Here is a 112,096-nt window from a genome sequence, read left to right as displayed (position 1 = left end):
TACTTGTAACACAACACAACATAATTGTTACACAACACAACATACTTGTAACACAACATAACATACTTGTAACACAACATATTTGTAACACAACACAACACAACATACTTGTAACAAAACACAGCAAAACATATTTGTAACACAATACAACATACTTGTAACACAACACAACATACTTGTAACAAATCATAACACAACATACTTGTAATACAACAACACAACATACTTGTAACAAATCATAACACAACATACTTGTAACACAACAACACAACATACTTGTAACAAATCATAACACAACATACTTGTAACACAACACAACAAACTTGTAACACAACACAACACAACATACTTGTAACACAACACAACATACTTGTAACACAACACAACACAACATACTTGTAACACAACACAACACAACACAACATGCTTGTAACACAACAACACAACATACTTGTAACACAACATATTTGTAACAACACAACACATAACAACACAACACATAACAACACAACATACTTGTAACAAAACACAACAAAACATATTTGTAACACAATACAACATACTTGTAACACAACATACTTGTTATACAACCTACTTGTATCACAACATACTTGTAACACTACACAACATTCTTGTAACACAACACAACATATTTGTAACAACACAACACAACATACTTGTAACAAAACACAACAAAACATATTTGTAACACAATACAACATACTTGTAACACAACATACTTGTAACACAACATACTTGTGACAAAACATACTTGTAACACTACACAGCATGCTTGTAACACAACACAACATACTTGTAACACAACATACTTGTAACACAACATACTTGTAACACAACATACTTGTAACACAACACAACATACTTGTAACACAACACAACATCCTTGTAACACAACACAACATACTTGTAACACAATACAGCAAAACGTATTTGTAACACAACACAGCACAACATATTTGTAACAAATCATAAGACAACATACCTGTAACACAAACAACACAACATACTTGTAATACAAGACAACATACTTGTAACACAACACAACATACTTGTAACACACAACACAACATACTTGTAACACAACACAACACAACATACTTGTAACACAACACAACATACTTGTAACACAACACAACAAACTTGTAACACAACACACAACATACTTGTAACACAACACAACATACTTGTAACACAACACAAGACAACACAACATACTTGTAACACAACACAACATACTTGTAACACAACAACACAACATACTTGTAACACAACACAACACAACATACTTGTAACACAACACAACATACTTGTAACACAACACAACATACTTGTAACACAACATACTTGTAACACAACACAACACAACATACTTGTAACACAACACAACACAACATACTTGTAACACAACAACACAACATACTTGTATCACAACACAACACAACATACTTGTAACACAACACAACATACTTGTAACACAACACAACATACTTGTTACACAACACAACCCAACATACTTGTAAGACAACAACAAATCACAACATACCTGTAACACAACAACACAACATATTTGTAATACAACACAACATACTTGTAACAAAACACAATACAACATACTTGTAACACAACACAACATACTTGTTACACAACACAACACAACATACCTGTAACACAACACACAACACAACATATTTGTTACAAATCATAAGACAACATAACTTTAACACAACAACACAACATACTTGTAACACAACACAACACAACACAGCATACTTGTAACACAACACAACATACTTGTAACACAACACAACACAACATACTTGTAACACAACACAACACAACATACTTGTAACACAACACAACATACCTGTAACACAACACAACACAACATACTTGTAACAAATCATAAGGCAACATACCTGTAACACAACAACACAACATACTTGTAATACAACACAACATACTTGTAACACAACACAACACAACATACTTGTGACACAACACAACATACCTGTAACACAACACAACACAACACAACATACTTGTAACACAACACAACACAACATACTTGTGACACAACACAACATACCTGTAACACAACACAACAAAACATACTTGTAACACAACACAACACAACATATTTGTAACACAACACAACACAACATACTTGTAACACAACACAACAAAACATATTTGTAACACAACAAAACATATTTGTAACAACACAACACAACATGCCTTGTTACATACAAAAATAACACAGACCTCCGAACTTCCTTGACCATTTGGATACAGTTAACATATTGACTGGCCATACCACGGGGTTAGAACTATGGCCCTGCAGGTAGGGCGTTAGAATTGTACCTGCTGCCCCTATTGCATGATCGTAAAAGGCGACTAAATTTAGGATCTTATCTTTTCTATTCTTCCTAACTGACTTTATCCTTCCTAATGCCTCCCTTGGCACCGCCTCACTTTTGGCCTTGAGTTGAGCGTTCGCCCCTGTGAGGAAGGCTCTGGGTTCTGTCCCCTGGCCGAGACACACCAAAGTCTGTAAAAGTGGTAGTTTCTGCTCCTGCTTAGCGCTCAGCAAACGGGGAGTGGGACGACTGGTTCGCCCGTTGCCAGTTTAATGTGACCGGGTGGGGTGTGTTGCTTGGTGTCTTCGGCGGCATGCTTCAGTGATATAGCACTATGAAAAGGGCAATAGTTCCACTATACAAGAAGACACAACATGAATATACCGCAGTCTCCCAAAACACGCACCTCGTACAACATACACGCAACACACCGCATACATGGGAGGCCGTCCTTACATGACCATAGCTGTTAATAGGACGTTAATTAATCAAACAAACAAACAAACCCAGGGTGTCATGTAACCTCTGACAAGGAACAGACCCCGGGGTTAACCTCTGACAAGGAACAGACCCCCCAAGCAGAAGCCACCCAATGCTGAAGCATTCGTCAGTCTCCACTCGCCTCTTGGTGTATATCATCATACCTTGGCAGAGATTCGCGTTTTTTGAAGGTTACTAATAGTATAAACGTCATTTTCAAACTCTATCTCGTATCTCTATCTTTCCTTGGAAAGACAGAAATGCATACTTCAGTTTTTCCTGTTTGTATTCTTGCCAATTGTCATCTTGTCCATTACCAAAACAACTTTTTTTTGTCGTGCTATCAGTCCAAGTGACTTTTTGTCAGTTAGCAAAAACGTTGTATAATTTGTTATCAACCACGACAGCTATCCATCATATTGTTTGTTTAAGGGATTTTCCTGAAATATTACTCATGTTTTATTTCACTAGTCACTTCTTATTGATTTCATTTCCTCTTGTACAAGAAGTGTTTGACACCAGACAATTATTTTTGATGATAATATCTAATATTTTAAAGAAAGAAGACTTAGATTATCACGTCCTCACGGACAAAGTTGATTGATTGATTGTTTCAACGTCCTATTAACAGCAAAGGTCATTTTAAGGATGACCTTTCCTGTATGAATTGTTTCGTGAGACTGGTATATTCATGTTGTGTTTCCTTGTAACAGTGGAACTAGTGTCCTTTTTATAGTGCTATCTCACTGAAGTAGGCCACCAAAGATACCAAACGACAAAAACAGCCGTTCAATACGATTTATGCTGAGCGCTAAGCGGGAGTAGAAACTACCACTTTTATAGACTTTGGCGTGTCTCAGCCAGGAGACAGAACCTGGAGTACTCGTCGTAGGAACCAAACGTTTAACTCAAGACCAAAGTGAAAACGAAATGCTTAGGACAATCAGTAAAGAAGAAGAGAAAAGATTGAGATACCTAATTTAGTCGCCTTTCACAATCATACAATGACCACCGTCTAATAAAGCTTTTGCTGTCATCGTGGATTTCTTCGAACAAACAGGTAGATTTGTAGAAAAGATTTCCTTCCCTTAAAATATTTTAAGAGCGAACTCCAAAGTTCCACCCGATCTGCATGGCAAAATGGCATTGTTTAAAGATGCTCCACCGCCGACAGAGCATAAATGATATTCCTCATTTGAACAATAACTGGTGTTTAATCGTGTATATATGTGCCTAATTAATACAAAAAAATAACATGAAATAATTCATTTCGCCTTTGGTGCATGCGCAATCATTACTTCATTCTATATAAGATACAGTGCCACGGAATTTTTTCGGGATGTAATTAATTATTTTTCATATTTTTAACTTGAAGTAAAATTAGAAGTTCAAACTTTTCAATGGTGGTAATGGTGTAAAGTAAGTAACTTTTGTAACTGAAGAAAAATGCAAAATCGTCTGCTCCTGTTTTTGATAGTGAAAAAATACCATTTGTCAGCAGTGGAGCATCTTTAAAGTGAACACAAATGATTTCAGTCATCCGAAGCCAAGAACACTGCTATCGCTATTGGCGACATGTCTATGTAAACTAACTCCATCTGTAAACATCTTAATGTGTATTTAATTCAACTGAGACAAGAGAACCTTAATTTGGGGAAATGCCATTCATATCTACGTGTCTACACTACATTGGTAACCTTCTGTTCTACAGGTAATTACAGCTACCTTTATTGTTACATAATAAGGCTGTAAACTCATTATCGGTTTGTACTGTTTAACAAAGTTCCTGATGATTTTATTGCAAATTAACAGAAATATTCAACGACTATAAACAAAATCAAAGTCGTCGGATTTAGAATAGGCTTCCATGGTATATCTACCTACCATCTGTTATTTAGACTGTCCGCCTTTTGACCTCCTTGATTAATTCAAAATCATTATCAGTAAAGTATACATAAGCATGTGTTTTACAATTAAAAATGGTAACGTGAATATACGTATAGTGCATTCCCTATTTAGAAACTTAGATAATAATAGTAAACTGAAATATACGTACAGTCGTACATGTATACGACATATTTGGAAAGTTGGATAATACAGTGTAATAGTAAACTGAAATAATAATAGCTCCTACTTACTCTGTAATTAACATAAGAGTACATTACTTACTTATATACTGTGTGATTTGATTTAGAATGTGTTACCTTCCATATAGATAATTAACATCGTTACTGTCCATAAGATATAACAAATTCAACCGAAGGCAACAGTCACGTACAACACTTGCTTAATTAGCCAGTTTCCGCTGACTACATTAAAGTATTTAATTAGACATAGTTTGAGAAAATGATATGGAAGTTACATGTACTGGCAAACGTGTTTAATCATGGGTTGTCAGTGCCAGTGGCTGATTAGATAGATGTGTACTCTAAGCTGTAGGAAGTAGGTACCGTTATTTCTGCAAGGCCGTTTGAAGTGAATTATATTCTGTATGTATATTGGCCTTCGGGGAAAGAGGGGTGGGGGAGCTAGAGGGAAGGGGGGCAGAGGGAGGGTGAGGAAGGAAAATAAATCGAAGTGGAACTGGCAGAGCGTCATTTCCAAGTTAGGGGGGTTCCGGGTACCGAAATTGTCGAGCATTTTTTTCTCCTTCAACTATCCGGGTAACGGAAGCCACGAAAATTAATCACGCATACATAATTTGATTAAAAAAGATATTAAAGTGGGCCGATAAGATCATAGCTAGTAAAATGGGAATAGGACAAAAGGCAGAGCTAATGTACGTCCTCTCCGTAACCGATTTACCGTAAGTGATCGGAATCCATGGAGTATCGAGGATGCAGGTATCCGAGACCTAAGATCATTTTAGGCGTTATAGAGGTCTAGATAAAAACAGTAAAATCCTATTGTATAGTACTACGTAGATCATTGATTTTTACCGATTTTTTTATCTAGTCCCCTAAAACGTATAAAAATGGTTTTAGGACAATCTGGTGGGTCCATAATTATATAAACTGTAACTGATCCCTGTATCTATGACCTCTTACTCGTGACCTGGGAAGAGTGATATGTCACTGGTAGAACAACTACAATCACTGGAAGAACAAATATAGCCACTGGTAGAACAAATATAGCCACTGGTAGAACAAATACAGTCACTGATAAAACAACTATAGCCACTGGTACAACAAAAACAGCCACTGGTAGAACAACTATAGCCACTGGTACAACAACTATAGCCACTGGTACAACAACTATAGCCACTGGTAGAACAACTATAGCCACTGGTACAACAACTATAGCCACTGGTGCAACAAAAACAGCCACTGGTAGAACAACTATAGCCACTGGTACAACAAAAACAGCCACTGGTAGAACAACTATAGCCACTGGTAGAACAACTATAGCCACTGGTACAACAAAAACAGCCACTGGTAGAACAACTATAGCCACTGGTACAACAACTATAGCCACTGGTACAACAACTATAGCCACTGGTACAACAACTATAGCCACTGGTACAACAACTATAGCCACTGGTACAACAACTATAGCCACTGGTACAACAAAAATAGCCACTGGTACAACAAAAACAGCCACTGGTAGAACAACTATAGCCACTGGTACAACAACTATAGCCACTGGTACAACAACTATAGCCACTGGTACAACAACTATAGCCACTGGTACAACAACTATAGCCACTGGTACAACAACTATAGCCACTGGTACAACAAAAACAGCCACTGGTAGAACAACTATAGCCACTGGTACAACAACTATAGCCACTGGTACAACAACTATAGCCACTGGTACAACAAAAACAGCCACTGGTAGAACAACTATAGCCACTGGTACAACAACTATAGCCACTGGTACAACAAAAACAGCCACTGGTAGAACAACTATAGCCACTGGTACAACAACTATAGCCACTGGTACAACAACTATAGCCACTGGTACAACAAAAACAGCCACTGGTAGAACAACTATAGCCACTGGTACAACAACTATAGCCACTGGTACAACAAAAACAGCCACTGGTACAACAACTATAGCCACTGGTACAACAACTATAGCCACTGGTACAACAACTATAGCCACTGGTACAACAAATATAGCCACTGGTACAACAACTATAGCCACTGGTACAACAACTATAGCCACTGGTACAACAAAAACAGCCACTGGTAGAACAACTATAGCCACTGGTACAACAACTATAGCCACTGGTACAACAACTATAGCCACTGGTACAACAAAAACAGCCACTGGTAGAACAACTATAGCCACTGGTAGAACAACTAAAGCCACTGGTACAACAAAAACAGCCACTGGTACAACAACTATAGCCACTGGTATAACAACTATAGCCACTGGTACAACAATTATAGCCACTGGTACAACAACTATAGCCACTGGTACAACAACTATAGCCACTGGTACAACAACTATAGCCACTGGTACAACAACTATAGCCACTGGTACAACAACTATAGCCACTGGTACAACAACTATAGCCACTGGTACAACAACTATAGCCACTGGTACAACAAATATAGCCACTGGTAGAACAAATATAGCCACTGGTACAACAACTATAGCCACTGGTACAACAACTATAGCCACTGGTACAACAAAAACAGCCACTGGTAGAAACAAGAGGCCCATGGGCCTTAACGGTCATCTGAGTACCTTGGCAATAATCATAAATTATATTTATTTATTATTAATTAGATATAGTGTCTAGTTGCCATCTTCGATTAGGGATCAACCAGAGATGTAACAACACTTTGTTGGGACCATGTCAGGCTCCTTTCATGCAAGTTTCAGCCAAATCGAACCGGTAGAACTTGAGAAGAAGTTCAAAATGTGTTTTCAAGATGGCAGCTGTGGCGGCCATCTTGGATTTCGGATCAACCCGAAAAATAAGAACACTTTGTCGGGACCATGTCAGGATCATTTCATGCAAGTTTCAGCCAAATCGCACTGGTAGCACTTGAGAAGTTCAAAATGTGTTTTCAAGATGGCGGCTGTGGCAGCCATCTTGGATTTTGGATCGACCCGAAAAATAAGAACACTTTGTCAGGACCATGTCAGGATCATTTCATGCAAGTTTCAGCCAAATCGCACCAGTAGAACTTGAGAAGAAGTTCAAAATGTGTTTTCAAGATGGCGGCTGTGGCGGCCATCTTGGATTTCGGATCGACCCGAAAAATAAGAACACTTTGTCGGGACCATGTCAGGATCATTTCATGCAAGTTTCAGCCAAATCGCACTGGTAGAACTTAAGAAGTTCAAAATGTGTTTTCAAGATGGCAGGTGTGGCGGCCATCTTGGATTTCGGATCAACCTGCAAAATAACAACACTTTGTCGGGACTATGTCAGGATCATTTCATGCAAATTTCAGCCAAATCGCAATCGTAGAACTTGAGAAGAAGTTCAAAATGTGTTTTCAAGATGGCAGCTGTGGCAGCCATCTTTGGATTTCAGATCGACCCGAAAAATGAGAAACACTTTGCCGGGACCATGTCAGGTTCATTTCATGCAAGTTTCAGCCAAATCGCACTGGTAGAACTTGAGAAGAAGTTCAAAATGTGTTTTCAAGATGGCGGCTGTGGCTGCCATCTTTGATTTTGGATCGACCCGAAAAATAAGAACACTTTGTCGGGACCATGTCAGGATCATTTCATGCAAGTTTCAGCCAAATCGCACTGGTAGCACTTAAGAAGTTCAAAATGTGTTTTCAAGATGGCGGCTGTGGCAGCCATCTTGGATTTTGGATCGACCCGAAAAATAAGAACACTTTGTCAGGACCATGTCAGGATCATTTCATGCAAGTTTCAGCCAAATCGCAGTGGTAGCACTTGAGAAGTTCAAAATGTGTTTTTCAAGATGGTGGCTGTGGCGGCCATCTTGGATTTCGGATCGACCCGAAAAATAACAACACTTTGTCGGAACCATGTCAGGATCATTTCATGCAAGTTTCAGCCAAATCGCACCAGTAGAACTTGAGAAGAAGTTCAAAATGTGTTTTCAAAATGACGGCTGTGGCCGCCATCTTGGATTTCGGATCGACCCGAAAAATAAGAACACTTTGTCGGGACCATGTCAGGATCATTTCATGCAAGTTTCAGCCAAATCGCACCGGTAGAACTTGAGAAGAAGTTCAAAATGTGTTTTCAAGATGGCGGCTGTGGCGGCCATCTTGGATTTCGGATCGACCCGAAAAATAACAACACTTTGTCGGGACCATGTCAGGATCATTTCATGCAAGTTTCAGCCAAATCGCACTGGTAGAACTTGAGAAGAAGTTCAAAATGTGTTTTCAAGGTGGCAGCTGTGGCGGCCATCTTGGATTTCTGATCGACCTGCAAAATAACAACACTTTGTCGGGACTATGTCAGGATCATTTCATGCAAATTTCAGCCAAATCGCAATCGTAGAACTTGAGAAGAAGTTCAAAATGTGTTTTCAAGATGGCAGCTGTGGCAGCCATCTTTGATTTCGGATCGACCGGAAAAATAACAACACTTTGTCGGAACCATGTCAGGATCATTTCATGCAAGTTTCAGCCAAATCGCACCAGTAGAACTTGAGTAGAAGTTCAAAATGTGTTTTCAAAATGACGGCTGTGGCGGCCATCTTGGATTTCGGATTGACCCGAAAAATAAGAACACTTTGTCGGGACTATGTCAGGATCATTTCATGCAAGTTTCAGCATAATCGCACCGGTAGAACTTGAGAAGAAGTTCAAAATGTGTTTTCAAGATGGCGGCTGTGGCCGCCATCTTGGATTTCGGATCGACCCGAAAAATAACAACACTTTGTCGGGACCATGTCAGGATCATTTCATGCAAGTTTCAGCCAAATCGCACTTGTAGAACTTGAGAAGAAGTTCAAAATGTGTTTTCAAGATGGCGGCTGTGGCGGCCATCTTGGATTTCGGATCGACCCGAAAAATAACAACACTTTGTCGGGACCATGTCAGGATCATTTCATGCAAGTCTCGGCCAAATCGCACTGGTAGAACTTGAGAAGAAGTTCAAAATGTGTTTTCAAGATGGCGGCTGTGGCTGCCATCTTGGATTTCGGATCGACCCGAAAAATAAGAACACTTTGTCGGGACCATGTCAGGATCATTTCATGTAAGTTTCAGCTCAATCCCACTGGTCAAACTTGAGAAGGAGATTGAAATGTGAAAAGTTCATGGACGGCGGACGGCGCACGACGACGGACGAAGCATGATGACTATAGGACATCCTGACCCTTCGGGTCAGATGACCTAAAAATATAGTAACTGGTAGAACAACTATAGCCACTGGTAGAACAAATATAGCCACTGGTAGAACAACTATAGTCACTGGTACAACAACTATAGCCACTGGTACAACAACTATAGTCACTGGTAGAACAACTATAGTCACTGGTAGAACAACTATAGTCACTGATAGAACAACTATCACCCTGGTAGATCAACTATAGTCACTGGTAGAACAACTATAGTCACTGGTAGAACAAATATCACCCTGGTAGAACAATTATAGTCATTGGTGGAACAATTATAGTCACTAGTAGAACAACTATCGCCCTGGTAGAACAACTAGTCACTGGTAGAACAACTATAGTCACTGGTAGAACAACTATCACCCTGGTAGAACAACTAGTCACTGGTAGAACAACTAAAGTCACTGGTAGAACAACTATAGCCACAGGTGAACAATTATAGCCATGGATAGAACAACTATAGTATAGTTACTGGTAGAACAACAAGGACAAAGTCATTCAGATCCCCGCCAATGGAGATATCAAAGCTGAAGTAAGTTTGATTTTGGAGACTTATGTGTATGAAAAAAAAAAACGGGAAAAAGGAAGTTGAGCTAAAGAAAGATGGAGTATAATTCAAGTAGAGCGGGGCTGCAATTGTTGAATCAGGTATACAGCCTTGACATTTATATTGACTATATACACAAAGATGGGTGGAGTTTTGCAAAGTAACATTTACCATTTACCATGATATTTTCAGCAATGTTTCCATGGTAACGGAAAAAGTGCAAAAAATGAAAACCTAAAAATAGCAAAAGGTACTACTAGACCATCTAAAGAATGTGTCTATGAAGTTTCGTAGAAATATCTCTGCTGGTTTTAGAGTTATGCTCCGGAAATGAACCTGCTACAAAAATATGATATTTTCAGCAATGTTTCTATGGTTACAGAAAAAAGCACAAAAAGTGAAAACCTAAAAATAGCAAAAGGCACTACTAGACCATAAGAACAATGTGTCTATGAAGTTTCATGGAAATATCTCTGCTGGTTTTAGAGGTGTGCTCCGGAAACGATTCTTACACAAAAATCTGCCATTTTCAGCAATGTTTCCATGGTTACAGAAAAAAGTACAAAAAGTGAAAACCTTAAAATAGCAAAAGGCACTACTAGACCATAAGACTAATGTGCCTATGGAGTTCCGTGCATATATCTCAACCGGTTTTCCAGTTATGCTGCGGAAACCAACCTGGTACAAAAATATGATATTTTCAGCAATGTTTCCATGGTTACGGCAAAAGTGCAAAACATGAAAACCTAAAAATAGCAAAAGGCACTACTAGACCATAAGACCAATGTGTCTATGAAGTTTCGTGGAAATTTCTCTTCTGGTTTTAGAGTTATGCTCCGGAAACGAACCTGGTACAAAAATATGATATTTTCAGCAATGTTTCCATGGTTACGAAAAAAATGCAAAAAATGAAAACCTAAAAATAGCAAAAGGCACTACTAGACCATAAGACCAATGTGTGTATGAAGTTTCGTGGAAATATCTCTATTGGTTTTAGAGGTATGCTCCGGAAACCATTCGTACGGACGGACGGACAGACGGACTGACGGACGGACGGAACCCATTTGTATATCCCCCGCCAACTTTGTTGGGCGGGGGATAACTACAGTCACTGGTAGAACAATTATAGTCACTGGTGGTAGAACAACTATAGTCACTGGTAGAACAAATATAGTCACTGGTAGAACAACCAACTATCACCCTGGTAGAACAACTAGTCACTGGTAGAACAAATATTGTCACTGGTAGAACAACTAGTCACTGGTAGAACAACTAGTCACTGGTAGAACAACTATAGTCACTTATAGAACAACTATAGTCAATGGAAGAATAACTATAGTCTCTGGTATAAAAACTACAGTCATTGGTAGAACAATTATAACCACTGGTAGAACATCTATAGTCACTGGTAGAACAATTTTAGCCACTGGTAGAACATCTATAGTCACTGGTAGAACAACTATCACCCTCGTAGAACAACTACAGTCACATGTAGAACAACTACAGTCACTGGTAAAACAACTATAGTCACCGGTAGAATAATTATAGCTTTCTACATTTAGAAGTATTTTTAAAAAAACAACTCGGTCTTCCATGTCAATTTTCATTAGTCGTTAGACAACAGGTTATTCAGCAGGGGCAGTATCTCGTATAATTTCAATCCTTAATATCAATATACATTGGCATCAGCATTGCCAGACCATTTTGGTAAAAGAATTCATGTCCGATTACTTTGACCTCGAACGAAGTTAGGGATAATTAGTTTCTGCCTGTAGCTGCCCAATATTGATGACAACACTCTAGCTCTGAGAATATATGTTCAACCTCTGTGACCTTGAATCGGGTCAAGGTCATTTTTAAGGCCGCTTACTACTATCCAAGGATGACTGTTCCATCAAACACACCCATACTTTTCATCATTAGTTATCATGTTCATTGGAAGTTTGAGGTTTTATCTATCAGATTTTACAATCATACATACTGTATTGCTGGTATTTTTGACGGGGCAAGATTTTCGCGATTTCGTGGGACAGAGCTATCCAGACGACAGATTTGTCTGTGAAATATGGCAAGTAATTGGCAAATGATCTATAACACTGTCATTAAAGCCTTTATTGCTTAATTTCAATTGGTTTTAGTCAAAATTGTGAAGAAATTTTTGACCCACCACTTTTTTTGGCTGAAAATAAAGGTTAAAGTTGGGAATGGGAAATTATATTGATATAGAATTTCTTTTTAACCCAAAAATTGTCAATTTTCAGTAATGTTTCCATGAAACGGGTACATGATTACAAACATTACACAAGACTTAATTCTATAAAACTTTTTTTAATATCAAATATTACACACTCTTTTTTCTCTTTAAATTCATTCTTTCAAATAATCATACATTCTCCCTTTCAGCAAACATACCTGTCTCACAGTTCTATAATGATATATAATAACTTTAAATATTTCTGCACCAATGTTACATTAAATCCATTTCATCTAATGAATACAGTTTCCAGAGAGCTGCTGCTTGTACATCAACAGTTCCAGAGAGCTGCTGCTTGTACATCAACAGTTCCAGAGAGCTGCTGCTTGTACATCAACAGTTCCAGAGAGCTGCTGCTTGTACATCAACAGTTCCAGAGAGCTGCTGCTTGTACATCAACAGTTCCAGAGAGCTGCTGCTTGTACATCAACAGTTCCAGAGAGCTGCTGCTTGTACATCAACAGTTCCAGAGAGCTGCTGCTTGTACATCAACAGTTCCAGAGAGCTGCTGCTTGCTACATTAACATCAGAGAGCTGCTGCTTGTACATCAACAGTTCCAGAGAACTGCTGCTTGTACATCAACAGTTCCAGAGAGCTGCTGCTTGTACATCAACAGTTCCAGAGAGCTGCTGCTAGTACATCAACAGTTCCAGAGAGCTGCTGCTTGTACATCAACAGTTCCAGAGAGCTGCTGCTTGTACATCAACAGTTGCAGAGAGCACATCAACAGTTCCAGAGAGCTGCTGCTTGTAAATCAACAGTTCCAGAGAGCTGCTGCTTGTACATCAACAGTTCCAGAGAGCTGCTGCTTGTACATCAACATCAGAAGAGTATTCTAAATCATAAAGTTAACCCATGTCACATTAATGGTGATAACTTTACAAAACATATCAACATTCATAGAAAAATTTGAAACATACTATACCCAAAGACTTCTGTTACATTTCCATTTTTTATCGATATAATTTGAGCACAGAATAATATTATTTTAATTTATTGATATACATTGTATACATTTTTCATCAACTGTTGATGATTCTATGATATATCTTTAATGCTTTAGACCTAGAACAAGGTTTAAAATATAAATATATTAATAAATTTCCTATAAATTTGTTTGAACTATAATAGAAAATTCAGACAATCTCATTTCTCCTTGATGTAGCATAGATGCACACGAGTCATTGGTTTTCCTATGGCACCACGTGACAGTTCCTCCATTACTATGTGACCACAGGGTCTTGTGGTTCCTCCATTACTATGTGACCACAGGGTCTTGTGGTGTATACGGCCTCTTACACACATAGATACGATGGTTAGATACAGTTACTACATACATGAAGCTATCCCAGATCACTGAAATGACAAGTACATACAAGGTTAGAATGATCAAAGAGAGATAACTCTTACAACAAAATAGGAGACCAAAATAATTTTGAATAGATTTTATGATTATTATACATGTGTTCGAACTTATAAACGCCCAGGGTGCTTAATAGAAACAAATTCAGCAAGACTTTCATAAATACATTCTACAAAGTAAGGCTTGCAAAAGAAATCAGTAGGAAAACCTTACACTGCTTTCATACTTTCAGTCTGCATTTAATTTCAAGTAAGTGAAATTGGAGCCTAAAAGGGGGAAGGGATGCTTATTTGGTTGAATATGAAAAGAGATATTTGTAAAAATATATACCTGAGATTCGTTTGAAGACTTCCCGTTTATCTGAAGTGACTTGTATTTTTGAAGCTGTGTACACAAGCTTTGTCATTTTCTCTGCAATGGACTCAGCATTTTGTAATTCCCCTCCAGACTGTACAAAGAAAAGCATTTTTGTTTTAAAAATAAATTTCTGTTAATGAAATAGAAAACCATTATTTATGCATGGTGAGAAAACTACTATAGAAAATGTTTGTTTATAAACTATTTTTCACAAACTTTATTATTTTTATATCATGTTTTAACCTTACAAAGAATAAGAAAGTGTCTGGAATTGGCTTCGAAATTAGGACCTCTCTTACAGCACTAGCCATAGATATGCTCCATGGATTAAGCTACCTATATACTGTATGATCATCAGCCCAGTCTAAAAACATGTACTATTACCTATTCCGTCTTTGCATATTAAAGATTTACCTCCCTTGCAGGTAGGTATGGTATTCATTTTGATGTCATCATTTTGTGATCGAAACTCATGATCAAGTTATTTTCTCTGAAAAAACATGAATTCACAATCACTACCTTCCCACAAGGGCAGATAACTCTGTAATATGAAAATGCAGAATAGCTACTGTAGTTATAGTCATTGTTTTATAAATATTATAACCCAAACCTGAGCAAAATCAAATTGTAGCAGAATTGGATAAGGTCGATCATCTGTGACCACAAAGCTATTGATATAGCATAAGGCTAGTATTCAGAGGTCCAGGGTTCAAAACCCTAAAGGCTGCTACATCTCCTCCTGTCCCTTTACAGTTTGTAAACACTTACACTGAGGACCGCTCCATCTTCAGTGAGTACAAGGTAACCTAGGGAGTCGGCAATCTTGTCTATACCCAGCACATTCGTCATGATGGTGTGAAGCGAAGCTGCTGCTGTAATATTGTGTCAGCTATTACCTTAAAAATAAAATATACCTTAAATTCGGAATCACTCAGTTAAAGTAAAATCAAATCAGGGCCCATGCAGTTTCATCAACATGCCTTAACTTAAAATTTCTTCATAGCAAATATTTACAAAACTTAAGGAACAGAGCATAATTAGTTAAGGAGAATTCTTAAACTTCTGCAATGCTTTCCTATGGATAATTTTAAGAAAAGGAATTCCTTAAATTTAATGAAAGTTGATGAAACAGGGTCGAATTTCCCATCACTAAGTCATGATAAGTTATATCAGAAACATACGTGTAGAGATTGGCAACTTCGCCATTTTTACGATCGGCAGATGTACCGTTGTATGTGCTTATGGGTTTTTAGATAAACTCTTAAATAGTTGAATATAGAAGAATAACTTTGATATGTTGTAAAAATTTAGTAATTTTCAGATGGTTTGATTACCATTTTGGATAGAAAAAATAATATTTTAACTTATTTATTAATAAAACAAAACACACTTCCGGTTTTGAATGCCTGATTTTCGAAAAACCAGGTAAAATTGCTTATTTTCATGCTTTCAAAAATCATATTAAATATCATCAATCGGGAAAACTGATCACATCAAACCATGAAATAATGTTTAAACTTTGTGTTGATGCAAAAATAACATGTTTAAAATAATACACTTAAAAGGAGTTAGCCAAGGCAAAATGCATATAAACCGGAGGTCCCTTTGCCTGTCAACAAAGACAAAGAAGGAGTTTCCAATCTCTATGTATATATGTTTCTGGTTATATAGTGTTAGTGGTGACTTAGGAGTAATAAACCCCGTTGATTTCAACCAAAGGCTACTCAACTTTATTTCTCGATAAATTGAGTATGTCACGCGCAATTTGGAGCCGCGCGGATGAATTTATGATGGTCCAAATCAGAAACTTTTGGTGTTTTCAGTAACCGAACGTACGTTCGATGAACATGTACATGTATCAAAATAGGTTTGAACACATATATACATGTACGTGTGTAAATACAAATGTAGAAAAGTTACATTGTTTATGTTACTACCGTACCTCTTTGAGCAATGCTTCCGTGCGTATGATAAATAAACAATGTTGTACAATGTACAGTTTTGCACATTCCGATGACGTCGCAATGTTTACATGTTGAGTGTCGGTGAGTCTGTGTTGTTCTCTACAACATGTAGCCTAGATCTACATTATATTCGTATTTTTAACATCTTTGGTTGTACGCAAATGGATAAGATATGTCAGAACACGTCAGTATTTGAGTTGGATAAGTGTAACCAAAACGACCTAGCACGACAATGCATTTTTGTTCACCTCGGCGGACAGACAAGTCCTGTACGTTATCTAGAATCTACTGTGAATCGGCGAGAGTAGGACTTACATACACAATGTACGTTTGGGTGTTTCGAAATATCAATGAAACGGAATCCTTCAATTGTTTAAAACAACAATATAAATATAGCTAACATTTTGAGAGCGGTACAGTAAACGTTTACAGTAGTGGGCCTACCTGTGTTTGTATATGTTCCTCGAAACGACGTCCGATACATTTGAAAATCTCTAAAATCCGGAAAGAATGACATGGAACTATGTAAACATCCGTGTATTCAAGAAATTTCAAACGTGAACTGATTAAGTAGAACTCAAGTGATCACAAAATTGAAGAAACTCTCTGTTTGTCACACCTCCTTGACACAGGCGGTTTGAATCGGACGCTGCGTCACAACTACGTTAAATATCCTGCCACGTTATGAATTGTGTAAGCGTGTGAAATCATACGAAGCAAAATATTAAAACCAAACTGCTTTGCACCATGGTGTTTTTAGCAACAGATAAATAAAAATGATTTATAGTTCCATACCGGGAAAACCTCAGATATATGCTTCATCAGACGGAACTCATTTTATTGGTATGTTCATTGATAAATTGGAGGGAATTTCCGCCACTTCAAGTGGCTGTTCGAAATGCCTGTCGGAACCAAACGATATAATTCAATTTTAGTCTTATAAATGCCATAAACACTATTAAGGGTAAATTTTGAGCTATGAAAAAAATAGTTAAGACTGTAAATATAAGGATTAAAGTCTCTTTCTGGTGGTTCTATCGAAGGATAAAGTTGAGTAGGGTATCGATATTTGTTTCATGGACCGCTTCGCGGTCCATTCCAAATATCGATACCCTACTCAACTTTATCCTTCGATAGAACCACCAGAAAGAGACTTTAATCCTTAAATGTTTCTGGTTATATAGTGTTAGACTTAGGAGTAATTAACATTATTTTACAACTTTGTTGCATTTTAATTGTTTCCCCTTGTTGTCTAAAATAGTTCATTATTTTGAAAAGCTTATATAGACGCACACAACCCAGGGATCAATCTAACTCTGATTTATTACCGTTTATGGGTAAATTTCCCCTCAAGGAATGAATTCCCTTCTGGCCTAAAATTCCCCATTTGAAGCTGAAAAATGACAGTTTTTGTAAGCTAAAAAATGACCGTTTTTTTGTAACATAATTTCCCCTCCGACCTATTTTTCATAAATTTTTTGTACTTTTTTTTGGCAAATTTCTTCATATTTACCATACAGCTACTGCATATTATATGATAAACTCAAATTTTTCAATATTGAGCTGAAATCTTGCTTTATAATAATAAAATAAGTTGTGTTACACTACCTTTTTTGTCAAAATGAATATAATTTTGGCCCAAAATAAGAAGATTTAAATTCCCCTATATTTCGCCAAACTTTTCCCCAATTTTGAAAAAGGGTAGTTTCCCCCAAAACCTCCTTCCACCAACCAATCAATCCGACAGATGAGGTGTTGAGATTAGCCTCAGGTTCTGATTACTTTTGCAACTTGCCAAGTGATCTGGATCCTAAATTTTCTACACGACAGTAGCGTGTATTTTTTTTTTTAACATTACATCAACACCATTTTTCACTATACATGAACTTAACGCATCATTCAACAAAAACAATTTTACCAGGAAGGAACAATCGTAGAAAATGTTGCTATCAACATCAGCAACTCACCTGTCAGTCGCCATTCGAGTCACATGATCTTGTCCAAGGAATCTCGTCCAAGTCTCGTGGAAGTTGCATAAAACTTTAAGCTTTATTTGTTGATTTCCGCCATTATGTGGAATGTAAATTAAAAACAAGTTCGGATGTTGTTAGATGAATAGTAAAAACATGTTCGTATGTTTTAATGCACACAGTTAGAATTACGACCTCAGTTGTATACATTACATCATGTGACATCAAACGAGACTTTTAAAATGGCGAATGTTTAGGGGGTAGTACTTCCTGTTGGGCTTTGGAGCTCATAATATCGATTTTTATTGATTTAGGTATATTTTACAAACATGCAGCCATAGTATGTGTATCTACATTTAAACAATGTCGCAAATAAGCACAAAGAAAGCCAGGTGCTTATTTGAATTGCAGACATATCAGGTGAGATATCGGTTTCACTGTTGGTTTTTCTTTTTTCATCATTTTGTCATATGCGTGTTTGTGATAGTGTTGTAAACTTGTCTGCAATCGGACAATCACAAACTTTAGATATTTGATCAACAATTGTCAAACCAACCGCACATCCCTGTCGTTATATCCGTCGATTTGTGTTCAAAAATAATAATAACATCTATATTGAAGGAGTAGAAAATTTATCACTAAAAGCCCACTAACCCTGGATGTTGAGATTAAACCACTGTTGTGTACCCCAACCAGTAACAGGTCCGGTAGCACCACTATATCTAGTTAGATTTGACTACCGGTATATAGCCAAATCTGACAACACGTATAATGGACAAATGTAAACAAAAGTGACATACCTAGTCACACATCGAAAATTGAATGATGAATCTTGAGAATCGGCAATCGGCGAAAAGAAATATTTTTGTCAACCTGCTCAACCAGGATAATCGGTGATTTTTAAGAAAAAATCTGTTGTTTCATTTTTTGGTACTCGCATCCATTCATCCTCACGTTCTGATGAAAAAGATATAAAATCCGAATTTTGCATTTGAAATATGCCACATATCTTTTGTTTTTGAACCAACTGAGCACTTTTTGCACATGATCAGTTTTGCACGGGATCTGCATGCTCCAAGCGCACCTGTGGCCCGAATCTTCATCAGATGGATGCTTATCTGCAGACGACACAACAATGCCATGTTAGATATCCTCGCTATAGTTTTGTTACCAGGGAATAGTTAAAATGGATACTTAATAATTGCAACAATGGAATTTTAAAAAGCCGCCTGCACATATCACCGACTTACATGTTTCGTCATCCATGCTTTCATACTGAATAAGAAAAATGTGACCAGACCTCACCTGTTTGTTTACATTTGTCCGCTATATGTGTATAGTCAGATTTGGCTTTATAGTCAAATCTAGCTATATAGCCAGATTTAGCCGTGCTACTGGACCCGAGTAATATTGAACCCAAGTCTCTACCAACTGAGCCAAAGATTAAAAAGCATGCTTCATAATGCACACTGTATTAATTTAACACTATGTACAAAACACACCAACCTGCTCATCCATCTGACAGCTTTATAGATACCTGTAGATAGATATCATCATGTGTAACAACCTAAGATTTAGAGAACAATTATACCGGCAAGACGGGCTTGAACTAATGACCTCCAAACACTAGCCTGATGCTCAACTGAATGAGCTACCTGGTCACTGATGATTGACCCTATTCCAAAATCTGCTACAGATTAAACATACATATGTATATAAAATATGCCTGCCATTTGCAAGTGTAGTGTGCATTCATCATTAAAAGGTCCTAGTCTGTTGTCAGGGAGAGTAAATTCTGAAAACACAGCAAAATCATATTACATTTGATACGGATATGGAGGGAAAGAATGCCTGCGTCCACTATGTAACTAAGTTTGAGCTGGATATTAAAGTGAAGAAAAACATGAAATTTTTTCAAAAGAATTTCAAAAGAAATCAATGTATGTCAAACAGTCTTCTGCTATGACAACAAACATGTACATTGTATATCATGTGTATCACATGCATAACTACAGTTACTCTATCTGTTCTTTACTCTTTTAATCACTATTATACTGATGAGTTGATTATGTAAAACAGGAGAAGCAAGAATGTAGTGGCCAGACCAGGATTCGAACCCGGGATTCTCCGAACACTAGCCATGTGCTCAATTGACTGAGCTACCTGGTCACCGATGAGCGACCAAGTCCAATCCCGCTACATTACGTTATCATTATTCATATATTATTTAGTACCTGTTATTTCTTTTATATATACAGAGGCGACTGAGACATCTCCGAAGTCTTGCAATCAGAAACTTGGTGAGTCCTAGCTACAACGGTAAAGATGTCCACAAACTGCAGTCCTACTTTACTCTGCACCGGGACACATCAACCAAAGGTAATTAATTAAGTCAGGTGGTCGACATATTCTACAAATCAGATCAAATATCAAAAGGATATACCTTCTTTGTATACAGTTATCTGCAAAGGTGGGTCTAGGTATCAACAGCGATGTAATTTCTTTATGAGCAAAACTCATTCCTTTTTTTAAAAGAAAAAATATGATGTTATAAATATACATATGCTCACAAAGATATGATGTCATGACCGATATCTATATATATACACTTGTAGTTACGTATACATGGGCAATGAAGTACATGTATGTAATATGCAAATCTACATGTACAGTAATATTGATCTGATGCAAATTAATTTTCTCATATCATGTACATGGAAATTTGCACTTCAGTATTTAGTACATGTATTTTCACTTATTTTTTTACTCTAAAAGAAATTAAAAAAAAAAATAGAAACTTGCTAATTTCAATACCAATGACTAATAATTATCAAATCATGATCAGTATTTATTTTGTTTACTACAGTTTAGTACATAAAATTTGATCACACAAGTTTGATAATCAAGTGAATTTAGTGAATTATTTCACCAAATACAATTATTACATATTAAAAGTTTAAATTTTAACCGATTTCATTTTTCAGCATTCTACACGAGTGAAAGAATAACAGGATCCCTGGTAAGCACCTGTAATAAACAACGTATCTGCACAGTATTCAAAAAGAACATTCTTATTTAAAGATCTGCCTGTAAGCAATATTTACCCTGTTGAAAGTAAAATGTCATCTTCTGACTTTCGACAAAAAAAATTAAGAAAAAAACCCAATGTCACTTGATTATCTTTCTATCTTAATATTGATGATATTATTATTTTTTCAACAGAATCCTTCCTGGCAGAGTTTTGACATCAGTCGGTATGAAGGTGAAATCAACATCAAGTCTCAATGTATCCTTTTTAAATCTGGGCTTATAATCTAAGAGAATCTTCTAAGAAATGGATATTGTACATTTATTCTTAGTCACCTTAAATATTCTTAAAAAATATGAAAAAAGAAAAATATTTCTGTTAATTCTGTTATTCCTACCTGTAAGTTCATCCGTATATGCCTATAAAGATTATGATCATTTGATACATACATACCTGAGATATCACTTCATATTTGGTACCTTGACCACTGTCCAGCATTGGTTGTGCGAGTTTGGTTGGCTATGGATGATGACTGTCGTCTTCTTTTTGACTGGACTGTACATCTCACTGGCCTTGATTTCTTCGCTGACAAGGTCAGAGTTCAAATTTGAATTCCCATAAGATAAAAAATAAACAGTTACCGGTATGGGCTGTTTGAAATGACTGGTGATATAACATTCTAAATTACATGCCCTGAAATTCATGACTATTGTATGTTAAAAGGATTACAGATTTCTAAACAATGGAATTTTTGAATTGTGTAGCTTTTAACACCAACAGAATAGTCTCTGATACTTAAAAATCCTGTAAGTGAATTTCAGTAAATTTATCACTTTAAGAGATACTCTAAAACCGTAGTGCTTTTTTTTATAGAGATAGGGGAGATAACTGCCAGAGTTAATACCATATTTTGTAGTTCTTTTGTCAAAAGGAGCATGTTGTTGATTAACCCCATCATCATATTTTAAATATTTTAAAATTAATTATTACTAGTATTGACCAATTATATGTATTTGCCTGGTTTATCATATGTACTGTTATACTATTTCAGCTTCAGCAAGATATGGTGAAGTATGCGCCCAACACCATGATTTTTGGAATGTTTGACAAATACTTTGTTGCACCTGATGTCAGTAAAGAAAAGGTAAGTTGACAAATAGTACAACAATCATAATTATTTAGCCTCATCTGTACCTCTGTCCCTATAACCACCTCTCCCCCTCCCTTGTTGAGGGTGAAATTTTACTGAAAATATTAAAAATCGTATATATCCTGTACAATATATCTGCTGTAAAAGCTATATGACCAATTTTCAGGTAAAAAGTCACGGCTTATACACTGCAAAAAAAAAAAATGGTTAATTTTTTTCCTTTCTTTTGCAAAATTGATTTATGGCTTACTATAATATTATTTTTGTACAATACTTTTGTGAAAGGATATAACTGTAAATAAGGTCATATTAAGTGCCCATTGCTTATTTGGTCAAACACAGCAACTTTGTTATAATGACTTATTTTGGATCTGACTAATTACATTGGAATAAATAAAACAAGCTTGCTGTTTTATAGTCTAATTTAACACAATGTCTGATCTAATCTGTATACAGAGAGAACCACTGCTGTCACTACCCATAGAGCCTGGGATAGCCAAGAAATCCTACACATCAGCTTCTCTGGAGAGGTGAGGGCACCTGTTGGGTTAGGGTCTTATTGATGATGGTGTTGTTATGGAGAGGTGAGGGCACCTGTTGGGTTAGGGTATTATTGATGATGGTGTTTTTATGGAGAGGTGAGGGCACCTGTTGGGTTAGGGTATTATTGATGATGGTGTTTTTATGGAGAGGTGAGGGCACCTGTTGGGTTAGGGTATTATTGATGATGGTGTTGTTATGGAGAGGTGAGGGCACCTGTTGGGTTAGGGTATTATTGATGATGGTGTTTTTATGGAGAGGTGAGGGCACCTGTTGGGTTAGGGTATTATTGATGATGGTGTTTTTATGGAGAGGTGAGGGCACCTGTTGGGTTAGGGTTTATTGATGATGGTGTTTTTTATGGAGAGGTGAGGGCACCTGTTGGGTTAGGGTCTTATTGATGATGGTGTTTTTATGGAGAGGTGAGGGCACCTGTTGGGTTAGGGTATTATTGATGATGGTGTTGTTATGGAGAGGTGAGGGCACCTGTTGGGTTAGGGTATTATTGATGATGGTGTTTTTATGGAGAGGTGAGGGCACCTGTTGGGTTAGGGTCTTATTGATGATGGTGTTTTTATGGAGAGGTGAGGGCACCTGTTGGGTTAGGGTCTTATTGATGATGATGGTGTTGTTATGGAGAGGTGAGGGCACCTGTTGGGTTAGGGTCTTATTGATGGTAGTGTTTTTATGGAGAGGTGAGGGCACCTGTTGGGTTAGGGTATTATTGATGATGGTGTTGTTATGGAGAGGTGAGGGCACCTGTTGGGTTAGGGTCTTATTGATGGTAGTGTTTTTATGGAGAGGTGAGGGCACCTGTTGGGTTAGGGTATTATTGATGATGGTGTTGTTATTGAGAGGTGAGGGCACCTGTTGGGTTAGGGTTTTATTGATGATGGTGTTTTTATGGAGAGGTGAGGGCACCTGTTGGGTCAGGGTCTTATTGATGATGGTGTTGTTAAGGAGAGGTGAGGGCACCTGTTGGGTTAGGGTATTATTGATGATGGTGTTGTTATGGAGAGGTGAGGGCACCTGTTGGGTTAGGGTATTATTGATGATGGTGTTTTTATGGAGAGGTGAGGGCACCTGTTGGGTTAGGGTATTATTGATGATGGTGTTGTTATGGAGAGGTGAGGGCACCTGTTGGGTTAGGGTATTGTTGATGATGGTGTTTTTATGGAGAGGTGAGGGCACCTGTTGGGTTAGGGTCTTATTGATGGTAGTGTTTTTATGGAGAGGTGAGGGCACCTGTTGGGTTAGGGTATTATTGATGATGGTGTTGTTATGGAGAGGTGAGGGCACCTGTTGGGTTAGGGTATTATTGATGATGGTGTTGTTATGGAGAGGTGAGGGCACCTGTTGGGTTAGGGTCTTATTGATGATGGTGTTTTTATGGAGAGGTGAGGGCACCTGTTGGGTCAGGGTCTTATTGATGGTAGTGTTTTTTATGGAGAGGTGAGGGCACCTGTTGGGTTAGGGTCTTATTGATGATGGTGTTGTTATGGAGAGGTGAGGGCACCTGTTGGGTTAGGGTATTATTGATGATGGTGTTGTTATGGAGAGGTGAGGGCACCTGTTGGGTTAGGGTATTATTGATGATGGTGTTGTTATGGAGAGGTGAGGGCACCTGTTGGGTTAGGGTATTATTGATGATGGTGTTGTTATGGAGAGGTGAGGGCACCTGTTGGGTTAGGGTATTATTGATGGTAGTGTTTTTATGGAGAGGTGAGGGCACATGTTGGGTTAGGGTATTATTGATGATGGTGTTGTTATGGAGAGGTGAGGGCACCTGTTGGGTTAGGGTATTATTGATGATGGTGTTTTTATGGAGAGGTGAGGGCACCTGTTGGGTTAGGGTATTATTGATGATGGTGTTTTTATGGAGAGGTGAGGGCACCTGTTGGGTTAGGGTATTATTGATGATGGTGTTTTTATGGAGAGGTGAGGGCACCTGTTGGGTTAGGGTATTATTGATGATGGTGTTTTTATGGAGAGGTGAGGGCACCTGTTGGGTTAGGGTATTATTGATGATGGTGTTTTTATGGAGAGGTGAGGGCACCTGTTGGGTTAGGGTATTATTGATGATGGTGTTTTTATGGAGAGGTGAGGGCACCTGTTGGGTTAGGGTATTATTGATGATGGTGTTTTTATGGAGAGGTGAGGGCACCTGTTGGGTTAGGGTATTATTGATGATGGTGTTGTTATGGAGAGGTGAGGGCACCTGTTGGGTTAGGGTATTATTGATGAAGGTGTTTTTATGGAGAGGTGAGGGCACCTGTTGGGTCAGGGTCTTATTGATGATGGTGTTGTTATGGAGAGGTGAGGGCACCTGTTGGGTTAGGGTATTATTGATGGTAGTGTTTTTATGGAGAGGTGAGGGCACCTGTTGGGTTAGGGTATTATTGATGATGGTGTTTTTATGGAGAGGTGAGGGCACCTGTTGGGTTAGGGTCTTATTGATGATGGTGTTGTTATGGAGAGGTGAGGGCACCTGTTGGGTCAGGGTCTTATTGATGATGGTGTTGTTATGGAGAGGTGAGGGCACCTGTTGGGTTAGGGTCTTATTGATGATGGTGTTGTTATGGAGAGGTGAGGGCACCTGTTGGGTTAGGGTCTTATTGATGGTAGTTTTATGGTGGCATTATTGAAGATTCCTAATTTTGTAAGATAGGATTAAATATCTTAGACACTTTTATTGAAGAATATAAAATGTTGAAAACATACATATTTTAACGGGACATGTAATCATGTTATAGTTTTTTTTCATGTAGATAGACACATCGTGCTAAAGTATGATTGTGCCTATCATGTTTCCTGCATTATGTTGGTATAGTTGTTACATGTACATATCATTAATGCGTGAGTCATCACAGCACTAATTTGTTCAATTTAATTTTGAAACAAAAGTTGATTGCGCCAAAGTTTTCCATCAAAATATATCAATAAGTGGCAAATGAATGCTAGAATCATTGTAAGACAGAACATTAATCTTGGATAAACTAAGCTGAAATACAATGACCATCAATTGAATTATTACAAGAGAGTTGGTGAGTAGGGTATTTTTTATAAAAACGTCAGTTAGCCATATAGTATAAATAATTGTGTTATTAACGATTGTGTGATGATGTATCTAGTCAACTTTCTGTTTGTAGAATCTACAGTGTAAGTGCCATTTAATTTCGTGGTAGAATCTACACAGTGTAAAGTGCCATCTGGTAAACTTTCCTTTGTAGAATCTACACAGTGTAAAGTGCCATCTGGTAAACTTTCTGTTTGTAGAATCTACACAGTGTTCAATGCCATCTGGTAAACTTTCTGTTTGTAGAATCTACACAGTGTTAAATGCCATCTGGTAAACTTTCTGTTTGTAGAATCTACACAGTGTTAAGTGCCATCTGGTAAACTTTCCGTTTGTAGAATCTACACAGTGTTAAGTGCCATCTGGTAAACTTTCCGTTTGTAGAATCTACACAGTGTTAAGTGCCATCTGGTAAACTTTCCGTTTGTAGAATCTACACAGTGTTAAGTGCCATCTGGTAAACTTTCCGTTTGTAGAATCTACACAATGTTAAGTGCCATCTGGTAAACTTTCTGTTTGTAGAATCTACACAGTTGTAAGTGCCATCTGGTTTGAATCTTTCCTTTTTTACACAGTAAGTGCCATCTGGTAAACTTTCCGTTTGTAGAATTACACAGTTGTAAAGTGCCATCTGGTAAACTTTCCGTTTGTAGAATTTACACAGTGTTAAGTGCCATCTGGTAAACTTTCTGTTTGTAGAAGTGCCATCTGGTAAACTTTCTACACACAGTGTTAAGTGCCATCTGGTAAACTTTCCGTTTGCAGAATCTACACAGTGTTAAGTGCCATCTGGTAAACTTTCCGTTTGTAGAATCTACACAGTGTTAAGTGCCATCTGGTAAACTTTCCGTTTGTAGAATCTACACAATGTTAAGTGCCATCTGGTAAACTTTCCGTTTGTAGAATCTACACAGTGTTAAGTGCCATCTGGTAAACTTTCCGTTTGTAGAATCTACACAATGTTAAGTGCCATCTGGTAAACTTTCCGTTTGTAGAATTTACACAGTGTTACGTGCCATAAAGCAGACCCAGGTGTCGGTGAGTCGTGTCCACCGGTCAATAGAGGATCGTTTGTTATCATCACAAGAGAAGTCACAGAAGGTATACAACATTCTACAACATATCAATTTTTCAGACATTTTTATCTTGAGTTTAAAAGATATATTCTTGTTAGAAAACTAAATTTATTTCCTTGATTAATTTATGATTTTGATCTTTAATGCTTTTTGTCCTAAAATACAGTATTTACTGATAAAAATACGAAAAGATATATCTACTTTTGTAATAAAAAGCTTCAATTTTAGAGATTAAGGAAAAAATCTACATTCAGAAAAATAAAAATCAGTTCACGAGTATCTGATATGAACATAATTGTAATATTACTGGTTCATTATACTATTTTGTGAACAGCTGCGTGACAGAGAGGCTACCCTACTCAAGGTGAGACAACTCCGTAGTGAGCTAACCTGGCAGACAACAAGCCTTCAGGCTGAGAAGGAGGAATGTGACAAGGTCAAGCAGAGATACCAGACTGCTAGTATGTAATTCTTAAATGGCTTTCAAAAAGTAGAGATACCAGACTGCTAGTATGTAATTCTTAAATGGCTGTCAAAAAGCAGCGATACCAGACTGCTAGTATGTAATTCTTAAATGGCTGTCAAAAAGTAGAGATACCAGACTGCTAGTATGTAATTCTTAAATGGCTGTCAAAAAGTATACCAGACAGTTGTATGTATAATTCTTAAATGGCTGTCAAAAAGTAGAGATACCAGACTGCTAGTATGTAATTCTTTAATGGCTGTCAAAAAGCAGAGATACCAGACAGCTAGTATGTAATTCTTAATTGGCTGTCAAAAAGCAGAGATACCAGACAGCTAGTATGTAATTCTTAAATGGCTGTCAAAAAGTAGAGATACCAGACTGCTAGTATGTAATTCTTAAATGGCTGTCAAAAAGCAGAGATACCAGACAGCTAGTATGTAATTCTTAAATGGCTGTCAAAAAGCAGAGATACCAGACAGCTAGTATATAATTCTTAAATGGCTGTCAAAAAGCAGAGATACCAGACTGTTATTATGTAATGCTTAAATGGCTGTTAAAAAGTAGAGATACCAGACTGCTAGTATGTAATTTTTAAATGGCTGTCAAAAAGCACAGATAACAGACTGTTAGTATATGTAATTCTTAATTGGCTGTCAAAAAGCAGAGATACTAGACAGCTAGTATGTAATTCATAAATGGCTTTCAAAAAGCAGAGATACTAGACTGTTAGTATGAAATTATTAAATGGCTGTCAAAAGGTAGAGATACCAGACTGCTTATATGTTAATCTTAAATGGCTGACAAAAAATAGAGATACCAGACAGCTAGAGTATGTAATTCTTAAATGGCTGTCAAAAAGCAGAGATACCAGACAGCTAGTATGTAATTCTTAATTGGCTGTCAAAAAGCAGAGATACCAGACAGCTAGTATGTTATTCTTAAATGGCTGTCAAAAAGCAGAGATACCAGACAGCTAGTATGTAATTCTTAAATGGCTGTCAAAAAGCAGAGATACCAGACTGCTAGTATGTAATTCTTAAATGGCTGTCAAAAAGCAGAGATACCAGACAGCTAGTATGTAATTCTTAAATGGCTGTCAAAAAGCAGAGATACCAGACTGCTAGTATGTAATTCTTAAATGGCTGTCAAAAAGCAGAGATACCAGACTGCTAGTATGTAATTCTAATATGGCTGTCAAAAAGTGGAGATGCCAGGCTGCTTGTATGTTATTCTTAAATGGCTGTCAAAAAGTTTACCAGACAGCTTGTATGTAATTTTTAAATGGCTGTCAAAAAGCAGAGATACCAGACTGCTAGTATGTAATTCTTAAATGGCTGTCAAAAACCAGAGATACCAGACTGTTACTATGAAATTATTAAATGGCTGTCAAAAGGTAGAGATACCAGACAGCTAGAGTATGTAATTCTTAAATGGCTGTCAAAAAGCAGAGATACCAGACTGCTAGTATGTAATTCTTAAATGGCTGTCAAAAAGCAGAGATACCAGACTGCTAGTATGTAATTCTTAAATGGCTGTCAAAAAGCAGAGATACCAGACTGCTAGTATGTAATTCTTAAATGGCTGTCAAAAAGTAGAGTACCAGACTACTAGTATGTAATTCTTAAATGGCTTTCAAAAAGTAGGGATACCAGACTGCTAGTATGCAATTCTTAAATGGCTGTTAAAAAGCAGAGATACTTGACTGCTAGTATGCAATTCTTAAATGGCTGTCAAAAAATAGAGATACTTGACTGCTAGTATGCAATTCTTAAATGGCTGTTCAAAAAGTAGAGATACCAGACTGCTAGTATGCAATTCTTAAATGGCTGTCAAAAAATAGAGATACTTGACTGCTAGTATGCAATTCTTAAATGGCTGTTCAAAAAGTAGAGATACCAGACTGCTAGTGTGTAATTCTTCAATGATTTTCAAAATGTTTGATTAGCTGTATTACATTTACTGCTTTGTAAAGTTTTGTGTGTCTAGAGATCGCTTATGTTTTTCAAACAATTTCTAATTCAATCTTGGATGGTTTATCAAGACCTTGAGTTTTCTTTCTTTATCTATTCAGTTTCATTATTTTAGATTGACCCATATGTTTTATCAGTGGTGAACAACAATTTGATAAAAGTTATAAATGTATTACCCTGGAAATAATTGAAAAAAGTACATAGAAATGTACTTAACTTTGTTTGAAATCAATGTTTAACAAGTGAGCAAAACAATGACTTCTCACATTCATAGCAGTTATTTATTTTTAAATTCTTGAATAATTTGATGTTAGTTGATAAATGAAAACGAATATAAACTTATTGGTACATGTATACGTATTGTACATTGGTATGTTTCTTTATGACAATTAATCACATGATTATGCTTTCTGATTTTGTCGTTATTTAGAAAGTCAATCGGATGAAAAGTTTGCCTTGCTAGAAAAAGAACGAGCCCATCTTAGTGACAGGAAAAAACGCAACAATCAGACGAGGTACGTAAGGGATAGCAGTTTCCTAACATAGCATGCTGTCTCAATAACTTACTACTTAAACTACAGAATACTGCTTCTATCAACAGGGATAGACAAAGTTGAAGTCAAATATAGTGATGTGAATTTCCCCCAAAAAATTATGTTTCTGTGTTTTAAAAAAAAATTCTTGATACAAAAGAATTGTAAACTCTTGTTCCTTTGTCTTCAAGACTTCATGAAAATTGGTTGTTTGACATTTATCTTATGTTCTCTTTGTTGATATGTACAGATTAAAACTTTATACCTACTGTTGAATTTAAAATCTTTCCAGGGAGAGTTTGATCAAAGAGAATGCTCAGTTATGGATAAGGAGGAAACAACTAACTGGAGAATTAGCCACAAACGTCTACCCTATCACCGAGGTAAGCTGTCTTATCATTGAAAGTAAATTATTTTAATATAAGAGTTACTTCCCTTTATTTAGTTTATGATATTTAGTAACCAAAGCCTTGTACTGGATTTTCCCCCTTCTACTTTATAACTTTCGATCAATCAGTTTGTAGCTTTCTGCTTCTGGAAGCTCTTTTATTTATATACTGAAAGATCTTCTGAGAAGACTTTTATTCTTAAAAGAACACAAAGCGACTTGGCCTTGGAACAAATTTGATAATGTAAATGTTCAGTATGAAGGATCCTAACGTAGTGTTTAGGGTTAATATCCCGTGATATAAGTCTTATTGATAAGTTCTTAATTCTTGCAAGCCTTTTTTTTTGGTGAATGCTTTGAGACATGTCTGTTAAAATATCATACAAATATGGATATACCGGTACATACTTTTTTGTCACAGCTGTGATATGTTCATTGTAAGGATGCTTTCAGTTTTTTCCTTTACATTTCAGTGCAAGAAATCAGAGCAAAAAACTCATCTGTTAATATGTGGAGTCAAGTTACCTAACTCTGAGGACTTTCAAAGTAAGTGTTGTTTTAGACAGGTCAAAGTAAATGTTTGTTTTAGAGAGGTCAAAGTAAGTGTTGTTTTAGGCAGGTCAATGTAAATGTTTGTTTTAGGCAGGTCAAAGTAAGTGTTGTTTTAGGCAGGTCAAAGTAAGTGTTGTTTTAGGCAGGTCAAAGTAAGTATTGTTTTAGACAGGTCAAAGTAAGTGTTGTTTTAGACAGGTCAAAGTAAGTGTTGTTTTAGACAGGTCAAAGTAAATGTTTGTTTAAGACAGGTCAAAGTGAGTGTTGTTTTCGACAGGTCAAAGTAAATGTTTGTTTTAGACAGGTCAAAGTGAGTGTTGTTTTAGACAGGTCAAAGTAAATGTTTGTTTTAGAGAGGTCAAAGTAAGTGTTGTTTTAGGCAGGTCAATGTAAATGTTTGTTTTAGGCAGGTCAAAGTAAGTGTTGTTTTAGGTAGGTCAAAGTAAGTGTTGTTTTAGGCAGGTCAAAGTAAGTATTGTTTTAGACAGGTCAAAGTAAGTGTTGTTTTAGACAGGTCAAAGTAAGTGTTGTTTTAGACAGGTCAAAGTAAATGTTTGTTTAAGACAGGTCAAAGTGAGTGTTGTTTTCGATAGGTCAAAGTAAATGTTTGTTTTAGACAGGTCAAAGTGAGTGTTGTTTTAGACAGGTCAAAGTAAATGTTTGTTTTAGACAGGTCAAAGTAAGTGTTGTTTTAGATAGGTCAAAGTAAATGTTTGTTTTAGGCAGGTCAATGTAAATGTTTGTTTTAGGCAGATATGTAAAATTAACATTAGTTAAATGAAAATCTTTTTCTAAATTTAAATATATATGTACTTAATATCTCTGTGTGCACTGTTGTTTTGACTCTGCCATGTTGCAAAGATTTAAAGATGGAGAGAAATGTTTGCCAATATTTATTTTATCTGTGCCATTAGCAAGTTGGTGGACTGATGTGTTGACTACTAGTTGTTTGTCGTCTTCTTCCTTCTGTAAATACCGTCACTACAATTAACAGATTGCTGCCAGCCAGGAGATTTTGTATATAGCCATACCTTGGGGCTCGCTAATGCATGTGTACCTATTGTAAATCAACTGTATTTTTCAAAACAAGTTCGCGAAGATTGACATTAGTGGATTTGAGAATTGAATGGAAATTCCTATCTATATCCATGATGTAGATGCTGATTTATGGAGATAAACTTATATTCGCGAAAGTACATGTAAATTACACACGAAAGAAAGTTGGTTAACATTGGTCAATGTCTGAGAAAATGTTGTAGCATACACAATACAAAAAGACATGTACAATACTGGGCAGTTTGATTATTATTTGGCAATCCATCAATTTCCTGTGAACTTGGGTGCTTGACCAAGAATGAAAAGCATATAAATAAATATAAACTTTATTTATTTTACATGGATTGCAAAACAAGTTATACAACTTATACAAATCACTTTTGATGGTCCTGATGTAAGCATGCGAGGGGTCTTAGAACGGGAGAAAACCAGAGTGCCTGGAGAAAACCCATGTGATCGGGTAGGTGACCCCTGGCCTTTTCACGTCCGTGCTGGGGATCGAACCCCGGCCGGTTAGGTGAAAGGCGAGTGGCTTAACCACTACACCACCCAATCACCCAATGAAAAGCACAATGTTGCAACCATGCATTGGTTTGTAGGTGAGGCGGACATGGTGGAATCTGTTTCTATTTATAGGTCAGGAGGACATGATGGAATCTGTTTCTATTTATAGGTCAGGAGGACATGATGAAACCTGTTTCTATTTATAGGTCAGGAGGACATGGTGGAATCTGTTTCTATTTATAGGTCAGGAGGACATGATGGTAACTGTTTCTATTTATAGGTCAGGAGGACATGATAGTAACTGTTTCTATTTATAGGTCAGGAGGACATGATAGTAACTGTTTCTATTTATAGGTCAGGAGGACATGGTGGAATCTGTTTCTATTTATAGGTCAGAAGGACATGATATGACTGTTTCTATTTATAGGTCAAGAGGACATGGTGGAATCTGTTTCTATTTATAGGTCAGGAGGACATGATGGTACTGTTTCTATTTATAGGTCAGGAGGACATGGTGGAAACTGTTTCTATTTATAGGTCAGAAGGACATGATATGACTGTTTCTATTTATAGGTCAAGAGGACATGGTGGAAACTGTTTCTATTTATAGGTCAGGAGGACATGATGGTAACTGTTTCCATTTATAGGTCAGGAGGACTTGATGGTAACTGTTTCCATTTATAGGTCAGGAGGACATGGTGGAATCTGTTTCTATTTATAGGTCAGGAGGACATGATGGTAACTGTTTCCATTTATAGGTCAGGAGGACATGGTGGAAACTGTTTCTATTTATAGGTCAGGAGGACATGATGGTAACTGTTTCTATTTATAGGTCAGGAGGACATGATAGTAACTGTTTCTATTTATAGGTCAGGAGGACATGGTGGAATCTGTTTCTATTTATAGGTCAGGAGGACATGATGGTAACTGTTTCCATTTATAGGTCAGGAGGACTTGATGGTAACTGTTTCTATTTATAGGTTAGGAGGACATGGTGGAAACTGTTTCTATTTATAGGTCAGGAGGACATGGTGGAATCTGTTTCTATTTATAGGTCAGGAGGACATGATGGTAACTGTTTCCATTTATAGGTCAGGAGGACTTGATGGTAACTGTTTCTATTTAGAGGTCAGGAGGACATGGTGGTATCTGTTTCTATTTATAGGTCAGAAGGACATGATGGTAACTGTTTCTATTTATAAATCAGGAGGACATGATAGTAACTGTTTCTATTTATAGGTCAGGAGGACATGGTGGAAACTGTTTCTATTTATAGGTCAGGAGGACATGATGGTAACTGTTTCTATTTATAGGTCAGGAGGACTTGATGGTAACTGTTTCTATTTATAGGTCAGGAGGACATGGTGGAAACTGTTTCTATTTATAGGTCAGGAGGACATGATGGAAACTGTTTCTATTTATAGGTCAGGAGGACATGATGGTATCTGTTTCTATTTATAGGTCAGGAGGACATGATGGTAACTGTTTCTATTTATAGGTCAGGAGGACATGATGGTAACTGTTTCTATTTATAGGTCAGGAGGACATGATGGTAACTGTTTCTATTTATAGGTCAGGAGGACATGATGGTATCTGTTTCTATTTATAGGTCAGGAGGACATGATGGTATTGTTTCTATTTATAGGTCAGGAGGACATGATGGTATCTGTTTCTATTTATAGGTCAGGAGGACATGATGGTATCAGTTTCCCTTGGTTACGTGTGTCACATGGTTATGATGTTGTCAGACATTCTTGACATTCCTCTGAGGTATCCCATGATTCACAACGGTTCGAGATCACTCATCCGTGACCATATACACACAAAATTATTAGAGAAGGATCGAGAGTATGTATATATGTCTGTATAGATCTTTACTGTTAAATCAACTGCTATTGTAAAAGATTGAAATTTTTTTTTATAAAATCGTGGTAGTGATGCTGCAGTTGTCCAAAGTGTAAAACAGTAGAGAATCATGTGTTAAAAAGAGACCTGATGATTTGAATATTTTGTCTTGTAATTTTGAATAATAACATGGAAAAAAGAAAATATAATATTAAATGTTTATCAGAGATTAAAAGCTGATCCTATCAAAATGATATGGGGATATATCTGACAAATTAACTTCTTTATTTCTCTCCTATTCAGAAATGAGAATATTTCTGGTATTTTTGAATTTTAATGCGTCAAAAAAAAGTTCAAATTTTTTAAATACCGTAAAAATGATCTTTCAGATTTCCATTGTTTGCAAAAGGAAAAGAAAAGTTCCAGTTTAATTATGGAGTTTTCCTTTTGAACAAAAACATCAGCCAGGTAAGTTAGCAAATTGCTTAAATGTTACAATCTAAAGGTCTTACCTACATGTACTTAAATTATTTGATATAATTAGATATTATTTTATTAGGTCATCTGACCCGAAGGGTCAGGATGACCTATTGTCGTCATGTTTCGTCCGTCGTCGTCCGCCGTCCGCCGTGCGCCGTGCGCCGTCCGCCGTCCGCCGTGCGCCGTGCGTTAACTTTTCACATTTTGAACTTCTTCTCAAGTTCTACCGGTGCGATTTAGCTGAAACTTGCATGAAATGATCCTGACATGGTCCCGACAAAGTGTTGTTATATTTCGGGTCGATCCGAAATCCAAGATGGCCGCCACAGCCGCCATCTTGAAAACACATTTTGAACTTCTTCTCAAGTTCTACCGGTGCGATTTGGCTGAAACTTGCATGAAATGATCCTGACACGGTCCCGACAAAGTGTTGTTATTTTTCGGGTCAATCCGAAATCCAAGATGGCCGCCACAGCCGCCATCTTGAAAATACATTTTGAACTTCTTCTCAAGTTCTACCGGTGCGATTTGGCTGAAACTTGCATGAAATGATCCTGACATGGTCCCGACAAAGTGTTGTTATTTTTCGGGTCGATCCGAAATCCAAGATGGCCGCCACAGCCGCCATCTTGAAAACACATTTTGAACTTCTTCTCAAGTTCTACTGGTGCGATTTGGCTGAAACTTGCATGAAATGATCCTGACATGGTCCCGACAAAGTGTTGTTATATTTCGGGTCAATCCGAAATCCAAGATGGCCGCCACAGCCGCCATCTTGAAAACACATTTTGAACTTCTTCTCAAGTTCTACTGGTGCGATTTGGCTGAAACTTGCATGAAATGATCCTGACACGGTCCCAACAAAGTGTTGTTATTTTTCGGGTCAATCCGAAATCCAAGATGGCCGCCACAGCCGCCATCTTGAAAATACATTTTGAACTTCTTCTCAAGTTCTACCGGTGCGATTTGGCTGAAACTTGCATGAAATGATCCTGACATGGTCCCGACAAAGTGTTGTTATTTTTCGGGTCGATCCGAAATCCAAGATGGCCGCCACAGCCGCCATCTTGAAAACACATTTTGAACTTCTTCTCAAGTTCTACCACTGCGATTTGGCTGAAACTTGCATGAAATGATCCTGACATGGTCCTGACAAAGTGTTGTTATTTTTTGGGTCGATCCGAAATCCAAGATGGCCGCCACAGCCGCCATCTTGAAAATACATTTTGAACTTCTTCTCAAGTTCTACCGGTGCGATTTGGCTGAAACTTGCATGAAATGATCCTGACATGGTCCTGACAAAGTGTTGTTATTTTTCGGGTCGATCCGAAATCCAAGATGGCCGCCACAGCCGCCATCTTGAAAATACATTTTGAACTTCTTCTCAAGTTCTACCGGTGCGATTTGGCTGAAACTTGCATGAAATGATCCTGACATGGTCCTGACAAAGTGTTGTTATTTTTCGGGTCGATCCGAAATCCAAGATGGCCGCCACCGCCGCCATCTTGAAAACACATTTTGAAATTCTTCTCAAGTTCTACCGGTGCGATTAGGCTGAAACTTGCATGAAATGATCCTGACATGGTCCTGACAAAGTGTTGTTATATTTCGGGTCGATCCGAAATCCAAGATGGCCGCCAAAGCCGCCATCTTGAAAACACATTTTGAACTTCTTCGCAAGTTCTACCGGTGCGATTTGGCTGAAACTTGCATGAGATGATCCTGACATGGTCCCGACAATGTGTTGTTACATCTCTGGTTGATCCCAAATCGAAGATGGCTACCATGACACTATATCTAATTAATTTCCTATATGTTAAGGCCCTTGGGCCTCTTGTTTGAAATTAAATTTGTTGAAAGAAATTGAAAAATGATCCTAACATGGTCCTGACAAAGTGACACCATATACAATTAATTTTACTATTGCCAAGGTAGTCAGATGACCGTTAAGGCCCTTTGGGCCTCTTGTTATACTTGTGTGTACTACATTGTATGTATAATTAAATGTATAGTACGCTGAAATGGAGTGCACTGCAGTCTTATATAAGACAAAGAGAATTAGAAATCTTTTTTTTTTGTGTTTCCAGCTACGATATTACTGCGGTTTAGGGACCACTGATCTGCGTCAGACTCTCAACAACATCAAGTCACTGCTGGAACTACGATTAGGTGTTAGAGTGTGAGTACACATTGGCCTACATTAACGGTTTATAGTCAAACCTGCCTTATTGACCTAGTCTGTCAAATTGTCACCTGAGACCACTTTATCTAGTCGAATATGGTCATTACAATTTTAGCCCCATAATCTAAAATAATTGAATCCATCTTTTAGCACAAGTTTGTAGAAACTCATTAAGTCTAAAATTGCAACACAGAAACTCCAGTTTCTATATCTATTGAGGTAGCATACAAAAAGAAATTTCTTTTTTGTTTTTTTTTGTTTCCTAAAATAAACTTTTGCCTTTCTGTTTGTAGTGACACACCCGGAGCTCCTAGGATGGGGACAGGAAGTGAGGGCAAGGAACGCAGTATGTACGACTTTGATCGCACAGACACACAGAGCTCTCTAGCGTCTGGAGGTAGATTTAGTCTTCCTGACAGTACAGACATGACCACACTTGATGTGACGTCCAGAGAAAACAGAAACAATAATTCTCCGGGGGAAAATCCCACCAACTCACAGATAGACAGGTTAGAAACGAATGGTACAGAGAAACTCCGTGATGAAGAAGTGGAGGAGATCTTCAGACCCTCTACGGAAGACCATTTCTTTAAGATATCTAACCCAGTATCAGAACAACTAGACATGTTCAATGATATTCATGTTATTCATGAAGATTTTGGACGTTTTGAATTAATCGAAGAAGATAATGTGATATCACGTGATCTTGTAACTGATGATGGACGGGAAAGGAGAGATGTAAATAGTGCAATATTAGGAAAAGTAAATACTAGTCAAGTAAGGGGGGATAATTCTGGTGTGGATACAGAAAATCAGGGACCGAAGAAAGGGAAACAGGTACTCCATGTTGATAGTGCTAATCTGAGAGTTGGTGTGGGAGGGGACATTACACTACATAATACAGGAAGTGTAAACCAACTTGATGATGAACCAAGTTCTGCCGGTGATGTTTGTGATAAAATAGACAAGCAGGATGACTTAAACGCACCGGAGAGGGGAGATAACCCTTCTGTTAGTAATGCATTAGAAATGAGCCATGAACTTCCAACAGATACCCCAGCTTGTTCTAGTACAGATCCCAAAGAAAAATGTGATACAGAACATATAAAACAGGATGGTTTAGTGAGTATACCTGGATTTTCAGAGTGTCAAACATCGCCTGTAATACCCAAAGATAGTTCTACAGACTCTGATTCCTCCGACAATTTCAGGTCGTTTAAGACCTCTGCTTTCAAACATTCCAATGACCTTAATGTTAATCAAGGAGACAGTGATACTAAGTCATATGAAAGCTTGAATAGTGGTAGCAGCCCACAAGAAGCCAATATAGAAACACAAGTAACATTTTCTTGATGTTGGATGTGTGTATATGTATATGTGTCTGTAGATGTGTCTGTAGATGAATTGAAAAATATTTTATAGATATTTCACTGCAAAGGTTGTCAATGTTTTTTAATTATGAATGTAAGTAATTTTCGGCTGTCCTGTATTATGTGTGGTTTTCAAAAGGTTATTTTTAAGCCCAAGAAGGCTTTCAATTTTTTCCCCACTCATTAGATGAAAAACGGACTTAAACTAGTAATATCTTAAAAATTAATTCACTGGTATAATTGATTTAGTGTAATAACACATACCTTGGCCTCTCAATTCTCACAGGTGTATGGGAAGTAAAAATTGCAACCACTGATTTAAAGATGAATATATTTGATTCTGTTTATATTTTCTTCATAATTGGAATTAAGCCAAATGATAATGTATTGATTCATGATATTTATCATTTAAAGTACAATTTGCTAAAATACTAAATTACTAAAATTGTTGGTCTTAATTCTGAGGTGATCGTAAAGTGAGGTTTCACTCTACCAGGTAACAGTTAGTACATACCACATTTTGAGCACTTTCAAGTTTTGCACAATTGGAAAGTGAATAAAGTGTGATAAAAATAAATCATGTTTCTGTTATCAAAGGCTGCATGTTAGCTAAACACATCGGAGCCAAATTATGTTTTGCATATGATATAAATAGAAATACATTGGAATATTACAGTCAAGGTTATTATCATGTTCATGTCAAATTGTTTAGTTCATTTTTGAGACAGAAATATACACCTTTAATCTTATTTATTTGGATTTTATTATGTAAATGTGCCATGTATTGAGTAATTTAAGTGATGTATGATATAAGTGTGTTTATATTTAGGACAGACATCATTTTAGGGTAATTATTACCTACGTGTACATGTAGTAGTTAAGATGTTCCGACGTATTACCACTAGCCTAGGGTTGTGGGTTTGGAAATCATTTGGATCACTCACAAGGTACTGACTATTGATTCTTCTGTAGGTTTTCTAGGTTTCCTTCACTTCTTATAATCAACACATCTTAAAATACTCTGGCTGTTAAAAGAAAAACCTGAACCGAAACCTAGACATTGATTTATACAGAGTTATCTCCCCTGATATTTTGTCACTGTGTATGCTATTATACTCGATACATCTTAAAATACTCTGGCTGTTAAAAGAAAATCCTGAACCTAAACGAGGGCCGTTTTCGTTTATTCGGAACAACCGGTTCGACCAATGGTTTAAGTCATTATTTCAAGTATTAATCCAGACGGACCTGCAGTTTTTGATACAGGCCTATGAGGGCTTTGTCAAGGCTCGCCTGAAAACAATATAAAATCACCAAGTCCGTCTTTGATTAATAAACGAACAACTAGGTCCAACCAGTCAAACCGTATAATCGAAAACGGCCCTAGATATTGATTCATACAGAGTTATCTCCCCTGATATTTTGTCACGGTGTATGCTATTACACTCGATACATCTTAAAATACTCTGGCAGTTAAAAGAAAAACCTAAACCTAAACCTAGACATTGATTTATACAGAGTTGTCTCCCCTGATATTTTGTCACGGTGTATGCTATTACACTCATCACATCTTAAAATACTCTGGCTGTTAAAAGAAAAACCTAAACCTAAACCTCAACCCAGACATTGATTCATACAGAGTTGTCTCCCCTGATATTTTGTCACGGTGTATGCTATTACACTCATCACATCTTAAAATACTGTATGTTAGCTGACTTTACAGTACACATCACATCAAATGATAATGAAACATAGAAAATTGGACGTTTATGTTTGTAAGGATCCCATGCTATGCACGGAACAGACCATGGATATTACTTCTTTGACTACAATGGAAATACATGTAGTTAGATATTCGTGGAAGATTTAAGAAAGTACACCATCTTAGTTATCACACTCTGATCACAACAGCATAATATACCACACATTATCACATCAGATATAATCACCGTTCTTCAGTTTTGCACCATAATAATTTTCATACCAGGAGAAACTAAACAAATCAGGCAAAGATAATTAAATAAGTTGTCGCAAAACTTTCACATGAAGAAGGGGTTGATTTAAAGTATGTAGTGGACTGAGCATTACTTTGTAGGGCTTGAATGATCTCATATTTAACAGGTCTAGATATAAAAACATTTAGTTTATGATGACCATCTACTATTAATATTGAAATGTCAAATTCATTAAAAAAAACATCAAGGTGGATTGATTTATATCCAATTGCCCAGTACAGTGTATAATCAGAAATTAGATTATCTAGCAGGATTAATTAACTGTCATCATTAACTAGATTTTATTACAGGACTGACTATAAATAGAGAATTTGGTCAATTTCAGCTCAAAACCGTGAAACGGGCTTGGTGCAAAGTTTTGACCCAGAGTCCCTATATTCCACCTTTGTGTATATTGCAGAGTTATTTCCCTTGTGGGTAGGTTTGAAATTCCCAATTTCACAGATCAGCCCAGTAGTAAAAGGAAATCCAGATAGAGAGACCATTTGATAAACTGTACATGATCTGCATTCTTCATAGGTTTTGGATAGTTAGATATCATAATGTACAAAATATCATGTATTAAATGATCAGTGAAAATACAATATTATGTTATTTAAAGATGGTCCACCGCTGACAAATGGATTTTTTTTAATATCAAAAACAGGAGCAGACGATTTTGTTAAAAAAAGTTACTCATGTTACACAATTACCACCATTGAAAAGTTTGAGCTTCTGATTTTACTTCAAGTTAAAAATATGAAAAATAATAAATTACATCCCGAAAAAAATCCGTGGCACTGTATCTTATATAGAATGAAGTAATGATTGCGCATACACCAAAGGCAAAATTAATTATTTTATTTTATTTTTTGTGTTAATTAGGCATAAATATCCATGATCAAATACCAATTATTGTTCAAATGATGAATATCATTTATGCTCTGTCGGTGGTGGAGCATCAATAGTGTGTGGCGTCCTATACACAGGTACATGAGAATTCATGTCTGTATTAAAGACTAATCAAATTTTCACAGGGACGTGCGTGAAATCAGACATTATGAGCTTAGTTAAAGCTTTATTATTCTATTATGACACATTCCAGAGAGAACAGTGTTGTCTGGCGAGGTATAATCCTCGAGTCGAATGTGTTGTCTGGCGAGGTATAATCCTCGAGTCGAAGACGAGGGGACTATACCTCGCCAGACAACACTATAGGAGAACTATTCCCAAGGGAAAGGGCCATAATAGATTTAGTATGTCACATGACATTCATTATGACTCATATATTTGGTCACATGCTCATTCCTGGGGGACTATACTTTAGTATAATAGTTCCTGTAGTCAGGTATAGTCTCCCATAGTCAAGAAGGACAAGGAACTGTGGCAAAATAGACCATGGCTGTTATCCAATCGCATTCCTAGTAATTATCATGTGATGTAGTAAACAATTGTATTGTCTGCTAACATATTGTCTGGACAACACCTGAACTACTGGACTATTCAATTTAAATGAAACTTCACTATAATATTGTGGACCAATGTGTAGATGTGCAAGAAAAACTTGATTAAAAAAAAAAGAAAAATGGTTGCCATGCTAACCAGTTTACTTTATATGTGTTATGAGTAGAATGGGATCAAGGTGATCATTTGACCTGATCATGTTACCAATGGCCTTAAGTTTGAAAGTATATGTAAGTTAAAACTTCATCCTTAACTCTGAAGACGAGGTCAGACTGAGAATGATTGTGTTCAGCTGATAAGTCCTAGTCGGGCTGTAAAAGTGCTCACTTACTATTATATAGTGCTATAAGGGTAAACAAGCGAATTCTGTATCATTTCTAGAGATGTGTTTAAAACAATATGGATTTCTTGCTTGTTATTTGGGAATAAATGAATATCTCATTTCCTTAATTGTATGTTTAAACAGCGAATCAGCTTAATGTCTAATTAATTAATTAATTATTCATTGATTGATAGCTAAAGATGTTTGTTTGCTCGGCAAAACTAATGTTGTTCATAATTCAAGCCATAATCCAATTAGTGTTTGGAACTGAACTAATCCAGTATCACCACTACTGATCGTTTACATGTACATTTTCTTGTTAATAAGTTCTCAAGCCATTCCTAGAAACGTCATTTGGTGAGTTTGACGACATTTTCGAACACGACATCAGCGAGGAGGGATTGTAGAGTTGTGATATCATAATGATGTTGAAATATATATTTGAATACAGGATAGTATAAATGTAAGCTTCTATGTAAAGACATTACAGTTTACATTACAGCGTGACGTATAACTGGATGTGGTGACGTAACATGATTATTGCGTCAATAAATATTAAATGATAATACACGTATTACTGCTGTTTTCTTTGTTTTTTCCCTCGTCACCAGAGACAAAGGCTCAGTTGGCCTAATACAATCACCTTTTATTTTCTGTCTAAAAAAGGTTTTCAACTTCTGCTCAATGACCATGAGGCCCAGATATTTGATATTGGCCCTGTAGCATGCTTGGATGAAGGGCTACAAAGTTCCACACGTCAATGAACTCTACCTTTAGTCAATATGATATGGGTCAATTAGGCTGAATTTCACAAAACACCTATCTAGCCGACTATCATGCCATTGTGAGCTATACATATTGCCTCTTGTCAGTGTTCTGTCACTCAGTCGACAGGCAGCCATCTTGGATTTTGATAGTTGAAGTTTATTAACACTATTTCTCAAAAAGTACTGAATGAATCTGTCTCAAATTCCATACCGTATATTGATTCCTCTTGAACCTCGTTTAGCGTATTGCAATTTAGAACAATTGGACAATAATATGGCTGGAACCCATCTTGAATTTTGTTAGTTGGAGTTTGTTACTGCTATTTCTCAGAAAGTGCTAAAGGAATCTCTCTGAAACTTCATTTGTATGTTCTTCCTTGTCCCAATCTTTCTGACAATTGTAATTCTTTCTGTAGTCTGGCAATTTGTGATATACACGTATATAGACTGAAAAACATCCATTTTGAAGATTTGCGTATTTATTTTGGAGCAATTCCAATCACAGCATGGGAGACTGGTCATGTTTAATTTGACAATTGAAGCGTGTTGCTGACAATAAAAAGAACATAAAAGCAAAGAAAAGATCTTTCTTTCCATTGACATAATTCATTCAAAGGTAGACAGCAAGATCTCTTTGGTATCTCTTGTCATAAGTACTGTACGAAACCTATAGATTTTTGTTGATTCTGTACCATGCTGAGATAAAGAATTTGTAACAGCTCCGCTAATCCTGACTTCCGATAAAACGGCTCTACCAGATCACTCATTGTATGTCGTGTAAAATGAATATTCAAAACCAAGATGCCCGATCTTAAGATGCCGATAGCAAATCATTAACTCCATTAGGCCTATTGAATAAACAGAGTTCTTTTCACTTTCTTCTTCTCGGTGCAGAGTGCAAATTGATTTAGTTTAACGATTTTACAAGCTATCATAACTATCGAGTTTGGCCCTTTTTGCGTAAAAAATTGAATTTTCGGGACAGGTTGATGACGGAGAATTAATGAAGTGTGCGAGGCATTAAGGATAGTCGCCATTTTATGACCCAAAGCCTTAGTAAACACGACAGAGCAATTAAGACATGCTCCGATCAGTATAACCCGTATCAACGTCATTTAATTTTAACATGTTTATATTATCTGTTCCCTAAGAAAACAAAGAGGTCCTCATGGGGGCATCGTTGTGTTTTTCTTCGTGACGGAACTTTATTTCTATATCCAACAAAAATATTGTTTTAGATGAATTTTATGGATCTGTACCTAGCTTGAAATATATTTTGCGGTCTATTTTACCAAATATTTTGTGAAGGCATCTTGAAAGCTGGCATTTGAAGGCGTCCATCACACCTTATTGTACCTCGCGTGATATCGACGGATTCAGCTTTAAGGAATTTCTATGCTTAAAGGAACCTCTTGGTGTGGAGTCTGATGGGTTAGGTTTTCTGTGAATGGTTTATGGTTTACAAATTGCTGCTCTACGTGGCACTAAAACCATGCTTATATTACGTCCTTTTGGCGCCTGTATATGAGATTATTTGAAATATATGTAATAATCGTATACCAGTGGTTATATACATAATTAATGCGTCATAGTGTTCGTTTTGTCTAACGTTATATCAAAAGTGTTGAATTAAGTTTGAAGTCATTCACTATATCTCCTTTTTGATAATGCGGACATGACGTTATTGGTTAAGTGTATCAAGGATACCTTGGTTGGTTTTATTAGTTTACCGTCCTATTAACAGCCAGGATCATGTAAGGACGTGCCAGGTTTGTTGGTAGAGGAAAGCCGGAGTACCCGGAGTACCTGACAACTGCCACACATGGGATTCGAACCCGCATCCTAGAGGTGGAGGGGTTGTGGTAATATGTCGGGATATCTTAACCACTCGGCCACCGCGCCGCCTACCAGGGATACCATTTTCCCGATGATATTGTAAATACATATTCAAAATGTATTTGCATTGTTGAATGTGATCTTCATTTTATAATTACTTGTATGAAATAATTACATCTAGGTGAGCTAATATCACGAATACCAATGAAATAACCAAATTAAAAGCAAAGCTTAATTAAATTCGTATAAACATGCGGATTGACAAACCAACCATGAACTAGCAGGTTCACTCATGAAATTGTGAACAGAGTAACATGTTATCCCAGAGGAGGACGCGCCATCCGCTTCTTCGAAAATACTCGTAATAGAAAATCTAGGTCACGGTGACACTCACGATACAAATCTAGGTCACGGCGACACTCGCCATACAAATCTAGGTCACGGCGACACTCACGAAAAAACATCTAGGTCACGACGACACTCGCCATACAAATCTAGGTCACGGCGACACTCACGAAAAAACATCTAGGTCACGACGACACTCGCCATACAAATCTAGGTCTAACGTGTATCTTATCTGGTGTCAAATTTTGAAAAAAAAAATGTGATTACTTTTAAAGTTCTGCACTTTTCCATGTCGTATTATATCGTTTGTTGCGTTATCTAGACCTCATGTATTTAGTTCTTTGGCCTTCACAGACTAGAAGAAATATACGAACCCGGCCTACTATACCTTTCGGTCGAATACGAAATACTGCTTATGCGTCCTAGTGGAACACTGCCTCTGGAAATCACTCGGGCACAATTTTCAATACTTTTTGTAAGGTTTCCATTTATGTTATGCGTATGTATGCATCTATTTTGTAGACTTGCTGTATAATTTTCCTTCGAAAAGACCTGTATATTTATATGTGAAAAAAAGAATGTCTTGCTGTCAATTTGATATTTTATACGGTTCAGTTTTATTGCCTAGTAGGTAAGCGGTATTATGGTTCGCATAATCATTACTTTGGCAGTAATAGGTACCGATTGTAGCCCTAAAGACGACACCATTATCTGTCTGAAAGTCTTTTGAGCTACAATAATGCAGCTATTCACAGACGTGTTACGAAGACCATGAACTAACAACCACACCCTAGCTTCACCCAGTTCTTACGAGGAACGATGACGACTACAATCTGTCAGATACCTTCCCTTTGTCGGTCAGAAACTTTCCCTAATCTGTCAGAAATCTTCCCTTTGTGGGTCAGAAACCTTCCCTAATCTGTCAGAAACCTTCCCTTTGTCGGTCAGAAACCTTCCCTAATCTGTCAGATACCTTCCCTTTGTGGGTCAGAAACCTTCCCTAATCTGTCAGAAACATTCCCTTTGTGGGTCAGAAACCTTCCCTAATCTGTCAGAAACCTTCCCTTTGTCGGTCAGAAAACTTCCCTAATCCGTCAGAAACCTTCCCTAACCTGTCAGATACCTTCCCTTTGTAGGTCAGAAACCTCCCCTTTGTCGGTCAGAAACCTTCCCTTTGTCGGTCAGAAACCTTCCCTAATCTGTCAGATACCTTCCCTCATCTGTCAGATACCTTCCCTTTGTCGGAGAGAAACCTTCCCTAAATTGCCAGAAACCTTCCCTTTGTCGGTCAGAAACCTTCCCTTTGTCGGTCAGAAACCTTCCCTAATCTGTCAGAAACCTTCCCTAATCTGTCAGATACCTTCCCTTTGTAGGTCAGAAACCTCCCCTTTGTCGGTCAGAAACCTTCCCTAATCTGTCAGATACCTTCCCTTTGTGGGTCAGAAACCTTCCCTAATCTGTCAGAAACATTCCCTTTGTGGGTCAGAAACCTTCCCTAATCTGTCAGAAACCTTCCCTTTGTCGGTCACAGCTTCGTCATCACACCTAATATTTCATTAGTTTTACAATAGTCTGGGGATCAATTTAATTGTCACGACACAATGCCCTCGAATTTGAGATAATACGTTACCCTCCCCACGAAAATAACCGGTTATACAGTAACTTATTTGCTAAAACTAGTCAATTGTTTTACACCCAATATACATCCTCGATATTCCAGGGGTTCCGTTCACTTACGATCTCTACACCCCTGGACTATCTCATAGTGAAATTGAAGGCAGCTCAGCGGAAAACATTTGACCAATCACAGGCTAGCAAAGATTTCCTTTGAAGACTACAGAGAGAGCGACGCCTAACATCAAAGCCACACAGTCAACCACAGTGTACCGTTATACGGCTCTTTTGATGTACATCGTATGACTAAATTACCTGTTCTATTCTGTTGGCTTCAGTTTTACTATGAGATAGTCCAGGGGTGTAGAGATCGTAAGTGATCGGAACCCATGGAGTATCGAGGACCCAATATACATGTACACTGTAAAATATATATTAGGTCCCATGGAGTGTCGACAACAGTTGGGCAAGGTCATGCAATTATTCAAACATGAAGTTTTGTGCAGTATACCAGATTTTAAAATGCTAATATTTTTATCGTATTTCTTGTAATTTGATAAAAAAAAGTAAGACTTTGTTGAAGTCATTATGGTGTGTAAAAGAAACCTGCGCATCAAATAATCCTTTTGGTGTTTTTCAAATAAACTCCATATTTAATAGAACGCCAGGAATTCATTTTCTTAATTTGTTTATGAATTATCCTCGTGTAGGAGGATGTAAAAAAAATAGTAAAAAGAGAAAAGATCTAATAAGGTGTTTTACCCTCCGTCCTTCTCGTCCGTTACTGACAAACCATGGTGATTCTATATTAATATGGATACAATTCAATGTGGCGAACGATTTAATTTTTCATCATTTATTTCAAAGACCTTATTAAATTTAACCTTTCATAAAAGATAAAATGTTTCTAATTTTGTATATAATAAATAAATTATATATAATCTATAATTTGTATCCCATGCTTATATAAAAATAATGATAAAATAAACCTATAAAGAAATAACAATGCAGGGGAGGGAATATGCTATCTGTACCTGAAGTACACTAATTCGTCAATTTTTTATTCGATATTGCTTGGTAACTTTATGTGGTAATTGTGACAAGCGAATGTAAATATTAGTAATATAAACTCATTATTTTACTTTTATCGCGACAATCTATTAGCCAATGAGAATAGTGGAAAATCAGAGTATATTTTATAAAGAATGAAGTGGAGAAGGATATTATAATTTCATGTAATGACTTATCGTTCCTTTATTCCGAATTTAGCTAGCCTACATTCATATAGTCATCCGTGATATTCCAGGGGTTACCATCATTTTCATTATACAATATCCATCCCTGGTATATGTCATAGCAAAACTGAAGGCAGCCCAGGAAAATAAATCTAACCATTCACGGACCTGCAGAAACCCCAATTGGAAATTTACAGACCTAGTGACGCCCAACTTCAAAGCAACATCGTCAACTACGCCATACATCAGTGCCACAATGTGCCGAGAGAAGAGCGACAGTACGACAACACGCCATGCTATAGTGCGGCAATGCACCATGCGATAGTGCGATATTGCGCCATGCGATAGCGCGACAATGCCTGTCGCTCTTCGCTTGGCGCATTGTCGCCATGCGATAGCGCGACAATGCCTGTCGCTCTTCGCTTGGCGCATTGTTTCACTCTCGCATGACGCACTGTCGCTCTTCGCTGGGCGCATTATCACACTGTCGCATGACACACTGTCGTTCTTCGCTTGGCGCATTGTCGCACTGTTGCATGGCGCATTGTTCCAATGGCGCATGGTGATAGTCACCTGGCATGATCGCCAATGCGACATCAAAGGACTAAACTTCCTGCTCATCTGTTATGGCACACAGAGTCTTCAGTTTTGCAATGGCATATTCCAGGGTTTAATATGGCGACAGTGATAGTAACCCTTGGATGATCGAGGATGATATATTGTGCAATTTAATGCGTTAAACGAAACATTACGAATTCCATCAGTAAGTCTAGATATCTTGTTAATTTTTTGTGCAATCTCTTGACCTTGATCCTTATGTGTACATGTATATGGAATGACTGTGTCTTGTGTTCAGCATTGGAATTGTTACTGATTTGCCAATAATGATAGCTAAATTACTTTCCATGTCTGATGGTTCAATTCCGTTTATTCTTGCTTCTGGTGATGCTTCTGTCTTTGTCCAATAATTACTTCTTTACTAACTTGTCTGTATCCCGAATACCAAAAGTATGTAATTACATGATACCTCAAGGTTAATCTTGAACTTTTTCGTTTTACCACAGTAAACAGTAGCTAATGATAGATATCGAATCTTTGATTCACTCCCCTCCGTCAATCCCTTCTCCTATTGGAAGTCAATGAGTCACATACAATTAAGATGGTAGTCTCAGATAACCCAAAACGTCCCCATAGTTCCATATTCTTATTCTATGCTATTTTGCATTTTCTGTCAACATTTCGAAGAAATTGAACCGACCATTATTTCTATATTTTATAATTGATAATTTGATAGCTTATTTAGATTTAGATTTTTTGATTTTGCGATGATTTTTTTTCCAATCCAATTTCAAAAGAATGATTTTTCGAAAAAGCATTTACCAAGTGCATGTAGGTACACTGTACAGTGCATACGGATTTCTTGACATTCTAATCACCATAATAAAATTATCACCGAAATAAGTTCAACATGATCAAGTTATAAGTTATAAATTCTGTATATGATGTAGATTTTCTGATCGATCATTATTATTTCCTAACTAGCTCACTTCAGCTGTGATTGTTGTTTTACAATCTTTGCATCTTACGTAGTTTTCGGCCATGCAAATAGGTGAAGAATATGACGTTACAATCGTTTGAGCAAAATTTTCTGAAAATTAATCTAATAAAAATTGTCATGATGCTCCTGTAAGCCTTCCTTCTCTTACGTCAGCAGGAAACAGGTATACCGGAGCGGCGTATGGATCAAACTATGATGTCGACAAATAAATTAAAAAAACACTTGGATTTACAATCAATACCTACTTGTAGAAAGACAGAAAACTTAAAAAAAAAAAAAAAAAAAACCCATAATGTAAAGTATTTTTTTCTTAAAAAAAAAAATAATAAAAGAAGGGAAAACATGTCACGGACATGAAAATGTCTGCCATCGTTCTCCAATTGGTTACGCCGCCGACAGTAGAATGACCTTAGAACCAGCAATAAGTGTACAAGACCATGGATTGGAAATTGGATCTGGGTAAGTTTGGTATCTTTATTTTCTTGTTTTTCTCGTTATGTTGACAATGGAATCAGCACTGTTATACTATATTTCACTACAAGGTATTTAATTATTTGTTTATTCATTGATTATTTATTAATTTACATTTACAAATACAATTGGTATACGTTGTATTTTCTGCATCCTTTTACAAATATACTGGTTGGTAAAATTGCTGCATCATTATCACCTAATGGCCAGAGAAATCATTCGTGTTGTTGTCGATGTGGAGATAAAATATGTAACATTGTGAAATACTTAAGTTTATTTTTTTAACTTCATATTCTAATTTGCTGTCATGATCACATGAAATAAAATTTCCTAATAAATTTGCTGAAACAATGACGAGGATTTGATGTAATGGATAAATCATTAATTTTGTCAGTACTCGATAATTTTACAGTATTTATTTGTCGAAAAAAGACGAATACAAAGCCGTGGTAAACATTTGTGTCCATTCATTTAATTCATAACAACATTTTTATGTACAGAGAAGTAAACACGATATAATACTAGGTGGGACGAGATATTTACTAAGGTTCCAGGTTATTGCAGAGAAACACGTATTAAAGTTTAACTAACAGTCTCTTCACCGCTCTCCCGTCACAGGACCAGAGGCTTGGCAGTACACACACCTTCACCTGTATAACACATAAGTATTAAATAACATTAATAGTATAAATCACGTTATTACCAGCCTGTACTGTATAGCCCGATATTTTCGCGGGGATGATATTATAGCGATTTCTCGGTACATTGCTATGATCGCGAAATTTGATCCGCGAAAAAATGAGACATGGTTGAATGGTATCTACCTTTAAAATCCATTTCGTGAAAATTTAATAGCACTAGCATATGATTTTTTTCTTGATCAAATCGCAAAAAAAAAAAAAAAAAAATGGTCCGCGAAAATAACCGGCTACACGGGTAGAATATCCACTCCAGGGTTAAGGAGGAGTAGGCTTTTGTATTAATAGTCTTACGCACGATACTTATACCATCGTAAAGGGCAATCCTTCCATATGAGGTTTTATGAAAAGAGTCTTATTAAAGGTTTTTATTTTTGCGAGCCTTGGCTAGCGAAAATTAAAACTTTGAGACGAATTTCATTCAATATCATATGGAATTAAAACAACTTTAAAATGCCTTTCATCACATAATTACAACAACCTACATTTGGAAGAATCGCAACGTCACAAATGTGCCGCGAAAATCTAGCGGATGACACCATTTAGTCACGACGTCCTCGAATCAGTCATTACGTCATTGTTTAGTGACGTCACAATGCATTTCCAGCCAATGAAAATCGTTCTTATGTTATATAACAGTCAACCGTGATTCACCGATGATGGTATGATAATAGCAGTATAGGATCTTAAGCTAGTGAACACGCATAGAATTGAACTTTTTGAATGTTGAATATAACCTCGCTATGCCCCTAAAGAAACATTTGCTGTTTTGTTATTTTTAGGAATGTGTGTGTTGATTATCGAAATATTTTTTACATGCATAGTACAAATGGTGTACTTTGTATTAACGCTATATCACAATGAAAAGGGCAGTCTTAATATCAACACACACACAAACGCATACACACGAAACTAAACCCCTTAAACTTTGAATGATTGGTTGATCAAGGTAAGGAAGTCCCTTCCCTGAAGGCTATGTGTTGTGTGTTTGAATGTCTATATGTGTCGGGAGGTTGTCGTATATTCATGTTGTGTTTCCTGGTATAGTCTCTTCTTATTGTCCTTTTTATAGTGAATCGGACCATCAAAGTTACCCAACAGTACACCCACCCGGTCACATTAGACTGACAACGACACAAAACAGTCGTCCCACTCCCTTTATGCTGAGCGCGAAGCAGAATCAGAAACTACCAATTTTGTTTGACTATATGGTGTGTATCTGTTAAGGGACAGAACCCGGACCTTCATCACAGGGACGTGCTCCCAACAGAAGACGTCCAGTGAGACGTCAGGTAATATTGGCTGCTGTAATATGTCATTTTAACTTGATGATTCATCGGACTTCAGCTATTTTATTGGTACCGACTTCGATTTAGAAAAAAAAGCCAATATGACAAATATCAAAATTCACGAAATTTCTTGTAGCAAAATAATTACCGAAATAACTTGATTAATGATGAATTTGTAATTTTGAAAAGTTTACTTTAGATTGAAAAAGACTGTTATCAACCCTATAAAATGATTTTTCATACAACAATTCAAATCGAAAATGAAAAACTTCGTTCGTTTTGTAATATTGATAAGAATTCATGTGTGCCTGGTTTAACAGATAATAAGTTCTTAAAGGATGAGTTAACACCGATATCAGTTCTACCAGACCGAGAAACAGAACTGGTTAATGGACGACTGGACGACAGAGCGTTTCCGTAATTGGCTTTAGTTTTATCGGGGAAGACAGCGCTTGCTATCGCTTAACCGAACGTCGACTAATGTCGTTTTTACTGAGGGAATCTGCAATATTTAATTGATTAAAAATGGTTTTTAGATACTGTTCATTTTCCAAAGGGCATACCAGTCAATGGCTACATGAAATCGACATCACACATGTCCGTAGTTAGGAACTGTCCCCTTTTTATTGTGAAGTGTTGGTTTATAGAATGTTTTTACCTGTCCATTGTTCTCTGTAGTTAGGAACTGTCCCCTGTTTATTGTGAAGTGTTGGTTTATAGAATGTTTTTACCTGTCCATTGTTCTCTGTAGTTAGGAACTGTCCCCTGTTTATTGTGAAGTGTTGGTTTATAGAATGATTTTACCTGTCCATTGTTCTCCGTAGTTAGGAACTGTCCCCTGTTTATTGTGAAGTGTTGGTTTATAGAATGTTTTTACCTGTCCATTGTTCTCTGTAGTTAGGAACTGTCCCCTTTTTATTGTGAAGTGTTGGTTTATAGAATGTTTTTACCTGTCCATTGTTCTCTGTAGTTAGGAACTGTCCCCTTTTTATTGTGAAGTGTTGGTTTATAGAATGTTTTACCTGTCCATTGTTCTCTGTAGTTAGGAACTGTCCCCTTTTTATTGTGAAGTGTTGGTTTATAGAATGTTTTTACCTGTCCATTGTTCTCTGTAGTTAGGAACTGTCCCCTTTTTATTGTGAAGTGTTGGTTTATAGAATATTTTACCTGTCCATTGTTCTCTGTAGTTAGGAACTGTCCCGTGTTTATTGTGAAGTGTTGGTTTATAGAATGTTTTACCTGTCCATTGTTCTCTGTAGTTAGGAACTGTCCCCTTTTTATTGTGAAGTGTTGGTTTATAGAATGTTTTTACCTGTCCATTGTTCTCTGTAGTTAGGAACTGTCCCCTGTTTATTGTGAAGTGTTGGTTTATAGAATGTTTTTACCTGTCCATTGATCTCTGTAGCTAGGAACTGTCCGGTGTTATTAGGCCAAAAGAAAATAATATATCTGTTTAGGGTTACCCGACCGGCCCTTATTTTAAACCCCGAACCTATTTCCACCCCAACACTTTTCTACGAAAAAAAAAGCAAAAGTCAGAATTTCGATCTCAGACTCCGATTCCGGCCATTATTTTTGAGTGAAAGACACTAAAAAAATCCCCGCCGACCTACCGACCCAATTTTTTTGCCAATGTAATTCCAAACAGACATATGTTTTTGGCCTTATGTAGTGTTGGTAAGTAGAATGTTTTACCTGTCTATTGTTCTCTGTTGATGAAATCCGGAGCACATTTGTAATTTGTGGTCCTGTTACTGTATGTAGCCCGTGCATCCTCTTCGTATTGCATTAGTGTCATCAAGTTGTGTAGGGGACAGCGACAGTGCACCTAGATCAAAGATAATAAAGGTAAACAGGCACAAGTCGTCATCAATAAGCAAACAATACAAGTACTGTAAAACTAGTTATTTTTCACGCTATTCAATTTCGCGTGCAATAATAATCCCCAAAATCTATCGCCGCAAAAGTTTTCAAGTCTTCAAGGTACACAGGTAAAGTAGTAGCATATCAGTACACAGGCAAAGTAGTAGTATGTCAGTACACAGGTAAAGTAGTAGTATGTCAATACACAGGTAAAGTAGTAGTATATCAGTACACAGGTAAAGTAGTAGTATATCAGTATACAGGTAAAGTAGTAGTATATCAGTATACAGGTAAAGTAGTAGTATATCAGTATACAGGTAAAGTAGTAGTATATCAGTACACAGGTAAAGTAGTAGTATGTCAGTATACAGGTAAAGTAGTAGTATATCAGTACACAGGTAAAGTAGTAGTATATCAGTATACATATAAAGTAGTAGTGTGTCAGTACACAGGTAAAGTAGTAGTATATCAGTACACAGTTAAAGTTGTAGTATGTCAGTACACAGGTAAAGTAGTAGTGTGTCAGTACACAGGTAAAGTAGTAGTATGTCAGTACACAGGTAAAGTAGTAGTATGTCAGTACACAGGTAAAGTAGTAGTATGTCAGTACACAGGTAAAGTAGTAGTATGTCAGTACACAGGTAAAGTAGTAGTATGTATGTCAGTGTATAGGTAAAGTAGTAGTATGTCAGTGTATAGGTAAAGTAATAGCATATTAGTCTATAAATTGCGAAATTGAATCGTCATGAATAAAGTTATTAGGTGTATTAACGCAAAATTAAGTCGGCGCGACACAGGTAAAGTAGTAGTATGTCAGTACACAGGTAAAGTAGTAGTATATCAGTATACAGGTAAAGTAGTAGTATATCAGTACACAGGTAAAGTAGTAGTATATCAGTATACAGGTAAAGTAGTAGTATATCAGTACACAGGTAAAGTAGTAGTATATCAGTATACAGGTAAAGTAGTAGTATATCAGTATACAGGTAAAGTAGTATGTCAATACACAGTAGTCAGTATACATGTAAAGTAGTAGTATATCAGTATACAGGTAAAGTAGTAGTATATCAGTACACAGGTAAAGTAGTAGTATATCAGTATACAGGTAAAGTAGTAGTATATCAGTACACAGGTAAAGTAGTAGTATATCAGTACACAGGTAAAGTAGTAGTATATCAGTATACAGGTAAAGTAGTAGTATATCAGTACACAGGTAAAGTAGTATGTCAGTACACAGGTAAAGTAGTAGTACATCAGTATACAGGTAAAGTAGTAGTATATCAGTACACAGGTAAAGTAGTATGTCAGTACACAGGTAAAGTAGTAGTGTGTCAGTACACAGGTAAAGTAGTAGTATGTCAGTGTATACATGTAGGTAAAGTAGTAGCATATTAGTCTATAAATTGCGAAATTGAATCGTCATGAATAAAGTTATTAGGTGTATTAACGCAAAATTAAGTCGACGCGACACAGGTAAAATAGTAGTATGTTAGTACACACGTAAAGTAGTAGCATATGAGTCTATAAATTGCGAAATTGAATCGTCATGAATGAAGTTATTAGTTGTATAAACGCGAAAGTAAGTCGACGCGACACAGGTAAAGTAGTAGCATAACAGTATATATGTAAAGTTCGAGAAAATGTGTAAGTTGGCTTACAGCTAGTATACACCACTTTGGTATTTGATACGATAGGTACTTGTGTACATTAGTCCGACATTTACTCCGACATTAACCAGAGGTACATCCCTTTTCCTGTCTTGGGTAACATCTTTTTTCCGAAATGATAGAAATGTGCATGATGGTGTTGTGGTAAGTTCATTAGTATAGAAGTTATCTTTGGTTCAATCAAACGAACACATAGCCTTTCTAAATTTTCAGTGTCCAAATCAATAAATGTCCATTCAATTTAATATCGCGAATTTTTAACCCGCAAAAAGCTTTATGGTGTTTACTAACGGAATCAGAATGCCGACCAAGCAATGCTCTGGGGATTTGTATCACCTTGGTCCTCTTAATTCCGATATAAGACGTGAATATATACTTACAGCGAAATAAGGAAGTCCATTCGGGCCGGACTTGCGTTCTCTAGCAACCTCACCAGGCCTGCATCTACGTAAAGTCCGGGGGCATAATACTTCTCTGAAACAAAAACGATTATATCTTATAGCCAGAATTTATTATTAAAAAGTATATAATATTTTCGGAAAATGTGGTTGGCCGCTTATGATTAAGATTAATACAGCCAAATCATTTCTTATATCTTTACATTTTCATGAAGTCGCTTTTGTAGATGTTGTCCTTCGGTGTAAGATGAACTCTATGTCATAGTACAACTGAAGTGTCTGTGTGCTACAACAGATGGGACCTTTGCCATACATAGCAAGATCTAATAACGACACACTGTATGGCTAGAAGTTATTCGTCACTCTCCATAATTTGCAAAGGAAATCTCTTGACATGCGATTGGTCAATTTATAGCTCCCGATATACCTCCTGTTTCGTTATGACATAGATCAATGTAGTCTATAAGGACAGTGATAGTAACCCCTGGGATATCGAGGATGCGTTTGATTAGAGACATGTAATTATATACTTTCTCCCACTCAAGGCGAATGGTTCTATGTCATGACCAGGAATCGAACCCATGTCTATGTTGTGGAAGTCCACGGCTCTATGGATTGTGCCAAAGAAGCATGCTGCATTAGGAGAGTGACGGGAAGTGTATTTTCATGTACCCGCCATACTGACCCGCTCCTTTTACACATTTATTGATGTGTCAATAAGTCGAAATTGATATTGACGTGATATGGCTGAATTCTCGTCGCCATTGCTGTAACGTAGTTTCCTTGTCATGACGTCATGTCATTGTTATCGCGACTGCATATGTTTTTTTAGAACGAGAGAATACAGCTATCATGTAGATCGTTATCCTATCATGAGATCAAATTGTCACAACGATAACATTTTAGATATTCTTACGTAAAAGAAAAGGAGTAAATCTTAAAGTGTTAGAAGTACAGATAACCCTATACAGTGTAGATAATTAGGACATCCTGAAAGTTTTGCTATTTTTGACACATTGAGATATTTTAATTTATATACTCACTGATTTCTCCTTGATTGGAACACTGAATTGCTGTCGGTCGGGTTCAGGTATTCACATGCTCCTTCGATGCGATCGTCGAAAAATTCGCCCGAATTCTCACACCTACAGCTGAGGATACTCCGAGTGGGCTGGCTGTCTGTTCTCCACACATTGGCACACACGGCGTCTTTAGGACAGGTTGGTATGTAGCGTCGCTGAAGTCAAACACGACAGTAGAGTTATTCTACAGTTATAGATATGATCTCAATTAAAACATGTAGCTAACAATTGTAGATAAAGCTTCCAAAAATGTCTTCCAAAAGATTTTTGTCTTCACTTCTTCTGGTTTTTTTCCAAGCCTTGGCACATAAAATCTTTGGTAAGGGATCATTCGATAAACTGAAGACATGCTTATAATTTATCTCAGGCATGAACAATTTATGATGATAAATATTGATGATCTGTGTTGAGTTTCCCTTCATACAAAATTTATCAGATTATATTAGATTTTTTCATATTTTGAACGGAAACGGATGATAAATTGATTACGTATCTTCCTGTTTGGAGTTAAGAGAGATAATATATCAATCAATTAGTTGTTTTTCGAACCGCATTTCTTAAACCAGAATTCGGTTAAGTATATAAATGCGTATTGATAAATAGTGCGATAATCGGCTTCGTATACATATAATTCTATATTAAAATGCATAATATTTAAAAAAAAGAACATGCTTATATATAAAGAGGCAAATTATTATGTCTTATGCATTTTTACAACAGCATATGAGCGTATGCACTTCATTAAAGGCCAACTATCCGAAACAAATATTAAAAAGTATCTTAAAACAGTTTTTTATGGCTAACATTAGATTACAACACCAAACAAATGCAGGATTCACTGCGCAATCAGTGAAGATTTATTTCGCTGTTTTACCGTCTGGCGCAGTCAAAGTCAACTATTGCGCTCTATGAAAATAAAATGAACATTTGATTTATTACAAGAAGGTGAGGTTAAGTGTAGTATTTACAGTAAGCTAATACCGTTTGCGACTCTACAAAATTATTAATCTCGTTTTACATTAATATTTTAAATAATAAAAGCTATTTCGGATAAGTAATTGACCCTTAATTCCATTTTACTGTCAATAAAATGTATTAAAATTATTTTTCAGTAATTTTATTTACGTGATTTTTGTTTTACAATTTCAATAATTTGAAAAGCTTCTATATGTGTCATAACACACTGATAGTAAATTATATAGATGTAAAACAAAGTAACATGATTCTGTTAAATGCAAGAAAAACATCCGTGAATAATTATCAGCAAGTTTTATGAAACCAACAAAACAGCACCAAAAGTATTGTTTAAAGCGACTAACCTACAAAAAAGTAAGATTTGTACGGCAATCAATGAAAAGAATCACCATAAAGAGAAGAGAAAACGTCTTCAAAAGTAACATCAGTAATACTTTGTATGGATATACTCTTTGTGGGGTTTTTCCTTTATCGACAGGGCTCGCCGTACAAGTTAATATCATGTGGTGATTTCAAATGTGAATATTGCGGAACCAGAAGTGAAGCGCAAATCAATTCTGTTTCACTATTTGACACAAAAGGACAACTGAAACTCTTTAAAAGATATTATTGTATTTTTGTTTAAAATAATATATCACGAGTTGATTATCACCATTTCCAGTAGCATCCATATATGTATTTACCTAAACCACTGTCTTGATAAAAATGATTAGTGAACCTTTCCTTCACATTGAAATAAATCCAATCCTACAAATGTAGTTCAGGATCGGTTATAAAAAAGTATTTAAGAAAGAAATACTAATATCGCTTTATACATAAATCTCCGATATGAACCCAGGCGAGAATGAGGAATCCAGTCTTTGTGATATGTGTGTGTGTTTAACAAAAGAATTCACTCGGGGCCAAGGTCGTAACGCATATTGCGTGTTGACGACTAATTAAGTTCTCGTTTAGCAAATAAATTATGTAATCTCGTTTCCGCTTTTCTATTTTCAATTAATCTTGCAATGGTAAATGATTTTTTAAGTCGTGTTAAATAATTGAATTTCGTGTTATAAAGAGTTGAAAAGATAATTGTAAAAACAAACTTGTATGGTGTCTCTCTGTATGAAACAGTCAAATCATTTGCATTTTCCTTTTTTCAACAATGAGCGTTATAATCAATGTAACGATAATGGAACCTCTCATTACTATAGGTGAAATTCATCCGATCGAATTCCAAACTGCTTTTTAATGAGATTGCAGCTAACTATATGGAAATCGGCTCGTAAACAAATTCGACTCCAAAATCTACACGATCTAAGTCCTAACGACATGTGTTGTTTAGTTCTTATTGTATCGATTGTGTAATTATGTTGCTATTAACCATATATAACAGCCGTTGTGTACCTAATTATAAGTTAATTGATCTATAACCTGTGTATTTCGTATAAAGACAAAAAGAAGAGGAGTATGTAAGATCTTTAAACTGTAAAAAATGTTGTTTACATCATGTTGTTTTTTATAAATATGATTTGATATTACATACAAACATGATTTTGTTCGTAAAGTTTCAGATAAAAATTACACTTGTTATTGATTAATTAATACCTCGTACTTGTTATTACAATGATCTTTCCTAAAGAAAAAAACATGTTGAGAAGGGTTTTTATCACAGTCTATTTGTGAAGAATATTCGGCCACAGTAAACCAATTTATTTTTGCGCGAAACAAATTCGTAATTTTGCGAGAGAGCAAGAACACGAATTCAAACATTTTGCGAATAATTGTATTAAAGGTTTGTATTTCACTCAATGTTACTTCAAAATAATTAATTTTCTCTTTGATTCTGGCTTTCTGATTGGCCTATTTATCTTTTTCATTCCACAATGAAAAACAAAATAAGAGAAAGGCGCGGAAACCCGACGTTATCGTGACGTCACAATAGAAACATTGACGTTGCGTATTGATTTGGAAAAAAATAATCCCTTGGAAAAAATCAATGGAATCATACGTGCAAACGTATTTCATTTTATAAAGTAGCCTGTAAAGTTAATTATAAGCATTGAAGTCACTATGTTTTGCAAACTTTTGTGTGAATCCGCGTGGTAACAGTTTGCAAACAAAATTTTTTTCATACCCCGATGAAATTAAAAAATACTGACTTCAATGCTTAAGTGAAAAGAGCATCAAAATCACTTTATTTCTTTCTTTTAATAATGCATCTACATATACTTTGACACGTCATTTATGTTGTGTAATTGTCATTTTAATACCTCTTTTCTTAATGATTGTGAATGGCCACGAGGTTTTATGATATTATTTTATAGTTTTAGTGAAATATTACACTTTTCATACTTATTTTGTTTACATAATGGTGATGATTTACATTCAAACTGTTTAGTACGTCTTAGGTTCATGATTTTGAGCTTTCATTACCGAATCGAATATAACAGCAATTATCAAGAGATGTAAGCATTTTTATATTACACAGAAGTTTCAGCATAAAAATAAATAAAAAAAATAAGTATTGTAACATATTACAGTATAAATGATATGCGTGTGCAAAAAGTCAAGCTGAAAAAAATATGTCCTTTAATACGAGGACTTATAGTATTGAATATTTTAAATGGTAAAATTGAATGAATTTATTTTATGGGGAAAAGAAACACAGGCATGAAAGAAATCAGTTGATATAGAAAAAAGACAGTTATTACTGTATATAAGGTGTATAGGATATGTTAAAACTACAGGCCCTCTATAGAACGTAGTAACATGGATATGGATTTTTTTATAGTTTATCTAGTATCATTAACGTTATTAAGATATGCTTATCATTCGTACAGAAATTTATCATAACGTGTCAATTAAGAGGAAAGGAAAGAGTAACAGAGATATCGTATCAATTGCACGCAAAAAAGTACACGTTCCAGTTAGATTATATATATTTCATCATGCTGTTTATAAAATGTCCACCAAAAGCGTTATGTTGTTTTTACTTAACATGTATCTGTATTCCAAACTACGTTCAAAACAAGAAGTCATATTTTGATGTTTATGATATATTTTGTACACGTTTGTATCGTATTTAACTCTACTGTAATCGCCTACATCCTTTAGTGTTATGGGTGCTGCTAGTATAAAATGATAATAGAATGTTTATATAGATGATAATAGATTGCTAATAAGGATGACATTTTAGAGTTGACTAATGACAGTTTCATAACTAGCTGAAAGTCTGTTTAATGATAATTCACTTGACCAATGTCGATGACCTTTTACGTGTGGCCGGAGGAGGTGGACAAAGTCCAGACATTGATGGACTACGCCGGAACTCTAGACATGTAATTAGTCTCTAAACAAAATCTAGTCAATAAAGCTCTCTAGTACTCAGTACTGTCAGCTTCCTGATATCCAAAAGAAATGAATGATCAAAAAAAAATGCTGTTGTTGCATAAGTATGATTAAATCCATCCACGAAATCTTTCAGAGATATATTAGAGTTAAATTATATATCATAGAATATTTAGTAATGTTATTTTGTCTATATTTACTAATCATACCATTCATTTGTATGTGCGATTTCACATCATATTATGTTTTTTCCTATTAGGAGAATGTTTATAGTATTGGCCTGATGCCTAACTCCTGTTGCTATGACATCAGACAAAATACTATTCTCAAATAAAACAAATGCCATTGTTACTATTAAGAAGCAATATCAAAGTATACTGGCTCTATACATATGTTTCTCCCTTCTAGAACTATGCCAATATTGTCAAAATGGGATAACGGAAATATGTACACATAGTTTAATAAGTTCAGAATAATGAAAAGTATTTTCTCATAATTATTCAATTTTGTAGATAAATGTTTGAATAAAAACTACATGTAAATGTACTATGCCACTGTCAAACAGGTAAAAATAAGTACTTAAGTTTCCATAGAATTACAGTAAGAGAAAAAAAAATTATTGAAATCACCTTTGAGTAATAAGACTGTACCAGAGAGGTGTGACGACTCAATTTTGAAGAAATATACCCTAGTTGTATGTACATATGTTCAAGTTTATAGGTTTTTAACTATCGAGCATAAGTGTCGTTAATACTTTACATCATCGTTTGACCTCTGAAAATATCGGATTTTTTTTTTTTTTTTATTAAAACAACTTCTGTTAATTACGTATGCTGGTATATCTTATTTTCCCTTCGACTTTAAACAGTGCAATCTGTGTTTACCAGTTTTATCCATTATCCTGTCATGTAGCTTTATGCGTTGCCATATCAACCGTCCGACGAATGTATATGTTACATTACTGTATGTCAAACGATTTTGAAGAAAACAAATGTTTGGCGTACAGTAACATGGCTTCCATTAAATGATAATGAATCTATTCCATGCTAGTATAATTTAGTCAGATACTACTGTATAAGAAATACCCAGTGTGACAAAGTAAAAAAAAAATAGAGACTACTGTATTGTACCAGAAATTGTGATCTGCTTTAATCGAGACCATACTTTATTTCGATGTTTCTGTGTCTACTTTGTTTTAAAATAGAAAGTAAAGGAAACAAGGTTTTCAACTTCAAACATTGAATTTTCATCAAGTTGATGCCGTTTAAACGTTCATTTTATGTTGGTTAGAGACATTTAATTCATATCTGTTTACTAGTAAGTTACCAGATAGTTTCTAGGTGGATTGTGTCTGTACTGCAGTGTTAAAGATTCATTACTTTTCCAAGAAAAAAAGTTTATCATGAATAGATATAATGTCAGAGCATTTATAGTTATCACTCAAGATGAAGGCGCAATACCAAACAAAAGCAGATTCCGGATATTCATGTTTCTATTTTTACAAATAAGCCTCTTTTCACTGTTTCGCTGCGTGGTGTAGTGAACAATTCAGCGGCCATCGAGACAACGACGGGGAAGTAAGACAACTCATCTTATAAAAATTAACATTTAATGTATCTATTTAAAATTGTTCAGCAAGTGATGATGTGTAATATTAATGTCAGTCTTCGGGACTCTACAAAATTATCAAATTCGTTTAAAACGGACTTTAATTATATCAATGCAAGTGTAAATCGATTTGATTTTTCCTTTTGCAAATCCTAAATGATATTAGCTTTCTGTTAAAGGTCTACTACATTTCCGAAACAAAAATTAAACAATCAAAAGCCGTTTCGGTAAAGTATATAGGATTAATTTAGTCAGTTATCAAATAGCTTCTAGGTGGACTTTGTTTGTACTGCAGTTTTAAAGATTCGCAACTTTTTCTAAGAAAAAAAAAGTTTATCATTAAAAGATATAACAAAGATATCCCAAATGTTCACAAACTTTCATTAGAAACTAAGAGATGAAGTCAATAATAATATGTTCACAAGATTCTGAATTTATACATTTTCCTAATATGGACATTATATTAGTACATTGTATGAGCGCACTTACCACGACTGGTATTATATGTTCCCGTTCCTCCTGGGCTCCTACCACCAGTATTGATATGGCTATCCCCATTAATATTTTCCACATGTGATTCGAATCCATACTGATACTGTTAATCCTTCTGTAATGTAAAATATATAGTTTGATGAAATATTAACTGATACAAATTGCGTCGAAATCTCTCTAATCCGAACCTAAGGTATGACTGGTCGAGGAAAGTTTAGAGAGATCCACCCCTACTTCATGTTCATGTTAACTTAAAGGTAACGAATTATGGCTGTGAGCTATTTTACATTCAAAATTGAGATAAAGAAATATTTATACCTGGAACAAACTTTCATTAGATACTAAGAGATGAAGTCAATAATAGTATGGTTACAAGATTCTGAATCTCACAAACGAAGCCAGTGTTGGTGTATTTGTCGTACACCAATTAAAGTTTATCAAGATAACGTCTAGTACCTATAAATAACGTGTCAGTGCGTAAATACCTACGTAATAGTCACACGATGTAGATAAGCATAATGTTAATGTTGATTAGGAAACATATTAATTAACAAAGTCACTAAACTTAACGCAACATTTTGCAAGAGAAAATATTTCCATCACACTGCAGTGCATTCAATCTATGCCAACACTATAAATATCACTGTCGATTCGGTATTATTACTGATGCTAACGTCATCACAAATGAGAGATCATTCAAGGAAATGATTATATAATGTCAAATCTGGCTACTGGTTACCATTGATTTTCAACATGAACGATTCATACTTTTTATCCATTAAATACAATACATTTCTATCCAATGTGTTTTTGTTTTGTTTTTACTTTTTTTTTAAATTCCAAATTCCAAACCATGAATATCATATTTTTGTTGCAGAAACAACCAACAGAAATTCATCCAATTACAGGTTTAGTAGGTACATTGTTCCATTGAACGTCCTCGAAAACATCTTTGTACAAGAAGATGATTTTACAATGTCATGGTTTTCTCCATAGCTAATCCATATACCGTACCTGGTACGTTGAAAATTTCCAATTACGATGGAGTAGTATATGTCAACTGTGCGCGTGAGACTGAAAGACAAGACTAGTGCACGAGCAAGTACATATATCCTTCCCTATCGATACAATCTCTTTAACAGGCGGCCTAAGTCTCTCTCTCTGATACTTCCCTAACTTAACCGCAGTCGGTATTGATCCGGATAGGGTAGTGACTCCGTCGGGTCCGTGATTTAGACTCCACTACAACAGTGGACCAATCACAGGCTAGTTAACAACCGTTCGAATGTTTCAATAGGAAATAATGACACCATTGTTGGTGTGTATGAGTGGAGATCAGTAGATAGAGTAACAGAGGAACAAACTAAACTGTTACACACAAGACTAGGATCAATTACAACACATACTTCATCTGTCTATGACGACACAATTCTGATGACGTGTTTTCTTTGATATCCTGGCGTCCCTTTGTTGCAGTTATGCCGGTGTAACGTTGAAAATGGACCTCCGTTGAAAATTGACCTCGGGTCAGTTTTCAACGTTGAAAACGGACCCCGAATGCCGTTGAAAATTGAACATGCCGTTGAAAATTGACGGTGCCTAGGGTCAATTCTCAACGCCAGGTCTGTTGAAAAATGACCGTTGAAAAATGACCTTGGCAAACTATCAACGGATGGTCTGTTGAAATAAAACTGTTGCACAAACCAGAAACATATATACATAGAGATTGGCAACTTCGCCAATTTTACGATAGGCAGATGTACCTCTCTATGTCCCCAGGGGCTTTTAGATAAACTCTTAAATAGTTAAATACAGCAGAATAACTTTGATATGTTATAAAAGTTAAGTAATTTTCAGATGGTTTGAGTACGATTTTGGAAAGAAAAAATAATATCTTAACTTATATGTTGATAAAACAAAATGCACTTCCGGTTTTGAATGCCTGATTTTCGAAAAACCAGGTAAAATTGCTCATTTTCATACTTTCAAAATTCATATTAAATAACATCAATTGGGAAAACTGATCACATCAAACCATGATATAATGTTTAAACTTTGTGTTGATGCAAAAGTATCATGTTTAAAAGAATACACTTAAATGTAGTTAGCCAAGGGAAAATGCCTATAAACTGGAGGTCCCTCTGCCTGTCAACATAGACAAAGAAGGAGTTTCCAATCTCTATGTATATATGATTCTGCACAAACATAATTCTCGAATTCTGTTATCGCCATTCCTAATATAAGCGACCCTTAGATATGCTGGTATTTAAATTGCGTAATCACCTCGATTTGAATTGAAATTTGGTATTGTTATCATCGTATCAAATACCTCATTTAAATATTTTGTATGTTTATTATGGAGAATACAAAACTTTCATTTTTTCTATAGCTATTTTGTTCGCCCGTGTAGATAATATTAATTTAATTGTTCTCAGACTGAGGAATTGCTATATGACACTGAGGTAACGTAGTAAATAAAAAGGAATTGTTATGTGGTATTCACTTCCGAGTACCAGTGGATAGTGTTACAAAACTATAATTATGGGATATTAGTAATTTGTTTCTTAATGATTTTTTATGATTATATTTTCGACGATTTTACGTTTGTCAGATATTCAGTAATTTTCAATATATATTTATTCCCTGCAATACAAGAATGTTTTATATATCTGCGTATGGATCACTTATGTTGTGTTCTGCGTATGGTTGTGTTTTGTTGTTTTGTAGTTGTGTGTTTTTGTGTTGTGTGTTGTTTGTTTCTGGTGTTTTTGTGTGTTGTTTTGTTGTTGTGTGATGTTGTGTTGTTATGTTATGTGGTGTTGTGTTGTTGTGTTTGTTGTGTGTGTTGGTTGTGTCATGTTATCGTGTTGTGTGGCATTGGTGTGTTGCTGTGTGCTGTGTGGCTGTGTTATGTGTTGCGTTGTTGTGTGTTGTGTTGTTGTTCCGTGTTTGTGTAAAGCGTTGTTACGTGATGTTTTTGTGATGTGTTGTTGCGTTATGTTGTGTACTGTTGTGTACTGTTGTCGGGTTTTGTGTTGCTTTGTATTGTTGTGTTGTTAGGTGTTGTTGTATTGTTGTTGTATGTTGTATTGTAGTTGTGTTGTGTGTTGTTGTGGTTGTGTGTTGTGTTATGTGTTGTTGTTTGATGTTTTGTTGTTATGTTGTGATGTGTTGTGAGGTGAGTTGTGTTTTTGTGGTGTTGTGTGTTGTTGTTGGGTGGTGTTGTGTTGTTGTTGCGTGTTTGCGTGATGTGTATTTGTGTTATGTTGTGTGATGTGCTGTTGTGTGATGTTGTGTTGTGTGATGTTGTGTTGTGTAGTGTTGTTGTTGGATTTTGTTGTATTGTTGTTGCGTGGTTGTGTGTTGTGGAATTGTTGTGCTGTGTGATGTTTTGTTGTGATGTTGTGTCGTATTGTTGTGTAATGCTGTCTTGTGTTGTGTGTTTTGTGATGCTGTGTTTAGTGTGATGCGTTGTTGTGTTGTGTGATGTTATGTTGTGTGATGTTATGTTGTTTGATGTTTTGTTGTGTGATGTTGTGTTATTTTGCTGTGTTTTGTTGTGTGATGTGATGTGTTGTTGTGTGGTGTTGTGTTGTGTAGTGTTGTTGTGTTGTTGGTGTGTTGCTGTGCTGTGTGATGCTGTGTGGTTTCGTGGTGTTGTGGTGTCGTGTTGTGTTGTTGTGTAAAAACGAGTTCTTATGGGGTCACTTTTCAACGGGGTCTATTTTCAACGGGTCGGTGTAAAAAGTGCGCTGAAAGTTCAGTTTTCAACGTTTTTCGGGGTCATTTTTCAACGTTGAAAAATGACCCGAGGTCAGTTTTCAACGGGGTCCATTTTCAACGTTACACCGGCCTATTACATGCCTAATGCAGTGCACGGATCAATTTTTTTTTATTTATCTATAATTTTTATTCTTTTCAATTATTATTGTACTCAAAACCCAAACACATGCCATGACTGATTTTATGAAATGTAATTGATTGATTGATAGATAAATAGATAGATAGATTGATTAATTAATTCATATATTCATGATTCATTATGCCATGTCAAAATTCTTTGGGAAAAATAATTAACTTCATTGCTTTTCTTAAATCAGCAAACCTTTATAATGTGTTTCACAACACACATCATATAATGTTCGACAAAACCCTATTAACTAACGATGAACAGCGCTTTCCCCCGAAACACCTGGTCCGTCTCGATATTAGAATAGATTTTTCCTACTTTTTCATGAGTTTATTTTAAGTGACATTTTGTCCTGATTATATGAAGTTCTTGTCGTATTATTTTTATTTTACAATAGTTTTGTCAAAGCTTCATTCGGATTCCTGTCCAGTAGTATGATGAGGATAATTGTCTTTTGAATGGTTATGTATATCACATTATTTTGATCTGTATTAATGTTGACACAGATTTTGACCTTGTATTTTCGAAACCTTTGATGTCTTTTCACCCTATCTCTTTGAAATCATGGAAACAATAATTGTTCCCTAACTCGTAACCTTCGTTAACCGAAACAATGCTTTGTTGTGATGTTCCTTTTTATTTGTTCCAAATTTTAACAATTTGGATTTTTCGAAACAAAAGAAATATGAATTTGGTTGTTCTTATCAATGCTTCATAAATGTGCATTGCATACCTGCTTTATTCCGTTCGTCAGTTTGTTTCTCAGTAGTGTGTAATAAGCTTATAATCCATTTTCAATTCTTAATATTTCATCCATCGGGCAGCTGCTTTTAGCTCTCGTAGATATCCAATCCCAACCTAACAGGATGACCAACTACAATATCCGTATCACACCCCGCCTTCCACCTATTGACCGTTTGTGGATATCCCACTGCTGTCCCTGGACATGCTCACCGCTGACCAGCGGTCAGGTGATGTAATTCTATTTGTATAATGATGTAACTGGTAATTACGATACGATAACGCTTCATTAATGTCTTTATGGGATTTGACCATTAGGCGTGTGTGATCAGTGCTCTAATGGTACATGACAGGCTAGTGCGCGTGGATTCACTCATCGTTATGACGTTTTAGAGATTGACGCTGGAGCGACTTGGACATTGCGTCTGTTCAGTCTACAATTGTGTCCGTGGAACATCGAAAATATTTTCTTATTCATAGTGAGATCGATATACATACACTGTATGTGAGTTTCGACAACATATGCGGCCTTTTAATTGACTTCCTGTTTAGTATATTGTGATGCAGTTACTCTAATCTGACAAATTAACTCTAGTTTCGTTCATTTTTGCTTCAATGTCTAATACTGATATCAAATTACAGTTTAATTTATCATGTTTATGAACAATTTAATTGGCTGAAACATTTTCTATATCATCTTATAGCGTGGTACAATGGCGTCGCCAATTGTAACATCGCTGCCGTTATAGTAAGAAGTTCGTACAAAAACAAAGTTCCCATGGTTTTTTTTTTATTTGATTAATAATTATAACGTCAAATTAACAGCCATGGTCATGTAAGGACGACCTCCCATGTATGCAGTGTGCAGCGTGTGTGAAGTGCGAGATGCGTGTTTTGGGAGACTGCATTGTGTTTTTTTGTATAGGAGATTTCAGAAAAGATGGCGATGACGTCACACAAAGGTACATCCGGGCGCTCAAAGGTACAACTCCGTTATATCTACACATAAACATAGAGGGAAAACAGCCCCTTGCGATGTTTGTTTACATTTAATTGTAATAAATAGTACGACAATCAGAGAACTATTGCGTTATTTGAATTATAAAAAGGGTAAATAAAAATATTTAACAATAATATTTAGATATAAACATCTGGTATTTATATATTTTACTCCGTTTATACTCCATTTTCTACCGCCACGAGAAAAAAACACGGTCGCCATTAGACCTACGTATAAACATTGACAGAAGTTACAAAATTGACAGAAACTACAAATTAAATTCCAAGTTTCCCCAAATATTATACTGATATTTTAATAAGCAATTACTGTTTTCTAAGTCTTACTTGGTAAAACACCTTACGATGTGTGATTATGACCAAATTAAAATTTGCCTTCGTAGATACCCCAAGCGCACTGCAGCCATTACGTACAGTACTGCCGAGATCCCGAATTTCGTCATTTTTCATAGTCACAAAATTATGTATTCTGGTTAACTTTTTCGTTAGAAATTTTGGAATTTAGTTTATAACATTCAAATGAGTCATTTTATAGTTACTTTTTATCATATTTTTAAACAAAACTTCGAGTATTTTAGAATTCTCAAAGCCGTGCGCAATGTGTCCTGGTCGGCATTTATACATTGTAGTAATTACGATCTACATTGTAGCTATATTCATAAATCTAAATGTAGTCTATCTAACATGTATTCAAGTTATTTAAAAGTAATATCACCTAAATTTGGGACTTCACATAACGGCACATGGAATAAAAGTGATTAAAAAATAAAAAAATAAACTCATGAAATTGAACGATTTCACTATTTTATTTTTCGAGATATCGGCAGCCATACTGTACGTCTACGTGCACATACATGTATATCTTCATTTATGTGTAACAGTGGTTTATACCATTCATTTAAAATAATATATACATAGGAAATAACGAAAGATATATATTTTACAAGTACTTATTAAGATATGTGTTGGTAATTACGTATAAATATTATTAATTTCCCAATTATCGGCTGTTGCCCGAGGTGATCTACCAGCGAAGCCATGCACGAGCGACCGTGGTCTGGCCAGGTGGTTCACTTTTCGTTATATTTATATTAAATAGTGTTATGAACAGATTTTTCGTGTATAACAGAAATATGATACATTGAAATCAATTATCTATTCATAACTTTTTCACAACATGGATTTCTACGTGTGAACAAAAAGCGGGTACGTGTGACGGCCCGGCACCTCTTCGCAAGCTGGCTTCAACACTAAATCTAAACAAATATATTTAGCAATAAACAATTGTAAATATAAATATCTGTAACCTCTGAAACAATAAGAAACTATTTTGAAATCAGAATTTGCAAGTATGAAAGTGTATACTTTTGTCAACGTATCGATTATGTATCAGGGATGTACGTATCTGTTATTGTTTTTATTAGTCGCCATACCGTGTTTGTACCTTTGAGGACCCGGATGTTAACTTTCTGTGACGTCACGCCATCTTTTCTGAAATCTCCTATAGTGGAACTGTTGCCCTTTAAAGAATTTTGCAGGATTCAGTTGAGTTATAGGAATGGATTTGAATGGATTTTTATGTTTTGTAGGTATAATAGAACACCAGAGTTTAATGTCAACTTAAACCCTTTTGAGTACACTTTGAATTTTGTGCTTTATAAAGGCGCAATATGAAAAAAAATATTCTCTGATTTTATATCATTTTTCTGTTACATCAATATCTATTCGAGTTAATAATATTATAATTAATTCATTCAAATAATCAATTATTAATCAATTTCATGTTAGACTATAAATGGATGATCGCTTTAATAGCGACACAGTTTAATGTACAAAACACAGAAAACAGACATCTGTGTTACATGCATGTTTCTTCAGCTAAAATATATCCTGGATAATGATGCTGATATGGTAAGCTAAGACAGACATCTAAAGTGCAGGTTTCTTGTTTATCATGTAGAAATGTTAAAGTGTACACGGAATGGAAAATGATATTAAGATATGTTATTCTGTTTGATCTCCTGACAAGAATGTTGAAAACCGCATCAAAATCGGCCGCTTCAGTACCGAGATACCGCCTTCCGAAGTGCTCGATTTTTACCTGTATATCAACTGCTAATCAGGGAATCGGCCGCTCATGCTGATTTGGGGAATAACCGGATGTGACGTCACGAGGACAACGGCAGTGAGGTGTTTGGTAGTGGGGTTATAGCACAAAGGTGGACATATATGTATTCCTAAAATGGGGTTACGAGAATTTTACAGATATATATACAGTATACAGTTATGGTGACGATTTAATTATATATAAAATAGGAAATATTGCAACTGAAATCATGCTAAATACATAAGTAGATTAGCGGAAATTATAAGTTATTTATGTTTCTGGTATAAGCCAGGTGTACCTTGTGTAAAAACTTTTAAGTGGAGATCTTATCTCTGTTTTAACAGCTTACTAAATTATCAAACCTGGGGAATATTCAATTTTAATAATGTAATTTAAAAAGAGACGAATTCGAAAAATGATGTTCATATAATTATCCATTTGAATATGTTTCTGAAGATTTCAAGAATCATCATAACGAAAAGAAAAGGTGTAAAATGTATTTCATAGTTCAATACACGTAAATATCATAGACATAAATTGGGAGGGGGGTAAATAAAAAAAATAAACCACTTGAGAAATTGAATTTAAAATACATAATTCATTTATAGATGTAACAAGTCTATCTTCCTTTTATAGCTACATGTACATGAACATGTATGAGAACATGTGTTATTTTAACAATATTCAACAGTACATTTATTGGTCATATAGATCATCATTATTAGTATTATATAATGATCGATATTGACCAAAATTCACAAAGAATTGGATATCCAAAATCTAGCAACTACCAGAAATATCAAAATTATGACATTGTGCATCATATTTGCATTGTTCTTTCTCGACATGCGATTTATAAATAATTTTGTAGTCTCTGTTATAAAAATACATATACATATAACTAGAAATATATATACGAGACAAATGTATAGATTGGTCATTCTGAAATATACAATTATGTATACATCTAGTGATTTAAACACTTGTTATATGTTATGTTCGAACGGTATATTTTACTGTAAACCAAGTATTTATAAGTGTAAACAAATATGACATTATACATCAATTGAATGATGGTCCATCGCTAACTTACCTGTGATCTTACTTTTGACACCTGACGTGAGCTAATCAACGAAGCGTGACAGGTCACTAAACACCTTTCTTACGTAATCTGGTTATTAGCCCCCTCATTAGTCTCGGTTGACCACGCGTTTTAGTTACTGCAGTATACAGGTAAAGAGATAAACGCAGCACGACATTGGCTATTCGGAAGTACAGTTCTGATTTTGTTCTGTACTTGATACCTGTAACTTGAATTAGACATAGACAATTTCATTCTTTTTTTCGTCTGACTCGTGCATGATTTATTTTTTCAATTAAAGACACTAATAAATGAAATTGAGCGAAATATATCAACAAGTCGTCGGATGTACTGTATTATATGAAAAATGGATCGATTTCAGATATAACGCAATTAGTAGATGCATTTACATATATGCAAAAAATTCTGCTTAGAATCATAACTTAATTCGTATGGGTAGGTTATATGAAAAAGTCAGAAATTTGTAAAGCGGGTTTGACCAGTACAACGACCCAAGTCGGGTTTTGGATAACATAGTCAAGAATTCTTTACATAATATTCATGCATATGTGGTTCAAAATACCGTAGATTTACAACGTACGTGGATTATTATACACATTATATTGTGTATAATTGCGCAGAAATCGCGCAGAAATGTTCATTTATCTACGACAGGTACATCAATATATGCATGGTATAAATCCCTATTTTCAAGCGTATTCCAAACTCATATCTGTGATTGAGGATAATATTAAATAGGTATCGGACATGTTCACATGTATTTGTGTCTGTAAAGATCGATATTTACAAACAGATAGTTTATATTAGATGGCAGACGCAGAAAATCGCCACTCTATCTTATGCGAGTAGAGTAGGTCCCGTTGTCCTCGTGACGTCACAGGTCAGGGGTCCCGAATCGGGGTCAATGGCTTGGGGCTTCAGGTGTGTTCTAGAGAAAAGTCGCATTATCTCTAATACCGTATTCGCTATGAAACTCGTACTTTCTCCATTCTAAATTTTATACAATGACACATTTATCAAGCCTTATATACCAAACCATTCCGTGTACACTTTAATATGACGAATGGCGACTACATCATTTATCATAAAAGGGCTTTTGTTATCTGGATACGATGCATATAAACTGTGAACATATCCTTTTAAGTTTTGAGAATGCTTGCTAGATCCATTTAGTCAGCCAATTCCCCAAGGTTAGATATGGACGCAGTTATCAGGTTCTCTACATGCTCTAATGTTTGAACTATTTTAGTTTTTGGACACAAGATTAGGTTGTCTTGTATTGTACCCCCTTCTTTGTTTCCCTTGACACCGAATTTGTTTTAAATGTAACTGATAACGGGTCAGTTAAGTGTTATATTTTAACACAAAGCGTCACCATATACTTGATGTTAAGATCATTTGCATTTCCCTTTCATCTTTATATTTATTGAGTTAATGTATAACAGCACCAGGAACGAAGTTTTTGAAGGGAGCAACCGTAAGTGAATTTCTCAACATTTCAATATGAATATATGTATCTGTCTGTAATGAAAACCGATACTGTAAACCAATCTGTCTTTACATGCCAATATAGTTCGTGTATAGAGACCGTGAAAATTGATCATCGCGAAAATGCTCTGAGAATTGCTAAAGAAATCGTGAAAAGTCGTCAGGTATGACAACGCGACATTAGGTCACCGCGAATACAAGTCGTTTTACAGTATGTTAGACCAGAGGCGTGTTCGCGCGACAAGAAATTTACTGAACGTCAGCGGGTGCTCGAGCGCGCACTCGATATGGCGGTCTCTCGTGTATTTGTTTTGGCGCTATGGTCAGTTTAAATATGTATTTAAAATATCCCTATGAGGGGCTCGTTCATATCCATTCAGAAGCAAGCGCCGGCGAAAGCTCGCGAGCGCTCGCCATCGTGAACACGCCTCGGAATTCTGACATTAACATCAGTTATGGTAACTCGAAACAAAACGTTCGATATCTGAAAATGTATATGATAAAGGTAACGTAGGATACTGATCGTCTAGGTCAGATAGTAAAGAGCTGTCAACAGATAACGGGAGATACAACACAACACACGAGAACATAGAGTTCAATATAAGGTCCCTTGACATCCACTTGTTGGAAAGAAGACGATTCCTTATTCATGATAAACATCTAAAACGATACATTATACAACTCGATATATTTTCTTTCAATAGCTTTCATAGCTGGAAATATCATATTTTATCAACTGTAAAGTCATACCATCAACAAATGTTACAGAGATATTTCAATTTCAAGTATGATTTTAATGTGTGATACAAAGGAAATTAGAAAATACACATGTTATGTTACATGCTCAAATCCTGGCACATTACTATAGTTCAGATCCACAAACAGCACTCGCCCAATGGCTTTGTAAATGATTCCATCACCCAAAGAAATGTACTGTCAACTTCGTTACAGTGTTTCTCGTTGATTTTATAAATTTTACATTTCTACTCCAGACAATGTTCTTATAAAACACGAAACAGTTCCAAATATAACACTTCCGGTTTTTGTTGATGATGATGTATTTTACAATCACTTTCTTGTTCAATGAAACATTTTTTATGTTATCAACTTCGCTCGCCATTGGTATTCGATATGGTGCTCTCTAAATACCGTTCTCAATACCCTTGGCTAGCGAAGTTGTGTTAGCTGTGTTGGAAAACACATAATATAGCCGAAATTATTTGAATTCATGTTATATGCTATTTAATCATAAGAAGTTTATATAACATAAGGTAAATATATGTATACTTTCGAGCCTTAACGGATGTTTAAAAAATAAGTGTATCATATGATAATTAGGGCTTGATGTCAATTCATGTTTATTGATTTACTTAAAAGTTATATGTGCTATAAATGGGTGAATCTTCGGTAATCTATTGAAAGCCATCAGGTGTGATGAATTGAGCTGTAAAAATCATTCAAATGGACAAACAAAGTACTAGACTTAGTATGTATGATTTCTTATAACATATAGTTACAACACAAAATTTATGCACTGTATTTTTTTATTTATTTTTTTGTTTTGATGTGAAATGAAATTGTAGACCGCACCTTGGCTCCGTGGTCTGACTGTATGTCTTCATTTTACTGAACGGCAGCGGATGCTCGAGCGCGCACTCGATATGGTGGTCTCTTGTGCATTTGTTTTGACGCTATGGTTAGAATACATATGTATTTAAAACATCCCTATAAGGGCTCCGTTTATATCCATTCAGAAGTGAGCGCCGGCGAACGCTCGCGAGCGCTCGCCATCTTGAGCACGCCTCGGAATTCTGACATTAACATCAGTTATGGAAATTCAAATGGACAAACAAAGTACTAGACTTAGTTTGTATGATGTCTTATAAACATTAGTTACAACACAAAATTTAGCACTGTAAATTTCTTATTTTGTATGTGAAATGAAATTGTAGACCGCACCTTGGCTTCGTGGCCTGACATTATGTCTTTATTCTACTGCACTGTAGATGTAATTACAATGATTTTTGGCATGCCAAAATTACTTTTAGCTCTTAATTTTACTTATGAAATTAAAACCTATGCATACTAAATAAGCATTGGAATATTCAAAATGTTGGCAATTTTTCGTGCTGAATAAAATATTAAAATCTCTTCTAGATTCGTGAGTATGAAATTACGACACTTATAACTGTAACGTTTTTATGAACCGTTTGCATTTGACATATGACGATATAATAAAATAAAAATAGAACTTTTTGTGCTATTGGCAAACTTGAAATTCTTTCAGATTTAACGATTTCCACTTTTCTTTTGCAATGACCAAAAAGAGGTAGATTTTAAACTCCGACGCGGTAGAAAACAAGTCATTTTACGCGGCGCGTCAGAAACAAATAAATATCAATAATCTGCAAATAATAATAAAACCTGTTTTGTTAACATTTTTACTTGTCATAATCACTATAGGCTTTGGTGGTTCATTTAGAACTGTTGATAGTGTTAATTAAGACCTAAATTTAGAAGAAACAAGAAATGAACATATATCGAAACAAACAAGATCAGTAGTTGGTATTATTGTACAATGTCAGAAAAGCCAATTGTGGTAAAATGTATGACTGTTTGTGAAATTTTGATACTCGCTCGCTATTCGGCGTTACACACTGTGGTTAACGTTAGACGTCTTGTGTGCCGAACCCTGGCATATGACAGTGAAGTAGGGCAACCTTTGTCCAGAACCCCGCAAATCACCCTTACAGTAGTGTGTTTACCTTATAAGCTGCTTGCTCTTGTCAGAAAAAACAATATCTCGGCGGTTATGTATTGAGTGTTTTTAATCTACGTGACATCACTCGGGGAATTTTAACGTTGTCAATTAAAATTCTTAACACTGTATTGTTTTTTTGTTTTATGTTTCATAAGGAATGAACAATACATTTATGCCATATTTTGCTTTGCGGTTATGTAACAAAATTAGTCAGACTGAATTATCCCTGTAAAGCGTTAAGTGATAGATATCGATCACAAAAGCGGAAGACTACTGCGATAATCGATAGGGTTATCTGTACATTTGTTTGTGATTTAATCCTCTACCAAGTGATTAATTAAATTAAATAATTGTCACCGAACATACAATCTCTCCATCCTAATATTCGCTTCATTTTAATGACAGAAAAGAAGATAAAAATTGACAAAAAATGTTTCATAGATAGGAAAAGCTTTCAAAATATTGTTCGTTTTACACAATGCAATCTGATGAAAAAACAACCTGGAGTTTCTGGCTCATGACGCGATATTGAATTAAAATGGCACTTTATTCCAACAGTTCTGCTACAGGCACAGACAACTATCAGGGTTTGATTTATTTAATCTGCCATCAGGGAGGCGGGGGAGGACGGGATATCGTAAATCACGTGACCCATATGCTCTCTCGCGCTCTCGTGCTTTAACTCATTTATAAAGGTTTAAGCAGGAATATTGATTACCTATTAACTTTTTTGCAGCGTAAGAAACGATGAGTGCTCCATTGTCACTTAGACTCAGGGAATTCAGATTTTAGCCATTAACGATAAATTGGCCGCTGTGCTTTATAAAAAGATTGTATATAGGCAGTGATCTAAACATACAGTGTATATAGCGCAATGTCGCTTTATCAAGCCCTCATACCAGACATGCGGGCTCTACAGGTATGTCCGACAACAGACGAGGCAGGTAGTTTGATGTACATCAAAATAATTGTATAACGGTACACTGTGGTTGGCTGTATTACTTTGAAGTTGGGCGCCGAATAACGGTACACTGTGGTTGGCTGTATTACTTTGAAGTTGGGCGCCGAATAACGGTACACTGTGGTTGGCTGTATTACTTTGAAGTTGGGCGCCGAATAACGGTACACTATGGTTGACTGTATTGCTCTGAAATTGGGCGCCGAATAACGGTACACTGTGGTTGGCTGTATTACTTTGAAGTTGGGCGCCGAATAACGGTACACTATGGTTGGCTGTATTACTCTGAAGTTGGGCGCCGCTTTACCCGTAATCTACAGCGGATGTTTCTGCTGGTCTGTATTTTTATCTTCTGAACTGCCTTTAGTTTTGCTATGACATAGTCCAGGAGTGGATATAACGTCCGTGATAATAACACTAGAGATGGGATTTTGCATGTTATCTGAAATACTCTTTTTTTCATTTTTTTTTTACTTTAAGTCTTGACCATTTTGTTCCTGTATTTTAAGATAATAAATCAGCCGTTAGGGACATTAGCTATCGATGGACCGTATGTCTTGCTCCTTAAGTGAATTCATGGAGATTCCCACAGGCGTTTCGCGTGTCAATCACATACGGATCCTTGTTCAATTTTCAATTGTAAACAAATGACAGTTTATACAGCAACGTGATGTAATCCAATGTATGTGACAATATGACATCGCTGAGCTATGGTTTAATGTAATGTGTTACATACTAAAATCATTTAGGTATCTTTCATATAAGAGTAATTCAAATGTTTTTAAAGGAAGATTTTGGAGGCAACAAGACCATGCATTTTTTAAAAGAAGTTGGCATTCCAACCAAACAATCGCTAAGCTTGGGAAATATTTTTGCTACGATTGAGGGATAGTAGGCGGCTTGAGAGGGGGTTAAAGAGGCCCTGAGGGGAATGCGGGTGTAGTAATTAGACTACGAGGATCAATAAAAAGCAAACATAAAAGAGAACAATAAAATGAAATTATGATTTCGCTCTACGATAAGTAAACAAAAGCAGATTATCAAAAATTGCATTTCTTATTGTTTGCCTGTTTTCTATGTACTATGAAAGCTTGACGATATGACAAGGAGCCTCTGATTGTGTAAACGTTAATTCGCTTAATTGACCATCTCATCAAACAACACAAGTTCAAGTATGGATCCAGTTAATAAAGACATTATTTACAAAATTAAATCAGGTGTAGGTTGTTCCATAATTTTAAAGACATATGTCGTCTTTCAAAATAAACAAATAATATTTCTAATAATATTATTAGTATATAATTTGAATTAATGATCGATTACATTATATTTAACTTGTCTCAATGTGTTCATAAGTCAAGTACACTAAATTTATACACCCTTCTTACAACGCCTCAGACAGTTACATTACTGCTTTTGTAGCCGAGTAAATTGGACAATTTAAACAAAGATAATTAATACATAATTGTTGTTATTTCTTGACTTGATTTTCATGTCCAAATCATTTTTGACTCATTGTCAAATTAACATGTAATTGTTAACCAAATTCTTTGTTACAGATAGGAGCAATGATTTCCGATCAATTCACTTGTGTTTTGAAAAAAGTAAACCACATATGCGAACAGCATTGACAATATCTTCAGTGACTGTTATTTCAACTAACGATGAGAGGACAACTGATAATTCATTGAAATTGTTCGTTTATTTCAAGCAATGATCTGATAGTGATTAGAGCGTTACAGGCCTATGTCGAGTTTAGGGTGTCTGTGTTGTTATATTCGATCGTAAATAGGGCATCAACCTGAAAAAGGAAAGCAACTAATTTCCTTAACGTGGATAAGCCTTGGAGCCCTGATTTAAATGGATGCAAGGAAGAATCCTTATATGGATATATAAGATCCGGCCAAATGAGCGTTCTTCGTGGAGATTCACTAATTTTGCTTATCCCTAGAAATTACTTAGCTGCAAACTATTTGTACCGTCTGTCTATATCTTAATGGCGAAGGTAGAGTATCTCTGTTTACTATCCATAAAATGAGCTTTATTTGAGCCGACTTTCCTAATTTATTTCCCTAGACTTGCGCATTTTTTTTGTTCAGAGTACAAAGTACGCTTGGTAAAAAGAAGCAAAAAAGTTAAAAATCAAATAGTGATACGTCACAAAAAACCTGTATCTACATTTCCACATTCCAAGGAGAGAGATAGGGAAGTTTTATAAATAAGTATAGGAGCTTCGGAAGAGCGCGCGTCCTCACCTTGTTATTAACGTTTCCTTCATACCAAAACAGATCACGTTTCACCATTGTTATAAATATTGAATTGAGGGTTTGGTTTGATTTGATTAACGTCTTATTAACACCCAGAATCAGGTTTATTGTGTCTCTTCGGGTTAACAGTTTGAGATTTTCTACTGTATCGTGGATTATGGGTCAATCTCATTTAAGAAGGCGATCAAAGAAGAAAGTAAACCTCGATTAGACCTCACCTTTGCAAGCATTAGTCTTTGTTACATGGAATATTTCTGATAAAATATCCAACATAACCTTTGCACAGAATTAATATTCCACCTATAGATTAAAAGAAGCAGAGAAACCGCTACATCTCTCTGAAAGAAAAGCCTCTTCATCAATCATTCTCAATACTGGTGGTACTTTACGTTTTAATCTACTAGTGGATAATTTTCCCTTTGACGTAATTCAGCATTGTCGCTTAACGAGCGATCATGCTCTGTTTTCCTTTCCGCTAAATCTCGACATTTATCGAAGATGTATGGCGTGTTTAGATTTAATAAGACCTGATGGTTCACGATTGTTCCTCTTGCATATATTATTGAATCAATTCTGATTTGATCTCGCTTTGTAGCATCAGCCAATCAGATTAAGCGTTGCAAATGTATAATTACAAACGTGAATCACCGTAATGATAGCTATCAGAGGTCAGCTTTGCCCGGTATTGAACCATTCAACTTTAATACCTATAATTTTATTCAAATCCTTGCAATTTTCAACCATCTCTGACGTCAGAACTACGAAGGAATATTGGATTTCGTTAAATAATTTCAGCTGATTAAATAGACTTGCGTTGACTGCGGGGTTCCGTAATGATTGTCCCGTTCCCATCCCTCTATGCCAATTCAACAGAAAATTAACAATAAAATCTAATACTATTTGTTTTATTATTTTAAAAATTGTTTTCACATCTGTTACTGAAAGTGGTTAGCACTAACAAAATATCCAAGTACAAAAAAAGTTTTGACTTCTTTTTTAAGCTTCCGCATGTTATTAGTTTGTCTTTGCTATTATTATTTTTTATTTTAGTAATTGCTTTACCTCAAGAAATGACTATGATATAAAATTCAGTTCATCACAGTTCATCCCTTAACTTCTTAGAATAGAGGATTGGGATGAACACCTTTCCTATCTCTTAGGCAAATCGTCACCTTCAGAAAACGTCATTCACATGTGGTATACAAGACTCAATTACTTCACAAAATAGAATTGTTTACTGAATCCTTTCAACAGCTCGTAATCTATTCTGTTAAATGTAACATATTTTACCCTCAGGATCACAAAATGTTGTAAAACATTCAGCAAGTCTCGGGCTTTTGTGACCCTCGGGTAGAATATCCCTATCCTTCATATCCATTTATGAAACAGTCTTATATTCCAGGAGTGGATAGAACGACAGTAATAGTAATCCTTGAGAGATAGAACGACAGTAATAGTAATCCTTGGGGGATAGAACGACAGTAATAGTAATCCTTGGAGGATAGAACGACAGTAATAGTAATCCTTGGAGGATAGAACGACAGTAATAGTAATCCTTGGAGGATAGAACGACAGTAATAGTAATCCTTGGGGGATAGAACGACAGTAATAGTAATCCTTGGAGGATAGAACGACAGTAATAGTAATCCTTGGGGGATAGAACGACAGTAATAGTAATCCTTGGGGGATAGAACGACAGTAATAGTAATCCTTGGGGGATAGAACGACAGTAATAGTAATCCTTGAGGGATAGAACGACAGTAATAGTAATCCTTGGGGGATAGAACGACAGTAATAGTAATCCTTGGAGGATAGAACGACAGTAATAGTAATCCTTGGGGGATAGAACGACAGTAATAGTAATCCTTGGGGGATAGAACGACAGTAATAGTAATCCTTGGGGGATAGAACGACAGTAATAGTAATCCTTGGGGGATAGAACGACAGTAATAGTAATCCTTGGGGGATAGAACGACAGTTATAGTAATCCTTGGGGGGATAGAACGACAGTAATAGTAATCCTTGGAGGATAGAACGACAGTAATAGTAATCCTTGGAGGATAGAACGACAGTAATAGTAATCCTTGGAGGATAGAACGACAGTAATAGTAATCCTTGGAGGATAGAACGACAGTAATAGTAATCCTTGGAGGATAGAACGACAGTAATAGTAATCCTTGGAGGATAGAACGACAGTAATAGTAATCCTTGGGGGATAGAACGACAGTAATAGTAATCCTTGGAGGATAGAACGACAGTAATAGTAATCCTTGGGGGATAGAACGACAGTAATAGTAATCCTTGGGGGATAGAACGACAGTAATAGTAATCCTTGGAGGATAGAACGACAGTAATAGTAATCCTTGGAGGATAGAACGACAGTAATAGTAATCCTTGGAGGATAGAAAGACAGTAATAGTAATCCTTGGAGGATAGAACGACAGTAATAGTAATCCTTGGAGGATAGAACGACAGTAATAGTAATCCTTGGGGATAGAACGACAGTAATAGTAATCCTTGGGGATAGAACGACAGTAATAGTAATCCTTGGGGGATAGAACGACAGTAATAGTAATCCTTGGGGGATAGAACGACAGTAATAGTAATCCTTGGAGGATAGAACGACAGTAATAGTAATCCTTGGAGGATAGAACGACAGTAATAGTAATCCTTGGGGATAGAACGACAGTAATAGTAATCCTTGGGGGATAGAACGACAGTAATAGTAATCCTTGGGGGATAGAACGACAGTAATAGTAATCCTTGGGGATAGAACGACAGTAATAGTAATCCTTGGAGGATAGAACGACAGTAATAGTAATCCTTGGGGGATAGAACGACAGTAATAGTAATCCTTGGGGGATAGAACGACAGTAATAGTAATCCTTGGGGATAGAACGACAGTAATAGTAATCCTTGGAGGATAGAACGACAGTAATAGTAATCCTTGGAGGATAGAACGACAGTAATAGTAATCCTTGGGGGATAGAACGACAGTAATAGTAATCCTTGGAGGATAGAACGACAGTAATAGTAATCCTTGGAGGATAGAACGACAGTAATAGTAATCCTTGGGGGATAGAACGACAGTAATAGTAATCCTTGGGGGATAGAACGACAGTAATAGTAATCCTTGGATATATAAACGACAGTAATAGTAATCCTTGAGGGATGAACGACAGTAATAGTAATCCTTGGAACATCGACAACAATAATATCAACAATGATTACACGATGTACATGGCACACGAAGAATATTGCACTTTGATGGAAACGTCGGTCAATTTAGAGAATGACATTTTATTTAAATTTAGTCTTGCTCTAACCAGTACGTCTGTAAATGAAACGCATGTAAGATTACAAATAAAATACGATCATTTGAACCGCGTATCTATAACATTTATCTTAGAGTTTAGATGATCTAGAACACTATTCACTGCCTATGTTGATTCCAAAAGATGAACGTGTATCAAAAGGTACTTACAGTCCTATGTAGTTTTTATGATTGAGAATATAAGTTTCCGTGAGGTTCATCATCTGAAGCCTTTGTTCAATATGTGAAATTTAATGTTAATGAAAAAATGATGATTTTTTTTCTCGATGTGGCGCTTTGAACCCTAGTTTTTGCTATCGTTCTGGGAGCTCATCCCAGGCGGTCGAAAAAGGCAAGTTTAGAAATACGCTATAAATGTTTTGTATAGAACACGACACTTTGACCACACCTTCAGCCTGGGATACAGTATTTGAACCATCAAAACAAAATCAAACAAGTAAATCCAATCGGAATTCATCCGCCAGTGTGACAGTGTATGTTTATGCATTATATATATTCGAAAACCTGTCCTTACTTTTGCTTTGATGCTTTGAACTTTCAAAAAGAACTCGTGGTATAGGCATGAAATAAAACTAAATAGAGCAAAGCAGATCCGTTGAGTAAAACCTTATCGTGAAACTTTCATAATAACCAGTAACCTAGTAAATCGATTTACATTTACTACAGTTATCATTGGGTTTTTTTGCCGCAAAACAATTTCTAAATATACCCAAGTCTACATACAGTAACTTTGTTAGACGCAAATAGCAACACGTTCGATTACACGATCAAACCCAATTTCAAGAAAATTCAATTCTCGCCAATACTGTCATGACCGTTATCTATAAAATGTTACGGCCAACAGGCCATGTTTCCTTCACTGGCAATCTGAACCGACGCTATAAAAACCGATAACTATCACTTACCATAGGAAACGATGGTACGAAAACAGGTCGATATGGTGATGATCGAATTACCGTCACCGTTCGTCATCCTGACCGCACTTCGGACAACGACAGTAACGTTATGATCCGCGTCCGAACAGGATATGATAAGTCACTAAACATGATAAGTGTCATTTCTAATTACCGATTCGTGTTATCGGCACAACATTATCCACATGTTTATATTCAAAGGAATTGTGAATTATCTTATTTACGGTTGTAAATCGCTAACTAGAGCCGAAAGATACCGGTATAAAGATATCAAGTGAATATCATATAGACTATCGGTGTTGTTCAGCAAGTCCCGTCGGCTTACCGCATATTGAACCTTGGGAATACAGCCGAGAGCCATTTCATTGTTGTTGATTAATCTGACACCAACTATCGCCAGTAGGGGGCGTAATCGTCAAATTACAACCCTGAATGGCTTCCCTGATCTAGTGCGAACATAGTTAAATTGTGTTGATCTATTGCTTAGGCTAATAGACTCCTCACGTCGGCTCCAAGGCGTCAAATTGAGGCTCTAGTGTATGTCAGTATTTCGGTACAATATCTCAACATCGTAAAAATTAGATTATAAAAATTGCATGTATTTGCGTAACAGATTTTCTTGTTCAGCCTTCTGTTCTTTTTTTGACTGTTCTTTTTTTGACAATTGCTGGTAAAATACACAAATGGTTTGGTTTGATTTGTCGATTAGGTATTAACAGCTGAGGTCAATAAGGACGTACCAGGGTACAAAGTTTTGTTGAGAACTGGGAGCAAAATACCTGGAAACACATAGGATTCAAACTCGGGACCGACAGGGGGAAGTTTTGTAGTAAAATGTCAGAAAAGCTGAACTACCATGACACCGCAAACCAACTCTCACATGCTTCTTCGAAAACTGGGTAGATTGTGTTTGTATTGCTTGATTACAAAGTTGGTATTGCTTGATTACAATTTCAGGGTTTGATCCCCGATTAAATATTGAAATAGCAAAACCGAACGCAATTTCAAATGAACCTACAAACACTGACATATCTATATTTTCTCGCAAATTATAATAAAAATGATGTAGAAGGTAATATTACTCGGAGTAGATCTCCATCTAGATATTTATAAGAGTTATTAATAACTTTTAGTAACAATAATACTGAAGTATTCCGGAGCAGGCCAAAAGCAAAGATTAAACGAGTGTTGTTTATTTCTAGTTCAATAATTTCCATTCCAACAAAATATTGTAATGTTTTGAACAGGTGTTTTTTGTCTTGAATATATACAGATGTTTCTGAGTATCTTAATAACTGATGTTTAGTGCATTTTCCTAGAAAACTGGCTGGAAGCTAGTTATCGAGTGAAGGACTAGAAATCAGTTCGAAACTAACTCAATAATCAGATTAGAAAATAACATTCATCCAGCACTAACTTTCTAACTTAATGTCCAGTTAAGTTCCAAATGTCCGGTTAAAAGCTTGATGTCCAGTTTACAGGTGTATGACCGATTGACCTCCGGCCAAATTGTATTAACACGACATTACCTTTCCTAATAAAATAATAAAGTGTTTTTACACCTTCCGTAGCAAGGCGAGTATTTATGGCTGTGATCAATGCGTTATAGTATCGCCTTCACACATAACCTGCTTCTCCACCAGGCCTCCCTAACCTTGCATACTGATAGGATATCCTAATAGGCTGTGGCAGTACCACAATCTCTCCATAGTACAAGGTGGCATGACAAGTGTCATACAAAATAGAACCCTTTGGTGTTTTGACACATCTGAGTAGCATAGGTGTACATTTTTTAATAGTTGAAAGGAATAATAGTGGAGCGGCTAAGGTCGATTTTTCGACAAAATTGTTCAAAGTTTGAAGAAAGAAAAATAAATTATGAAACTTTGTATATGTCTTCTTTAGGACATAAGGTCTCGTGAAAAATAGACCCTAAAAAAATCACAGTCCCTGACGGCCCCATATTGGTTTTGAAAATGGCCGCCAAACATTACCTTTTTATCCATATTTCAGATTCTATAGCAGCTAGACTTAAGATTTAAACGTTTACACCCATAGTAATGAGCAATTAGCAAAATAGTTTAATAGCTGGATATATACTGTATTAAAAAAGTACATATTAACATGTATTAACTTACTCGGTCACTATCTGGAGACGTAAATCACATTTTTAGACAAGCACATTTGCGTACTCTATTATTATAAGTTTGAACATACTGAAATTAACTTTCTTTTGAGGCTACGAAATTTCGCCCATTTCGAAACACATTAGCGAAGACTAACATTCGTGGATTTAAATTTGAATGGATATTCCTATCAATATGTAATGATGAAGATGCATAAGATTGATAACACTTCTGTTCTGTAGGGAGACGACCTATATAGAACATGCCTGCTGTCTGATCCCATTGACTTTTTGTCAAATACAATTGTTTAAAATTGAATGAAATATATATGCATTGTACATTGTGAATTTATTGAAATGTTTACATTTCTATAAACTGCATTGATATCTTACACAACCTATTTTTTCATATTTGAAATACACAATAATGATATAATGATAGTCCATGCGCTTTCATGTCAAAAAGAACAAAGGGAAACAGAGAAAAAAATACAATCGACCTTCATTAAAAATCGTGTACACTATCTATGGAATATATTTCATATTAACAAACGTTTAACTTTGTTCCAATCTTATTTAAAATCACAGCTTTGTAATATTTACATTCTTTGTAACCTGTCACACCAAAATACTTGATGAATGGAAATCTTGTCTTTTTCTCTGAATATCTGGTAAAGGATATTATTTATTAGTTATACGAATCAAACCCACATTAAAAGCAAAAACAGGCTCAAATAGATGGAAAACATAGCCGTGGGCAAAGCACCAATGGTAAAGTCATAGTCATCAAATCAGACACCGATTTCTGTCCGCGGAGAGTCGGATCATATTTAATGAGTGTTCAGTGTTTGGCAAATCTTTTAGGAAATCTCATAATTGTTGTAATGGTTAATTTATCGGAAATCTTGAAATAATATGTTGTAATCCACAAAACTATCAAAACTATAGGTTCTTTAATCGTGCTCAACATGCGCGCATTCAAATGCCTATTTAATATGTTGTAATAAATAGGCGTTCTATTTAAAGGGACAATCATTCAAAAAACATATCAAATATGAAGATGTTTCTTTAAAGTGTCATCCGCTCATTTGTATTGGGTAACATTCAAATGCTATTATCGATATGTTGTAAAATAGGCGTTATTTAAGAAGAAGCTTGAGCGTATTTTGCATTTATCTTAAAATGACATTATTTGATGCATGCGACCACAGAGAGATTATTAGAAACCTTCAAAAAGACAAATCGTCGTATTTTTTCAGGACAATTTACGTCAGGAATAAATTGATATATGAGCGCAAATGCTTGACAGTTAGACTTCCGGTTTAAGGGTGATGGATTGGTTCCCTTTGACATTGGGGCGTTTTCTCCTATTAAAGTGTTTTTCCAACAAGCCGTGGACTCGAATAAAGCCACAGATATCTGCAAGTTTTGGCAACATGCTTTTTTAGTATTGTTAATATTGAAATTTCCACTTTATCTTAAAAACCCATTTAAAGATCTTTTTAATGAATATATGGATATTAAAGATCCTCCACCGCTGACAAATGGTATTTTTACACTATCAAAAACAGGAGCAGAAGATTTGGTATTTTTCTTCAGTTACAAAAGTTACTTACTTTACACCATTACCGCCATTGAAAAGTTTGAGCTTCTAATTTTACTTCAAGTTAAAAAACATGACAAATAATTAATTGCATCCCATTTTATGTTTTTTTAGTTAATAAGGTATACAAATATACGTTTAAACGCCAATTATTTTTCAACTGATGAATATCATTTATGCTCTGTCGGCGGTGGAGCATCTTTAATTTACCATTACAGTGTATACATGTGTTAGTTTATACTCATGCGTAGCGATCAGCATAAAGGAAGAAGATCGGATGGTTTTCCTGTTTTCAGTATAATGTGACCGTTTGGGATGTGTTTGTTTGGTGTTGTTGGCGACATGGCCCAGTGATATAGCACTACAAAAAGGACAGGAGTTCCACCATTACAAATAGGCACAAAACGAATATACCGCACACATGGAAGGCCGTCATTTAATGACCCTGGCTGGTAATAGGACGTAAACTGATATGCAAACTAATTGAAATATTGATGTATAGCAATATCTACCGTTCTGATAAAGGATATACAATTAGAGAAGATATATTGATATCACATTGTGTATGGGGGAAATGTCGGGGGCATGCTTCAGTGATATAGCACTATAAATGGGCAACGGTTCCACTATACAAGAAGACACAACACGAACACACCGTAGTCTCTATAAAACGCACCTCGCACTCCATACACGTAACACACAGCATACATGGGAGACCGTCCTTACATGACTCTTGCTGTTAAAAGGACATTAATTTAATCAAACAAACAGACAAATTAGGGTAAATGAGTCAAAATAAAACCCTTATAATCAAAGTTCTTAGAAATGACAAATAGAATTACGTTTCAAACACTTTTGTTTCTCTCAGTTTTGTAATATTATGATAGCTAAATACACAGTATTTTCACATATGAACAGTAGTCAAGCTAGTAGTGAACCTGAGCTGTCAAGCTGACCTATGTTTTTAGTATTGTTGAAAACTCATAAAGCTTAAAATAGCTTAAACGATATTTATATAAATATACTGTCGGTAACCTAAAATAAAACCACACGACATCCACATTTGTCTAATGTCTAACCTAAAACAAAACCACACGACATCCACATTTGTCTAATGTCTAACCTAAAACAAAACCTCACGACATCCACATTTGTCTAATGTCTAACCTAAAACAAAAACATACGACTAACCTAAAACAAAAACATACGACCTCCACATTTGTCTAATGTCTAACTTTCGTTGATATCACGAATCGACATTTAATTTGAACTTTACCCACGTCACTCGGAACTTAAAATGATATATCAAATTGACGGCGGTACTTCTGCACCAAATGTACGCATAGACACTGATAAATTAGTCCTTCAGTTCACGAAGGGATAGGAAACAATGAACTTATAATGTCATTGTATTGGAATATAAAATAAAAATGATTAAAACACCGATTTTTTTACGGAAACATTTGTGCAGAAATCACTTTACAATAACCAATAACACCTGCACAAATGAAATTGTACGTACTCATTCCACTGCATTGTAGGTGTAAATATAGTGTTTAGGCAGTACTGCTAAAACTACAGCACTTATAACTTTAACAGTTCAAAAGGATGAATTAGCCCATTATCAACTATGATTTCAGGATGAGCGAAATGAAACAACAAACGCTAAGAATGAAGCACTAACAGTATATCCCAAGTGAAAGCAATTCAGAAAACACGATATTTAAACTATTTAAAAAATAATACAAACACGTAATGACGGTATGTCCAGGTATAATCATGCAAAAACGTGTGTGTCTGTAGTGATCCTAACCGTTGAGACAAAATATATTGTCAAAGTTCCAAAGTCTATCAAGACACACATAGATCAAACAAGAACAGAACGATTCACAAGACGACAAAATAAACAGATACAATTTATTGTAAAACAAAATTAAAAGATATCCATCATCGTGTCTAAATTAAAACAATTAACCTTTTTTGTTAATCGTTAACAACCCATTGAAATTACAGGTAGTGAAAATGTCAACAACAATCGAAATGGACATACTATTTTTGCGTCACGTCCAATATAAAATGAGTAAGTAATGGGATTCCTTGAGTTTATAACACTTTGGAAACCCACACGCAGATGTTCGATCGAACATCTGAAACGTTGCTTTCTATTGCTTTTTGTCTCCTTGTTATCGTGTAAAAATTGCATCTATTTCCTTAACAGATGTCTACATATAGACGGCATGACGGGATTTGAAAACCAATTAGGGAAACTTAGGGAGCTGGAATCTGTGCGCGTGAGGATGTCTTTGAGACACTTCATGTCACTTTCAGCACGAGGTCGGCGCGAGAATGTCAAAACTGATGGCAGGAGAGGTTCCAATTGTATCTAAATTTACGGACGACAAATGAAATTTTCGAAACTGTCGCTATCTATCTGTAGAATATTTCTCATCAATAGAAACTCTTTGACGAGTTTCCCGAAAGGGTATTCCGCTTTTGTTTAAGTTATTTTACATTAGGGCAATCATAATTTTAATCATTAATGGAAATATATTTGATATATACTTAAAACAGATATTATTATTTCATCTTTAAATTTAGGTATCATTTAATATGAAAATGCGTAATTGACGGTATATGACAACAATTTTCCCCGTTGGGAGCCTTATGAGATGCCATGTTGCTGGTAAAGGTCATTAGAAGGTCATTAGAACCAAACATTTTACATTGTCACGGAACCTTCTCCTCTCCAGTGATTGGTAGATGGCTAGTTTGATGAATCCTGGTAAGACTTGACATCTTTTTGAGTCGGGCGCGTGAGGGCTAGTTCTCAAAAGGGTTTGTCTTTCTAGTCTGAATTCTAATGAGAGGTTCTGGAACTTTTTCCGAGTTTTCGTTGATAGTGTTATGCAGAATACCTTTTTTTTATGAAAATAGTTTTTTTTTGTGATTAAACATCTGTTTTATTGGTAGACATACGTATACTGTAAACCAACTTTTTTCAGCGGCTACTAACATTCGCGATTTTGAAAACGCAATGGATTTTATCCCTATGACTATAAAGGATAAAGATATTAATACGCGGAGACAAACTTCCGTATATTTCCTGTGATAGTAAATTTCACGAAAGTAAATTGCACGTGAAAATGTAGGTTGACATTAAATAGCACAACTTAACGCGAAAACGATTCTAACAAATTAATCTATTATTTACTATATAAGCGACTTAGAGATATGGCATTCATATTCATATGTCAGAAAAGCAAAGGGCGCGAAAATGATATCACCGCTAAATTTGTATGCTAAGCGTGGTAATATGTGCGCTTATGTGGTTACATGTAATATATCAGTATTAATGCTTACATGTAGGGCGGTAAAATTGCTGCCCCTATTGCATGATCGTAAAAGGCGACTAAATTTGGGATCTTATCTTTTCTTTTCTTCTTAACTGACTTTAGGTTTCTTAATGCCTCCCTTGGCACCGCCTCACTTTTGGCCTTGAGTTGAGCGTTCGCCACTGTGAGGAAGGCTCTGGGTTCTGTCCCCTGGCCGAGACACACCAAAGTCTATAAAAGTGGTAGTTTCTGCTCCTGCTTAGCGCTCAGCATGCAGGGAGTGGGACGACTGGTTCGCCCTTTGTCAGTATAATGTGACCGGGTGGGGTGGGTTGCTTGATGTCTTCGGCGGCATGCTTCAGTGATAGAGCTCTATAAAAAGGGCAACAGTCCCACTATACAAGAAAACACATAATGAATATACCGCAGTCTCCCAAAACACGCACCACGCACAACATACACGCAACACACCACATACATGGAATGCCGTCCTTACATGACCATAGCTGTTAATAGGACGTTAATTAATCAATCAAACAAATAAACTTCAACCAAACTCATTAAACAATAAAGAACACATTTTGTTAGGCTTGCTAGCATTTACAAGTGATTCGAAAAGATATTATACTTGATGTGCAATTAGAGTCAGAATTTCGGGGAAGTTACCGGATTCTGACGAGGCTTCAATAGTCTATACGTGTCACTAGATTTGACAGATCTGTTCATATATATTCTACGTTTAGCATTTAACGAGTAGACGTCTCATTAGCTCCTATCAGACATTTTCTCATTAATCGTCTAACTAGCCTTACTTGGAGATTTTGTTAATAAACGCAATTTCTGTAAAGAAATATTGTCAGCGAAACAAGGCAATGCTATATTGTAATGTTACAACCATGTTGGCATTACATAGACACACTGACCTTTACAGTCTAGCGTGTATTTCAAATATTATTTCAACGAAAAAAAAACTTGATTGGTGAAATTTTATTGAAATGTAAATGTTGACATTTTATGGACATGATACTTTTGTTCGTATTGTCATTATACATTATACACGACTGTAGTAGATATTGAGACTTAACTTATTTACTTTAATTTTTGCGACTTTCGTTTTTGATCAAAATGAACAAGTGTACGTTCCAACGATCTTTGATATTTTTAATAATGTTGTCCATAAAAATAACATACAAGCAACACCATTACATGTCACACAAGAGGTAGTCCTAGGATATTGTCAACAATATTGTTATAAATAGACAATATGTGTTAGCTTTGTCATCATACAAGCCAGTCAGAATTATCTGTCGTCTTTTTTCATAGGTTGTGACCCATGTAAAAGACAATGGAATGACAGAATTATTCGGACTACATACAAGCACCTAGTATTTCGTTGATTACAGCCAACTTTCTGAACAGTTATTTTACGTCAATTCCTACATTTATTTTTACAAGATATTACTTGATCCTACTTAATGCAGTTTGTTATGATAAAGCTACAAAAGCAATTCGTGAAAATAAATCCCCGCTGAGGTCCGGACAGTAAATCGCGTAATTTAACGCCTGCGAAATTTAACATTTACAATATTAAAACAGGTGACTTACTGTTTCAGATAAAAAATGTGAAAATTCATCTTAGTTGATCTTATTCATATACATCGTATTGCACGGAATCATATATTATCAAAATAATAAAATATCAGTGTTTCCAAGGTTATACGTTACCAGGGGTACTTGAATGTTCGAATATTCATTTGAAATAAGAAAAAAACACAAGAAGCATTTTATATCTTCATGTTTTGAAAGTTTGAATATGGTACGCCTTATGCCGTTATGAATGTCAGGAATGATAAAACGTTTGTGGAAAAACTCCAGAATTGGCTATGCCATCAGCAGTTATTTGTACTTTTTTTATTTAAAAAGTACTATAAAAAGCTAACAATATACTCTCCCACAACACGAAGTGGTATATATATATGTTAACTAGACATAGAGTATTACATGAGTAGAATAATTACAAGGATAACTTACCACCGAGAGAGTTTCAGCTGCTGACAGAGCCACTACTTCACCAGTCAACAGGCCTGTGGTTAGTGTCGCTTGTAGGGTGTAAAGTTTAAAATGCTGTCGGAAATTGACAGTTTATTCAGTTATGAACCCAATAAAAATGTTTTAGCTCCGATTATCAGATCAGAATAAGAACTACACCAGCAGAAATGTCGCCTTAATTGACTAAATTAGTTTCCGAGTTCCAATTACTTGGTGTAAATTATAACTATTGGGCGATCAGCTTAGCGGTATGAGGTATCGGCATCAAGATAGTTTTCGATTCTTATCGTTTGAATATGTCACATCGACATTATCATTATATGTCATTTCATCTCGGTTGTCGGTAATATACCAGGCACAATGAACCCTATCAAATACAGAATAAGTACTAAGTGGAATTGTTACCGTAACAATTTGCGACATACATGTAGTATAACTAGTCCGCTAAACCTATTATTAGGCTTTTTTTTTTTTTTTGCCTAATATATATATTAGGCAAAAAAAAATAATTAAAAAAAGCCTAATAATATAGGCAGGTTTAGCGGACTAGTAGTATAACATGCCATACACAAGCAAAAGATTTTGACGAGAGAAGTTCCCATTGAACACTTTTAACTGGTATCACTTTCTGTGGACGCTTCAGGGTAAAAGTGTTTTGACAATCTTGTTGTAAGCATTGTACACAAAGATGGTGCTGTTCAGGCAGATCTTGTTGTATATGCATTTGGAGTCTATGTGTGATACTCGAACGTTTTCGAATAAGATGCATATCATATTTATATCATTTAAAGTTATATATGTCATAACTGGGCGAACATTTTGACATGTTATTGTTGTTTATTCAGTTATCTATTGAAAACAATCAGGTTTGATGAATCAAATTGTTCAAATGGTCAGACAAACATTTATGATGCCTTATAAACATTAGTTGCAACATTTATGCATTGTCAAATTCTTTTTTCATGTATGTAGAGATGGAAATATACCTACAGAATCACTACCTAAGACACAGTAAAAATATTAAATGAAATTGCGGACTGAAATTTGGTATCATGATCTGACCGTATGAACTCATTTGACTACACAGCAAATGTTTATGTTGATCTTTAGTATAACTGCCAAACTTATTTTCATATTTTATTGATACTTGTAAAATTAAAACCCATGCCTTGTAAGCAATGTTTTTCTCCAAACGTTGGTAACTTTTGGTGGTGAATAACATATTAAAAGTCATATTAAATGTTCTCCTTGGTTCGTGATTATAAAAAAAATATGGCGCATATAACTTTAATTCTAATATATATAAACAGGATTCACTCTCTTACTCCTTCACATATTCGTATCACTTATACACACCTAATACCAACCCACCATACCAACCCACCAACACTTCCATATAATTGTTTTCATTATTTGTTTTGCTTTATTCAAATGATTAATTCTTTTCTTCATTCGGAACAATGAATGTAAAATGATATTTATTCAACTGATTCATTCTTTTATATTTACATTTTTACTGCAATCCCACTGTGTAACCTTACCAGGCGCAGTTGGCAATCACATAGACTATGAACTTCAATCGCTAATATTGACGTCATTATCATTGTGACGTCACAATTTTCGTTTCAGCGATCACGGAAGACGGCTGTTCAAACGGCTGTTCCATCCATGACGATAATGAATGATTATCTCATTACAATGCAAAATTCCTTGTTATTTCAACATAAATTTGTAACCAAATTTAAATATAAGCATTGTATAAGCTTTGTCAAATATAAGCAAAATGAATGCAAACTGGACAGAGGCAAATCCAACATAGCGCGCTTCATGGAATTTGCCTCTGTCCAGTTTGCATTCATTTTGGCTATGAATGCCAACTGAAAGACGTTCATTGCTTAAGTGTATTCGGAAGAATTAAATCCATGATGATCATACAATACAGTTACATCCGAAACCATATCCCACAGAAGACAATGACACGATAATGTATTGTAGCGAAAATCTTTAGATAAAATGAGAAACCATAACAGAATAGAAAGTGTCTGTAATTAACGGCTAGAGTGTTTATGTAAAGCAATCTCTATTGGCGTCTCCAAGATTCCGAGTTTTAACGCTTAGAGAAGAAGATAAACGGTTGTTTCAGTATTGATTAAACAAAAATACGGCAATAGAAAATTACCCAATAAGATTTATATTAACGACGTTGGTAAGCAAAATTAGTGGTCTAAAAGTCGAATCAACTTTACTTAAGTCCGATAAAGGCAAATCACTGAAGCTTCCGATAAACAATCATTTGCGGAAGATGTGTGATTATTTAACACTTACCAGGTTGCCGTCTGTTTTAGAATCATCCCCATTACTCCCTAAATCAGGGGTCAGGTACAAAACCGAGCATGGTCAGCTTACCGGGTACATATTGTATAATTATTTGATGTACACAACATTTAATAACCAGTTTTGTGTTTAAATCTAAGCTATTTAAACCATGTAGTTGAAATATTACAATTTCTAATAAGGAAATATTCATATTGATAAACAAATCAATTGAAAACTAATCTAATACTTTTAGAAGATGTTGTTTTCGGTAGATCAAGCTAACCAAACCAGAACGTTCGCCATGACCAGAATGACTGGTATGGGATCGGTTGCTGAATATAGGAAGAAGAGGGTTGCAAGACGTTTTACTTCTGAAAATAAGGAAATTACCAACTACACAGACGAATGTCTTAAGGCGATTGTAGATTTATGTCTGTGATTGTCTACGACCTCACATGAATATTCCCTTTGAATGAAAAGCATTAGCATTTAACGTGAATCATTTAATAGATTCTGACTTCTGATAAGGGTTATTATGGAAGAAATACGAAATATTATTCATTGATTTATTTCATTATTGGTTGCTTGTTGATCGTCTTATAATTTGTCGCTTTCTATGACCAAATATAAAGGTGAAATGTCGGAGAGTTAGGTAAATAAACAAATAGTGATGTACAGATAGAAGACAGAAAGACGTAAAATGGACGGAAAGATGGATGTTTTGATGGATAGATTATAGATTATATGGATGGATTGTTTGATGGATGGATGGATTGATTAGATGGATGGATTGATTGATTGGATGGATGGATGGATGGATGGATGGATGGGTGGATAGATGTGGATGTGGATGGGTGGATGGATGGATGATTATATGGATGGATGGATGTTGGGGTGGATGATGGATGGGTGTGGGTGGGTGGATGGATGAATGGATGTGGATGGGTGGATGGATGGATTATATGGATGGATGGATATGGATGGGTGGATGGGTGGATGGATTGATGGGATGGGTGGATGGATGGGTGGATGGATGGATGCGTGGGTGGGTGGATGGATGGATGGATTGGATGGTGGAATGGATGGATGGATGGATGATTATAATGGATCAACGAAGATGGATGTTAACGTTATGATGGTTAGGAAAACCTAGATGGATGTATGATGGATGGATGGATGGACGTTTTGTCTCGGAAAAAATGGAACTTCTTTCGGAATCTGAACCATTCTACAAGACTGCCATCACCGGCAGTTAGAATTGATGAAAACTGAATGGATGTGGATGGTAATGGATGGATGGATGTATGATGTGCCAATACATGTCTGGGTTTTTAACGGTTGACTATGGATGTGGTTGGGTGTGGATTGGATGGATGGATGTGGTTGGGTGGATGGGTGGATGGATGGATGGGGATGCGGGGGTGGGTGGATCGATGGATGGATGAGGATGGGTGGATGGATGGAATTGATGGATACGTGTGTCACATAATAACAACTTAACGTTTGACCTGTGGTATTTTTAACGTTTGCACGCCTGAACACATTATAAAGCTGTGCGCTCCACTAATACAACTTCGTATAAATATCTTTTAGAAATAGTGTTCTTGGTATTGAAATGATAAACACTCACATTAAGGTTATGGTGAATAAATAAATGCATTTCGTTTTCTATAGTTACAAGTGTAGCAGCAAAAACAGTTATTAAAAAGAAAGCAAAGTCAACAATTTTATAAGCTATAGAAATTCAAGGTGAAAATCATTTCTGTAATCAATGACAAATACCTGGTAAAACAGAACAAATACGCAGTAAAACCTGTAATCTAATACTAATAAAATGGTATTTGGAAGTCTGTTTAAATATAGTGAGTGAAACATAATAATAAAACATTAAGTTCCTTTTGGATACTATAAAACTTTCTAAGCAAAGCGTTGTATGGTCCAAACTCTGGCAAGGGATTTTTTCATTTCCATCTTTAATGCAATCAATATCAAGAAAGAAAAAGGGTAGTGTAAAATCACATTGGTTTTTTGTTTTGGGTCCCTTTGTCTTACTTCTAATGCGTACTTGCCAAACAAAATTAATGATTGGTGTTAACAGCCCATTAGACGGTCAAACATAGATCTTTTGTTTGATTTAGATGTCTACGTGTCGTGTGTGTTTTTTCCTTGATTTTGGCACGTTAGGAGTCAGTCAATATGCGCCTAGATACCATTCTATTGTCGCGAGGTAATCGACCTGAACAGACAATGTGTTTGTCTGTTTGAAAGGCTACTGCAAAAAACTGAATTATTGTAATATAGATGGTGTTACTTTGTTTATTGTATATTAATGATCTGTAAGGTATATTATTTTACGGCAAAATATTTTTTCGTTATAAATCGACGCTATGATACAGTATAACAATCACTCGTGTCTTTCCGAACTCCCTATCAATTCTTGGGTAAATGTATGTTTTTTTCCACTTTAATTCATTTTCAGTAATTATGTAATTCCATGAAATGAAAAAAACACCATTTTTAAAGTGAACAGTCGGACAAGGATGGCTAAAGTCGGTAAAAATGGTGTGAATGTATCCAGTATAATTTCATATGGAATAGAAAAATAAACTTTCTCGTCAAAATCTGTCTGCGTTCGTAGAAATTAATTTAAAGTATACGAATGCTAAAACGTCCTCCCGGCTGACTATGTCCGTGGTTACATTTCCACGCAGCCTCGCTTTCAATGCTTTCAACTTTTCTTTATTTCAATAATCAGAACTTGGAAACGTAAGCAGAACTTGACCGTTGTATTAATATGTGAGAACTTTTGGAAGGCCAATGAACGCATTTAGACTGGTTTTCTTTGCCCGACTATTCACTTTAACCAAATCAAATTTAAAACAAAATTGCAAAAATCCGTTAATTGATCGTTAAAGCAAATTGTCGGTATGATTACTGTAAAACAACTTATATTCGCATGCATTTTAATTAAAAGATTTCTCGCTCAGAGAGAAATTGCGACAATTAACCGAATCGGATTTCAACGAACATACAAACGATTGATTTTCAACTTAGAATTGTCGAAATTAAATCACTACAAATGTGGAACATACTTAAATCATAACGCGAAATATACTAGTCGCGAAAAAAGTTATATATTCTCGAAAATAAATCATCGCGAATATGTGAAACATATTTATAACGCGATATTAACTTTAGTTGGAAAAATATGTTGGTTGTAGTGTTACGGTCATATACATGTACATAATGACTTTGATATTTTGACAACATGAATAGTAGTCGAAGAGAACCAGAGATCAACAGAAGTGGAAGATTGTATCGGCACGAGATATATCCTGTACCCAGAATGACCAGTCTGTATCCAGAACTGTACCCAGAATGACCAGTCTGAACCCAGAATGACCAGCTGAACCCAGAATAACCAGTCTGTAGGAGTGACGACCAGTCTGTATACCACCCGGAATGACCAGTCTGTAGGAGTGACCAGTCTGTACCCAGAATGACCAGTCCGTGGCGTGACCAGTCTGTACCAAGAATGACCAGTCTGTACGGAATGAGGAGTGACCAGTCTGTACCCAGAATGACCAGTCCGTGGGCGTGACCAGTCTGTACCCAGAATAACCAGTCTGTAGGAGTGACCAGTCTGTATCCCGGAATGACCAGTCTGTGGGAGTGACCAGTCTGTACCCAGAATAACCAGTCTGTAGGAGTGACCAGTCTGTACCCAGAATAACCAGTCTGTAGGAGTGACCAGTCTGTGAACCATAATGACCAGTCTGTTGGCGTGACCAGTCTGTACCCAGAATGACCAGTCTGTGGGAGTGACCAGTATGTACCCAGAATGACCAGTCTGTAGGAGTGACCAGTATGTACCCAGAATGACCAGTCTGTGGGAGTGACCAGTATGTACCCAGAATGACCAGTCTGTGGAGTGACCAGTATGTACCCAGAATGACCAGTCTGTAGGAGTGACCAGTATGTACCCAGAATGACCAGTCTGTGGGATTGACCAGTATGTACCCAGAATGACCAGTCTGTGGGAGTGACTCGTATGTACCCAGAATGACCAGTCTGTGGGAGTGACCCGTATGTACCTAGAATGACCAGTCTGTGGGAGTGACCCGTATGTAACCATAATGACCAGTCTGTTGGCGTGACCAGTCTGTACCCAGAATGACCAGTCTGTGGGAGTGACCAGTATGTACCCAGAATGACCAGTCTGTTGGCGTGACCAGTATGTATCCAGAATGACCAGTATGTTGGCGTGACCAGTATGTACCCAGGATGACCAGTCTGTCGGAGTGACCAGTATGTACCCAGAATGACCAGTCTGTGGGAGTGACCAGTATGTACCCAGAATGACCAGTCTGTTGGCGTGACCAGTATGTATCCAGAATGACCAGTATGTGGGCGTGACCAGTATGTACCCAGGATGACCAGTATGTGGGCGTGACCAGTATGTACCAGAATGACCAGTCTGTGGGAGTGACCAGTATGTACCCAGAATGACCAGTCTGTTGGCGTGACCAGTATGTATCCAGAATGACCAGTATGTGGGCGTGACCAGTATGTACCTAGAATGACCAGTCTGTGGGAGTGACCAGTATGTACCCAGGATGACCAGTCTGTGGGAGTGACCCGTATGTACACAGAATGACCAGTCTGTGGGCGTGGTCAAATTCTGAACATTTCCCCCGTGTAATCTGTCATTGATTTCACAGAGTAAATATGTTAGTATCTATGTGTGAATAGCTCCGCATTTGGCCTGTCGTCTTCTCTCACAATCAGACTAAATGATGTCGACATTTCTCCTCTCGGAGGCACACAGTTCCACCCATCTCGCTCATCTATCTTACAGTATCCCGATCATAATCTTACGCAGTTTTGTTCCAGCTTTGTCCAGCTCAAATAACAGGAATTTAACGATTGTCATAAATATGAGAACTGACATTCAAAATAGATAATAGTACAATTGTATAAACTCATTAGGGTACACTCGAATGAGAAAAGCAACTTCAAAAACTTGTTATCAATTGATGGTTGGTGGTTACTATGCCAATATGGTTTATCATGAACAACAGTACATCCTGGGTTTTTTTTGTGTGTGTGTGTTTTTTTTTTATTATTATTAATTTAGTTACTCTTAATTGCCGCATATTCAAATACATTGTAGTCTAATGAATAAGCAGTAAGAGACCCATTGTTTCAACCGAGATATAGAAGGGAATGGAAGAAGCAATTTATTTTAAGACAGAACATTTTTTAATCCATTCTCGTTATAAAGATATAGTCTATGTTTGTATTACGACGGCTCAATAGTATGGTAAGTAATATGTCTGAGTCGAGGAGAAAGTCATGTGTAACAGCTTTGAAGAGAATAAATCACTGAGGTAGATACAATTTGGATTCAAGATTCAAGAAATTTTATTTTACGTCGCATATCAGAATCAAATACAACATTAGAACTGTAGTGCTATTCTCGCGACAAACATAAGTTTATTGTAATTTAACAATGAAATGATTGGCAAAATATCACAGACATAATTATACACTGATAGACTTTACAATGACACAGAAAATATTATAACATTTGAAGTAAGCATTGTCACATGGAGTAAAAAGATAAGTTAATATTGAACACTAGTATATCACACTGGTGTTACTATAGAGTATTAAGATACTGCAAGAGTGTAATATACATATATGGCAAAAAGTAAAATTTGACAGAATAAACACTAACATAGTGTATATTAAAAGTAATATCAATCAAAGAGATATGTAAAAAGTTTAGCTAAAGATAATAGATAAATTGGAAACCAATGCCTGTAGTATAGAGATTCAATTCTATCTAAAAACAATTATGTACTTTAATGCTTGAACACTTTTTCTAATCCTCCGTTTTCACTTAAAATATCTTCTTCCTTCTGATATTCAAATATAAGAAATTGCGAAACAGTCTATTTATAGCATACTTTTATATTTCCATATAGACAAAGACTAAATACGAAGAATGTATATGTGTTCAGAAGCTTAGTAATATGTTGAGTGTATTGATTTTTAAAATCTTTATATATTATTGTTGAATAATGTCAGCAATTTTAATATCGGCATCATTCTTCAGACCAGTTTTCCTCATCTAATTTAAAAGGCGAATTCATGTCACTGTAGTTAACAATAAAAAAAATAAGATAATTTTATGTAGAGATGTAAAACTGTTAAGTGAAAAAAGTCGGACTACTATTTGATATAAGAGGAAAAGATATAACAGTTCACAATGTCTGGTATCTTCCTAAAGCCGTCGTAAATTCGTACAAAAGTTCAAATATCGATTAGCAGTAAATTATTGCTACACGAAAATTTGCCTAAAATGATAATTATATACAGCGATAATTTTCCATTCCATCACACATCTGCCCGAGTCTGTCACGCTGACCACGGGCTATTATCGATTCTGCACAACTCAGCGCGACTGACCATTATAATTAGTTTGGCTGGTCAGAGATCGGTCATCTCCCATCGAATCAGGATGATCTCTACCCATTTAGCATGTTGGTAAATTCTCGCTTGTAAAATTATGCTTCAATTTACACCGATAACTCTACGTAGCAACTCGTAAAATTGAGAATTAAGCATTCGCAAATGACAAAAAAGAAATGTGATTAAATTGTGAAAACATTGTGTAATATAATTGTTTCACATCACCAGTGTCTAAACCTAAACAACTTTGTACACTAGACATGCTCCTCTCTCGTATCTGTGCGTGACACCTAAACAAAGACCGGAGAACGGAATACCTGAAAAAGTTACATGAATTCTCTCCTTTTTAAAAAAAGGAGTATTGGTGTAAAACAGACCACTAAAACATCTAATCCGAGTTATTCAGTCGTTCTTTTGTGTTTTTACATAGGCCTTGAACTACATGTATTTTTGTTCTCACTTTAGCGTCGCCTTCGTTTCGACAACTAATGAATTTATCATTGTGACTACTGAAAATGTTTTACAAATATATGAGTAAGTTAATGGTAGTTGACGACCTGTCATTAGTTGTTTAATGTATTCATTTAATTGTCTAAAAAATCTTGGAAACAACTTTGACTTGATTTTGATCCATTTTTGAACAACTCACCAGATTTTGCTTCTAGCTTACAAAGGAATAGGATAGACATGTTCCATTCTGCAGTATAATTGTGTATGCAGCTATTTCATCATTCTGTATATATAACGATTTTCTTTGATAGCTGTTCAATTTTCTCTGGTTAAATTTCTTTTTTTTTAATTCAATATATTTTGCTTAGAACGAACTCTTTAATTAGAAATTTAAGTTATCGGCTTATAAAGGAACAAGGATGTTGCTATTGGTAACGACGCTTCTGATACTGATATATAGAGATTATCTTTAGTAAATTGAACTATAAGGATTAAAAACAGATTTTTTATGTTATGAAGGTAAATAACCTACAAACATAAGTGTACTCCCATCATAACCACTAAAACGGTTTGTCTAGAGGACACTGATGGTTGTGGGGTGGTTTTTTTCATGCTAGCCTAGTAGGGGTAGATCTAGGCCTAGGGCCTCATTAAAATAAGGTTGGATGTTTAATTACCTATTTTTTATGTGCCTATACAAAATGTATAGGTAAATTGTTGCAGGATGAAAATGGTTCATGCCTGATGCCCATAGGATGTTGACATACTGCCGATCAAAGTTATGCTGTTATCACATTGTCTGATAATCTATAGGTAATTATACTTTGGTGTAACTCGAACGGTTGTTGAATGATGTGTAAGCGATATATTTCCTTTCATTTGATGTTAAACAAATCATGTTAACACAATTTACATCGTACAGTAGTAGTTAGTAGCAGGCTAGGCCTATTTGTTTTGACTGCAGCATTATTGAAAGATGAAGCGTATATCGAAAACTGTATTGATAGCATTGCACACTGATACACACTGCAACTGGTAGGAATATCACAGATTGACGTTATGTTTATTTCTTTCATACCTACGGGTGTAATACTGGCTGGTCTAGGGCAATACACTCATGCCAACTGAGGCTGTATTACATGGCTACCCATGCAATAAAGCCTCATGACGTCACTGCGTCAACACAGTTTTTATTTTAACATTTTTTTTCACAAACTTGACTGGTTTTACTATAAAAGATGCAAACAACAGAATTGATGTTGAAAATATATCTTAATTTTTTATGTATGAAAAATTGACTTTCAGCGAATTTTCTTCGAATTTATTTCAAAATGGTGGGATATTATTTTTGTAAAATTGCAATAAAACGTCGAGGTATGAAAGAGAAATACTCTTTCATAAGTGGATATGAAGGATAGGGATATTCTACCCTTGAGATCACAAAATGTTGCAAAACCCTCGGCAAGCCTCGGGTTTTACTGCATTTTGTGACCCTCGGGTAGAATATCCCTATCCTTCATACCCACATATGAAAGAGTCTTATAGTATTTATTACACGTACTGTACATTTCTTATAATGGTACAGATGTTACTAGATTCGCATTCCTGTGTAACTACAAATACATTGTACAAATACTTGTATGTACATTTGTGTACATGTACATGCAAGATATATTTATATATCTAGTTGTACAGTACAGTTTCAAACTTACACAGGATTGTGCATGTACATCTAGATGATAAGATCTGAACAATGATTGATGCTATGGAAATGTTTGATGTGCTTGATTAAAACTATCATAAAACTGAAAGTAAATCAAAGAACATTGTGAAAGATTTTTTAACGAAGGAGAAACATTTATCCTTGATATTTTTTCATTGTTCTTTGAAGTAATTTTCATTTATTTCCATATTACAGCGTGGAGTTGACATGCTGTGATAATTCATTTGGTCATACAGAAATGATCTACATGCTAGCCAAGCATTGATATATACATTGTTTGGATACATGTAGTATTTTTGTATGTACAAACTGCAGTCTAGTGAAAAAGTCAGTGTTTCAAAGATGAAAGACGACAATGGGGGATTCTTCAGCGAAATCATGTAAGATTCTTTTAGGCTAATTATATAATAACCCAATGCATTAAAGCCATCGTCCAAATTAAAATTATCAGCATACATCGGTATATTGTAATTATAATTCTTTCCTGTCGTTTACATGTATACTTTTCTAAAACATTGATATTGTAGATCCAGAAATTGAATTATCTTGGTTTTTTACATTGATCTTAAAAAACACATAAAAAAACTTTTTTTGACTAAATTATCTAATATATTGTTAACTCTTTTCATTGGGCTGATTTACATGTATGTTGATTTAACTAGATATCTAATCTCATTTTCACAAGTCGATATCTCTCTCTCTCTCTCTTTAGCAGCTTTATATTAGTCAAGATCTCTCTCTCTCTCTCTCCCCCCTCTCTCTCTCTCTCTCTCTCTCCCCCCTCTCTCTCTCTCTCTCTCTCTCTCTCTCTCTCTCTCTCTCTCTCTCCCCCCCCCCCCTCTCTCTCTCTCTCTATACCAGCTATTAATTTATTAAACTTTTAAGACAAATAACAATAAGTGTAGTGCAATGTTTCCTTAAGTTCTGGTGGTCTTTGTAAAGGTATGTTTACATATACCGGTACATGTAGGATAAAACTGTTACTTGATCAACCAGTAAAGTAATCTATTATTACCAGTAATCTATTTGTAATAAATAGAGGAATTTACATGAGGATATTTACATATAGGATTTTATGAAACGAGTCTAAGAAAATTTCATTTTTGCGAGCCTTGGCGTGACAAGTTTCATACAATCTCATATAAAATGAACTCAAATTTAAGATACTTTTTATCACATAAGTACAAATACCTACATAACAAAGAATATGTCGTCGAAATGTATTCTGAAAATCCAGCAGATGCCGCCATTTTGTCCCGCCATTCTCGTAATCTTGACGTCGCGTCGTTTTTCCTGAAGTCATTTTATTGTTTCTGTCTGACGTCACAATGAATATCCAGCCAATGAAAATCGCTCCAGGTCATATTACACTAGTGACATATGCAAAAATATTACACGGGCGAAATCACTGGATATTAGGCAGATTATATGATAATACATTTATAATATACATGCATACTTGTATAATATACATGTAAAAATGTATATGCATGTACATTGTATGTACACATGCAAAATGTACTGAGCTAATATGCTTCCTCTTCTAATAGCAGCAATCACATCCCTACATATAATAAATGTTTCAATACAGGTTGTGTTGATGTTCATAACTACAAACCACTACAATCTACTACAACACCAGTTAACACTGCTTGCAACATGCACAAGAAGTTGAGTTAGTCCTGTATTTGGCAGTGCATGTTTAGTAATAGGTGACCTGTCAAATGATAACCAAGTGATTAAATATCATTGACAAAAGCCACAGTGTTTAATTTCACAATGTATATACAATGTTTTAAAAGCATGCATTTTGCATTGTCTGAATTTACATTTGTACATGTCACTGTGTCAGGTAACTTGAATTAACATGTCCCTGAGTCAGGTAATTGCTTTTAGTCAAAGAATAAACATGTGCTTTGTCCCTGGAAAGTTAATATTAAAATGATAGTAATAAGTTACCTAGTACATGCACCTAGTAAAAACATAAGCTTATCTGTAAATACAGGTTGTCCACGTTGCTGGCTTAGAATCATATAATTATGGTGGGTTTTTTAAAAATGTATTTTAACAATGCACACCTGGCATGTCAGTATAATCAATGATGATTGTGGATATGAATTGGTAGAACTTATTGTATTGTTATAATTACATATTATTGTTCTTATCTAAAAGAATCACACAACTTCATATCAAAACATGTACATTTAATTGTTTTATTTTACATGTAATAGAGACAATTGAATTGGTTTTCTTTTTCTAAACATTTTTAATTTTATTGACCATTAAGAATGAGAGTGACCACCCAGAAGTAGCAGAGGCGGCGTAACTACTTCTAAACCATGAACTTTGTGGATATAAAAGACCGCATCCAGTTCATAGCAAGGAGCTTATGGTCTTTAACATTCCAAATGATCAGATTACGAGGATACTAGGTTGCAGCATCCGCACATCTTTATAACCTCCTTCGACACGTACAGTCAAAATAATACTACCATAAAGAGACAACCTAGCGAAGTATTATGAGAAATCACAGACAACAAGTTTTGCATCTAACAAAGGTCACATTTTAACAACTATTCTTGAACATAGCTTAATGAAACAAAAGTGCATCATCGAGAGAAGAAATGTTGCTGAGAATGGGAAGATGCTTGGTCTGTATCCACAGCAGACATACATTTGCCGAAAATGAGACGATTTCCTCAAACTCGTTCAGCATGCATCGCCAAACGAAATACCGGCATAGATATACAGAATGAGATGGTTTCGCAGATCTCGTTATAACGAGATTTCCAGGATAGATTGAGAAAAAGATAGGTTCATGGAACGCGTTAAAAGCACATCTCTGTGAGTAACATAAAGAATGAAAAGAGAAGACTTCATAGTTTTTGTTAACATGAAAAATCAAGGAGCAACAGAGCCTGAGAAAGAGATAATATCCTAAAACTTGTTCAGACGCATCCACCGGGCATGCACCGATGTTGTGAATGAGATGTTTCCTGAAACTCCTAAACCAATAATTTCTGGACTCGCATACATGGGGAGGCCGTCCTTACATGACCATAGCTGTTAATAGGACGTTAATTAATCAAACAAACAAACAAACCCCTAAAGCGGCAAAGCCAACAGAAACAAAGATACTTAGAAAGAGAAATAATTTCGTTGAACTCGTTGAGCCCACATCGCCAGTGAAACAAAACAAGGCACGCGTGTCGAGCTGTGTGACACCAGTTGAAACAAGCGCTTTCCCAGGGCAAATATGTTGTTGAGAATGGGAAGATGCCAATGAACTCGGTCTGTCTGCTTTCCCGGGAGAAATAAATTTGATAATAAGATGATTTCCTGGAACTCGCTCTCTTCACCCAGCGTGGATCGCCACACAAAATATAGATGTCAAGAATGCGCAAATGAGAGGGTACGTGAAACTCAGTATGCCAGTATTGTCAGGAGAAACAGAGTTGTTGAGAATAAGAAAATATGAGATGAGATGAGGGCTCAGTCCAGTTGGCTCGGCTTTGATCGGGCTACCCAGTGTTGTTCTGCACTCGACTAGACACGTACGTGGCTCGGCTCGGTTGAACTGGACCCACATCGCCAGGAGAAACAGACAGGATGGGAAAGAGATGCTTTAGAGGAACGAACTCGTTTATCTCTAGCATCGACAGGAAAAACAGACGCTGAGAATGAGATGATTTCATAGATTTCGTTGACACAGAATATCAAGGAGAAACATAGAGATTGAGAAAGAGATAACTCTCCGGAACAGCTTAAGGCAACACTTTCTGATACTTCATTAAGACAACATCGTCAACAGAAAAAAAAATCAATGAGAGTGAGACATTTTCTTGAACTCCATAAACCGATATTTTCTACACAGTCTGGAATCCGCATTGCCAGCTGAAACAGAGATGCTGAAAATGAGATGATTTCTTTGAACTTCTTTGGGGCGCTTCAAAAGAATAAACGGGAATGCTGGGAATGAACTATTTCCTGGAACACATTAAGATAATATTTAGGGAAACTTAATGAAGACCGCATCACCAACAGAAACAGAGTTGCCTGCTGATCTAGTGTGACAGTTCTAGGAATTCTAGAAGCCAATATTTTTTAAACTGCCTTAAATTCGCATTTTCAGCTGAAACAGAGATCCTGAAAATGAGATGATTTCGTTGAACTTGTTTAGGGCGCTTCAAAAGAATAAGCGAGAATGCTGGGAATGAACTATTTCCTGAAACCCCTTAAGATGATATTTACGGAAACTTACTGAAGGCTGAAATTAAGACATTTCTTTGAACAACATCAGTCGATATTTTACCAGCATCCTTAAATTCAAATTTTCAGCTGAAACAGACATGCTGAAAATGAGATGATTCCTTGAAACTGTTTAGCGGTCACTGAAAAAAGAAATGGCGATGTTGTGAATGAGATATTTCCTGGAACCCCTTTAGCCAATAAATTAGCATTGTCATCTGAAACAGAGATCCTGAAAATGAAATTATTTATTTGAACTTGTTTGGGGCGCTTCAAAAGAATAAACGGGAATACTTGGAATGAACTATGTCCTGGTACTCCTTAAGATAATATTTACGGAAACTTAATGAAGAACCACATCGCCAACAGAAACAGAATTGCTGAATTTGAGACATTTCTTGGAACTCCATAAGCCGATATTTTACGAGCATCCTTAAATCCAAATTTTCAGCTGAAACAGACATGCTGGAAACGAGATGATTCCGTTGAAACTGTTTAGCGGTCATCGAAAAAAGAAATGGCGATGTTGTGATTGAGATATTTCCTGGAAATCCTTCAGCAAATATTTTCTGGAAATTCATTAAAACTTCATCGCCAAAAGAAACGGAGTTAATGAGAGTGGGATGACTTGGTTGAAAACATTTAATCCTTAACTTTGAAGCTAAAATTGAATATCTTTCTCGTTTCAGAACAATTTGGTCAGAAAAAGTAAGTGATCTGAATTTCAGGTTATTTTCAGATCGAATTTACTGTTGTAGTCATTTCCTGGTAAATTTTCAAACTTGCATCACGGTGTTAATTGAATTGCAGCCATTTGTGAAAATATCAAGAGATGCGATCACGCTGTTAAGGAATCTTATGGATATAACCATATGTGTAGATATAATAAGGAAACAGAATTGATTCACAGAAATACAGTTGAGGAATATTTATCAAAATGTGACCATTGAATTGGTTTTCTTTTTCTAAACATTTTCAATTTTACTGACCATTAAGAATGAGAGTGACCACCCAAAAGTAGCAGAGGCGGCGTAACTACTTCTAAACCATGAACTTTGTGGATATAAAAGACCGCATCCAGTTCATAGCAAGGAGCTTATGGTCTTTAACATTCCAAATGATCAGATTACGAGGATACTAGGTTGCAGCATCCGCACATCTTTATAACCTCCTTCGACACGTACAGTCAAAATAGTACTACCATAAAGAGACAACCTAGCGAAGTATTATGAGAAATCACAGACAACAAGTTTTGCATCTAACAAAGGTCACATTTTAACAAGTATTCTTGAACATAGCTTAATGAAACAAAAGTGCATCTTCGAGAGAAGAAATGTTGCTGAGAATGGGAAGATGCTTAGTCTGTATCCACAGCAGACATACATTTGCCGAAAATGAGACGATTTCCTCAAACTCGTTCAGCATGCATCGCCAAACGAAATACCGGCATAGATATACAGAATGAGATGGTTTCGCAGATCTCGTTATAACGAGATTTCCAGGATAGATTGAGAAAAAGATAGGTTCATGGAACGCGTTAAAAGCACATCTCTGTGAGTAACATAAAGAATGAAAAGAGAAGACTTCATAGTTTTTGTTAACATGGAAAATCAAGGAGCAACAGAGCCTGAGAAAGAGATAATATCCTAAAACTTGTTCAGACGCATCCACCGGGCATGCACCGATGTTGTGAATGAGATGTTTCCTGAAACTCCTAAACCAATAACTTCTGGACTCGCATACATGGGGAGGCCGTCCTTACATGACCATAGCTGTTAATAGGACGTTAATTAATCAAACAAACAAACAAACCCCTAAAGCGGCAAAGCCAACAGAAACAAAGATACTTAGAAAGAGAAATAATTTCGTTGAACTCGTTGAGCCCACATCGCCAGTGAAACAAAACAAGGCACGCGTGTCGAGCTGTGTGACACCAGTTGAAACAAGCGCTTTCCCAGGGCAAATATGTTGTTGAGAATGGGACAATGCCAAGGAACTCGTTCTGTCTGCTTCCCCGGGAGAAATAAATTTGATAATAAGATGATTTCCTGGAACTCGCTCTCTTCACCCAGCGTGGATCGCCACACAAAATATAGATGTCAAGAATGCGCAAATGAGAGGGTACGTGAAACTCAGTATGCCAGTATTGTCAGGAGAAACAGAGTTGTTGAGAATAAGAAAATATGAGATGAGATGAGGGCTCAGTCCAGTTGGCTCGGCTTTGATCGGGCTACCCAGTGTTGTTCTGCACTCGACTAGACACGTACGTGGCTCGGCTCGGTTGAACTGGACCCACATCGCCAGGAGAAACAGACAGGATGGGAAAGAGATGCTTTAGAGGAACGAACTCGTTTATCTCTAGCATCGACAGGAAAAACAGACGCTGAGAATGAGATGATTTCATAGATTTCGTTGACACATAATATCAAGGAGAAACATAGAGATTGAGAAAGAGATAACTCTCCGGAACAGCTTAAGGCAACACTTTTGATACTTCTTTAAGACAACATCGCCAACAGAAAAAAAATCACTGAGAGTGAGATATTTTCTTGAACTCCATAAACCGATATTTTCTACACAGTCTGGAATCCGCATTGCCAGCTGAAACAGAGATGCTGAAAATGAAATGATTTCTTTGAACTTGTTTGGGGCGCTTCAAAAGAATAAACGGGAATGCTGGGAATAAACTATTTCCTGAACTCATTACGAAATAATATTTACGGAAACTTGGAAACTCTAGAAGCCAATATTTTTTTTAAACCGCCTTAAATTCGCATTTTCAGCTGAAACAGAGATCCTGAAAATGAGATGATTTCGTTGAACTTGTTTAGGGCGCTTCAAAAGAATAAGCGAGAATGCTGGGAATGAACTATTTCCTGAAACCCCTTAAGATGATATTTACGGAAACTTACTGAAGGCTGAAATTAAGACATTTCTTGGAACTCAAGCCGATATTTTACAAGCATCCTTAAATTCAAATTTTCAGCTGAAACAGACATGCTGAAAATGAGATGATTCCGTTGAAACTGTTTAGCGGTCATCGAAAAAAGAAATGGCGATGTTGTGAATAAGATATTTCCTGGAACCCCTTTAGCCAATAAATTCGCATTGTCAGCTGAAAACAGAGATCCTGAAAATGAAATGATTTCTTTGAACTTGTTTGGGGCGCTTCAAAAGAATAAACGGGAATACTTGGAATGAACTATTTCCTGGAACTCCTTAAGATAATATTTACGGAAACTTAATGAAGACCACATCGCCAACAGAAACAGAGTTGCTGAGATTGAGACATATCTTGGAACTCCTTAAGCCGATATTTTACAAGCATCCTTAAATTCAAATTTT

General features: G+C 36.0%; 4 protein-coding genes across 7 annotated transcripts; 2 read left to right on the top strand and 2 right to left on the bottom strand.

Annotated features, from left to right (window-relative positions):
* Positions 1 to 5,608: 5,608 nt before the first annotated feature.
* On the top strand, positions 5,609 to 13,787 carry LOC138307025 (autotransporter adhesin BpaC-like). The gene is made up of 4 exons (XM_069247652.1): positions 5,609 to 5,664; positions 5,940 to 7,510; positions 10,428 to 10,574; positions 13,201 to 13,787. Exons 1-4 carry the CDS (start codon positions 5,609 to 5,611, stop codon positions 13,785 to 13,787), a joined length of 2,361 nt encoding a protein of 786 aa, XP_069103753.1.
* LOC138308010 (ragulator complex protein LAMTOR4 homolog) lies at positions 13,006 to 18,743 on the bottom strand. 2 transcript variants are annotated; one of them, XM_069248967.1, is made up of 4 exons: positions 18,600 to 18,743; positions 15,437 to 15,564; positions 14,642 to 14,759; positions 13,006 to 14,304 (listed from the first exon to the last, which is right to left on the bottom strand). In XM_069248967.1, exons 2-4 carry the CDS (start codon positions 15,515 to 15,517, stop codon positions 14,207 to 14,209), a joined length of 297 nt encoding a protein of 98 aa, XP_069105068.1. In that variant the 5' UTR covers positions 15,518 to 15,564; positions 18,600 to 18,743; the 3' UTR covers positions 13,006 to 14,206. The 2 variants fall into 2 exon arrangements, with proteins under 2 accessions (XP_069105068.1, XP_069105069.1); XM_069248968.1 differs by having other exon boundaries at positions 18,551 to 18,624.
* A 101-nt stretch (positions 18,744 to 18,844) lies between these two features.
* Positions 18,845 to 40,517, top strand: LOC138308009 (UV radiation resistance-associated protein-like). Its single transcript, XM_069248966.1, has 16 exons — positions 18,845 to 19,022; positions 20,861 to 20,981; positions 21,587 to 21,621; positions 21,825 to 21,888; positions 22,126 to 22,223; positions 22,682 to 22,774; positions 23,237 to 23,310; positions 27,392 to 27,497; positions 27,807 to 27,933; positions 30,339 to 30,423; positions 30,734 to 30,824; positions 31,303 to 31,375; positions 34,624 to 34,789; positions 35,176 to 35,254; positions 37,354 to 37,445; positions 37,742 to 40,517. Exons 1-16 carry the CDS (start codon positions 18,966 to 18,968, stop codon positions 38,799 to 38,801), a joined length of 2,421 nt encoding a protein of 806 aa, XP_069105067.1. The 5' UTR covers positions 18,845 to 18,965; the 3' UTR covers positions 38,802 to 40,517.
* A 10,359-nt stretch (positions 40,518 to 50,876) lies between these two features.
* Positions 50,877 to 93,636, bottom strand: LOC138307354 (uncharacterized). 3 transcript variants are annotated; one of them, XM_069248053.1, is made up of 6 exons: positions 93,520 to 93,636; positions 63,827 to 63,944; positions 57,383 to 57,576; positions 56,322 to 56,415; positions 54,107 to 54,239; positions 50,877 to 51,074 (listed from the first exon to the last, which is right to left on the bottom strand). In XM_069248053.1, the coding sequence occupies exons 2-5, from the start codon at positions 63,923 to 63,925 to the stop codon at positions 54,111 to 54,113; spliced, it is 516 nt and encodes a 171-aa protein (XP_069104154.1). In that variant the 5' UTR covers positions 63,926 to 63,944; positions 93,520 to 93,636; the 3' UTR covers positions 50,877 to 51,074; positions 54,107 to 54,110. The 3 variants fall into 3 exon arrangements, with proteins under 3 accessions (XP_069104154.1, XP_069104153.1, XP_069104152.1); XM_069248052.1 differs by lacking the exon at positions 93,520 to 93,636 and adding an exon at positions 64,844 to 65,041; XM_069248051.1 differs by lacking the exon at positions 93,520 to 93,636 and adding an exon at positions 64,148 to 64,280.
* Positions 93,637 to 112,096: the final 18,460 nt, after the last annotated feature.

This window comes from Argopecten irradians, chromosome 14, assembly GCF_041381155.1.
Source record: "Argopecten irradians isolate NY chromosome 14, Ai_NY, whole genome shotgun sequence".
NCBI lineage: Eukaryota > Metazoa > Mollusca > Bivalvia > Pectinida > Pectinidae > Argopecten > Argopecten irradians.
Note: the sequence above shows the minus strand (reverse complement) of the source record. Positions and strands in the feature narration are given on the sequence as shown.

What these genes read in the sequence shown, in the direction of transcription:
- LOC138308010 (XM_069248967.1), bottom strand. Translation starts at nt 15,517, where the DNA reads ATGACGAATGTGCTGGGTATAGACAAGATTGCCGACTCCCTAGGTTAC. An exon ending in AAGATGGAGCGGTCCTCAGT is followed by an intron (nt 14,760 to 15,436) that starts GTAAGTGTTTAC and finishes TTCTTTGTACAG; the next exon opens with TCTGGAGGGGAATTACAAAA. An exon ending in AGTCTTCAAACGAATCTCAG is followed by an intron (nt 14,305 to 14,641) that starts GTATATATTTTT and finishes TTGTCATTTCAG; the next exon opens with TGATCTGGGATAGCTTCATG.
- LOC138307354 (XM_069248051.1), bottom strand. An exon ending in AACATATAATACCAGTCGTG is followed by an intron (nt 57,577 to 63,826) that starts GTAAGTGCGCTC and finishes GTTTGACTTCAG; the next exon opens with CGACGCTACATACCAACCTG. An exon ending in ATGGACTTCCTTATTTCGCT is followed by an intron (nt 54,240 to 56,321) that starts GTAAGTATATAT and finishes TCTTTGATCTAG; the next exon opens with GTGCACTGTCGCTGTCCCCT.
- LOC138308009 (XM_069248966.1), top strand. Translation starts at nt 18,966, where the DNA reads ATGTCGCAAATAAGCACAAAGAAAGCCAGGTGCTTATTTGAATTGCAG. An exon ending in CCGGGACACATCAACCAAAG is followed by an intron (nt 20,982 to 21,586) that starts GTAATTAATTAA and finishes TTCATTTTTCAG; the next exon opens with CATTCTACACGAGTGAAAGA. An exon ending in TAACTCTGAGGACTTTCAAA is followed by an intron (nt 31,376 to 34,623) that starts GTAAGTGTTGTT and finishes TTCTATTTATAG; the next exon opens with GTCAGGAGGACATGATGGTA.
- LOC138307025 (XM_069247652.1), top strand. Translation starts at nt 5,609, where the DNA reads ATGGGAATAGGACAAAAGGCAGAGCTAATGTACGTCCTCTCCGTAACC. An exon ending in TACAACAAAAACAGCCACTG is followed by an intron (nt 7,511 to 10,427) that starts GTAGAAACAAGA and finishes GAACAATTATAG; the next exon opens with TCACTAGTAGAACAACTATC. An exon ending in TAGAACAACTATAGCCACAG is followed by an intron (nt 10,575 to 13,200) that starts GTGAACAATTAT and finishes TACAGTTTCCAG; the next exon opens with AGAGCTGCTGCTTGTACATC.